This window comes from Drosophila hydei, unplaced genomic scaffold, assembly GCF_003285905.1.
Source record: "Drosophila hydei strain 15085-1641.00,03,60 unplaced genomic scaffold, DhydRS2 tig00008116-arrow-pilon, whole genome shotgun sequence".
In the NCBI taxonomy this organism is placed as follows: Eukaryota; Metazoa; Arthropoda; class Insecta; order Diptera; family Drosophilidae; genus Drosophila; species Drosophila hydei.
Window position 1 is genome coordinate 2,284,490 of NW_022045829.1, and position 126,632 is coordinate 2,411,121.

The 126,632-nt window shown below is 37.5% G+C and overlaps 9 protein-coding genes and 2 long non-coding RNA genes across 13 annotated transcripts; 7 read left to right on the plus strand and 4 right to left on the minus strand.

The window, feature by feature from the left end:
* Positions 1–14,907: 14,907 nt before the first annotated feature.
* LOC111596192 (phenoloxidase-activating factor 2-like) lies at positions 14,908–16,450 on the plus strand. The gene is made up of 3 exons (XM_023310297.2): positions 14,908–15,028; positions 15,093–15,487; positions 15,549–16,450. The coding sequence occupies exons 2-3, from the start codon at positions 15,101–15,103 to the stop codon at positions 16,380–16,382; spliced, it is 1,221 nt and encodes a 406-aa protein (XP_023166065.2). The 5' UTR covers positions 14,908–15,028; positions 15,093–15,100; the 3' UTR covers positions 16,383–16,450.
* Positions 16,451–16,454: 4 nt separating this feature from the next.
* On the minus strand, positions 16,455–18,099 carry LOC115483322 (phenoloxidase-activating factor 2-like). The gene is made up of 2 exons (XM_030224706.1): positions 18,064–18,099; positions 16,455–17,415 (listed from the first exon to the last, which is right to left on the minus strand). The coding sequence occupies exons 1-2, from the start codon at positions 18,097–18,099 to the stop codon at positions 16,531–16,533; spliced, it is 921 nt and encodes a 306-aa protein (XP_030080566.1). The 3' UTR covers positions 16,455–16,530.
* Positions 18,100–18,309: 210 nt separating this feature from the next.
* Positions 18,310–19,515, minus strand: LOC111596193 (phenoloxidase-activating factor 2-like). The gene is made up of 2 exons (XM_030224707.1): positions 19,237–19,515; positions 18,310–19,170 (listed from the first exon to the last, which is right to left on the minus strand). Exons 1-2 carry the CDS (start codon positions 19,462–19,464, stop codon positions 18,310–18,312), a joined length of 1,089 nt encoding a protein of 362 aa, XP_030080567.1. The 5' UTR covers positions 19,465–19,515.
* Positions 19,516–20,438: 923 nt separating this feature from the next.
* LOC111596191 (phenoloxidase-activating factor 2-like) lies at positions 20,439–22,097 on the plus strand. The gene is made up of 2 exons (XM_023310296.2): positions 20,439–20,891; positions 21,360–22,097. The coding sequence occupies exons 1-2, from the start codon at positions 20,439–20,441 to the stop codon at positions 22,095–22,097; spliced, it is 1,191 nt and encodes a 396-aa protein (XP_023166064.2).
* A 946-nt stretch (positions 22,098–23,043) lies between these two features.
* Positions 23,044–24,703, minus strand: LOC111596195. Of its 2 annotated transcripts, none has more exons than XM_023310305.2 (5): positions 24,612–24,703; positions 24,499–24,561; positions 24,029–24,427; positions 23,660–23,967; positions 23,044–23,482 (listed from the first exon to the last, which is right to left on the minus strand). In XM_023310305.2, the coding sequence occupies exons 1-5, from the start codon at positions 24,659–24,661 to the stop codon at positions 23,223–23,225; spliced, it is 1,080 nt and encodes a 359-aa protein (XP_023166073.1). In that variant the 5' UTR covers positions 24,662–24,703; the 3' UTR covers positions 23,044–23,222. The 2 variants fall into 2 exon arrangements, with proteins under 2 accessions (XP_023166073.1, XP_023166074.1); XM_023310306.2 differs by having other exon boundaries at positions 24,499–24,558; positions 24,612–24,696.
* Positions 24,704–29,477: 4,774 nt separating this feature from the next.
* Positions 29,478–31,673, plus strand: LOC111596196 (retinoid-inducible serine carboxypeptidase-like). Its single transcript, XM_023310307.2, has 3 exons — positions 29,478–29,624; positions 29,688–30,593; positions 31,321–31,673. Exons 1-3 carry the CDS (start codon positions 29,540–29,542, stop codon positions 31,614–31,616), a joined length of 1,287 nt encoding a protein of 428 aa, XP_023166075.1. The 5' UTR covers positions 29,478–29,539; the 3' UTR covers positions 31,617–31,673.
* Positions 31,674–35,896: 4,223 nt separating this feature from the next.
* On the minus strand, positions 35,897–119,262 carry LOC111596199. Its single transcript, XM_030224641.1, has 8 exons — positions 118,985–119,262; positions 85,806–86,636; positions 40,606–40,817; positions 37,991–38,126; positions 37,793–37,926; positions 37,573–37,695; positions 37,332–37,503; positions 35,897–36,174 (listed from the first exon to the last, which is right to left on the minus strand). The coding sequence occupies exons 2-8, from the start codon at positions 85,873–85,875 to the stop codon at positions 36,005–36,007; spliced, it is 1,017 nt and encodes a 338-aa protein (XP_030080501.1). The 5' UTR covers positions 85,876–86,636; positions 118,985–119,262; the 3' UTR covers positions 35,897–36,004.
* Positions 60,706–61,266, plus strand: LOC111593669. The gene is made up of 2 exons (XR_002751060.2): positions 60,706–60,843; positions 60,905–61,266. It is a non-coding gene; the product is annotated as an uncharacterized LOC111593669 (long non-coding RNA).
* On the plus strand, positions 108,523–110,050 carry LOC111593666. The gene is made up of 4 exons (XM_023306556.2): positions 108,523–108,716; positions 108,777–109,175; positions 109,299–109,609; positions 109,668–110,050. Exons 1-4 carry the CDS (start codon positions 108,574–108,576, stop codon positions 109,928–109,930), a joined length of 1,116 nt encoding a protein of 371 aa, XP_023162324.2. The 5' UTR covers positions 108,523–108,573; the 3' UTR covers positions 109,931–110,050.
* LOC115483292 lies at positions 110,592–112,400 on the plus strand. Of its 2 annotated transcripts, none has more exons than XM_030224639.1 (4): positions 110,592–110,795; positions 110,854–111,252; positions 111,342–111,658; positions 111,847–112,400. In XM_030224639.1, the coding sequence occupies exons 1-4, from the start codon at positions 110,662–110,664 to the stop codon at positions 112,176–112,178; spliced, it is 1,182 nt and encodes a 393-aa protein (XP_030080499.1). In that variant the 5' UTR covers positions 110,592–110,661; the 3' UTR covers positions 112,179–112,400. The 2 variants fall into 2 exon arrangements, with proteins under 2 accessions (XP_030080499.1, XP_030080500.1); XM_030224640.1 differs by having other exon boundaries at positions 110,885–111,252.
* Positions 115,743–115,964, plus strand: LOC111593667. The gene is made up of 2 exons (XR_002751059.1): positions 115,743–115,841; positions 115,900–115,964. It is a non-coding gene; the product is annotated as an uncharacterized LOC111593667 (long non-coding RNA).
* Positions 119,263–126,632: the final 7,370 nt, after the last annotated feature.

The following is a 126,632-nucleotide window of genomic DNA, read 5'->3' on the forward strand; positions in this document are numbered from 1 at the left end:
TCTAACAATAGTTTTCACACACACACACACATATATATATATATATATATATAGAGCAATAAATTTTTAGGGCAAAAGCAATTTGGTATTTATCTGTGTGTTTTCATACTTTATGCTTGAATGATTTTTCATTTCCTGTTTCTTCGAGTTTTTATTATTGTACAGTATCAACAATAAACAACAGCAACAGCAACAACAATAACAAACAGTTCTATTTCTCTCTAAAGCTATCAACAACTACAGGACATTTTCCTTTGCCTTGCCTTCTATATACGTATATAAATATCTATTTTTTATTTTATACGCAATTTCTCTTATTTTCGACATTTTGCATGGCCGCAAAACTGTTTTCTGCTTCATCCCCTCCCAGCATCGGGGCTCTCTTTCTCTCTCCAACTCTTTCGCTCTGTCTCTGTCTGACCGCCGTTCGCATTTGCGTAAACAAATTTCGCTCTGCTGTCTGATAATTCGCATTTGACGCGGGTCCCCGATGATGTCATCAGCGAAATCAAAACAAAAACCATTTAAAATGTGCGCGCCGTCACGTCGTTTCTCTCAGTGTAATTTGCATAATATTTAAATTTTTGTTGGCATACTTATTGGCGCTTAATTAGGCAATTTCACATGGGGTGTCAAGTGCGAAAGCGATTTGTTTTTGCCCTGCTTTGCTTCGCATTGTTTTGTTAGCTTCCCTTAGTAAAAATGTTAATTGCAAAATTTGTTTTCTTTTTGTTTTATTTTTGGAATAGACTTGAAAAGCTTTTGAGGGCAAGTTGATGTAGAGTATGTTTTTAGGTAAACAAATGTTGTTATTTGCTTGGCTTTTAATTACTTTCGCTCTGTTGAAGTTTGATATTTAAAGTTCAAGCCTTGAATTTAAACAATGCTCAGGTGTTTTTGATCTCTCTACTCTTAGAGCTAGTTTGCACTGAAAAAGAAAGCACTATTCAAAGAAAAATCTTATGCTTAAAAATTTTTTAAAATATAAAATAAATTCTTTGACTTTGTGCTATAATTTGTTATTAGTTTTCTTTGATAATAAGTTTTTTTTTTTGTTAATTATTTATTTTTATTTTTTTTTTTTAATTATATATGTCTCACACCCATTTGTCAAATTATGTAAGCATGTCTAGTCCACTGTTATTTACTTACAACCGCTTTCAATCTCTAGCTAGATTCTTCAGGTTGTCTTTTGCCTTTAGTCAGCAATCAGCGCAGCACGTTTTCAATGAAGTTATATGTGTACCCCCCATATCAATACAATGGCTGCTCTGCTCTGCTAAGCGTTGGCGATGTCAGCGTTTATGCTCCATTCAGCTACACTTTTATCTCGTAGTCCGTTTTGTACCTGAACTACTTCTGTTTTTTTTTCCTTTTGCTGCTGGACTTGTTTAAGCGTAAGGGCAACAACTGTACATACGCGCATTTTTAATGGACTCAACGCGACCAGTTCGCTATCCTCTAAAACCCTATACTCTATTGAAAGACACACAACCACATAAACACGCACACACAGCTACACACACTCGCACATATTTGGGCACCCATTGAACGCTTTTCGCTGCTTGCCACACATTGTTTGTCTAAGATTCACGTTTGGCCCACAGCATGCAACCGCCAAGTCGAGGCAGCAGCTAGTAGATTCCTCGTCTTTTTCCCTATGTACCCTGTGGTGTAGTATGCAGAGTAGTTAAGGCGTGCTCAAGGAAATTTTATATTATAAAAAATATTTTTTATAAATTCTATATTTTTACTAAAGAAAACTTTTTGTGTTTCATTAAAAAAATAAGAATCAATGTTTATAGAGTATCTCAAGGCTCAACACTTTGGCCTAGCACACTTACCAGTTTTTTTACGGGTAAAAGTGGGCGTCACACACACATACGCACACACACACGTACACACACTTGTAGCAAACGCCAAACCGGATATTGGCTTCATACACCGCCAGCCAATTTTAAATTGCCAATATTGATTTATCTGCCACATGGGGCATCCACTTGGGGGCCAAAACCAGATGGGGGCGTGAGTGGGTCGCTTTCGGTCCACTCTCGAGCATTGTTAAGTTGCAATTTTGCAGGTGCGCCACACACACGCACGCTGCATTTGCAGTAAGTAAATGGGCAATGGGATTTCGCAGTTAACGCCTGGGAAATTTATTGGAATACACGCGCTGCCTGCACAACTTGATGGTAGGCAGTGCCACCTATTATATATAAAAATATGTGCATGCATAAAACCATCTATATATTATATATGATATTCAAGAAGTTTATTGCATGACTCGCTTATTATATTACTTAGCGAGTGCATTGGCTGGATATGCAGAGCAGCTTATGCCATTTGCCATCTCTCCTTCTGTGTCTCTGTCTCTTTTTTTCGATTTCGGCTTTTGGCCAAGTTTTACTGTGCTTGTGATTTCCCAAATCCCATTTAAGTATTCCCTTTATGGGACCGCAAACGCACCGCCGCAGTTCAACAAACTCTTTTGCATAATTCATGCAAAAACTCCATCACTCGGCTGCTGCTGTTGCTGCCTCTCCCCTAGCCCACTCAACTCTCTTTATCTCTTTGGAGTATCTGATGTGTGTTTGCGTAGAAATGTGCAGTCGAATCAGCGGCTGCTTTAAGTGTTGATTACATATTACGTATACGTATGAGGCACAAACACGGATATATATCTGTGTATGCTGGGTATGTATTATGCTAAGAGCTTCTGATATGCTTAGCTCTTTAATATCATATTCGTAAAATCTTCAAAAGAATATTTGCTCAAATATCTTTCAGCCGAAATTTTATATGTTATCAGGGCTATGCGTAATACCTGAGACGAACCTTTTCTGAAAATAAACGAATAAACGAATTTTATAAAAGAATTTTGCGAGAATGATTTAAAAATTAAGCAGAAAATAAGCAAATAAATTAAGGAGTTTTATAAAAGCAATCTTAGTTGAAAGAAATATACAAAAAATAATTCTATATATTTTATATATTCAAGAAATTAATGGAAACTTCATATTTAAGACTAACGTCTAAAACTAGAATTTACTATGGCAGCAGCGAAGGATTGCACAAATATATAGTTATGTAGAATGTGAAAGACTGGTTCAAAAAGAGAGGCAAAGGTTAGAGTGAGAGAAGTAGAGACACAAGTTAGAGTGAAAGAGGCAGAGCCAGAGGCAGACGTTGAAGTGAGGGAAACAGAGACAGAAGTTAGAGTGAGAAATTCAGAGGCAGAAGTTAGAGTGAGAGAAGCAGAGACTCGAGTTCGAGTGACAGAGGCAGAGGCAGAGGTAGAGGCAAAAGTTAGAGTGGGAGAAGCAGAAATATATGCTGAGAATGAAAAAGACAGAGACAGAAGTTAGAATGAGATAGACATAGGCAGTGGTTAGAGTTAGAGTTTAAGGAGTAAACAAAATTTTTGTGTCAAATATAGATATTTCAAAAATGTAAAAAGGGTCTTGAAGAGTTAACTTTTCAGATGTAGATCCGTAGCTGTACTAAAATCCCTTCTCAATGTTGCATAAACGAGAATGTAATTCATAAACTCTTATGCTTATATATGTCGAATATCACGGGCACCTGAAATCATATATATATTTTGGTTTTAGTTTCGAATTCAGCATGATGAAACCCTTTGAGTTTAGTTTGCTATCAGGGTCCTCTTGATTTATAATATATTTATAAAAAAAAATATAAAGATTGAACAATTTTAGTGCTCTCTATAGTAATATGCATCATAGTACTTGTTGCATAACTCTCTCTTTCACTCTCATTCTCTTTCTCTCTTTATATTTATTTACATTCATATTAATGCATGCCATAACGGCCCAAATTTGATTAAAGCAAAAAAATGTTCAGCCCAAAGGGCAGCAGAAAATAAAAACCGAGGAAAACAAAATCAACGTTGGCCTGCGCCCGAAATGAGAAAAATGTGGAAAAATATATTTTCCATTAAACTTAATTTGCATGGTTTTAGGCGCTAAAGTTCAGGCGGGCAACAGTAAACGCTTTGGGTTAAATTTCATTATGCGTGAAATACTGATTTCCTTACACTTTTTATTCTACATCAACTGGCTGAGGGTAATATCGTTTGCAGTTTAGCTATGTAACATGTTGAGTGAATGAGGGGGGGGGGGGGGGGTGGTATAGAAAAAGAGAGACAGAGAGAGCGAGAGAGAAGAGATATGAAAAATTATAGAAGTATTGAGAGTCTATGAATCGAGCTATTACTATCTGTAAGCCAAATCTTCAATCTAAGTTAGAAGCTTAAGGCATGAGTTTAACTAGAAGCAACCAAAGGCTATAAGTTAATATTTATCTATATTTATATATGTTAGAGTATCTAAACTTCGTTGTACCAAAGTTTATTTCTCCTCCCTCTCTTGTTGCTTTGCAAAATATATTTATTGTTAAGTGCCTAAGCCAAAGTCTTTAAATTATTAAATATTTAACAGACCGAATTCAGCTGCATTAAAAGTCAACTGAGAGCGAGCCTTGCTCACATTATTGCAATTGCATTGTCATGGTAATATGGAAGGACACTCGAACAACATGTACTCTGGCTAGTGTTACGGCAGCAAGGACAAGGATATTGTCTTTGAATGGAACTCGAATCAGCTATAGTCTCGCTCTCTCTCTCTCTCTCTCTCTCTCTCTTTGTCTCTCTGTCTCTGCTGGCGACTTCAATAGCCCAGCTACTATTTTCTCCGCTTTTATTGTTATGGCGCTTGCATCATTATTTCAGTTGGCGCCTTGGCTCAAGCACTGAAACACTGTAACACTGCTGCCCATGCCTTTAGATCCACTGTAGCCACCGTCTCAGCATTGGTGTCGCGGCGGCAGCGGTGTCCTTTTGCATTGTTTTTGAGTCCTGGCTTGGCGAGTTGCTTGAATGGAGCTTCCTTGGCGCAGTGCCGTTGTGCTGTTATTGTAGATAAAGATAAATAGTCTCAGATAACGTTCAGTTATTTGCAAACAAATACAATTGCGGTTCATTGATGGCGGTTTCATGTTCCCCTCGCCCCAACGGAGACCGCAACATAAGCACCACCACGAAGACCCATTCTGCTGGCCCATTATTTTGTGGTTGATGATGTTCGCGTTCCATGCCTTTTCCTTTTCTTTTCTTCTCGTTTTTTTTTTGTCGCATAGCAAACAGCAAATGATAGCAAGCAATTGACTTAAATGCGTTTCCAACACTGCCAACTTAAGCAAGGTAACCTCACTTCAGTAGCTATGCAAATCTCATTCTAATTTAGCATCTTTCTTTAACACGCTTAAAGCAAAGGAGGACGAAAGCAAACTGAGCCAAAACTTGAATACATTTTTCAATTATTTTCTCAAGTTTGGCAGGCATCAAATAAGGCTTGCTCAATTGGCAAATCATGCTGAATATTATCAGAATTATTTATTATCATAAAGTTAAACAAGGGCCAAAATGTAGTAGTGCTAAATAGTATCACTCTTGTGTGGTCACCTCCTTTTAATTGTATACATTTCAGCTCCTTACACATTACCCTGCGGCCTATCATTTATAGCTAATGTATAACACTTTTAAGCATTTCAATAGAATAAATTATAAATCTTATCAAAAATATCGTTAGTCACGTGCTTGTAAAGTAGAACACCTATGGGTATTACGCTATCAGAGAATCATCTAAATTAGTATAGCTCAGGCTTAACGAAAACGCAGCAATTTAAATATACCAAGACTTTGGCACACGTCAAGTCGGCATAATCTTTGGCTTTGAGCAAAAGTAAAAGTTGTCCTGACTTACTTTCAACTTTCACTTGGTGTGCGAGTGTGTGCGTGTGTGTGTGTGTGTGTGTGTGTGTGTGAACGGGCAAAGTTTCACAACTTTTTGTGTGGAACGTGCATTCGCCGATTTGCCTATGAGAGTGTCGATGTCGCGGTCTCAGTCGATGTGAATGTGAATCGAGTATACATACAGCTATATATATATATATATACATATATATATATCTGAATGTACATATGTAAAAGCGTGCATGTGGTTTCGAAACGTTTTTCTTAGAGCCTTGCCAAGTATGTTAAGCACTTTGCGCCCAGCTTTTCTCACAGTTTTCCGGGCACACTTTTGGCCTAGTCATATCTGCTCTGCGATTTATACGTGCATGTAATATGTGTAATTTATGACTGACAGGATGTGTGCGTTTAAATTATGTGCAAAATGCTACCAAAAGCTTTTTCAGCACAAAAAAAAAACTTACGCTTGCCTCAAGTTTAACAAACATACCAAAAATATATTAGATATATATTTCTATATATACATTATATATCTGGTGTCCCAAGTGCTGGCTAGTCACGTTTGATTGTGCTTACTTATAAACATACACATAAATGTAGAGCGACGCTTTTTAGCAGCTGCAATTGGGTTCTTAAAGTCGCCTTGCAACAGGTCTCTTTGCGTATCTCTAGATTATTTTACTGCTATCAGAGAGGAGACTCGTTTTTTGCTTGAAAAGCGAACTTTTAGCAACCTTTTGATTCTTAATCTAATTTCAAATAAGCGACATTAGAAGTGACCTTAAAGAAAAGTTGTGCCTCAGCTAAGCTTTCATTAGCTTTCCTCTCTAAGCATCAAAAGAATCTTGTTCTTTGAAGCTCAAAGCTCTGCTAAGTAGCTTTAATCTACTTAGTGTAATAGTCAAAGCTCATAATTAGCTTTGATCGTAAGAACATGTTATGATTTTGTTGAGATATAAACAGAAAAAGAAAACAATTTCAAAAAATAGATGTAACCAAAAGCAAAGCAAAACAAATTTTAGAAATTTTCTGCAGCTTAGACCAAGCTTCGTTTTCACATATTTCATCTGAAACTCAATGCATCTTCCACTCAAACGCTTTTTATTAGTTTCAAGCTACATTCAAGCTCAGTTCAGCTCAGCTCAACGCAGCTCAGCTTTTCAACCAGTTTTAAAGCCAAGTTCGCTTGCATAAATTATGCTGCAATCGAGCTGCTCTCGAGCAGCTTTAAGTTCCATCAAATTATGCTTTATTTTTGGCTTTGTGCAAATGGGATTTGCACTTGTAGCCGAGGCGATGCCCACGCGTTTGTGCAGTTTGTGCTTGCACTTCAGCCACGCCCAACGCCACGCGTTTGCTTTTTGTCCATCTGCTCAATGATTTTTGGCAAAATGAGTTTCCATTTTCAATTACTTTACAATTTTGCTTTTGTGTGATGCCTCAAATGCTACGGCTCGAAGCGATAGTCTTAGTGTAGGCATCTCTTTACAATCGACTTCCCTTTTCCATTCCCTGCCGCTCTCCTTCCATCCTGGCTGTGCGGCGTATCTGGCGTTACAATTCGATTTCCTAATTTTCAATTTTACACGTTTGGCAAACATTCGAGCGGAGCAGTCGACGCACAGACGCAGTCAAACAAAAATCACAATCGGTATATTTTTTTTTTTTTTTTTTTTTTCGTTTTTATTTCTTTATTTTGTTGCAGCTTATTGTCTTAGACTCTATAGCGCATTTAGCTCTAAACCTTAACTAATGGGAGGGCAGATATGCCAATTATTCTGCACTTGTAGCTACTATCTTAATTAGTTCTAATATTGTCTAGAGGATGCAATCTCTTCAGTCTTCGCCTATTGTTGTTTATAGCCAGGTTGCTTGCGAGATGGTTAGGATGCGCTGCAAGTCTGTCCGCGTATCTTGAACTGTGTCGCCCAATGAGTTCAGCAACTGTGGGAATTGCTAAATCCCTATGTAAGACTGAGTTTCTTACAAACCAGCTGGCTCCAGTCCATCTGCGTAGTGCTTTATTCTGCAGGGTCTGAATTTTGTTCCTTGTAGTCTTCGCCGAGGAGCCCCATAGAGAGATACCATATACGAAGGTTGGGACAACTATTGCCTTGTAGATGGCGGCCTTGCTGCTGTAAGACAACTTGCTTGAAGCTCTCAGCATCCAGTCGAGGGTTTTTAGCTTGCTTTTGCATTTTGAGGTTACTTGACTTATGTGCGCTTTAAAAGTCAGCCTTCTGTCAAGAGTGATACCAAGGTACTTTACTTTTGAGGCTTTGGGAATAGTGGGCCCCAATGCAACGCTTGGGCAATCTCCTCTTCTAGTGGCGAAGGTAGTATGTACAGACTTTTGTGCATTAATGGTGATACACCACCGTTTTGCCCAGCGTCCGAAAGAGTCCAGATATTTTTGTAGTGAGTCTGAAGCTTCTTGCGCAGATACGTGACGTGATAAGATGGCGGTGTCATCTGCATAGGTCGCTATGAGTACTGCATCTGTACTTCCTATATTTGGCTCGGGAGTTGGCATATCTCCTGTGAATAAAGTATAAAGTGTTGGGCCTAGAACACTACCCTGTGGTACTCCAGCCATAATTGGTCTAGTCAAGGATACTGTTTGCCCCCTTGACACTTGGAAGGTTCTTCCAATAAGGTATGAGGATAGCAACGCGAAAAATGGGGCTGGAAGGGTGGTCCTCACTTTCTGCAGCAGTCCCAGGTGCCAAACTCGATCAAACGCCTGTTTGATGTCTAAAAAGACGGCAGAGCAGTACATCTTTTCTTCAAAGGCTCCAAGGATATGGTGCACAACTCTGTGAACCTGTTCCGGTGTTCCATGCTGTCTCCTGAAGCCGGTATATATCCGGCTATATATGCATGCCGGGCCAGAGTTTTTGAGAAATTTTAATTAAAATTGAATTTTCCTTGCATTTAATTAAAAGCTTAGCCCAAGCGCCGCTGCCTGCACATGAAAAATGAGTAAACGAAAAGGCAAGAAAATGTGAAAAACTGTTCCAAAGCTGAGTTCCGGGTGAGTTTAGCTAGCAGTGGGTGTGGCATGAGTGAGTGCACTCTGAGAGAAGCACTCGAGCAGAAGAGCAGCATATATACTCGTTGCGCCAGAGATATGAGAATCATCATAGTCATCAGGGCCAAAGCAACGACGACTCCTTCCAGCGGCAGCGCCTTGCCCTTGCTCCTGCTCCTGCTGCTGCTGCTGCTGCTGAAAATATTTTTGTTTGCTTACAGAGGCAGCTGCTCGGCTAAATGCAACACTGACAGCTACTGTCAAAATAAGCAACTAATCTCTGCTTCACAATATTGTTTGCCCAACCTAAAGCATACAAAGCCCACACAGATGCATGTCCATGTGTGTATATCAATATATAAGAATATATATATATATATATATATATATATATATATATATATATATATCTGTATATATTTCAATAGATTCTCGATTATGAAATGCTGCATGCAGTCAGTGGGCTTGCCTGTGGATTTGGGCCAGCGGTAACTAATTGAGCTGCTGAGAGCTCTTATTGCCTAAGCCGCAAAATGCTGCAGGGCTTAAAATATCTCTCAGTTTATTGATGGAAAACAATTTAAGTAACATATCGCTCTTCTATGCAAGTCTCAAGCATGTCGACTAAACACAAAACTTGAAGAGGCAATTAAAGAGCACACATATATGATGTCTCTGCCTTTTAAGCAACGCATTTCTATGTAATTCTCAAGACTTAAAGTGCTATTTGTAGTGGCAGCGTGCACGTAGGAAGTAGTTGAGCAATAGCTGCAGCTGCTAATTAATACATTTATTCCATCAACTTGTTTTCTCACTTTCAGGTCATATAGCATATTCTCTGTGCTTTATGGCTAATTCAATTCAGAATTGGCCAGTTCAATGCACAGCTAACCCAATTGGCATGCTTAACTATTTATCTATGCCAACGCAGCTATTGCAGCGCATAGCTTGATCAAAGCCATCGACACCACAGCCAGTTGCTGCTTGCCACGTTTACCTGTTCATATTTGTGGTGCGCGCTGCGGCTGTAGCCACATAATTGCTTCAAATTTTTTCATAAATTGTTGCCACAAATTGTTGAACAAAAAAAACGAGAAAGCAGATACCAGCAGAAGCTGCAGCAGCAACAGCAGTAGCAGCAAATAGTTTAATATAAAATGCAGACAAAGGATCAGTTGCAGCTGCAGCGTGAGCCGCAGCCTCAACTCGGGCCCACATAGTTTGCTGCTTGGCTGCCTCGCCAGGACAAGGAGCCAGCACGTCCTTGTACCAGCATTCTGCTGCTGCTGGCAGGAGTCGAAATATTTAATACACCCCACAATATTTTACTTGGCCCCGTTGTAGTGATAATGCACCCGCCTAGAACTGAACAGAGAACCCTTTTTCTCCGACTATTGGCAGCCACAAAGAGCCAAAGGGCATGCTAGTCATCAAAGCAAAACAAAGTCCACACTATCCCCTGTTAAGCACCACTGCCCCTCTTCGCTATGCCCTTCGGGCACTCGTCCCATCTATATGCATATTCAACAGTGTGGAAATAATAAAGCCAACTTGCCGACAGTTATAGTTGCTTACAGTTGTTACTGCCAGACAGTTGAGACGCCGGAAACAGGAAGCACTCATTGCCCGCACAGACAACGGCTGGAAGGTGGCTGGGGTTGCACTCTGGTTGGGACGGAGGCAATTCAGCCGCCAGCAGCGGCAGCGGCAGCGGCGGCGGCACCGGCGCCAATGAGAACCAAAGCATTCGCCACTTGAATTTGCTTTGGCTCTCACAGCGCATACAATTTATAGCATCGAACGATAATATAACTTGATGATTTCTTTATATTCTGCAATTGTTTCTAACATTTTTAAAGTGGAATTCAGTGTAAAGTAAAGTTCTAGTGGTCCTTGGCTTGTTATCAAGTTATGGCAATCCTAAAGGAGTCTGCGGCAGTGGGAAGCTGGAGATAAAGTTCTGCAGCTAGAAGATGGCACAGCCAGCAAGTTTGTTTAGAGTCAAACAAATATGCAGGGTTTTGTGTGATTCTTATTTGAAAACAATAATGAGAGGAGAATGAGCTTGGAAACGGCTAGATACAGCAGCTCAGCCATTTCATTTAATTTCCTTCTTCTGCTCTATAGTTTACTCTCACTAACAGGCTGAACTATTCGTTTAATGCAGTCAAAGCCTCGAATATAATCCATTTGTGCAATATTCTAAATACACCTGCTGAATCGGACCTGCACTGGACTCATGATGAAGGGTCTCTGAAGCTCACTTCGCTTACTGCCTAACTCGGTTGGAGCTTGCTTACACGAAAAGAATAATAATTTGAATAAGAATAATAATCTGAGCGCGATCCTGACTGGGGTAAGTCTTCATTGAGTTTCTACAGAGCTTCAGGCATTCATTTGCAGCAGTTTCTGGTCTTAGAATGAGCTCATAGCTGATGCATCAGTGGCCTAGCTCTAGGTACACTAGCAATGATCGTGATAGCTATAGTTATCATGGTAAGCGCAAGCTGTTTTATTCCCAAGTTCTTATGGCTAAAATTTCTATTTAAACTCAACGTGTTTCCATTTGCATCTCATTAGACGTAGCCAGTTGTTGTGTGGAGTGGAGCATTTGGCATAATTAAATTTGTCATCATTCACACAAACGGAAAAATGTGGCAAGGAGCGCAGTGAGCTGCGAGCGACTAACGACATTTCGCTAATTTCCCATTCAAATCACGCCCTAATCGAAGTCAGTGCAACTGTCAAATGATTCAAAGATGACATTTATGTACACGATGACAACGTGCATACCCCGCTGTCAACCGCCAAGCTCTTATCGGGCTGCTCATCAGAGTAGCAGCAGCAGTCAGGAGTTTATTGCCAACGGCATTCGTCTGCGCTGTCGCTCCGCTCAGTTGTTGTCAACATTTTGATTTCAATGCTGTCAACATTTTCGCAACAGGCTGACAGCCAACAGCGGGTGGAAAAGTGAAGATCATTCGAGTCGGATATATAGAAACACATTTAGCGAGAGAGAGAGAGAGAAAGAGAGGGAGAGAGAGCACGTGTCTGTGAGCGACAGACAAATCTAATTGTCAATTTGACATTGCAAATCATTTGGTCAGGTTGTTTGCTGTTTGCCTTTTGAGAGTTAATTTGTTCGCATCAAGCAAATGGCAAATATATGAGAAACTGGCATTTATATGCGCATCCTCATCTTCTCAGAGTCTCAATGCCATGAGGGAGCGCTGCTCACTGCTCAGACTGCACAACTCAACTCAACTGCAACTCCTTGTTGGCCGCGGGCTAATTTTCAGGCTGCTGACATTGTCCCCCTTTGTAGTCGCCGGCGTCTGTGTTCCGTTTTAATTTAAAGGCATCCTTATACACTGCTTAAAGCTGGGCATATGGCGCCAGTTGTTGAATGATGATGATTGAAATAACCCAATCGTTGCTCTAATTTGAGAGCGTTTAAAAATAAAATATATTAGAATTGTTTAATAAATATATTTAAATTTATAGAGGTTTCTACCATTAAATAATGCTTTGATTGATATATTGACAGATTATATATATATAGATGAATAATTATCTGATAGACTGTCGAAGATGTTGAATTTATATTTATATTATGAATTATGAGATTGTGGGATGTTCAGGGATGAACTTAAAGATAAAGTCTCGCCTCCATCGTCAATAATGAGCTTTCCATCTACGCAACGCGCATGCCTGATAAGAAAATTGTGTATATAAATAGCTGGCAGAGTATTCGGACAGCGAACTACTTGCATGCATGTTGCTATTTGGGTAGCTGCATTATTATGATTTGCGCCATAATTATTTTTCTGTGCATTCAGTGCAGGTCCTTGGTGGTAGCACAGCCAACTGCAAACTGGACTAGGGATAACGGGCGCCAGCATTTTGCTTGTCACGCAAATGTTTCATGTCAGATTTACGCTGCTCCAGCCACTTTGTGCCGCAAAAACGTATATATATATATATACTGCTCTATATAGCTGTGTATAAGATTGTATATATGCTTTGCAGTATCAGTTCGTGTAGCAACGCTCGGTACGTTGCCTGCCGCGCTGTCCACTCGGTGCCTGGAAATGCCCAACCTATGTTTCACCAACTGACCCATGCAGCAACTGCATTTTTTTCTGGCACGCACAGTGGTGTAATTATCGCAAAATGAATACATTATAAATTTAAAGATTTATATATTGTAAAGTATACTTAACGAAACCTAAACTTATTTTAATAATATTAAAATATATATTTATCAGTCAATTCCCTTGCTTAAGTATTTTTCTATAGCTTTCGCATCACTGTGCGCTGCCCTTTTTAGCACGTTCTGGCGGTCGCTTGCTATATTTTTCAATTTGTAAACATATCCTGCGGTGCAAGCGCTGAAAGCCGGCAATGAAAAACGAAACGCGAAAAAAAAGAGAAAGGAGCGCAGCATTAGTAACCAGATGGCACGCCCCCATCACCGCCACCTCCGCCGCTGGTCCATCTCTGTTCACTCACAACCAGTAGCCGCCCCGGGGCGTCAACATGGCCAAAGCATGAAATGCATTTGCTTCATTTGTTTGGTGTGTTTCTCATGTCAACTTAATGTTTATTAGAAAACGTCTGCTCAAATTGCACTGGACAGCACACAGGCCACGCCCCTGCCATCCTGTCCCACCTCGAATAACTCAAACATCAGAGGGCAGCTGACAGACCCCAACGCCCAGACCACTGCGAACCAATTGCAGTTAGCAAAGAGTTTTTTACAAAGTAAACTTCAATAAACGGCAGTTATTTAACCAAGGTTTTGAAGTCAGTTTAAAAACATGTAATTAAGAGTTAAGTGGAATTCCATTCATTTTGCTCACATGATAAGCGGTATAACGAGACTTTAATGAATAACACAAGTTGAAATCAACAATAAGCAAAAATATTTCAGGCGGCCGTCAGCGACTGCACAATGCTCGTTTATGTTACAAAACATATTTTTTAATGAAAACTAAGGACTTAGTAATTATTGCTAATGAATACAGAAGCAGCAGGTTTTTCACTCACACTTGAATAACCAATAATAAAAATTGAACCATTTATTCAGCTAAGAAAGCCTGAAAAACTCGAACATTCAAAGAGTACCGTTCGTTTTGCTGCATAAGCTGAAAAACTCGTTTGAAAACGAAAATATGTGCAGCAAAGCGAAGCTTAAGAATTACTAAGAATTAATCTAAAATGTAATTAAAAATATATAAACTGATAATAATATAAATATTTGTATCTCACAATATTTTAAAAATACATACTAACTTATGGTTATAGCAAAATATTTAATTTGTAACAATATTAAAACTACATACATATATGTATTTATATGTATATATGCTTACGAAATATATTTATTTGAACTTTATATTTAATATATATTAAATAATATATTTTTTATATTTATATATAACTTCAAGTGAGCTCGTGGCGCATCTGCAGTTAATAAATGCATAATATATAATATATATGCCTTCTATTAATGCTTAATTGTGGAGCCTGGGAAAAACTATATCTTGTCATTATGCTTGTTCAGAACTCATTTGCTCACATATGTTACACTGGTTACACCAATTTGTTGACTTAATTGTCAATAACACACAACACTTGTGGCTAATTGTTTTGCTTTGTGACTTCTTAGTTGTTGCGATATACGAGTATAAATTATTATTGAAGTTGTGATGCTCTTTACATTTATTTTTGCTATAGAAATTTAAGTATACAATAATATAAAAATTGTATGTATATATTTACTATTATTCATTTTAAATATAAGCAAACATTTATTTTAATTGTAGCGTTTTGTTTACTCTGTTTTGCCATGCTGCATTCTCATTTCTTTGCTCTCTATATCTTTGTATTTCAGGCAACATATTCTGCTAATATGAAGCATATTGTGGAAACTAAAAGATTAATACGTATGATAAACATAAATATATATACGAGAGTATATATAGGCAAATGAAAGAGCAGAGGTTATCGCCGTTTATGCGCTGTCATTTATGACTGTATACATCTCTTGTCATCGCGAATATTTAAGTGGAAGCCAGCACACATTTCAGTTAGTATAGTCTGAGATGTCAGACAACCGTTTGGTGCATATTATTTGCCTCGAAGTCCAGAGTTAAAAGTTGAAATATTCGTAATAATTAATCACTGAAGTTTTTTTAGATACTGCAGTTTTAGAAAAACTTTGGGTAGGCAATAAAAGCGCTAATATGGTTTAACATTCATTTATTAAAAACATTTCTATCATTGCAGGTGTCAAAATGCAGCAGATATTTCGTTTGATAGCAGTTGTCCTGCTACTTAGCTTCGCAACTGCGGCTCAAGATAACAAACCACAGAGTTCGGAAGACGCTCTCAAAGTTGAATTGCAAGCAAAAATAAGAAGTATCTTGACACCCACTGCACAGCAGGTTGAGCAGTTAAGAGCTCTATTCGAAACATTCACCTCAAACCTTTCATCTACTGGAACATGCCAACAAAATACAAATAAACCAGTGCAAGTTTCGTGCGAGCCTAACCACGTATGTGTTCCGCTAACGAATTGTAAATTCAAAACGCTTAATAAAGACGGGAATAACATAATCCAACTTCGAAATGCAAATAATAATGCGTGTAACTATTTGGAAACCTGCTGTCCCATAGACAAAGTATGCACATTGATGAATCAATCGAGACTTGATAAAAAAAAACTTATTAAAACTCTTTCAGATCAATATGTCCATCGACAATGATATGGGCGAGGACGAGCAAGCGGCGTGTGGCATTCGGCATGTGAATGGCGTCAGTTTGAATCAGAAAGCTGAGTTTGGTGAATTTCCCTGGATGGTGGCCATCATGTTGAAGCCGGAGAAAACTTATTTTGGAGGCGGTTCGATTTTGTCGCCAAAAATTGTGCTGACTGCAGCTCACAAGGTTGACAGTATAGATGCGGAAAAGCTGCTGATTCGTGCTGGCGAGTGGGATATGAACTCAGAGCTGGAACGCTATCCACATATAGATCGCAATGTTAGCGAGATACTACTCCATGACAGTTACTCCAAGACAACCAAGACTAACAATATAGCCTTGCTTGTTCTTGATAACAGCTTCAGCAACAATCCACACATCTCGCCCATCTGTCTGCCCAGTGCCAATGCCAAATTTGATTATTCAAACTGCATTGTCACGGGCTGGGGCCAAAAGACCCTAGGCGCGAGGTATGAACACGTTCTTAAGGAGGTAACCGTGCCCATCGTACCTCGTGACGAATGCCTTGAAAAGCTGCTAGCTGTACGAATTCCTCCCTCACATGTTCACCCGAGCTACATGTGCGCAGGCGGCAAGGCAGGTTTCGATTCCTGCCTGGGCGATGGCGGAGCTCCCCTCGTCTGTCCCATCTTGGGCAATCCCGATCGATACTACCAGACAGGCATTGTGGCATGGGGGGTCCGTTGCGCCATGGACAATGTGCCCGCTGTCTACACAAATGTTTCATATCTCCTGTCCTGGGTTATCAAAGAACTCGATAGGTTGGGCATTGATAAGCAATTCTATACTCTATAATCACTTAGATATCTAAGTCGCTATGCTGAAAAAATAGCTCCACATAGCAATAGCCGTAGTTAAAAACGAAATTATATTTTTAATCTTTTCGAAAATATATATTTGTAATAGCTTTATCATTGCAAATTGATTGCTTCTTCATAGATGTTTACTCAGATAGCAATCTTATTTCGTGTCTGATCCAGGGTACCATCATGCGAACATTCGCATAAACACCGGGCACATTCTCTGCGCCACAGTGCAAGCCCCAAGACACCAAGCCGACCAGCTGATAGCGATCGTTGTAATTGGCTATGGGACAGACAAGGGGGGAGCCACCATCGCCAAAGCAGGCATCCTTGTCCTTCTCGCCGCCGGCACACACGAAGCTTTCGTGCAGCTCAAAATATTGTCCCAGATGAGTATTATCACGCAGCTGCTCTTGGCACTTGGTCCTGTTCACAAATGGCAGTTCGATTTTCTTCATGATGTTGGGAGACTTTAAATCATCTAATTTAAGTCTGCCCCAGCCCGTGACAATGCATTTATTCAAATCTAGGTGGGCTTGGGGACTGGGCAAGCATATGGTACCAATATGCTCGTCTAAGTCAAATGGCGAGCTCAGAATTAGTAGAGCTATGTCATAAAAGCCGTTTGCACTGTTGAAATCGGGGTGTATATTGATCTCCTTCACCTCACGATCTTGATGTTTCAGAAGCTCAAACGTGTTCTGGCTGTCCCATTCGCCAGCTCGCGCCACCACGTTGTCGTTCTTGAAAGTTGTAAAGATGTGAGCAGCGGTCAACACCACATCGGGAGCAAGCAGACTGCCACCACCCACAAGTGTATGCCCACATGTGTGAGAAGTGTCTATGCAGCTATGGCTCAGTATGGCCACCATCCAAGGGAATTCACCAAACTGCGACTCACTGTGCTGAGTATTTACAACTGTCAATCTGATGCCTTTCGGATTGCTGACACCACAGAGCCCGGACACATGCTGTTCCGTGGCGATTGTCCTCTGGAGAGCGTCACATCGAGATGAGCATCGGAACTAATGAGATTCAGTTTTAATACTCTTACCACATCCTTCACTGGGCAGCATATTTGGAAATAGTTGCAGCTATGATTATTACCCACGAATTCGTCTGAGCGAAAATCGACTACAGCTCGTCCGTCTTTTATTCTGGCATTATTGTTATCGCACAAATGTCGAGGTGTACATTTCATTTGATGTCCGCATTCTATTGATGGAGCAGTGCTATGTTGAGCACTTGCCAAAAGAAGCAAGCAGCCCCAGAAACCAAATGCATTTTCCATTTAGTATAGTAAGCGCAAGCCGAGAGCGTCACGAACCGAATGATATGAATTTTAATTCTACGCTGCGTGTGCCTCAAATTGCTGAAGAGTTGCAGTCGATCTCAAAGCGAAAGAACCTACTCAGACTTTACTGATTATACATTATCATGTGTGAACATGTGTCAGTATATTTGCGTTTATATATGTACAGCTCTTCACGGGCTTCTGGCGTTTCCTTGTTGAGAAGTTCTGTAATGTCAACAAGACCATAAAGAAAACCCATTTGTTTTCCCTTTAGTAACCTAATCTGTTTCATTATAATAAATAATAAGTAGTTATATATAAAACCCCATTTGATGATCTTCTGAAGATATGCAAGACTCAGCTCAGCAACTCGACTTACGTTTCCGTATATTTCTCTGGGATGAATTTGAAACATTCAACATTCTTCACAAATATTCGTTCAGATTTGCATTCAGTTAAAACACAACTAGACTTTAGCAATAAGTATGAAACGTCAAATATCAATAATTCTGTGAATTAATCAGAAGTAGGAAGCTGAAAGTTCTTTTATATCTATTTCAATAAATCAATCATATCTATGCAAGCTCAATATTATATTTATTTATTATTATTCAAGAAACAGTATTCAGATTGTTATTGAACGCAGATTGAGCTGCTGTTTAATCCAGGGTACCATCATTGGAACATTCGTATAAACACCGGGCACATTCTCTGTGCCACAGTGCAAGCCCCAAGACACCAAGCCGACCAGCTGATAGCGATCGTTGTAATTGGCTATGGGACAGACAAGGGGGGAGCCGCCATCGCCAAAGCAGGCATCCTTGTCCTTCTCGCCGCCGGCACACACAAAGCTTTCGTGCAGCTCAAAATATTGTCCCACACGAGTATTATCACGCAGCTGCTGTTGGCACTTGTCCCTGTCCACGAATGGCATTTCGATCTTCTTCATGATGTTTGGATAACTTAAATCACTTATTTTACGTTTGCCCCAACCCGTGACGGTGCATCTACTCAATTCGAAGTTGGCTTGAGGGCTGGGCAAGCAAATGGTGCCAATATGGTCATTTAGTTGAAATGGTGAGCGCAGAATCAGTATGGATATGTCATAGTAACCGTTTAGGTGATTGAAATCCTCATGAGTGATTAAACTTAACACAGTTTGGTTCTGATATGGCAGTTCTTCAAACTCGTTTTGGTTATCCCATTCTCCCGCCCGCACTTGCAGTTCGCTGGCAGTTCTATGATTTAAGATGTGAGCTGCAGTCAGCACCACTCTGGGAGTAAGCAGGCTTCCACTGCCCACACTTGTATACCCACATATCTGAGCTTTGCTTTTGCAGTAACTGGACGTCAGTACGGACACCACCCAATTGAATTCACCAAACTTCGACTCGTCGTGCTGAGCTTTCACAGGTGTTTCTCTTACCCCATTCGGATTGCGCATGCCGCAGAGTCCGGGCTCGTGGTTCTCCGTCACGATCGGTGGCTGGTGAGTTTTTGATAGAATTGAGGGTCAAAACTAATATATTTGAATAACATTATTTTGCTTTACCACATTCTTCAGTAAGCAACATTTCTGTAAGGGCTCACATTCAACAGCCGGTGGCACTCTCCGAAAACCGATGACGCCTTGTGCGTCTGTCGTTACGGTTTGGTTGTTAACGCATAACATTCGTGGCACGCACACCTTTGGATACTGACATAGTTCCGCAGAAACAACAGTGCTCTGTTGAGTAGTGGCTAGGAGAAGGCCTAGCAAACAGCCGTACAATTTGAACATTTCGTTAAAGAAAAGCAAAGTCGTGAATCGCGAACCGTTTGATGTGAATGAAGATCATGCACTGAGTAGTCTTACTACTCTGCTCGAAAAGACTGAATAAATTCTACTTAATAGTGTGTGTATGTGTCTGAGCATGATAAGAAAAATGACCCCATTCTTGACTTTCTTATTATTCGTATATATTTATTTTTATTTTTGCATACGTATAATACGAGTATATTGGCCGTCTAGAGAGAGTGCACATTTCGCCCATCTGCCTGCCCGGTGCTAGCGCAAGTTTCGACGACAGTCGCTGCACAGTCACCATGTAATTCAGTTCTCAGAAAGATCACCGCGCCCGTGCTTCCACATACCAAATGCCATGACAAACTGCGGCAAATATACAATCCATTTTACAATCTTGATCTTGAGATCTTGAAAGGTATCGCAGTCTGCGTAGGCAACAGTTGTAGCCCTCCCGTCTGCCCCATTCCAGGTAGCCCCAATCAATACTACTAGGCTGGCATTGCTGCTTGGGACATCGACTGTGGCTTGGCGAATTTGCACGCACGCAATGTCAATGTGCTGCACTTCAAACCCGAAATTATTCAGGGTCGTAGAATGGAATGGAATGCTAAATGCTTTCGATATCCAGTTATTTCTGTCAATTCATTGTTTTCAGTGTATACCATATGATTTCCGGTTTAAGTAGCGAATATCTCGCAATTGGATTTAGTATTAAAGTTGGCCTTGCGGCGAGTGCAGCTCTCGGCTTATTTTATTTTAAGAATTGTGCTTTGTTCTACTGCATATATAATTATATTATAATATAAAGTAGATTAAATGTCAGCAACAAACCACAATGTGTTATCAGCAGAATATACCACAAATACTGACAGTTCTCCGTAATTTTGCATAAATAATCTACGCTAATAGTTGAAATTATATTGCTGAAATTATTCAAGATGATGTTTCTAAGATATGGGTTGTGCTTAATGTTGAGTACCATTTGCCTGGGCGTAGTAGCCCAAGATTTTTCATTGGATGACTTTTTTAAAGAAGTGAATCAGTTGGAATCTTATAGGACTGAATTAATCGGAAACATTATCAGTTTGGTGAAGAATAAACGATCTGTAACTGAGTTTGAATCAGCTGTCAATGACACTTTCAAGAAACTGGAAAAACTATATGAATCGGTGAACTTCCCCTCTGACACGACAAAGACCACCAGCACAACACCAGCACCTACCAGAGCGTCGACAACAACAACAACAACAACAGCGCCAATCAATAAGCCAATTCCCAAATGTGGAAATAGTGAGAATATTATTTGCGTCAAACATTGGAATTGCCAAGATCAAAAGAAGAAACAAAACAAATATGTCATTGACTTAAATGCCCCAAACAACTGCCACTATCTGGAGGTCTGCTGCAATACAGCGCAAATCGTACGAAAAAATTATATTGCATTCATAGGAGAAATTATAAATTTCATTTGACATTTATATTTGTTGGACGTATTTGAATTACTCCTTTTCCAACCTTCTAATCAAAGCAGTCCACTTCTATATCTCGTTTCCTATTTTTACCCGCAGTCAGTGATAGCTTGCTCTCTCTCTCGTGCTCAATCTCAGTCTCTTTCTCTCTCAATTGCTTTCACTATCTCGATCATTCTATTTATCCGTAAATATTACTTGTTCTCTCTTTTTGTCTCTCTATCTCTTTCTCTATCGATCGTTATAGTTATTCCTTTCATGCTCTCTTTGTCGCTCTCTATCTTTCCCTCTCTCTTTTTTCTCTATCATTATATTATTTATTTTAATCTCTTTTCCTCCCTCTCATTTTATTTTATGTATATTTTACTCTCTCTCTCTCTCTCCCACTTATATCCAAATTTCTTTATCTTCCTATTAAAGCGCAACGATAGCCTGCCCATTGCCGTGGAATCAGAGTGGCCTCGATGCGGCGACACCAATTCAAAAGGCGTTTACATGAACATTGTTAGCCGAAACGCGGAGCATGCTAACTTCGGGGAATTCCCCTGGATAGTGGGCGTCTTCAGGAAATCGAACGTGTTTCTGACCGGTGGCTCGCTTATTGCCTCACGCGTAGTACTTAGCACGGCCATGGAGGTGAATATGCTAACAGACTTAAAGGTCAGGGCTGGTGACTGGGATATTGCGACAGAGAACGAGATTCTACCTTATCAAGAGCGTGAGGTCAACAGGACTGTTTCCATGTTGGCACAGCGAAATAATATCGCTTTGCTCATACTCAAAGCCAAATTCAATCTGGTGCCCCACATTGGGCTTATCTGCTTGCCCGAAAATGGGCTTTTCAATTTGGGGAGCTGCCGTGTGGTTGGCTGGAATGACAGGCTCAAGCGTGGACGTCAACTAATGACCAGCATGACGATGAACCTTATGAAATGTGCCAACGGCACAGCTGATGGTCTCATCTGCGGCAAAGGTCATCAGCGAACTCTCAAATATGCCACGGGAGCGGCGCTCGTGTGTCCCAAGATCAATGAGAGTGACGATCGATATTACCAAGTTGGAATCTGGAGCCATGGGGACGGAATAGATGCTAACATCATGTTTACGAACGTCACAAAATTTCTGACTTGGATTCAAGATGAAACCGCGAGATTTTGACATATTATTTAACTATATTTAATATAATTAATCGAAGTTGAAATTTTTATTAAAATATAATATATATATATATATATATCTAAGTTATATAAATATAATAAAATGGAAAGGAGAGTTTCCTTTGCCTGCAGCATAAGAATTCTATTCGAACATAATTTATCATATTTGATTCGCTTTCACTGTGGCAAGTAGAGTACTTACCTTACGTAAAAAAATTTGCAAGTCGCATCGCATCAGTTCTTTTGCCGGCGTTTCAAGATTTGGCCATAAGCAGTCGTTGGTCCTACCAATCGTTTGCCATCAGGAACCGCATGTGGTGAAATTAACGCCGTAACCGTAACGCATTACGGACTGCCACGACTCTGGCACTCTGAAAGGATGCCACGTAAATGTGGCATGCACGCACACACATACACACACACACACACACACACACACACACAGTCACATATGGACCGCCCGTCGCGTCTGAGCCGTCTCGCTAGCTGGGCCATTTCAGTTTTTATTCGCACAAATGTTTATACATTAGCAACATTTGTCGGCTTCCTTTTTGCTCGTCGCAGGTGCTGATTATATTGAAAATTATTAGTAAAACATTGCATTGCCAATGCTGGGCGTTGAGCGGCCGGGCCACGCCCATGCGCTGCATGTGGGCTATCAAAATTGATTGCATACTTTGCGGCGCGCCAAATGTGCCCCTTGACTGTGGCAAGTGTGTGGCTGTGTGTGTATGTATGACTATGCCTCTGTGTTAGCAGAAATAAAGTAGCGAAATGTAAAAATTTCATTTATTCTGTTGAATAAAAGCAGTTCAAAACTGTATTTAATTTTTAAGCTCAACTAAATCATTTTCTATATATAAATAAATTTCAATGTTGATTATGTATATAATATAAAAGAAACAAGTTGGTTCGAGAATACATATATGTATCTATATATATTCGTTTCTATACTACCTTTTAGACACTACATTTTGAATCTGAAACTTGTTCAATGCCATCGTGTCAGTTCGTTTGAGTCGTATCAACGAGCACGCATGAGCCAACTGCACTCTTTCCACGTGAAAAAAGTTGCGTCGATTCGTGCAGGTTCGCGATACGACACAGATGCCCAAACACGAGTGATCTATCGCCCTTGATCTTCTATTTTTGGCAGATCTTCTTGACGGCAATAACATGACACTGTATACTTGTTTAGAAGGCGTTCGGCATCGTCAAGAAAATTTTTGAGATCGTTGGGATCGAGATAGATGTTGCGGTTTATATTTAGGTTCTCATCATCCCAAATATTCCATTTACGCATGCTGTCGATGACATCGCCGCAAAAATTGCCTCGCACCTTGCCTATATTCTGCCAGATCATTTTCGTTTGCTCCTGGGCCCGACCTGGGTGAAAAGGAAGTGGGGTAGATATAGAGAGGCTTAGAGAGAGTAAACTAAAATTTGCAGTTGGCACTAGTTTAACTCGCTGAAGTCGAAGGACATGCGGACAGACATGCAGAGCTTAGCAGATCAATAGTTTATGACTGACTAAGAATTGACTCTTCTTTGACAACTACTCACGATTAAATATTATCTTGTGTGTCTCAGCCACTTTGGGGTCGGCCAACGATTTTTCATATTCCCTAATGACCTTGTACATACACGCTTCCATCTTTTTGGAGGGAAACAAACTGTCCTCGAGATGCGTTTTGCAAGCGGCATTATAATTGGGTCCCGAAAAAGGCACGTTCGTATATAGGCTGTTTTGATTAAACTGATAGTTATGACGTTTTGTTACATCCGACTTAAACACATGACGATGGATAACGCTATCATTGAGAAAACGGTACGTAATGCTGTCCAACAGCTTTTCCACCTTCGATAGACAGCTGTGGGCAAGCGAGGGAGAGAGTGAGCATAGGGCAGACTTTGAGTAGGACAGTGACTCACTGTGAATCACGCAACGAGTAGATGCCAGGTACCGAATAGGTGCGCAGCAGATGATGCAGCCTGTAGGCCACACAATTGAGCAGCTCCTCGGCTGCATTGTTTTGCATGCGTAGCAGACTGTGCATGTCGTGGACTGTTTGTCGTGTGAACCAGCCACGAAAATATGCCTGTATCTTGGTTGCCTCCTTATTGTAGTGGGCGATAGTGCTTTGCTGCACCTTCTCCTCGATGATGGAAAATAAACGTTTGCGTTGGTGAAAGCCTCGCCACCATCTTTGTATTGTGCGGGCAGAGTTTTTTTCGCGACGGAGCTGTTCGCGCAGGCGTCGGGCTCGCCATATCGACTGAATGGTGCGTGCGGCTACAAAATGTTTATGGTCGAGTATCAGCAGTGAGGTGCTGATAGATTTGATAGATAGATCATTGGCTACTTAAATACTGAAATATTTCATTCAAGCAACTGTACGCACCGCGAAAGCAATTTCTGTAGCGACTCGCACGAACTGTCGGCCTCATTGCCCTCTGTGCCGCTGCTGAACATAGCAATTAAAATAGAATGTTTCTCTTGTATCTCATCTCTTACCTTAAATTAGCCACTGAAAATTTTATTTTTTGCCGCGGAAACTGCAGCATTTTGTGTAATTATGTTAATTGTATTATTTATATTTATATTGCTATTTTTGACAATTTTTCTGTTTTATAATTTTTTGTTAGTGTTGATTTTTAGTTTTTTTTTTTTTGTATTGTATTGTTTTGTGTCATGAAGTTGTTGTTGTAAATAAAATTAAAATTAAAATTCGTCGCCTTCTGTTGCCATGATCAAGACGATTTCACTTTTCTAACTTTTTAGTTAAACGTAATTAGTTCAAGACTTATTGTTAATCAGCTGAAGTTAAGTAGTTCAAAATGAGTTCAGTGTAAGCTGCAGTTCAAGCTTGAACGTGGAAAGATGGATTATGGCAACATGAGGAAGATGTGCGTCCAGAGTATCTCTAGTACTTAGTTTTAAGATATTTAAGCAATTATAAATATCTTTTAGTGTATTCAGCTTAGACTTTAGACTTAGGTATTTTTGCTGTTAAGCTGTTGAAGATATATTTTTTCTATTTGGCAAACAACCTTTAGGCATTAGGCAGTTGGCATTGTTAGTGGAAGTACAAGTACTTATAAGTACTTATAAAAGAGTACAAAGAAAGGAAGAGTTGAGCTTATAGAAACATAAATATGCTGCAATGCCTCAAACTACTTCTACTCACTTGAGAACATACTCTTTATAGCTTCCTCGGCTTAGTTTAACTTATGCTATTCCTGTTCTTATTTTTAACATATTTATTTAAAAACTTGTTTCAATTAATTTAAAAATTTAAAAACTTTCAGGCGAACGCTCGCATAATCTCAAGTGGTTTCTGGTCTAGCTTATATATTTTTCGATCTATATGTCTAGAGAGTCTGTGCTACATCGACAACTTGGTCTTATCGCGCATATTGTTGTGCTCTTCAATCTATCGGTACATTGACAATAATTTCAAAATTGATGATGTGCACATAATAAAGTGTCAAATATCAACACACATCAGAGCATTGCGAGACGTGCAGCCATCATCATCAGCAGCATAGTCGAAAGGTCGAGTAGCGCGACTGAAGAGAAGGCGCAGAGGGGCGAGGAGGCGGTAATGGCTATGAAGACAGCTTCAACTGCGACAAGCAGCAGGAATAAATAAACCAAACGTGCGCGCTGTACCTAAATAAAAAAAAATAAATAAAAATAAAACAGGCTAAAAGGTAGCCGACTAGAAGATATCCTGTGTATACATAATTTATTCTGAAATAAATAAGTCTGCTTATAGCTTGAGAGCTCTGCATATATACGTTTTCTATATATGCTTTGATATGAGAAAATTCTGAAAAAAGTTTTTTTTGATGCTGTTAAAGGACTTAGCTGTACGCTAAATACTATCTCATCATTTGGAATCATACAGCAAATACAGGGTAGCACAACAACAGCAACAACAACAAAAAATTGGGAAAAAACAGGAAAAGAAAATTGACAAAATTGATTGAGCGCACAAAACAGCACACGTTGACTGTGAAGCGTAGCTGGCGGGGGCGTGGCAGGTGGAAGCGGGCTGGATGTCAACATTGAAAAGTTAACGCTTGTCATACGGCCAAGCACCTTGAGCAACTCCAGACTGGAGCTGCCTGCCTCTTTGACTCGCATTTTGATCAGCCAATTTTTCACCTTTAAACATTTTGGGCCTTGCGTTGTTGTTGCTTGGAATTTGTTTTTATTGTTTTCCTTCCCCACCATTTGACAAGCCATTTAATCTATTTTCTCTTTTTTTTATACATACATATTTTTATCCATCCGTGTGAGCTGCTGTGAGCGGCTTAGTTGCAAATATGTTGCATAGAATATCAGAAAATTAATTTTCCCATTGAGCGGCAAATAAAATTGAAAGTCAAACTTGCTGCATATAAAATATTTATTAGCCAGTTTCAAATTCTTAGATTGGAATTTTAGGCATTGGGTAGTTTATCCAGTTTATCTCGAATTTCAATTATTAAAATCCGATTTTGTTAAAAACTATACAAAAAAATGAATCTATCTTAGAAAATAGTTTTTGATTTTTATAAAATTTAGAAAAAATGTTTTATTTTGGCATTTTATAGTGAAATAATATTTTAAATAATTTTTTTTTTTACATTTTTTATAAAAATATATATTGTTTATTGGAATATGATCGTTTTATAGGCAAGACAAAAATTGTGAATAAAAAATAAAAAGTACATATATAGTCGAGTTGAGTTATTGGAAATAAAGAATGCCATGAATGAACACTGTAGGTATTTAATCATAAAATATATTCAAGACTCTCCTGACGTCATCAAGTGGAGTGGACGCGCGAGCATTGAGAAATTTATGATTATCCCCAACATCAACCAGATCGACATTTAGTGTAAGCCTGTGGCAATAGACATAAGGTATTAGAGAAGAAATTTAAATAAATGTCGGTAATCGTAACTTCGAAACAGCTCACTGTAACTCAAACTTCTCGTCTTCATGCTCAGAGCAGTGCAGCATAGCTAATTCATGCCAGTTCAACATTAGCTGTTGTAGCTCTCACAACTGAGTTGAGCATAGATAAGTTCGTTCTATAAAAAGAAGTATTCTATTAAATTGAAGTCTTTAAAATGTCTTGTGTTTCCATAAGACTGATAAGCCTGCGCCCCTATCATGATCAAAGTGTGTTATATCTGTTAAAGAGTCTCTATTACACGACAGAAACCTGTGTTGTATAAAGCAAAACATGTTTAATTGACTTTCAAAACTTAATAAAATATTTATAGAAAAACTTGTTGGCAGCGGCCTGGCAGATTCAATAGAAAATAAAGGTGCAAAAGGAAGTTTTTAAATTTAAAGGAATTCAGTGTTTCCCAGTGGCATAAAGGCTTGAGTGAAGGGGCGTTGCATGGCTAACAGCTAAAGTGTTTGTTATAAATAAGGAGTTGGCAACATGTGCATTTGACTGATTACTAATTAACGCTCATTTATTTGCCTTTGTTTGGCTTGAAGCTGCTTGCTGTTGGCTGTTCAAGCAGCAGCAGCAGCAGCAGCAGCTGCAAGAGGTGTAGCACCTGTCTTTCATGCTGGCAAGTCGCATTTTTCTTATGAAGAATTTCGCCTTTGTTTAGCGCTGGCATTTAATTTATTTTTGGCCCTGGCCAAGAAAGCACTGCCGACCGAAAACCCAAGCGACATCTCTCGCTCACATGAACAATTTTTGAGCCAAAATTTTGGCCTCGACGCGCCAAATCCTGGCATTCTACCTATAAATACTTGACATGGCTACAATAGCCTATGCCGTCTGTACACGTGGCAACCGACAACAACAACAACAACAATAAGAGCCTCATTGAAAGTTGACACTTAGCGAAAGACAACAAAAGAAACACGAATTACAAACGTATTTTCTACGCAAATCAAGTGTAAATCGAACTTTTTGTGATGAGTATAATGAAATCTTAAAGAGACTTAAATATAGTTAACAATTGAATAAATGTTGAGGCTCGCTTGAGCAGATTTTAATTTAAGTTCAGGCAAAGAAATTCGAGGAAAATCATTTTTTTTTGCTATGGAAAAATATTCAATAAAATAGTAGCAAAATTTATATTTAGTCTTAGCAAGTGAATTTGCAATACAAATGCTCACATCTGCTTTCGCTCAGTGTACACCCTCCCGGTGCTGGTTGCGTAGCATACGTGCAGACGCATTGGCCGCATGCCTCGAGCTCTTGAGCAAATGACATTTAGCATGTGCCTGCTCTTTGGAGCGGCTCTCCCGTTTGCCAATCTACGTGACTATGGCATAGGTCGTCTTACCAAATTGGATTTCACACAGCAACCACGGCAGCTCATGCGCCCGCCCCCAACCATAATTAATATGCACGATATGTGGCGTTAAGTTGTGTGAAAATTACTTGTGCGTTGACGTGACGAGCCGCAACTCTCTTGGAAAAACCAACGGGGGAAAGTCATTTGCCAGCCCAGCAGCCTTTCCTCGCCTTGCTCAGCTTCTTCTTCTTTGGATAATTGTTATTCGATTACGAATTTTATGTAAGCATTCACTAATTAGTTGTTGATGATCAGCAGCCGTTCAACTTGGACAACTTAATCAGTTTGATATTATATGAGAATACAGAATTATGATAATCAATTGGAAATCGCATCCATTGAATACAATTACTGTTCAAGGAAACAAATATGGGCCATTAACATTCAGCTCAAGAGAAAAGCTTTAACAGCAGACACACATCTCTTAGTCTAGTTATGCAGGGTATGCAAGATCATTGACCTAATTAAGTAGGTACACAATTAAGTCTATACACCAGATTTGATCTGCTCATTTGTTAAACTGAGAAAAATCAGATTAATTCTACGAATTATGACAAACGGCCCGCACACTTCATATAAATATTTATGCTACAGACGCGTTTTAGTTAAAGCTAATAAATAGAGAGCAGCAGCTGAGAATAAACAACTAATAAATGCTCTCTGCTTAGAGACTATGCGACTAGGATATGTGCTTTAGATAGATTGATTGATAGATAGATCTGCATAGTTAGTTAGTTCGCATGGAATACACTCGAAGAAATTACGCAATATGAACATCAAATATATATTTCAACTCACCTCAGCTTCTGCTCCTTGCTTACTTTACTCACTTTTGCTTTCCTTTCACTCACTCACTCTCAGCTTTCGCTGGCCCTTGTACACCCCATTGCATCCAGCCCATTTACACGGTATCTCTGGGAGCAACAAAAGAATTTTTTTGTTTTCCATAAAGTTCACCTTTTTTGTTTATGTGATTGAAAACAGTTTTTCAATTTATAAATAGCCAATTGAATATTGAAGAAAATAAACGCTGCACGTATATTCAGTGCGCATTTGAACATAGAACGAAGCAGTTCGTCTGCGCTGGTTACTTGTGCTTTTCATTGTGTGGGCGTGGCAATGCTAGTGATGAGCAACTGGCACAGGCTGCAGCTGCTGCTGCTGCAGCTGCTCGTGCTGCTGCAATGTCTGGGCTGGCTGCAAGGTACTCGAGTATACAGATTTCTGGCAGAGTTTGTCTTTCTATAAATGTTATTTGTACCGTCAGCACGCCGCGGCTTTGGTGCCGGCGAACAGGACTGGGCCTATGTGGAGGTGCGAGAGGGCGCGCATCTCTTCTACTGGCTGCACTACACGACGGCCAATGTGAGCGCCCATACGGAACGGCCGCTGGTCATTTGGCTGCAGGGTGGACCCGGCGTTGCCTCTACAGGCTGCGGCTGCTTCGAGCAGCTGGGACCCATTGACATCGAGGGCAAGCCGCGCGCCAGCAATTGGGTGCAGCATATGAATATTCTGTTCATCGACAGCCCAGTGGGCACGGGCTACAGCTATGTGGAGCCGCAGGGTCACTATGCCAAAGATAATAATCAAATAGCCAAAGATCTGGTCAAGCTGATGCGCACATTTCTGCACAATCATCCAGAATTTCAACGCGTCCCGTTGCACATCTTCTCGGAGAGCTATGGCGGCAAAATGGCACCCGAATTCGCGCTCGAGCTGCAGCTTGCCAAGCAGCGCAAAAACCTGGAGTGCCAGCTGCAATCGGTAGTCGTTGGCAATCCATGGACATCCCCGCTGGACAGCACCTTGTCCTATGCACCCTATTTGCTGCAGCTGGGCATTGTGGATCACGACGGCTATAGGAGCATAGCACATGTTGCCGCCGAGGTGGCCAGACTGGTCTATGCCGGCAAATGGCTGCAGGCTATGGATCAGGGCATACAAGAAGTTATCGAGAAATATACTGGAGGCGTGTTTCTCTACAATACACAGCATCGCGTTCACATCAACGATGTCTATCGCTACGGCGAGGATCCCAAGTTGAGGGAATTTATGATCAACAATGTTACCCAGGCACTGAATCTGACGCACATGTCCGAGTGGATGTCACAAAATGCGACGGTCTTCATTAAGCTGGGCCACGACATCTTCAAGCCAGCGGTTAATATAGGTAATGCGTGGACCGAGAAGGGCTATTCATATAAGAGTTCGGATCAGAGATTCATGTAGGAATTTTAATTGGTTTTTGGCAGCCATTACAAAATGCTTCAAGCTCTATCATCAGCTGGTCTGTCATCGCCTTCGCCTTGCTACTCTGGCTAAGCTTTAATATTGATAGGACTTTTCTTATAGTGTAGCTAAGAAGTACTGAGTGGCATATCGATAAAAAGCTTAAAAACATTTTCATATTTACCTCAAACAATTCAATAGATTGTGCCCATAGTAGAGCTATATATTGCTAATATATATTGATTGTTAAGAAAAAATATTGGCAATAAATAATATTTATAACAGATATTATTATAGCCATATATAGAATGAAGTTCAATGTGCAAAGAGGCAGACCAATATAAGATTCATTTGAAGTTCAATCAAGTGGTTTTAATATATATTCTTAGATGAGCTTTGAGACGATTTCCAACTACACTATAACAAGTATTCACAGTCATAATATTAATAATAATAATTAATTAATATTTCATTAATTAAAACCATGACAGCTATAAAGTGATATAGATATAGGGTGCCGATGTGTCTTGTTTAACTATTTCCCTATTAACTATCTATTGAAGAATCTTAAGTCCAATTGACACACACAGATACAATTATAGCCAATATTTATATTTAATTTTATATCAAAGACCTCTCAACTTGAGCTAATCTTATCTCGTTCACAGTTACTCGACTGCTGAATGAGACGCCGCTACGCGTGGGCGTCTACTCGGGCATGCTGGATCTGCTGTGCGCGACACCTGGCACCGTCAATTGGATCAATCGCATGGAATGGAATCGCAAGGATTTGTATGTAAGCGCCACACGTCGCCCAGTGCGTATTGATGGCATGCTTGAGGGCTATGAGAAGCAGGGCGGCGGCTTCAGCATGTTCTGGGTTTATCGCGCGGGACATCTGGTGCAGCAGGACAATCCCGCTGCCATGTCTCACATACTGCGCGAGTTTACGGGATTCGGATGATAATTCAATGTTCTATATATCTGGCAAATAAAGTACACTAAGAGACGAATACGTGTTCCAAAAGGAGAACTTTGCATAGTTGTTAGAATGAAACTTGGGTCTGCGACCTACGAATATTTTACTCAACTTGCACTAATTGCGAACGAAAACAGTGCCGCAATTTCTAGTTTCCTCTTGAAATTCTCATGTTCATATATAAAGGAATAAATCCTTTAGCTAAAGTCTTTGAAAGTTGTGTCTAGACCAGCCAATCTTTTAACAATTTACTCGAAATTAACTCGAACTCATGTTGAGTGGTACCCGTTTACAATGCGGTCTACCTCAGGGCCCACAGACAGACGTTGGCCAATACCCCCTGACGACTTGCTTTCCACATGGCATGCCTATTGCCGTAACGTTTTACAGGTGCACCGCATCAATTTATTTTCCACACAAAAGCCTATTAAAACTCGCACACACACATACACTTGGGCTGGAGCTTGGAGTGGGGCAGGACAGCTCTTTGGGACTGACTAAATGTTTGCCAAATGGAAACACTTAACCTTTTTTTCAGCTTCTTCATTCCTTTTTTTTTTCTGCTTTTGCTTTTCTTCTCTGAGAAAAATGAGCAAAAGTTGTGGTTGAGTTGAAAAGCTGCTGCTGCTGCTGCTGCTACTGCTGCTGCTGGTTCTGTCTGTGTCTCGAGCCGCAGCAAAACAAATTAATTAAAAACTTAAAAGTTTGCCTGCAAAAGATGAGTGTGAGGGGGAGGCAGAGAAAGAGAAAGAGAGGCAGAAAAAGCTGAATCAGAATTATTTGTCAGAGTGAATCGTTCGGGTTCATCAAGAATTGCATTACCAATTGATTCAGAGTAAAACTTGATGAAAGACATTCTATAAGTTATGAGCAGCAGAAGTAAAAATCAGCAAGAGTTTTTCGATATTAAGTGGAATGGGATATAACTTTATGCAGTCTTTCAATCAAGTTACTTTTGAATAATATTAATTTTTAATAGCAAGTCTTTGATTTATGAAAGGCTTCAGGTTAAGTTGTTAGATTATGAAATATAAATATAAATATGTATAAAAAATAAAGATATATCCACCTAAATGGTAGCAGAACACTAATATGTAGCGCGGCAGCTAAACGCCTTCTTCTCTTCATACTAGGCTTAGGCATAAATGTCTTTTATTATCATACAGAAACATATATAAATGAGTTCAAGCTTTAATCAGGCATGTGCAAAATTTTTAATACTTTTAATTTCAACTTTAAGCAATTTAATTTTTTCATTTGTTATTTTTCTTTTATACATTTATTTTGCTCTCAGTTGTTAGAGTTGAAAAAGCAATTAAGAAATGTTTTTCATGCAAGTCAAAACAAGAAGCCAAACTGATTTTCTCTGGCTTCACTGCCTTTCCTCTTTCCAAGTTGTGCTTCACGCATTTGAATGTTTTTGACAACGCGAAGGAGTTGCCAGTGCAGTTTTAATGAGAGCGCCACCTGGCGGTGGTTAGTGGCGGCAGCAGCGGTGACGCCTGTTGACAGTGCCTGCTGCCAAGCAACCGCAACAGACCGAAAAGAGGAATCAATTTGCCAACACACACACACACAAAGGGAAAGCTGGGAAAAACCGAAATTGTCAGTTGAATGCGTTTTCGATTGTCCATTAGCAGTATCCAAGTGCAGATTCAGCTACAGCTGCCTGTGCTCCCACCTCTGTTTCAGCTCTAGCTGCAGCTGCAACTTTCTGAGTATCATGCTTTGCCACTGCCACGCACACTTTTTGCTACTGACTCGTGCCAAAAGTCATTTTCGAGCAATTGGCTGGGTTCGCTGACTGCCAAAGCAAGGCGCCAAGAGATAAAGTGGGGTCAGAGCGACAGAGCGAGAGAGAGAGAGAGAGAGAGGGATAGCTGTGCATTCATATGCACAATAAATTTGCAACAGTGCAATGGGCAGCGACCACGCCTCTTTTGCAGATGCTTAGCAAGACGAGGCTCACACACACAGAACATTTCTGATTCCCATTCAGATCGGCAGCGATGCAGTCGAGTGTGAAATTGCAAACAGCAACAACAAAGGCGACTCGCTGAAAAGTATGCAACGACACAGTGACAGCGCCCACACAGGCAGAGAGGCCAACAGCACGGGCCACAAAGAGAGGTTAGCCATAAAGAAAACTATTGAGAAATTATGTTTAGCCTGGGCTATTAGAAAAACAGAAGCAGAAAAACTGTTCAGGCAGCTAAACTGAATAAACAGATTTAAGTAGAAAATATAATCATATTTTTATGATATATTAGTTTATTAATATTAATTAATATTAATAATTAATTTAAATAATATTTTTTATAGAACTTCAATATACAAAAAAACATCTCAATAAATAAATAAAATGTAAATATTTAAATAGAGAGAAGAAGTTAACAAAAAATAGTTTTTTCGTAAAATGAATTTAATTTAAATATATAATATAAAAAAAATAATAGTCTATTATTATTACAAAACTCATAGTATATTTAAATTAAATATCTATCAATCAGATAATAAAATATATATAGTCTTACCTCAAATCAAATCTTCAACTAATAATAAGCATTTCAACCGTACCTAGGCAACTGTCCTGCACTGTAGTAGCGTCAATGCGTTGTTAAGTGGGGTGCTGCCAAATGGTTTTTATTCGCTTTTTGCAGTGCTGCCAACCCATTTGAGGCTGTTTTTTGTGTGCTCCACATTGTCGCAGTGTTTGGCCCTTGTCTTGTTGTTTTTGTCACCTAAATTACAAGTTTTTCATTTGTGGCTTTTCCAGTTGACGCCATAATATTTTACACTCTGTCGACGGAGACGACCTGGCAAACCACAAAAAAAATGCCGCAAAAAGGAAGGAAAAACGCTAAACTGCTTTACAATAGTAATTTGCAAATGATGAGCAAATGGCATAAAATGTTTGAATAATAGTTGGAAAACTAGATTGTTAACAAATGCAATAGGAAAACCTACGAGGCATATCTATTAAAATTGTTAATTACTTACTCTTATTGTCTTACTTTTAACTGAAGGTAATTTTTTTTTCCAGCAACTTCTTAGATGGAAATCTTTATCGGATATTTCTCTTACTATTTTATTCAAAGATCCAGAAACATTCGCTGAAAATTGCTTAATTTCCAAAAGAATATTCATAAAATATTTTCAAGCAATTTAAGTTTGAATTCTTATCAAAAAGATCCACTTTCGTCTTACCTTAATTTCCATCCACTTTATCATAACATAACAAATAAAATACTTTTTTTGGCTGCCATTTTATTCACGGTTTCAACTAAAAATCAATTCACATATCATTTAACAATGGCTAAATGCTTAGATAGGTTTTACAGTTTTATAAACTAACAGTATTTTTTAAATACTAGCAAACATATATATATATAGAAGACGCCTAGAAACCACAACGTTTAAATACGCAGAAAGAAAGATAAAATAAAATACAAAAAAAAACAATACATAAAAGTTTTTGTTTCGCTTAAATTTGTAGATTTCTTTTCATGTCGTATGATTTATGTACACTTGACTTAGGTTTAGGTGAGACAATTGAAACATTGAATTTATACAGCATATGTTTGATTTAATTTTTCCAGTTTTGTTTTCAAGTTTTTGTATATGTACTATACTAGTTACATATATATATATGTGTATATATATATTTGATTTATGGAAGTTGAGGGCGCGAGTAGGCAGCTCTCTCCTCTCCTCCTCCTTTTTCTGGCTCTGTCTATGACGCACAACGAACATTCGCTATATGTTAAAGTTAAGTGACAAATGTGACTAATCGATTTGCTATGTATATATATAAATATATATATATAAATATATATATATTAATATATATATATAGAAATCATATATATAGACAGTGAAGATTCTTTAGAGTGGAGTGAATGCTTGCTAAAGAAGAAATTGATTTCTTAACATTTTCTTTAATGAATTTAATAAAATTAGTAAATATTCTGCTTGTTTTTTTTGCTATATTCAATTTTTTTATTCGTTTTCAGCTAATTATATAATTTTGGGGAATGTTTTTCAATGAAAGACTTTCGAATGAAGTAAACATCTAGTTTAGCTGAATTTAAATATTTTTCATATTTGAATTCTAAAAATCATATGATCATATTACAAATGAAAATAAAGAAAACATGTCACTTAAAACCCAATTAAAAGTCTAAAGCCCTAATTATCCACTCAAATGAATCCTCATTCAATATATATTGTTCATGATGATTTCTATAAATGTTATGAGAGCTTTATTTAACTAATATTTCTGGCCAGTTTGCCTTGGCTGCAGAGCAGACGCCACTCAGCTGTATTGAAGTCTCCGTTTTTCCGCGCAGCTGTAACTGATCCGGGCCAGCTCATCACCGTGGCACCTTAATCCGTTCCAGTTGTGTCTGAGAGTTGCTGCAGCTATTTTGGTGTCTCGTTCTGCTTAGCTGGGCGGCAGACCAGGCCAAGTGCAATAGACCCATTAACAGAAATCGAGTTAGCTGCTGTTGCCAATCGAGTTCACTGGTCCTGGAGGCAGCATCTGTTTGTGTGTGTTTGCATGTGTGTATCAAGGTAGAAAGAAAGAAGAGAACGAAACATATTGAAAGCGGCTTAAGTATGGGTTACACTGACTCTAGATGTGTGCGTGTGTGTTGGCGTCTGTGTGGTGCGGGTCGAAGCTGTGGCACCCGCTGGTGAAATTAATCTTTGAATTAATTGCTTGTAGCTTAGCGCAGAGCATTAATAAATCGTGCCGCAGCACAAAGCAAACAACAACACCAACAACAACAACGAGAAGTAGAGCAATGGCTAATAAGGTGAGCTGCTTTCACAGTGTCCTGCATCCTTCGTCCTTTTTCCACTAACTTTGATTTAATGCTCCACCGTTTATCATTCTAATGGCGTGCGTGTAATGTATCCCAATCCCCAGCGGTCTCCTTCGCATTTGTTTTAGTTGCAAAACAATCAGGCTAAGATTTGTATACCTAGTCCAGCCATCTCTCTACGTGCGCGATGCGTTTGGGTGTGTGAGTGTGTGTGTGTGTTGACCATTGCTTATCTGTTGCCTAGGCTTTTGGGCTAATTTTTAAACAAACGTTCAGCACTTTTACTATGTTGCGCCCCACTAATGTGCGGCCCTTAATCAAATGAGTTATTGATTACGCACATTGGCCACATGTGGGAAAAAAGGTCAGCTGAAGGGTGCTTAAAGCGCTTAAATCCTGGCGAAATTGTTTAACACCATAGCAGCTGACTGCTGAGGTCTTGACTCCGATTCGATTTCTTGATAATACAATCAAGATATGTGCGGGTTAAAATATAAATTGTCGTCCCACAAGCGTGAAATGAAGTTTAATGAAATTTTAGTTTCACGCGCATTTTTTGCTTGGTTGGGGTCAAATGGATGTAGCAGGCTTCGATTGCGGTGAAACTAAGCATTTTTTTTTGCTTTATAGATTAGTTTATAGTTAATATATACTACAAATTTAATCTTTTTAATGAGCTTTGTCCGCATAACTAGCCGACTTTAACTAGATTTTATTACAGCTTTAAGAATTGCCTAACCTTAACAGCAAACTTGAAAAGCATCTAAAAACGTAGGCCAGAATAACATAGTTTTCGCGTTGAATTTCTATTTTTATATTGTAACTATAATATGTTTTTTTTTTATAGGAATATGAATTTATTTCCACTCACTTTTGTGTATCAAGTAGAGTTCATTGTGCTCATCCGCATCGCCTGGTTGATCAAAGGGATACATATTCATATCCGGCGAGCGTCCAGAGGCCAAAATACGTGGTCGATCCTCTTCGATAAGCTTTTCGCTCTCCTGTGCATAGATGTCATGAATGCGAGCAGAGCACTTGAGCTGTAAAAATATTTATATTTTTAATACTCTTATAATGCCTACTATTTGTTTGAGCTTGAGAACACGCACCTTAAGGCGACTCTTGATGAAATGATGCGTAGTCACAACAAAGTTCAGCTCTAAAACGGAGGATTCCAAGTGCTCAGCCAGGTGTCTTTGTATGTCATAGGTGCGCAAATAATTTGGTGGAACCTGTGATGAACAAATGTAATAATTGGAAATATTAATGTTAATATTAAGAAATAGTAGATGATAGAAATAAACTATTATATATTATAAGTTATATTACCTGTATATCATTGATCCACCAGGTCAGATTGGCCGCAGGCTTCGAGTAATCCGATGAGCAATTGCCATTGATAATATCCCCGAGACGATAACGCGAATGTATACCCGTTATGATGGGCCGCTGGGCGGGTAGCTCTGCAAGTATCGAAATAGATCACCTCAATAACTCGAAGGTATTTAGTTAAGCAAGCAAACTTACCCACAACTTCCATATCGGCGGCCACAATAGACGTATCGAATGTGGGCGCATCGGCGGATACTTCGCAGGCAAATTTACCAGATATTGAGGTGGGCACGTTACGCAACAGCACATGGCTGGCATTCGACTGGGTGGTCTGTGAAGGAGAGATAGTTGTGGCATTTCAATAAAGTGTTTCACGGCTGGAATTATTGATAAATGTAAGTGTTGAATTGCTGTGAAATATACGTAAATTAAATGATATACGATAAACATGTTCTCACAGAGTAAATGTGTATTCATTTGTGGAACTCAATTGACCAATCGATAAAATGTTTAATTGCATTCAGCATATTTCAACGTTTTTTCTAAGCATATTTGCGGAATCGAAAGTTAATTCTTTTTACCAAAATTGTAAGTGCGTTTAATAATAAATTGAATAATGCAAATAATTTATGGCTCTTCAGATTTTTTCTTTTATTATAGTTCTGAGTTGTTTGCAGTGAGTTTATTTAATTAAAAGATATCATTTTTGTATTGTTAGTGAAGTTGCCTCTGAGCGAAGGCAATGTTCAACGGCTTTATTTAGTGCCCAAAAGTATGCTTTATGAAATTTCAATTTTTTGTACACTGTTTATAATAGACCTTTAAATTTTATATAGCATACTTTTAGGCATAAAGTAGTAAATACTTGAATTTATTAAGCTGCGCAATTAAGATAAGTGGAAAAGGTATTTGCATGCTTATTAATTTAAATTTCGATTCTAAATTTGATTTCCAATAAATATAAATTGAAATATAAATAAGGACTTAAATAATATATAACATGTAATTTAAATTTCTAATTTCGCAATCATAAACGGATTGAAAAATTATTGTTAATTTTTTGAATTGAAAAAATTGCATCACAATTGAAGTAGAATTAAAATTAAAGACCGAAAATTCCTTTTATATAAAATGTAAAACAGAACTCACTTTGAGCAAATAAAAATGTAAATTGCAGCAGATCTTTGACCTGTTCAATGAATATAATCTTAATTGCTGAGTTAAGTTTAAAATAATTATCATTTGCGTAATTTCGCAGTTGTTAAACAACAAACTGAACCACTGTACGCTCAAAGGCTTATTATACTTAAATAAAAAAGTATCTATATAGACGCATATATATATGTACACATATATATATATAATTATATATTTGAGTGCAGAATCCACGTGTGCTTGTAAAATATATTTTCTGCTGTGCCGCAAACATGTTGAATGCAACAGCTTGAACACAATTTTGCGGCAGTTCGCTTTTAATTTTCACAATGTCAGCAAAAGTCAACAATAAAATGCACAGGATGAAATGCCAGGACATGGAGGACATGTATGGCAAGTAAGTGTGTGTGTGTGTGCGTGTATGTAACAACTGCAACGGCTGCAACAGCAGCAAGTGAAAAGTCAAAAATGTTAATTAAAACTTTTTAACATGCATAAAACAAACATCGATATACACACACAAGCGCACTTCCTCACACACACTCATAAATTTAAATACCCTCACACACACAGACACATATTGAGCGCCGGAACTGTTTACAGTGCATTCATTGTTGTTGCTGTTGTTGTCGTTAATACAACCACATCCAACAACAGCAACATTATACAACAGACTCGGTCAGTTAGCGAATGCTCAATGCCCTTTTCGATAACTTTTCTCAAATATTTCTTATCTTCAGCTGCTTGATTTACTGTAAATTATAATAATCTATGCTGCTACAAATTTAAATATACAAAAAAGACTTTCTAAATTGGCAAAGAAGACTCATTCTTGTTGAATTTTATGAAATATATATTTACTCAAGATATATCTTTGTTTAAATAAGATTTTTTGAAGAAGTTAAGAGGTTCTATTACGAAAATGACATTTCTTATGGTTGTATATTATTATATTTTAATTAATTTTAATGTAATAAAATTGAAATTAATTTTTTATTTTTCACAGTTTTAGATCAAATACCAAATAAATAAACCCTAACAGTTGCCATAGATATGTTAACTATTTTCAATTGATTATAATAAAGTATAATGGTTTGATATGTATATGTATGTATTTATTTATTTATTATTTAAAGTTGAAAAGTCTTTGTATATTAAGAGCACCACGAAAGTTTTCATTGTTGAAGAAACTACTTAGATTACCTTAAGAAACTTCGAAAGTTATGGCTATGGCAGCTCTCTTTCTATCTCTCCCTTTCTCTCTCTGTCTGTCTATCTCTCAATACCCAGTTCAAATAATATTTACAGCTTTCAAACTGTAATTAAAAAAATAAAACACTGTCTCTGAAAACCTTAATCTTAATTCTTATTTTACATTCTTTTCAGTCTTTCTACCCACACATACACTATCTGCATATCACATCTTCAGTTTGTTACATCATGCCTGATAAAACCCAATAACTTTCATCTAGTGTATAAGAACAACATTTTGCAGTTATTTACAGCAATTTACGTTGGCAGCTCTTCAGCATCAGCATCAGCATCAGCATCAGCTTCAGCATCAGCATCAGCTTTTTCTCTTTCGTTTGTAATCAGAATCAAGGAACTTCATGATGAGGATTTTGGGTACTGCTGAGAGACGTAGAGAGACTCACCACGACATCAATTTCGTTGGTTTTCGTGAATATCTTCCAGGCAGGTTTCTCCTTGGGCGTATAGCGATAGAACTCCCTGCGGCCTCTATACCATTTAACCGCATAGAGCGTGTCGTTCTCGATGTCATAATTGCAGATTAAGAGCGCATTATCGCCGCGTTTAACGGCCGACGGAATGTGAACGTTAACATTGCGCAGCCCAACAGCCTGGTCTGTAAAGAGACAAAAAGAAAGAGACGATGAATGGATGACAGTAAAACAGAGAGAGACAGAGAGAGGAAATACACTGGAAGTCGAGCAACCCGTAAGCATTGTCACAAGGGCTTAAATATGACAAGTTATTGTAGCTTAATTATGATACCAGGCGGCTTACATTGGATTTCTGCACGGGAAAAACTTTGAGAAAAGCTGTGTGGAAAACGGTCCACAATACTTATATATTTACGTATATATGTACGTGCATGTGGGCATAGGCTTACGATAATCTAACAAAGTAGCCTAATTAGAATCTAAATGCGATTAAAAGTGTGCCATAATATGCTTTTCAAATATGTTAATTTGATAAATAATTAACTGATTAAGTATTTGCTGGGAAATGGCAGACTCTGAATAATTATTATGTCCCTGTAAATTAATGATGATAAATAAAATTAGTTTTGTGGAGAAAAGCAATTATTGAAGCTCATAATAATATCAATATGAAGCATTTATTAGTTATTTATTTACTTTAATCGTATATTGAGTAATTGTCTTAAATCTTGTCACATTTATATATACAGCTAGAAAAAATGTACACTGCTAAAAATTGTATCATATATTTTATACACAGAATTGATTCTCCTCACATTTCACATATTATCTTCTCAAAGAAACAACCCAAAAAAGAAAACAGACCCAAAAACAAAAAAGTAGGTCAAAGATCGTGACGTATACGAAAATTAAAGCTACATACGAAACGCTCAAGCAAAAAGAAACTACCTCTCGTATATATGTATATAAATATATATATATATATGTATATACATATATATATATATAACATACATAAATACATATATATACTTATGCACTCAGATATACACACGCACCTTCATCACGCGTGCAAGCGAGACAGCAATAGCAATTGGTAGCTGATAAAAAAAAACACACCAACAACATTTAGCCCGCTTGTTGCTTGATTTTGGCCCGATCGTCGAGTAGCGTGACCCTTGTGGCCCTGCGCGCCTGGCCGCATTTATAAAAAACTTCCGAGTAAAATTGAAAATCGAAAGTGAATCTTTGTGTATTTTCGACTCGCAGGCGGCGCCGTCTCTTGCGGACTCACATAAATCATAAAGCCGGCTAAGCACATAGGAAATTGTGCGGCAGCCGACGATCAGGGCGGCAGGAAAACGCGTCAAGTCAAGTTAATGCTAGATTTGTAAAAACTCAAAGGTTCGTTGAACTCGTGACAATGAAACAGAAAACAGAAACAGAAGCGAAACAAGCAAGGGCATGGGCAAGGGCAAGGGGAAGGGCAAGCACAAAGGCAAAGGCAAGGGCAAGGGCTCTAGGTGAGAGTGTTCATGCCGGTCAGATACCTTGTAGCTTGATTTTCTACAAATTTCAGTTATGTATTATATATATATTATATATATATATTATATATATACAACTCTGTTCTTTAAAATAGTAGTACGACTGAGCACCAAAAGTTAGATAGCATAATTCAATGCTAAACACAATATTTTGAAAACTGTACATCAAATTTGTAAGCTCTAGCTTTTGTATTCGCTGAGTTCAAAAAGATAGTCAAGCATACCGTGTCTGTTCATGTTAGGCTTACAGGGTATACCAAACTTAAGGTACAAAGTATGCTGATATTGTTTTTAGAATGAGGTCAATAAACTTACATATTAACCAAAAATATTTTTATAAATATATATAGGTTTTAAAATATATATAATATATCACCAATAATAATATCTAGTAATATATTTAATATATCACCAATAATAATATCTAGTAGCTTCAATTCTATTTTAAATCCTTTTTGGTTAAGTATTAAACATATTTTTTGGGGAGTCCGTGAAATATATATTTTCTCTAGGTTATATTATTCGTAGACTTTTTAAAGTCTCAAATCTTAGAAAATATAATTGCATAGCAGTAAATACTTTACACATGCATATAGTTAAAAAATAAGAGCTTATATAATTTATATAAAAACGTACTCCCCAATCAAAGAACAGCAAAGTATAGGCAGTATAATAGCATATAGTATATGGTCAGTATGTAGGCATTTGTAGTCTAGGGACGACGACAACATTAAGAAGATTTAGCTACATAATATTTGTTTGTATGTGTTTCAGGTGGGACAGGAACCGGTTGCTGTTTGGGTAAAGACAATTGCTTGTTGTTGGATTGTCCCCAAGTGGGGAACTGTTGCGGGCCCGTTGTTTCGCATCGCGACGCGTCTGTCAGCTCATTTCTGGTTAACCTTGAATGCTAATTGTTGTTTCACGTTGATTTTTATGGCACTCGCGAGCTCTGTACACGGTACGTGTTGTTGTTTTCATATCAACATAAAAATTTCATGCTGCCCACAGACAGACAGACAGCGGCCGAGGTGCCTGCACGCATAAGCTGTGCGCCGGTTCCAAATAGTACGAAAAAACTAATCACATACGCCATGTTGTACGCCGGCGCTGGTCTAGCCGGGCCGCACTTTGCGTAAATTTGCGTAAACAGAAACTATTTGTTTTGCTGGGCAGCTAGAAACGAGACACGTCAAATGAGTAGCGAGCAGTTCGGTCCGTTGAGTATTTGCCGGCACAATTTGTGGCATAGTCTAGAGAGCGTACGAGTAGCTGCAACTATTTAGAAACCGTTGCTGTTCTATTTTGGCCAGGCCAACAGAAGGCTTACCAAGTGCTCTTCGCCGAGTTTCAACTTAAATAAACAAAACGAAAAATAAATGAAGCCTTGAATCGCACAGCGATCAGACTGGAAAACCTTGGAAAACCAAAAAAAAAAAAATAAAAAAAAAACGAACAACAATAATCGTCATACTACCGCATACTCGTATTATGAGCAAGGCTACACAAATGAGTGTGCGTGTGTACACACACAGAGGTGTATAAATATATATGTATGTCTAGAGAAATACAAAAACGAAACATACACAGAAACTAGAATATACAGAAGAACAAAACTTATTAATGAAGCACGAAAGAATGAGAACGAAAAGAAAAGAGAAATTAAAAGTCTAGTCTTTATTAAGATATACATATATACTGAATCCTTAAGGAAACAAAAAGTATGATCTCTACTAATATATTATATTATTATATTACTCTAATAAATACAGCTTAGTAATATATAATACTGCTTAGAAATAATATAGTAATAGCACATGTAGGGAAATATTTTATGTTTATATTATAATTTTACAAATATTATTAATAATCGTATATATTTTTTTTAATAATAGTTTAAATAAATTAATCGTAGTCAAATTACTGAATACTTTATTAACATCATTAAATACTATTAATAATGGTTTTCTTTTTATATATCATATATAACTACGATATATTAATATTATTATTATTATTTTTAATCTTATGAAAAAAGATAACCAAAATTTTGTGATTAAATTTATTAATATTATTTAATGATGTCAAAAAAAATATATATATATATAAATCTATATATATATATTATATAACATATTTATATAACACACAATTTGTTTAACGATATTTAAATTTACTCAGTTGTTGTTTATGTTTCGCATCAATTGTTAAAGTTTTCAATTTCAAACCAAAACAACAAGCAGCAACACCAACAACAAACGAGGTCAGCGAACAGAAAGACAGAGCAAGTGCGTGAGAGGGAGATAGAGACAAAAAGTGAGTGAGAGAGAGAGAGGGCGAAACGCACAAAACACAAACTATATGTATAAAGTCGAGTGTCGTTCAGCTGAACGAACATGCTTGCCTGTTACTTTGTGCCTGTATATTATCGATCATGTTTTAAAAGCGAAAGTGAAGCAGTGGGACGACAGTAAGGGTCAGGGTAAGGGTAAGGGCAGAGCAGAGGCAGGCAGGGGCATGGCAACAGCGAACATAAAAATATATATATAAATGTTGGGGTATGATAATTGTATGCAACACTGTTGGCCCTCAATCTCTTTTCGCTGTTGTTGATATAAAAGCTTCAAGTTTTTTTTTCGCCTCTGTTGCTGCTGCTGTTGCTCTTAGCTGCTTGCCTGTTCCATAAACAAAGCAAGCTATCGATTTCTACATAAAAAACGAAAGTGATGGCCACATACATTGCCTGGCCCTGGCTTCCTCAGTAGAGGCCGTGGTCGGGGTCTTGGTCGGGACCCTGGCATACAGCGTTTAACCCAGTTTTTGGGCAAGGGCAAACGCCTCGCATTGACCCCGGACGCGAAGTTCAATGAAACGCAGGTAAATGCCCCTCAATGGTGTCACGTTCAGGGACCGCCCCTGACCCAGCGACTGCGGCAGCCAGAGCACAGCGATCGAAGCGTTGCGACGCAGCGCGACGCGACGCGACGATTGAAAGAAAAATCAGACGCCTGTTGTATGTAGCAGGCGCGCAGTCGCTTGCAGCAGTTTCCAGTCTCATTTACAGTTGCTTTTTTCGGTAGTTCATTGAACTGCACACGCTCAAAATTTTGGAGATCGTTGACCGAAGAGCGGAACGAAACAGCGAGTGACAGAGAAAGAGAGAGAGATATATAGAGAGAGAGAGGGAGTAAGAGAGACCAACGAACTGAGCACGCGTAGCGGCGGACGCAACGACAGCGTTAGCTGACATCAGCGCGATCGCTTACACTTGTTGCGCACGAGAGTGAGCGAACGAGGGAGAGACTGTGAGTGCAAGTGTGAGCGGGAAAAGGTGACGTGTGCGACAACAATTGGTTCATGCTTTAAGGCTACAAAGCCGTTGGGGCTTATATGAGCACATAACAACGTTGATCTATAGTAAGTGATGGAAAAATGTACAGAAAGAAAATATGTGACTAAAAGACACCTTTTGGATAATGTCAATAAAAAATATATATTTTATTATATGCAAAGAAAAAAAAAAATATATATATATATATATATGTATATATATATATATATATATATATGTATATATCTTAATGTATATATATTTATATTCCAATTTATTTTAATATCTAAATTAATCATTGTATAATTGGTCATTCATTATTAATAATTTAACCAATATTTACTTGTTCTCATTAATAAAAAATGTCTAATAAATATAACCATATAAATTAAAATATATATATTAATAGGCATATGATATAAAAAACTAAGCTATGAACTATTATTGTTTAAATTATATTTCCAATTTATTTCTTTATACTAATATTTCTGTTAATATGGTAATGATAACGATTTTGTGTTATTCTTCAACAAATTGTTTTCATATAATAAAATGAGTAACAACAAGTTCATCATCAAAGTCAACGCAAGGAGAGATTTTTTTTTTCTAGGGTTAATTTAACAATCGGATATCGTTCGGCCTTATAGAGGCGACCGAGCAACAAACAACCATCCAACTTAATATATTTTTCCTTTTTCTGGCCGCTATAAAACATTAATTTTTTTGTTTAATACGAAATCATAAACTTTTAGTAACAAGCGCACAGCAAGCGCTTGAAAGTCGTTTGTACAAATGCACTTCACACACGCTTCACAACAACCACATGGAAATGGAAATTGGAAATGGAAGTAGATGTGGAAATGGAAACGACGGCACAGGGGGAGCAGTGAGGCGGACAAGCGGCCGAGCAAAGCCCACTCACAAGGTTGTCTGATAAGCGAGCCAATGGCACGCAGCTGTGAGGCAAACAATCAAATTGATATATGAAATGTGATGCGGGTGTATATATTAGTATATGTACATATGCACACAGCATATATAAACACAAATGTGGGTATATATAATGGAGTGTGTCACCTTAGTTAACGTAGAATCAAAATGCTTCATATGGCAATAACTTTGTACATACGAGACGATCTCACACAGTCCTTAAGCCATATTTGAATGTTGTTAAGCGAGGGGGAAAATTATTACAAAACACTTTCGATTTCAATGGGTTCGCTGTACCGAATTCTATGCTCACCATTTATCCAAATGCACAGGCGTTCAGTTTTCATGTAGACGTATCTATATCTTTCTCAACTCGACTGTCATATTAAGCTTTTGTCTTTCATTTGGATAAAACGTGATTTTTTTCCGAGAACTATATATATATATATATATATATATATATGTATATATATACATATATTTAATTATTTGAACACTTAAAGAAAAACTTAAAACTAATTTATATAAAAAATACTTGAAAAAATATAATAAAAAGATTTGAATTAGATACATATAACATAAATTTTAGATACATATATTTTTTATTTTTGTTATAAATCAATATGTGTTCCTAATACATAAGCAATTACTTTTCAATTAATGTTACAATTTAAAGAATATGAATTAGTAAATAATATAAATTTTTCAATATATTTAAATTATTATAAATTAAGTAATAATATATTTAATAAGTATATTTCCTTAGTTTCAAAATTTTCATTTAAATTTTAAACCAAGTTCCTTATTTTGTTGAGTGTATTTTGTATTATTTAAACAAATGCGCCCAAAGCTAAGCAAAGAATTTCATTTCAACATATAAACGAATTAAACCCGCGCAACAAAGGCGATAAATAATTGTGTGAGTGTGTGTTAAGAGTATACAAACATGTGCGTATATACATACACAAGCATATAAACATACAAACATTCATACATATATATATGCGTGTGTGTACATACAACGATTGGGCCAACTACGGCATTATCAGTCAGTTGTCGCTATCTCTCTCTCTCTCTCTCTCTTTCGCTCTCTCTCACACACACTGTGACTCGTTGCTATCACAAGCTGCACGCCTATTCGAATTAGTACAAAATAATACCGTATTTCCTAGAGCTTTACGGAATTACCGTTACGCCGTAATAGCATAGCAAACACAATGCTATGCTGAGGGCAAAGGCAGAGCGAAAGAGAGAGACAGATGGAGTGAGGGAGAGAGGGAGAGTGGCCAAATTGTTCAATTTTTAGTACAGCCTTCATTTCTGTGTCCCGGGCAGCATTTTATGGTAAACAAGAAGACGCAGCTTTTAGAGCCAACAGATCGATCTTCTTCGGTTGGGCAGTATTTCTTTTTGTTGACGGCGCTCTTTATAAATATTTTTATTTTGTTTATAAAATTTAACAGTGGAGAGCGTAAAAAAGTTTAAAACATTTTAAATAGTTTGCTAATTGAACAGGCAAACAGCAATGCCGACGCAGCCGTTACGCATTTTCGGTTTTTGTTTTCGATTGGTTTTTTTTTGTTTCTGCTTCTTTTTCTTTTTTTTTATTTTTCGGCAGCAACAGCGACAGCAATCGAAGCGTTTTGTGATTCATAAAATCCACTCGAAAGTGGGTCGAATGCGGGCGAAGTGAGAGAGAGAGAGAGAGAGTGAGAGAGAGATCGAGGTACACACAGAGAAAGCAGCAGCAGTAAACACATAATTAGAGATGCGAGCGTGTCACGAGGCAAGAGAAAGGTCTTCAATGAAAAGAAAAATGAGCGGTATTAAGGAAGTTCGTTTATTAGCTATAATGTGTTTAAGAATTAGATACTGGCACTATTATTTATTAGTTTAAATAAATATAGCATGATTTTAGACTTATTATATTTATAAATGTATAAAACTTAATAGAGTTATTTCATCTTCAGATCGTATTATACTTTCTTGAATGTTTAATATATATTATATAATTTAACAACTGATTAGGTCAGTAGTAAGGAACTGTCTGTTTTGGAGCGGAAGTGACGTCACATCCGGTTTAGATAAGGTTTTTTTTTTTGGAGCGGAAGTGACGTCATATCCTGTTTGTATATTTTTTTCAAGGTCACGTGATGACTTAACAACAATAACAACAAACATAACTCCTACATCTCATGCCAATTTTGTTCAAGATCACGTGGTGGCTCAACAACAATAGCTTGAGATAAGGGTGGAGGCGACGCGTGGAGCCAAGATCAAGGTCAGCAGCCAAGATCAAGGCCAGCAAAGATAAGTTTGAGATAAGGGGGCGTGAGAGTTTCCTCTCAAGGTGCAAGACATAAAAAAATTTGAGCACCAAAACAATGAATTGAGTGTAAACGTGTTTGGCTTTGATTCAGAAAAGAACGTGGTGATTGGACCCCTCTACCTATCTTCGAAGAGAAAGAAAATACACATTAATCTATTGTTGTTGGAGGGAGCAACTAATTCACATTATGTTTTTATTAAGAGCCTATCAAGGTATGTATGTGTGCGCTTACATATTTTAAATACAATTTTTACTTTCAACAGACTTGTACGAAGCCAGCTTACTTCCAACACAGCAAAGTTATACTTTTGCGATATTTGCCTGAACTATTCGAAGGATGTGAGCATCCCTCCGACTGCAGTGAAATGGTATCAGTACTCCCCACTGAAGGTACAGAGCCTCTTAGATTTAAGAACTTTCTTAATAGCATGGCTGTACCATTTGTGGTATATGCTGACTTTGACTGTAGCCTGCGACCTGTAAATGAATGTGTGAGTGAGAATGTAGCCTATGCCTATTATCTTAAATGCACATTTAACCCAAGACTAGATAGGTTTGCAATACATACAGCAAAAGATGCGGGTAAACATTTCATAAATTCATTGATATCTGATGTCATTATGCTTTACAGGAATTATCTAAGTATCATAAAGCCCCTTACAATGAGTGTGGAAGAAGAGAAAATATTTCAAGATGCAGTTAATTGCCATATATGCAATAAGCCTTTATTACATGATAGAGTTAGAGATCATTATCATTTGAAAGGCTCGTTTAGAGGGGCAGCACACGCTGCATGCAATCTTTCATATAAAACCCCCACTTTTATTCCAATTTTCTTTCATAATTTCTCGCGATATGATGCACACTTGTTTGTGCGAGAGTTATCTAAAGTTCCAGGCGAAATCAAAGTTCTCCCCTTAAATAAGGAGCTTTACATTTCTCTTTCGAAATTCATATATGTTGAGGACACAAAACTTGAATTGAGATTTCTAGATTCGTTTCGCTTTATGCCTGCGAGTCTAGATGCTCTAAGTTCAAACTTAGAAATGAAGGCTCTGTTGAGTACTAAACGTTTCTTTCCTAATGACGGACATCAATTGAATTTAATGCGCAGAAAAGGTGTATTCCCATATGAATATTTAAGCTCATTTGACCGCCTGCATGAGAACTCATTACCATCAAGAGAAATGTTTTTCAATAGACTCTCGAATAGTGAGTGTTCGGCTGAAGATTATCAGCATGCGCAAAGTGTTTGGAAAGTCTTTCGCTGTCAAACACTTAAAGACTATCTGGAATTATATTTGAAGACCGATGTGCCACTACTGACAGATGTTTTTGAAAATTTTCGCTCAATATGTATGAGTATTTACTCACTTGACCCAGCTCATTATTACACAACTCCACGCTTATCATGGGATGCTATGCTAAAGTCAACAAAAATACAGTTGGAATTATTCACAGACATTGATATGCAGAGATTAATTCAAAGGGGTATTCGTGGAGGTCTGGTGCAATACTCACAAAGGTATTCTCAAGCCAATCATAAGTACATGAATGACTATGATGAGTCGGCTCCCTCCCAGTATTTATGGTACTTAGATGCTAATAATTTGTATGGGTGGGCTATGTCTCAATATCTCCCATATGGAGGTTTCTCCTGGATGAGTGATGGGGAGATTCGCACATATAATGTGTTTGAGGCTAATGAAGAATCTGAATATGGGTATATTCTTGAGGTAGATTTAAATTATCCACTCAATTTACATGATTCACATAATGATTTACCGTTTTGTCCCAGAAATCAGAAGCCAACAGCATTGTCTACTGTTAAAAAGCTTATTGCTGACTTGAATCCAAAATATAAGTACCCCATCCACTATAGGAATTTGCAGCAATGCGTTCGGAATGGTCTGGAGCTAAGTAAAATTCATAGAATTTTAAGGTTTAAGCAATCTCCTTGGCTAAAAAAATATATTGATATAAATACACATTATAGAACGCAAGCCAAAACGAGCTTTGAGAAAGATTTTTTTAAATTGCTAAACAATGCTGTGTTTGGTAAAACAATAGAGAATGTAGAGAATAGGAAAAATATAAAGTTAGTGTGCTCATGGGAGACTACGAATTGTAATTGTCTCGGTGCCAGAGCATTAATCTCAAAAGCAAATTTCCATAGCTCCGCTCGATTTTCCGAGAATATGTATGCAATACAAATGAGCCGACTATATAATTTATATGATAAACCCATATATTTAGGATTCTGCGTTCTAGATCTCTCAAAATTTAAAATGTACGATTTTCACTATAACTATATGCTTCCAAAATTTCAAGATAAACTAACATTAAATTATATGGACACTGACTCATTCATATACACCATTCGAGTTAATGATTTGTATGCTGATATTCGCGACGACGTTGAGAGGAGGTTCGATACATCTGAATATCCACCAGAGTTGGCAGAAAAGTACAAAATACTGAGATGCAATAAGAAAGTACTAGGTATGATGAAAGATGAAAATAATGGGAAGATAATGACTGAGTTTATAGGTTTACACCCCAAAATGTACTCATTGCGCAATGAAGATGGTGGTTGTGTGAAAAAGGCGAAGGGTATCAAAAGATCTATATTAAAAGGCTTAAGCATGCAACATTTTTCAGACTGTTTGTTCAAAAATAAAACGTATACAACCAATGACATGTTCATTTTTAAGTCCAAATTACATAAATTGTATACACAAAAAATTACTAAGGTAGCTTTAAGCGCGAGCGATGATAAGAGATATATAAAGAGTGATCACATAAATACTTATGCATGGGGACATTATAAAATTGCAAATTAATGAAAAAAATAAAATAAACGATTCGTATGCTGATATTCGCGACGACGTTGAGAGGAGGTTCGATACATCTGAATATCCACCAGAGTTGGCAGAAAAGTACAAAATACTGAGATGCAATAAGAAAGTACTAGGTATGATGAAAGATGAAAATAATGGGAAGATAATGACTAAGTTTATAGGTTTACGCCCCACATTTTATTGCTTGACAACTATACACATCACCACTTGGAGATGTCTGGAGATGGTGGAGAACAGCAGCAGGACATTGGAGGAGTGCAGAGTCCACCACCAAACGTTAAGATAAATCACATTAACGCATTGCAAAATTTTAACTCCCGCTGGGAGAAAGCATTGTTAAATAAAACGAAAATGCCGCTCAATCTGGAGATGAATGTTCTAAAGGCATGGCGAGCAAAAACAACGCATGGTCGATCCCTAGCTTTGGAATTACCTAACTACATTTTATTCCTACCTAAATCATATAGCAATATTAATGATTCCACTATTGAAAGCCTTAACTCTCAACAATTTAATGTTGTAAAACGAGTCGTTCCAGGTTCCAACAACCCCGTTGTGCATATAACATTAAGAAGTAATCCAAATGCTAATACTCAATAAAAATTATGATAATATATTATATAAAAAAAATTTTCTTGTTTTCTCATTTATAAAAAGCATTACATATCTATATCTCTTTCAGTATCAATTGAGTCACGAAGACTATTTAAGTGATTGTGATTACATCATCTAATTCTTCCACATAACAACAGCTCTATAACTGCCATCAATAAGAGCAAACAGCACAGCTCTTTGTTTTTTGTTTTTAGATGTGATAAAACCGCTCTCTCACACAATATAACTGATAAAACTGCCCCCAAGCTCATAAAACTGATGTGTGAGTGTGCACAGTAGAACTGACCTAGCTTACCAACAACAGAAATGAGTAATGAAAATATATTAAGTAATCTAGCGAAAACTAGAAAAGTTTTGAAGAGAAAATTTCAGAGTATTAAGTTAGGAAAAGCTGAAACAGATCTACAGTTAGAAGAATCTCTAAAACCAATAACAACTCCCCTAGAAAAACTTGTTAATAAAAGCGAAATATTAAATAAGAATTTGTTAGCGCCCAAAAAAGAAATAAAAGAAGATATAAAGTGGCGAACACCATCACAATCATTATCAAGTATATCAAAACCTGAAAATAGACGTGAAGCAAAAAATCATTCATCTGAAAAATCTGGTTTTAATGATGATTATGATAATGCAGATGATGCCGATGATGATGATGATAACGATGAATTCGGTGATGCTACTATGGGTAGTATTGGAAAGTCACAACAATATGAATATGAAAAAATACTCAATTTAAGTGAATTAGCTCGAAGAAAGATGCTTGATAAGGCATATGGACCGTATAAAGATGATAATGGTGATTTGCGGTTAGGGAATTCTAAAGTAAACATTTCAAATGGAAAATTTGTATTGGAGGAGACTGGTGAAAATTGGCCGCTAACTGTTGGTTTATATTCTTTAATTTATGAGAATGATCCAAATAAGTATAATTTGGAAGAGCTGAAAAATTATAAGCATATTTTAAATGAAACAAATGCTCATAGAAAACAGAATAGGTTTGATGGTCAACTTAAAGGCAATCGCTCTAAAAATATTTAAATATAATTAAAAAACTTTTCCCGAGAACATCATCTTTATCAGCTAGAGTTCTATTCCCAGATACTGCTTCATCTACACCTTTATCAGCATCGCAATCAGCAAAATCACTTCTTACTGGTAGTGGGCTCATGAAGTTGAATGAAAATAAATCCAATTACATATATTGGGATGACCCAAATGAAATTGTAGATAGATTAAAACTTCTAATCGCATCACAAGGAGCTGGACACAGCAACCATAATAACGAAATAATATCAATAATTGAGGAGCTTAGAGAAGCAAACATTATATACTAACTTCATTGTTTAAAAAGAAATAAAATGGGGCTCGATAAATTTGGGCATTACTCTTCGAATGTGAAAAAAGAAGCCGCTGATTATAAGACATTCACCCAAAATGCGATTATTCGAAACAATGGAAACTTAGAGCGCATAATACATAATAAAGTTAGTGAAGTTCAAAAATATATTGCAGATAGTTTAAATAGCATAACTTCTCAAACTAATGCAAATAATAATAAAATGGCTGAAATGCTTGAAGAATCTAATACTCGAAATGATGATTTTACTAGCGAAGTGAAAAACTTTATATTATTGTATATAGAAGATATGAATAAAGAGTTAAGAGAATATTTTGTTAGCGAAAATAAAAAAAGTATTGATGCATTAAGAAGCTCTCTCCTCAGGCACATTGATGAAGAGAGAAAAAAATGATTCGTTGGATTCTTTATTGAAAAGAAAAAGTGGATGATGTGAGGAGTATTTCAAAGCCATCACCATCCCTTATCACTTTTGTTTTTGTTTTTTTGTTTTTACGCATGCATATCACTCACACAAACGTCACTTCCACTTCAAAACAGACTTCCGCTCCAAAACAGACTTCCACTCCAAAAAAAAAAACCTTATCTAAAGCGGATATGACGTCACTTCCGCTCCAAAAAAAAAAACCTTATCTAAACCGGATGTGACGTCACTTCCGCTCCAAAACAGACTTCCGCTCCAAAACAGACAGTTCCTTACTACTTAGGTCTTCCTTATATATGTGCATACAACTCATTAGAATTGTTCAGAATTACAATTTTTTATAGATCGCGTCATTTATATTTAGCATTTAACAGTCACACAGGTACTCATTGAAGGGTAAATAATATTTCAAATCGGTCTGACGTGAACCCAGCTGGCTAAATATCCAAGGCATTAGATGTGTCACATTAACAAAAAGCCCAGTTATAGCATTGCTGCGATCAATGCTTCCAATAACTATGCCCGCTTGGGTGTACCGATTCGGATTGTTCGCCAAGGGACAGAAGAGCGGCGTTCCAGAGTTCAGATATAAAATGTTTTGGTCAGTTGCAACCATGGCACACATCAGACTCTCATCGAGTGTGGAATTCAAATACAAATATTCACTAGGCAGGCGCTTTTCGCACTTTGATCTGGGCTGAATTTCGAGTTGTGACATTATAGGTATTGAGGTCTTAGAGGGTACCCAGGCCGTTGTCTTGCATTTGCTGTAATCGAACATTGCACCCGAAACGGGCAGACAGATACTGCGGATATTTGGCTGAAAGATGAAGTCCGACTGGAGTATGAGCAAGGCCACATTATTGATCAGTCCGCCAGCGTATGCCTCGTGCCTGATAATTGTCCCCACTAAATTAACTTGATGGGGATACTTCTCATTGTCGTTCTCAATATTCCATTCTCCCGCAGTCACGACAAGTGCGTCGGTCGTGAATTCAATCAATATACTGGCAGCTGTTAGCACAGTGTTTGGTGAGAGCAGAGATCCAGATCCCAAATAGTTTGAATCATTCGAAATAATCACAGTCCAGGGAAACTTATCCAATTGCAGCTCCGTTTCATTAAGCTGATTGCCAACGCTCGCTGTTTCGTGGAGGTAAGCAAAACCGCAGCCCGAATATTCAAGCACTGCTTCCCCGAACTATTACAAATATTTAGTTATATCAAAGATAATAAGTTTATTCCTTTCATATTACCTTGGGCAGAAAATTTGTCATGTCATTGTCGGCATTTATTGGGGTCTGAACTTCTTCCCATATCTTTACATCTTGACAACTAACTTCAATTGAAAGAAAACAACTGATGATTATAATAAGCAGCGCTCTATAATAAAAGCGACACATATTTGCTATATGTAGTTAAATTTATATAAATATTCAACGATTATAAATATTCAACGATTCGACACTGTAAGAGTCTGAACGCGTACTACAATACAAGGTCCACTCACTAAAGCTTAGTAACATAATATAAAAAGATTGTATATAATATGAGCAATTTATCTGGATTTAATACTCTTAAATACTCTTAAAAGTCTGCACTGCATATACTCAGCTCTCATATCTACATTTATGCATAATTCATTAGTTATACAAAATGGAGCCCATGTGCTTGAAGTAATTATTATTATTATTATTAAATATTATTAAACAACAGGCCAGTCATCAGTTCGTCAAGCGAACTCAAAGAAAAGTCGTTGCTTTTTTTAAAAATATATTATGCATTCCATGACTTTACCACAAATGTTTTTATTCAAGATAAAGTAATTTTTTATAGTCTCGAGTAGAATAAAACTTGTTCACGAAGTGAAGGCAATTCGAGTCAGAGACTCGTTGGAACTCTCAGTTTTGGAAGCTTTAAGAAGTGTGTTTAGGCTCTCTACTGGAAAGTACTATAATTCTTAAGACTGATTGCAGTAAGCGATATAAAACTGCGAACTCGCGAACATAGTATACAGATATGGTATATTTAAATATGTACGTTTGGGTACACTCCAAAGTTTTAGAATTAAAATAGCAGAATTTAGTAAATCAACAATTATAGCTTCCTGCATACTTACAAATTATAAAATTCGCCCTTTGCAGCATGTCAAATTCAACTGATTATTTTCAAGACTTTAATCATTTTTGAAGCGTGAACAAGTACTAGACAGGCGTATACGCCTGAATAACATTCATGTTTTTCTTATTTTGTCTTCCTCAGCATTTTATAATAATTTCATTACTCAAACTAAGATAATTAACTTTCTTATACATTAGTGAAATCGTAGCCAAAGCTTTAAATTCATATTTAATTGGACAACTATTTAAATTTCTCTTAAGTATTGTAAGCAAATTTATCTTTAAATATTTCATCAACATTTTCCTTAACTAAGCTAATTTGTTAAACATTTTGTTGCCTTTAATGAGCTTTAAGGTATATTTTTCTTATATATCTATAGACATCCTTTGTCTGCTCCGACTTGGAATAGCAGTTGCCAGGCTGTCAAGGAAACTGAACAGCAAATTCCTGCCTCAAACAGTGCCCATTCACGTGCAGCTTGTTGGCAATGCTTGAGGGCCAGTTGACACGGCGACAGGTGTGAGCAGCGGCCCTGTGAAAGGGTGTAGGTCAGGCTGGCTGACTGCCCGACTGTCTGCCTGTTGCACTTTTGCACATAATCATGTCACATAAAGCGCACGACAGCGAGCAGGATATGAGCGAGAAAAAGCAGCAGCAGCAGTTGAAGTTGAAGTAGCGGCAGCAACAGCGGCAGCAGCTAGCGGCAACTAGCACCCGCATCTTTTGTGCCTGGCTTTGGCCAGTTGACATGTGTCGCTTAACTTTAGATGGCTGCGGGGCCACTCGCACTTGTTTCCCTTTTTCAGCTTTTCATTGCACTGTTCGTTAGCACACGAAGAGAGTCTATTAGTCGTGAAAGGAACAAAATAATTTTTTTATAATTTTAAGTTTTCTGAGATATTTAAAGTCAAATAAAAATCTTTTGGTTGGTGAAATGAAACTTCGGCCTTCGAGCTACTTTCGCAGTTTAAATCGTTTCCAGTTTTGGTGCATTTCTATCTATCTTCATATTTGGGCATATTTATATCTATAATTTTCTCTACAAATTTATCTAAAGCTCCATCTACTTCTATCTATATATATATTTATTGTCTTTAATCTAATTTTCTAGCAATTCATGTATCTATATCTCATCCAAAACCCGTTCTTTCGCCCGCAAACAGAGTATCGCGCAGTCGATTGCAGTTGAGTGTAAATTGTTTACTTGCTTCAGTTTGGTTTTTATGCTCTGTTTGTTGTGCTTGTTGTGTGTGTTGTTTGTTGTGGGTTGACATTTTTTGTTGCTGCTGCTGCTGGCGTTGCCTTCTGTGCTCTTACAAAGGATATGAGCAAGCGATTGTCGGTCGCTGGCACCTGTACACGATGGGTGTTAAAATAACAGGCAGCGAACATATTGACTTTTAAAATAAGCATTATGGCGGTAAATTTTTATGAAAACCTTCAGCCTGTCACAGCCGTTTCCCCAAGCATTTCCCGGCCAGTTTCTGCCCGGTTGGCTCGTTGGACGCTTGGCTCGTTGTCAGACAGCTGAGTGATTTATATGTATTGTTTAATATTATTATGGCTGGCAGTTTGCAGGTAGCACGTGTCGGATGGCAGGTGCCGCCTGCCGCCTGCCGCCTGCCACCTGGCACCTGGCACCTGGCAGCAACAGTAGCATATTTGCCGCTTGCAGCAATCGCTCAGCCGCTCGTTCCGCCCGTCGCGATCGCTGTGCAAAATGCGAAAAATTGAGCACATTACAAGCAGCCGAGAATGTCCTTGCTCATGTGCCGCATCCGTGTCCATGTCCATGTCCATGTTCATGTCCATGTCCATGTCCGGGTCTGTGTCTGTGCCCATGTCCATGTCCATGTCCATGTGGTTGGCAATAATTGTTAAAGTGTGCGGTCTGTGAACGATGCGAATGATGTACCGATCTGACCCTCAACAAGCGCAGCTCAGCCTTTCAGAGCCCGTTGAGTGGCCATTGAGAAAGTTGATGCAGATGTTGATGTTGATGTTGCAACAAGCGAGACTTCAGTTAAGTCTTTAACTTGGACAGCAGATAATGGAATTTTTAATTATGACGCTTTCAATACGACCAACCTATCACAACTGAATACAAATGGTTAATGTATGCATTGCATATAAGTTGCACAGCCAGCATCACAAGCTGTTGAAAAGACGAACTACGCCTCGATTGAATAATAAATGGAATCATAACAGATGACAGGTTGACTCTCAAATTGTTTACAATTCTTGAAGAAAATAAAATATTTTAAAATATATTCTATATTTGTATACTAACAACTGTTATACTAACTACTCTTATACTATACTAACTACTGTCATTTTATACTATTTTCTATATCATATATTATATGAAATTAAATTATTTGGAATAAAAAAAAAGGCATAATTAAATGAAAAAAAAAATTATTAAATAAAATGGAACGAAATATTAAAATATTTTATATAAAATGATTAACTAAATTACATTTTTTTAACAACAATAAAGCTTTAAATTAAAAAAATCTCAGAAGAAGGAAATCTCAGAAAGGAATAAATTATTTTTATGTGAAAGAAATATGAAGGTTTTGTTATTATTATTATTTAAATAATTTCATAAAAATTAAAATAATTTTTAGTTGTAGCTGAAGACAACAAGTTCAAATGTCTCAAGCTGATAAACTCCAAACACACACACACACACACACCTATATAAACTGTAGGCTGTTACACAGCTAACAAATTTAGTTCTCACCTGCTTTAGCTTCCTCATCTCACCCTAAGCATAAAACCTAATCACATTTAGGTCTTGCTATGCCTTAACTCGACCCAATTACAGGCCGCATAATTTGCTCATTAAATCTATGCGACTGAATAAACAAGAACAAAGTCGCGGCAACAACAATAAAGGCAACACCAATAAAAGTTGACATATTTAACGTGCTTAATTAAATTGCAAATCGGCAGCAAAAATTTACATTTTGCTGGCGCATTTTAAAACAATTCATTTGATTACAATTTTTATTTTGTTACGTATATACATATAGAATAAAAATAAATGTACAGCCTTTGAAGCTGCTAAAGCGCAGGCCTTACAATAATTTTTTCTTTGTCGCATTTGCGTTTGTTGTAAAATAATGCAACAAAAAAGAGAAAAAAGCAGAAGCAAATTAATATTCAATAAAAAAAACGTGAGCCAGTAAAGTTGATTAAAAAATGTACAAAAAAATATACAAATAAAAATAAAAATATACATATATTTATATATATGTGTGTGTGTGTATATAAACACATACTTAAATGTTGATATATGCATTATAATTAATTTCAATTTTGCATTACGGCCACGCCACGCCCAACGGCCTTGATTGATTGCAATTTAAATGTGTTTGTTTGCTTTTTTGTCGTTCTGCGGTAAATATTAAGCGCAAGCCTAAAAGTATGCAATATTTTCTGTTGTGTTCAAATACGTAAAACAAATATAAATTAAAAAATAAAAGGGAAATTGCAAAAAAAAATGTTTTATTTTTGTAACTTTTGTTACCTTACGGTAAGCTGTGCTGTGTGCACAGGTGCTGAACGTGCGGCTCTTAATTACCTTTTGAGAGGGTTGTTGGCGGTGCCGAACTCAGTTGGAATGGGCCGAGGCGGGTTTATTTTTACAGCATAAATCGCGGCTTAACCACAGATTTTGTGCGCACAAATTAATATTTAATTTCACGTCTATAAGCGCCAGATAGAACAGGTAAGCTCGTGCTAGCACGCAAAGCTAATGAGTGCGTTACACGCTGTGTACGTATCACAAAAGCTGACTGCAAGGCTATTGAATATAGTACAAATAATCGTAGGACAAGTTATGTGCTATTTCATACATCTTGGCATGGAAAATGTGAAGGATTTCAACTTAAGCTACCCCTAATATACCCGTATAAATATATAAATAATTATATAGATCAGCTAATTAAGCTTCTCGAAAGGGAGTTGTTTTTCCTTACTAGATTCTTGAGTCTCCGAAGATTAGTTTACGTCTCACAGAAGTACAAATTTTAGAATAGTTCGAACTTTCCTTACGTTTTTACTTTATACTCCAACATCATTTAATTTAATTTATAATACATATATTTATAGATAAAGTATTTATCATATGCCAATTACACAAAACACCAGCTGAAACCAAGCTATCGCAATTTATGTTTATCGCTTGGCCAAGAGTGTTGCAATTGCTTAGCAACAATTAGACTCTGGACGCTAGATGGCGCTCGACACGTGGCCCACAAAAGGCGTTGATTATGCCCGATAAAATTCATTAGCTAAATACACAGTGGGCTGAGTGGAATAGTTAAGCATAAATTCAAGCATTTTAATAATGCAGACAACACAATTTGCGGTCGAGCTGAATACACAGGTGTAGCAGCAGCTAAATGAGATGTAATTGAGACGCTGTGGTTGAAATTTTTGCGTGTTTTGCGGTCTTAATTGGAAATACGAGTGTGGTTAGCAGAATGTTCTCAAGAGCAAAGTTCTTCAAGTCAAAATATCAAAATAAATATGCATAGGCTTTGAGTTTAGTGCTGTGGGTAAGTTTTCGTTAGCAGATCAGCTCAAGTTTGAAATTTAGTTTTTGAAATGAAATTTAAGTATCAAAGCAAACAACCCAAGCCTTTCAAAATAATTAAAAGTATTGCAAGATCTTTGGCTGCAGGTGAGTTGGAGTAAGGGCATTGAGTACTGTTAACAAAGTGATTATTTCAACGCTTTTGCAGCACTGACTAAGTCGTTTTTCTATCTGGGCAGCCCAGCACTGTGCACCGCACACCAGTTGGCTCTCGTGAGCAGCTTCCATCCGTATTATAGTATATCCTATTGGTCGCATTGTGGGCTCTGCTCGTATCGCAATGCTGGACGCGGTTCTGTTTGTGCTCTATGAGTTCTTTAAGTATGTCTTTCCGATACGCATACTCAATGAAATCGACGATTTGGTATTGCCCAGCGAGCGGGAGCGTAACGTCTGGTATGAAGCCTAAGGCCACATTTATTTTTCCTTATTTGATATGGCAACTAATTGATTGATGATGATGTTGTGTGGGAAGAGTTTCCAATAAAGCGCATTCCTTGAGCCTAAAGACCCGGACGCGTGCTTGTTGCCAAGGAAACTTGAGCCGTGGCTCGATTCGCTACGCTTTTTCGCTCAATTGTCACATAATTTTCGCATAAATTATCAAATAATTTAAAGCCCACCCCATGCCACCCATGCCACCCATGCCGAGTACCAGGCAACCCGAGAATTGCTTAGGTAACCAGCGCGAGCAATGAGCATCAAATCAAATTTATTGCCTTGGCTTATGCTCAAGTATCAGAGGGAGCTGATACTGCTAGGTGGGTGGGTGCTGCTGCTGGCGGTGGGGCTAGGACATACTATCGGGCAATTGAGTGAGCGTTGAGTTGGCTGTAATTGCGTATTAAAATTATACACCAGGGACCATTTGTTTAATGAAATGTTGCGATGTCTGTAAGCTAATTAGCTTGCCCTAGTCAAGTATATTCCTATTTATGCAAAGTAACAAGCTCCCTCAACTAGTTAATGATGATGATGCTGGTGATGATGAGCATAATGATAATGAGAGCGGGTAGTTAAGCTTTTCATTTGCCGCATGATGGGTTCTATGCGGTAAACGTGTTCAACATGAGTCGTAATAGCCAGCGAAGGCATATTAAATACCTGCTCGCGGCTTAACTATGGGAACGAGTGCAAAAAAATAAGAATAGATTTTGTTTATGCAAAGTTAATGCAGCATGAGAGTGAGCGAACTATTGGAAATTTAATTAATTACTCAGCGAAGAATTTCATTGATTTTCTATCAATTCCTGATAATTAAAATATGGAATTTTAGCTGGATAACTTTTGAATATTTGCTTTATACAGATGGCTTAATAAGAGAATATTTAAGAAACTTTATCAGTTGTATTCATATACATATGCAGACACATCACAAATTTCTTCAATATTATCCACTCTGAAGCCAATATATATCCTTGTGATGTTAGAGAACTGACACCTGTCTTTAAGGCACATGCTTTATCAATGTTATATAAATTGGTTTCAAGTTGATTTAGAAAATTGAGAAGATGCTAAAATACATATGTAATATATTTTGATTTTGTGGCCACACACAATTGAGCTAAAAAGCTAATTTAAGATGTGCTTCAATATAATGTTCATCCGCAGCCGTCATATTCACTCGACATTGACCTTTTCAACTGCGTTTGTTTCGGTCGACGGCTCATGATCTGGGTAAACAGCACTTGCTTAAAATGACATTAAGTTAATTGATATTTGAAGTGCCTTTAAACAGAAAGAATACATTTTTGAATGTCTGCATGTTGCTTGGAGAATGTGGAAAATTTAAATATGGGCAAAACTTTAAATAAGTAATAATTGTAATAATAAATAAATAATAGTATTTGATAATTTATTAATTTATTATTATTATTATTATTATTATTATTATTATTATTATTATTATTATTATTATTATTATTATTATTATTATTATTATTAATTATAAATATATATATATTCACTTTGTTTTTCCGGCAAAATACTGTAGCAATTCTACTGATAATATATGTTTAGATTCTAGATAAAAATTGAGAACTCTGCATCATGTTTACATACATTGTTTATATGAGAAAAGATTGAATAAATAAACTAATCAGCAAAGGTTAATCATATTCTAGGCATGTCACTACAGCAGTTCACATTGTTTCTATTATATAAAGTATACTATATGTAACTATATAAATTTTTAGCATAGTTCAAAGTTTGCTATGAGTTCGTCTTAACCAGCTGCTGTCTGCTCAGTAAGCAATCGTCAATGGCCAATCGTATGGCGTTTGGCTCAAAGGCAATTTGTTTTGCTGCCTTTTTCGTAACACCCACGCACACACACACGCGCAGACGCTCACAGAGTCACATAGTTGTTGTTCGGTTTTCAGTTTCCGGGCAGCCTTGGCGCTTTGCTTTCCTTTCAGCTTGTCCTTTTCTCGAACTAATCTATTTGTGTTTGTTTAACTTTGCAACGATTAAGTTGACTCGCTGTCGTGTGTTGCTCTGTTGTTGTTTGGCTGCGTATTACGTGACGGGTTGTCATTTGTGCCCTGCAAATTGTTTTTTCTGCTTCTTGTGTTTATTTGGCGCTGTGGACTTTGACATAGGTGTTGCGCATAACTGTGACTGACAGCCGAGTCGCTTCGGCTTGCTGCTCCCACGATAATCTCATTCTTTGCAGCTCTGCATAACAATCTATCTATTATACTCTTATATATATAGATATATATTTATTCGCTTAAGTAGCCTGGTCAATTATGAGACAATTTCATGCTACTTCTAGGCATCCATTAATGCCGTAAATTGGACTGTACAGCAGCTTTATCTATACGCGCTCAACTAATAACTTCTAGTTGCGTGGACAGCGACCCAATTCGACATTGTGAGCTTTAATTAATACGCCTGACCGAGCACAGACCTCTAATTCCCCCAGCCCGACTAACTATCTTTAGCTTCTCTTCTATGTTCTGATTAAACGCTTACTTATCCAGATTAGTGTGTGTGTGTGTGTGTGTGTGGGTGGCTATTTGTGTGTGTGAGTGTGTCTGCGGGCGTCCTTTCGTTGGCATCGAGTCGAGATTTGTTAATTATACACGTTATAATTAATGTGAGCTCAGTTCCTATATACACTATGGCCAATTCATGTCGTTCTCTTTCCATATCTCTCTTTCTGGCTAATTGTCAATAAATTTGCGTTCTCAAAATATCATTTTCAAGTTGCGAACGTCTCCAGCTTCAATGCTGCATCATACCCCAATTAAGCTGTCATGCTGGCTGTCAGTTGTGCTTAATGCTTAAATGAAATCTAATCACGTTCTAATTTCAGTTAAGTTTGACAGCAATTTGTGTGCGACGAGTGAGCGACAGCGAGACGAAGCGGGGCAGAGATAAGAGGTCAGCCTCTTGGCCCTTGCAATCCATTTGCCGCCCTGTTTGTCGCTTTGCTTGTATTTCATTTCCGGCCATTTAAGTGTGAAGCTGTTTAGTTCTTTTCAACTTGGCCAAAAGCCAGCTAAAAATTTGCATTCATTTGCAGACATTGAGCGCGCGAGAGATACTAGAAATGGGTCTCACTTCAGTTTAAGTGAGCCGGAAATGTTAAGCAGCTAATGAAACGAGGCACAAGCGAGGGTTCAAAGGCAATGCTCGATTAAAGTTGTCTAAGAAGAATGTTTTTATTAAACTTATATGAGTTCTTTAGCTGACGCTCATGAATCTAAGACGACATAACATGATTCAACAGCACTAAAGTGACTTGATATCAACTAACTATAAACAGGAATTCACTTTGTTAGTTCCAAATGCAACTCAACATAGATATACATATATTTATAAGCCCTAAAGTTTGATAGACAGTTAAAATCAAACGGATGTCTGCCCAACAGATGTCTGATAACTTTTGTAAATTAAGCGAAAAACTTTGTTTCATTTTCAATTAAACAAACTGTTTTCCAAAAACGAAGCTAATTAGTGCGCCAATTGAATGGATCAACAAGAGTTGAATGCAAAAAACTTTGTTGTTGCTGCTGCTGCTGCAAAATAGTTGCAAACTGCATCAATGCAAAGCTCCAAGGACCTGCCACCGCACTCTCCGCGCAGCCAAAGGGAGAGCTACCTCCAAATGCTCAAATGCGCGCAAATTAAGCAATTAGAGGCAGTTAGTGGAGTCCTGCAGGCCAAAGAAATGAGATTAACGGAACCCGGAGGACATTCAACGATCTAATTGCCACACACACACATACACACGCAAATATCATCGCACTTAGTGGCAGCAATTGCGGCATATAAATTGAATTTATGCGCCCATTTCAATTGTTCGTTTTTTTCGACTGCTTTTTGGCACATTGCTTATTGATTATTTTTACTAATTTATGTTGCTAATAAAATTGTCAATTTGTATGCGTGCAGTGTGCCTCGTCCTCTCTCTCTCTTCCTTTCAGTGTGTGCCTCTCCCCTTTCGCTGGGGCGTGGCTGACAAAACCATTAGACTTAAGTGTCTGACTGAGGGTCCTGCCTGGATACACTCTGCTTTGCTCTATTCCTGCCCAGAGGGCACAATGCCAACGGCTTTCGCAAATTGACGCTGCAGGACATTTCTGGTAATGATGATATTTTTTCTCTCGGTCTCCCTTACTCTCTGTCGCTCTATAGGTTTTTCTTCAAGTGAAAAGCAGTGAAGCGTTGGCCATTCGCCTCGATTTCTCTGTGCGTGCAGCTTATTAGGCCGCATTGAAGTTTAAGCAGTGCCTTAAGGATTTCAGCTCTGGCTTTTCTGGCAATTGGTTAAAGGCGTTACGCAGCCATCGACACAGATTCCGCTTGCCAAAAAGCTAAAAAGTGAGCTTACGACAGCAAGTGAATTGTATTATTGTTAAGCTTTCAACTCTATTTTTGTGAGCAACTCTGTTTTTCGACTTAAAGTTTAGTCTTTGTTTTTATTACTCATTCATTTAACTTAACTTTCATTGAGAGTGGACTGGAAGTAAACTTCTTATATAGTGGATATTTTTTCAATGTTTTAAAGGACGTAAACATTTGGTTTCATGATTTATTTGTAATTTAAATAGTGAAGAATTAATTTATAATTAACATAAGTATGGATTTTTATGTTTACTTTTTTAAATTTTATATTAGACCACAAGTCTACTGCATTCTATGTTTTTGGTCTGTTTTAGATCCGTAGCTCGAATTCTCTTTTAGTCAGCTGAGCAACTCACTTGACCTTGAATGGAGTATGAAATCGTATGGAGTATTAAATCATTAAAATGCAAGTCTGCAAATCATTTAAAAATATCTTTAAGATATTTTAAAAAATGGATTTGGAATAAATATTCAATCAATAATCAATAATTAATCGAAAATCAATAATCAATAAATATGCTCCTATGTCAGACTGGCTCTCATTCCTATTTAATTTGAAAATATGGCATGACACATTCACCTAACATTCTCTGAAGTAATTAAGACACCCAATAGAAGATATGCCCAAAGGCATTTACATAAACGGATTAGTCCATTTAAGTATGCTTGGACCATTTTATTTATGGGTTTAGATTTATATTATATATCTATATATAACAGATACTTAAATGAGTTCTACTGAATTAATTACCGTTGTATCTCATTCCATTCTCTAATAATTATTATTGGTATTAAAAAATACCTTTTAAAAATATAAGCAAAACTCTTTACTCACATTAATTTACTGAAGAAACGCTTTTATTTCTACTCAATTTTTCTTGCATTTATTGGAACTTCTCGCTATGTTTATCTCTAGCAAGTGAACTATTTCCGCGCTTAGACATCCATCACAGAAACAAAGCATTTACCGTTTACCCTTTGCTGCCGCCGCCTCCCCCAAGATCTGTGCCGAAAGCACCAATTGCCACTTAGAGCAAACCTTTTGGCCATTACAACAACAGGGCTTTAAAGCTTTTACGCCATTTTGCTACTTGATGATGAAGACATTTTTCTTGCTAAAAAATTGTATTTACAACATCATTTGAGCTTAAATATATGAAGGGCGAGCTGGTGGGGCTTGCCTATTGAAGGCACCTTAAAAAAACCATTCAAAGTGCGCCACTCAAGTGGCACTTCGGCTCAGTTTTTCTTCTTTTTTATAGTGCCGCCGCAGCGCATGGAGCACAAATTTTATGCCGCTTTATGGCAACTTTAGTGGTCAATGCAGCAACAACAACAACATGGCTCAAGTAGCGGCCATAAAAAATGGCTGACTGACAGACTGACAGACAGGCAGGCTGACGAGTGCTCAAGTCTCTGGCTTTCCGTTTGCCAGCCCAGCTCCTCGTTCATCCGCCACTCGGCTTGTTAAATTATGTAAAAATGTAATTTTCATAAAAAAGTAGGCAACAAGGAGTTAAGAAAGAAAGCGCAGGGAGGAGGGGGCGTGGCTGTAAATGATATTACACGCGTTCCAAGTGTTTGCCCGCCTTTTGATGTCGCTTGTAAATTGAATCAAAATAAAAATTTCTGTTTTAGCTACCTTCGCCACATTTCTTGACCCTTTTCGCTCTGTCTACACTTGACGGACCTTCGAAAGATTAGATAGCTTAACTTAAAGGCAAAATATTGGATGTTTAAGCTTTCAATTATTAACAAGTCGAAAAGCCTTTAAACTTAAGGCAGTTAAATATATTAAAAAAATATTTAAAGCAATTAAATGTGATAAAATCTTTGAACATGAGCTTAAAGAATTCGCAATTATCCAAAGAAAGTCTAGATTTGCACAATACAAACAAGACTAGTCGGGAGTGCTCGACTAGGGAATACCCTGAACTCTGCGCTGCACTGTTATTTCAAGCACTCTACTCAAAGTCTTTGAACATAAAAAATATATATGAAAATATTTCTTTCAGATCTTATTTCAACTATAAACTTATCAGACTCACTATATCTTATATATTTTGTGGCCTAAACTACTCGAGAGATACAGGACATCACAGAACGGAAAAGGAAGTAGAGAATCCAGCAAATAGTAAAGTTTACATTTCGATTTAGTGCAGACTACTTTCATTTCTTTGCCAAAGCCCCAACTCGATTGTCATTAATTTCTAGCTAATTGTAAGAAGTGCCATTCCCTCTGGCCAGGCCACATTCCTGAAACCTCAATAGCATTTGGGTGGGCCAGAAAGTGGCTGGCTGATTGGAAGAGTGCCATTAGCTTTTATTGGAGCACATGTTCGACGTATAGCAGTTATACACACACTCAGACACAGACACAGGCACACGCACACTCTGAAGTAGCTTTGTCGCAAAAATCGCCCATGTTAAGGGTGTGTGTGTGTGTGTGTGGGTTTGACCTTATTGCTTTTAACTGAAGCCTCCTGTTGTTTGTTTGTTTGACTGATTTGCTGTTGTTTATTTTGATTTCCGGTTCAAATACGTTTGTAACGTCAGAGCCTTCACGGCCCTCACAAAGTAGTTGGCGCTGCTTTCGATTTCTACATTGATTGTGTTGTCGTTGCTACGCCCACACAGCAGACGCCTCTTGAGTTGCCAGAACTTCTCTTTTTTTGCTGTAGTTTCTGCGAGGGCAGCAGATTAGTATTGACAAACAGCAGGCAGTTGGCAGCAGGCAGCAGGAGACCAAACAGGAACAACCTGGCGACAGTTAGGTAATCCAATAAACACCTAAACACACACTCACACTCACTCACTTAGTTAACCTGTGCCTGTGATCCACTGTTTGGTCAGCCAGTTCGTAATGCGAGACAAGTTTCTGCTTTTGTTTTGGCTCAACTTCAAAGCACATTAAAGTTTATATTTTCCTCGTGTATTTTGTGATCATTTCATACTGCGGCAATTGGCCTCGATAAACACATCTTTAATGACAGTCTGGCCCATTTGAATTCAATTGAATCCCATTCAAATTTCACAGCATTATTATTTTGCATAAAAATATCAATATAATCGTGAATTTATGTATTTATTTTTTGTTTTTGCTTTCTGCTTTGTGTTTTCGCTGTCATTAATGTTGTGTAAAGTCATAATTTTCGATTTATGCAGCAAGCATTAAGTAGCTGCAATATAACTTTTTGCTGTTTTTTGTTTTTTGTTTTTTTTTTTTTATTATGCTTCCATAAAAGGCATTGGATGAGCCTTTTGAAAAGGACATGAAACAACTTTTAGCGTTTTTATTATGCTGTATTGCTTTTAATGATATTATTATATATGTGTTTAACTTTTTTTATCAGTTGGTAAGATTAAGTTTTAACATATTTAATTCGTGTATAGTGAAAAGGTGAACTTCAGCTAACTTTTCTTAATGGAATTTAAACTTAAAGTTATAAAACCAAAAAGGTCTGCGAGATAAATGAATACAAACACTTATTGAATTGTTTTTTAATTACTAGAATAATTTTTTCTTTTTTCTGCTTTTTTGTATTAATTACTATATCTGTATGTAGCTCACGCTATTAATTAAACTTCAGATTATGCAGCAACTGCAATCTAATGACAATTTATATATAATTATATCTACAGCTTTTGCTGTAGCTTCATCAACTTGCAATAGTTTTAAAACATTTCGTGCTCTCATTTGCAGCATTTGCCCTGCTTTTAGCACTCTGCCACTGCATCCGCCTCTCTCTCCTCTCTCTATCGTCCTCTGTCTGATTCTCATTTTCTTTTTAAGTCGCACAAAATGCGCATCAAATTAATAAATTTAAATATTTTGCTGGCACGACATTAAAATTTTAATGCAGCTGCTGCATAAATCTTTAATCTACGATTCAAGTTAGGAGGGAAAAATATGGTTACATAGACTATATATACTAGATAGCAGTTACTGGATATTATAAAACAGATATTATTTTTGAGATACAAGATACGAGATACGTGGCACGGTAAATAAGATACAAGATACAAGATACAATAAACTGCAAATAAGAGATTCGCGTTAGAAAATACTAGATAATTTATAGTAACTTTTTTATACAAGTTACTAGTTACTAAATAATGAATATTATGTTAATATATACTAAATGCTAGAGACTTTGTAGTAGATACAAGATACAAAGATACTAACTACTTGATCCTACACATAAAATAATATATGGCATATATTAGATAGTTGAAATTTCGAATAATATTTAAATATATATATATATATAAATATATTTATATATTTAAATATAATATATATAAAAGATTTTAAAAATCAAAAATCTAAAGTACATATATTATATAAATTATATATTACATTAATATATATTTTTAAATGTTTAGTTTAATTTTAATTTCCATAAGAGGGTTTAAGCTGCTTAAACCTATTATATATGCATATATATTCTCATGTTTCTGTATATACCATCAAACCACATCAGCGCACTGCCTGACGGGCAAATTCTGCCAGGCGAAACTCTTATTAAGGCCACAATTGAAAACGTAATTATACGCAATTATAAAAACGTCTATTTCACACATGCCAAACACAGCAGAGAGCCAAAAGGAAGCTCTATAAAATAATGTATATATACATATATTTATATATGAAATCAGAGAAGAAATAAAAGTATTGAAGCACAAACTTTTTGGCAGTAAAGTTCTGCAAGCAATTAAATATATTTGTCACTTCGCAATGCCTGACAAGCAAAAGCTGAAGTTATAAAAAAAATATAAAAAAAAAACACAATGGGTGCAGCGAGGGGCGGGCGCAGCTGCATTTGGCAGTGGGTGGGGCTGGGCCAAGGCGTTGCATGTTTTGCTTGTCAAACATTAAACTGTGCGGCAGGCATGTCGCAAATGTTTGGCTTGGCTTCTTTGCCAGAATCTTTTTGGGTTGCTTAAATGCAGGGGGCGTGACCAAAAACGCCTGGCGCCTGTGACAAGTTTGAGTAAAAGTTTTGCCGGCGCTGCCAAACTGTAAAAAGCGTTTGCCACTGTTTTTGAGCACTTGTTAACTGCACTGGCGCCAGCCAACCAGCCAGCAAGAAGAACGTCTGCCCTAGCCTTTGAGCGCCTATGCCCACCACCCGGTTGATAAAGTTTTAATCATGTAAGGCATACTAATAGTTAGATATGTACTATTTCTTTACACATAATGCAGATATATATGGAACTCGAACATATATATATCTCAAATTTGCAAGTTCTTGGTCAGACTCAACAGCAGTTGAGCCTGCTCACACAATGTGGCACATGCAACTGCTGTGCAACATTTTCTTTCAGCTCAATTGCGCCTGTCAAAAAAATTCAAATTTAAAACATTGAATACAGCTTTACCCTGTACTTTGGCAATGTGTGCTATGATTGATTTCTGTACATGTATATATATCATTACTTCCCATGGAGTTTTTCAATGCTCTTTAATTTAATTTAACATTGAAAAAAGGATGTAAAAGCATAACTCATAGTCGCTCCTCTAGCTTGCCATTTTTTTCACTCTCAAAACCGAAATGCATTTCGCAATAATGAAAATAATTATGATAAGTGACATAATTATGATAAATGGCTTTATTTAAAAAACCCAACGAATGATTAACTGTACCTATAATTGCATAATCAACTTTGCCTACATTGCGCTTTAATTTGCTGTATATGGTGAGCGGAGGTCAACAAGAAAACAATGTAGGTCAGAAATGGGTTTTAAATATGTTATGAAAATGTTGATTAAACTCGAAATCTTTGAATAACATTTGAAAATCAAGCATCAGCAAAACATTGGGCAAACAATTCGGGAACATTACCTAATGCCAAGTGGAGAACTGGGCTTTCCTTTGGCGACCGATCAGCTTCTCTGCAGGGACACTCTGTATGCAGCCAAGTGGAATCAATTAATCTCTTTCCGTAAACATTTGCCAGCAGCCCGAGCAACAACAACAGCAATAACAAACATGAGCAGTAGCCTTTCCTTTCCCATCCCATGTTATTTTTTTTTTTTTTTGGGTCGACGCTGATGTCTAAGCAGCCTCGAAAATATGAGACTCCAGCTGGGCAGAACTGGGGTAGGCGATGTGGCAATGCCGCACCCAACCGAGTTGCCACTTGGCGCTGAGTGAAATGTTTCAGAAAGTGCAGCTTGCAGCTATGAAAAATGATAAATTTCATTTTGTAGCGACAGTAACCCGAACCCAAACAGCTCTACTGTGCTCCAGTCCACAGCCCTGTGCTCGCCTTTGTATAGCCACCTTCTGTGCTGCCTTTGCTTTGCCAGCGCTCTTTTATTATTTATCAAGCTTATTACGCAAGCAGCCGGGCAGAAAGAGAGAGGGGGAGAAGGCTAAAAACCTTCAACTGCAACTGCAACTGTGCAGCAACAACATTTTTTGGACTACGCTCGTCCTCGACTCTCGTTCGCCTTAGCCAGCTCTTTTGCCGCCTGGTTTGATATTGAAAAATTATTGCTTTTTATGAAATAGTGTCATAAATTATTCGTAATACATTAACAATTATTTAGTAGTTGTTTTTCGTCGTTACAACTACTCAAATGCGTGATATATTGCCTGCTACTTACTCAAGCGACTTTCCAGCAGACAAAATACGACCAGAGAGAGACGACACGCAGACACATAAATTAATTTCAGTTTGTAATCAATTACCTAAAACGACAAAAACAAAAGTATGTATATATAGAGAGAGTGTATATATAACTGGCATTAGTTTTAGCCAAAAGTTAAAGAGATCAAGCAAGAAATATTGGTCTGAAGCGAGGTCATGTCTTTATGAAAAAAACATTAAGAAAAGAAATGTTAATACAAATAATTGAAATTAAATTTGATTAGCCGTGATTTACTTAAGTTTAATTCATTTAAATTTATATTTAATGTTATTTTTAAATTTTCATAATTTTCTTGATACTTTTTTTATTCTTTTATTGATCTGCTTAACCCTCTTTCGATTCAGTTAACATTAAAATATTTTTTAAATTTAAAGATAACTTAACTCTATCTAAACTAATTTAATAATTTAATAATAATAATTTAATAATTTGCAAAAAATCGAATTGATAGAGTTTAGTTAGTTTTGGTTGTTCGTGCTTAAGCTCAACCCATTTATCATCTCAAGAGCGTATCGAAAATTATATTAAATTGACGACAAATGCGTTAAAAGAGTAAATACCGCAAGACGCCTGGGATTTCGTAGAAATAAGTTGTACGCAGTTGGCTCTGCAGCGGACGCTTTATTGATTTATCACATTTGGCGTTTCAGTTATAATTGGATTTTAGGTGGTAGCTCCCATTTGCGCAGGAGTCAAGTGCAGAGCCGTCGACATCTTGACGAGATTTATGACTGCCTTTTGCGATAGGACTCTTAAAGTCGGACAATAAACTGAAAATCGCAGTGCAAATTATGTGTTTAGCTGTGAATGTTTAATTAGAATTTGCGTCAAGCTGATGGATTTTATATTTGGGGTAGCGGTTGAGTATGATTAATGCCTTAAGCCATGGCGATTGTCCGCCGGCTTGAGTAGTGTTTAAATTTATTAATTATGGGTAATTAATTTGCGTGTAATGTGGATTATAGCCAATAGAATGAGGCGCCTGACAATTGCGGCTTGAGTGAATGCCTACAGTGAGGCAAGAGTTATTGATTGTGAAAGCAAGAGTAATTATATAAGATTCAGAGTAGTTGAAGATGCACGTTTTTCGAAATGTTTGATCTAATGCTATGCATCAAATTTATTAATCGAGTAAAATACAAAAAAAAACAAATACAGAAAATGAAAGCAAAGGTATTAAAAATAATTTAATTGCACTTAAACCAAATTAAAGTAGGTTTAAAAATATATGTAAGAAAGGTAACTAAAATAAGTAAAGTTCTATGGTATTTTTCAAAAGAAAAATATAAATCTAAATATATTTTTTGGCTTAAGTAAAATAAAAAAAATATATTATATTGAAGAAAAGCACTTAACATATATATATTAATATACTTATAATTATATCATACTTATAACTACATATATAACGCATAAATATCTAAAATTTCTCTTTAAATACAATTTTTGTAAAATGTTGTATAGATGTATGTTTCAGAAAAGCTTTGACTAGAGACAATTAGAGCTAACGAATATTTATCTTAAATTCTTCACATATGCATTTACATGTATATAAATTATTAAATCTATTTAACTGACTTTCCATTGCCTTTCTGCTGCACTTGTGAACATAGAGCGTGCTCAGCCTTAAAATATTTTGTTTGTATCCTTTTTTTTTGGGCATAAAAATAACTTACATTGCTCCACTGTGCGCACACCCAATTGTCGTTGGCCGCTGGGGTGTCAAATTTGCGACAGGTTTCAATTAAAATGCCAAACAACAGCAACATGCCAAGCCATAAAAGATAGCTATATACCCATCTACTATATATACATATATATGTAAGTAATAGCCATCCAGCTTATATATATTTACATACTAAAAACTGGCGAACAGGCTGGCAAAATAACCGGCGGCAATTGCGTGCAGCCGAATGGAACATTTTAAGCAAATTATTTGTAATCATCCCGTTGGCACCTAAATAAACAAACAAACAAACAACGAGCGACCATTTTTTGGGCGCCTTGGTTTTTGGTCAACCAAACAAAATGCGCTGGATTTTCAGGGCTCGTTTGCCATTAAGTCTGCCATTCTCTCTATCTGTGTGTGCGTGTGCCTGTGTGTGTGTGTTGGTGAGCTGGCTGTGCACGTGGCGACTATTTTACTTTAGCCAAACAAACGGCCGTTCAAAAATGTTAACAAAACATCAACAAAATTGTCTAATAACAAAGCGAAATGCTTAGATAACGAAAGGGACGCACTATGCGAATATGTATATGAGATCCCTTGTTAACAGCTTCTGAACAAGACTGGGAAAAACTTTAAAACGTAAACAATTTCCGTTGGCTTGTTTAATAATTTATTAACTTGTTCTGCGAAACACCTGCTTAAAATTAAGCTGAGGTTAGCCTAGATTACATAAAAGCTAGGCGCAGACAAAGAACTTTGAGTGGAAGACCGCAAACCCACAATGGGTTTTCAATGCTGGCATAGGCTGGTCTTGCTTTTCGCAATGTAATATGTTGACTTGTTATCATAATGTTATTTTATCAGTTTTAAAATTAGTTTTAAAGAGTAGAAGCCACGATTTTGTCAATTAGTAAATTCTAGTATATGAATTGAAGTAGACAAGTCAGCCTTTACTTTTTATATAAATTCCTATTAAGAGAAAATTAATGAGATCATAAAGATAGAAATTCAGGACTTATTGATTCACAACACTTCGACTTTTTTTTATATTTTCGAATTGTCTGTTTGAGTAATGTTTAAAGCGAATTGAAATACAATTTATTTATTGGACACCTAAACATGCCTTAATATATCTGTCCATATACATGTATACGTGTATATATATTCTACTATAAATAAGTCTATAGATTTCTTGTCGCTCGACAATTACGCGCTTATCAGCAGACATTTACAAGCAAATACACACACGCACACACGCATACACGCACACATGCACACTAAAGCATAGACACCGGCACATTTGCTTAGCTAAGCAAACAGAAAGGCAACATCTACGCTACACACTACTCAAGCCACCCGCACCCACCCACATATAGTTACTCCACAATGCGGAAGCACTTGAACTGCTGCTAGGGAAAGGGTGAAGAGTGTTAAGTGGTGTTAGCAAAGGCTCTTCGACATCCGTTTGCACATATGTTTATAATGGCTTTTTATAACTGCCACCAACTATGCCCGGAGCAGCCAGCATAGGAGAAAGACAGAGAGCGGAGGTAGAGCAGTGAGTAGAGAGACTGGAGGCCATTGTCATCCAAGTGGTGCTTTGTTTGTTGATACTACTTACACAAAAAAAAGTGTAGGGTATAGGAAGTTGCGATACTTGCCAAGTTCTTATAACGAAAACAAACAAATATTAAGCAAAAATTAAAAGTGTAAAATAAATATAGTTGAAGAAGAATTTCATAAATGTAAAATTATATATTTTGATATTTGCAGAATTTGTAAGAAATCTTTCACAGAATAATTTAAAATATTTATAAGGCTTAATATTGAAAGCAGCTTACTCAAACAACTAGGTATATTTGCTTTAAAAATTTATTGTTGATAGGATTTTGTGACTTTCTGCAAGTTAAATTTTTCTTTTCAATGGACAACAATTTTTTAAAACAACAATAAATTCTACTTAAATAAAAAGTCACATTTTATGTATTATTTGAAATAATTAAAGTGTTTACTTATAGAAAATATATTCACTCTTAAATAAGTAATCAAAACATTTTCAGTGACAATTTTTTAAATTTTGCTTTATCTGAATTCAGCATGAATTCCCCCTTTTTATAGGGTATTCAATAGTCATATTGTGGCTTCTTTTCCCCCTCACTTTGTTTTCTGCCTGATTGTGTTGTTGTTCATTTTTATTGTCCTGTCCCGTGTCTCCGAGTACTTTAATTGCGCCTTTACTGCAGTGTTGTTAGCACACACATGGTTTTCCTGATTTCAGCCCCTGCCAGCCCACCAACGAGCCAACCTTATTCTATTATGGCCGCCTGCTCTAACGGCATTTCGCGATAGGGAACAGGGACAGGAAGTCAATGACTTTGTCGCTTTGCCGAGCCGCTGCTGCGCCGAGCCGTTTATATAAATAGAGCTGTTAGCACTAGTTTTTAGTGGGCACAACATGAAGGCTATTGTTGTTGTTGCTGTTGCTGTTGCTTTAATTATGCGACTTTTGCCACTTGGTCGAAAACACGCAAGCCTTAACGGAACCTGAACCGGCGCATTAAGTCATTAACTTTTATTAGCTACATAGCACACGCTGCTTCTCTATGCATATGTGTGTGCTGTCCTTGTTAGGGTTAATCATTAGGGCTAATTGTTTAAATTAAAGCGCAATGTTTAAGGCATTTAAATTGCTGCACTTACGTGCGAAGCGAATGGGAAAGAGAGAATGAGCGAAACATAACATAAATCATTGTTGGCATTTTTAAATTGGCTTTTGCGCCGACACATTCCACTGGCCAGGATTAAGAACAGTCCGTGCAGTTCAGGCAACGTGCAATGCAAGGGAACAGAGAGCCAGAGTGGGAGAGTGGGAGACAAGAAGTGCGGACGTGGTGCCCCTTTCTGCACAGAGACTATTTGGCGGCAACTCTGGCCTCAACTCGCTGCCAGCCAAGATTCATTCCGGCGCATAAATATATGGAACGTACTGCAGGCCAGCGGAAATTTAACAAAAATTGAGTCAATTTGAATAAGCCCTGGGCGTGAGTAGGATATGGAACACGCGCACCAGGAACCAGAGCAACAACAACTTGTAATAACAATGAAAGCAAAAGAGAAATGCAAAATATAAAGTGAAATAACAGAAAACAAATTAAAATGAACTCTGAATATAGAACAGCAACAACAACAACAACACCTGTAGATTCATAGATCGATTTTTAAGCTATATCAAATGGTAATTTAGGAAATTTTTAACTATTGAATGGGTTACATAAAAGGTAATATGTAAATAGAATTGTTGACTTCAGTCACGAAAGTATCGATACTTTTGCTGCTTAGTATGTCTCATCCTTGATTACATATTGGTGGCTTGTGTCTTAAGTATAGTTTTTTCCCTTTTCTTATCCATTTATCCTGTTTATCTACTCAGCTGTCTTTAATTTTCAATGCTTTTAATTTTATTAATTTTAACGTATCTTTCTCTGTTTTTAATATTCTATTAATATAACTTCCTTCTTTCCCCCTTCTTTCATTCTTACAGATTTCATGTTTTAATCTCCTCTAATTTCTTCATATATTTTTAGAATAAATCGATTTTCATAATTCATGTCCTTTACGAATTCCAATTGACAACTTCCATTTCTTGCTTTGCCGAAAACCCAATCGTATTAAAATAAAACTCAATCAACTATTTCATCCGTCTCATCCTTCCACGCACACTCGCAAAACTTTTGGAATGTTTTGCCAATACATTTCGATAACTTTGGGCAAATACACGACGCAGTTGGCGAAAGGACGCAAAACGCAATTGCTGTCAATTGTAGCGTGGAAATTCGCATGCAATAGAAAATTATGAGAAATGCGCCGCGAGCCAGCCAAAGGCGAGAAAAACTTTTCTTGTATGACAACAACAACTACAGCAACAACAGCTGTTTCGAGGGGGTGAGCAAAAGTTTGCGCCACGTCCAATGCGCCCCATCAGACCCAGTGTTGAGCTGTCTAATGCATTGATTGATGAGCATGTCATGAACTTATGACATTGATAGTTATAAATTATTATTATTTCGACATTGTGCTTTTTGCACAAACAAACGCTGAAAACTTTTTCATCTGCTACTTCATCCTCAGCTGCGTTAGCTTCGTCCTCTTCTGCCTCTCTTTAGTCTCTATTCATCTTTTTTATTTGTGTCCAACTGCATAAAACATTTGACAACTAATTGACATTTAAAGTGCGCCCGGGGTGCAAGGCGTTGTTGGTCGAGCAATCCTAATGCCCAGTGGATCAAAGCAAAAGTGTTTGAAAGGTTAACTGAAAGATACCCTGTACCTAAATACTTTACTTGATAAGTCTTAGCTCAGTATTGATGAGCAATACATATTTATCGTTAATCTTTATCTATGCTTAATCGATAGTTGTCAATGAGCTAGGCTAGTCTGCTACTAATCAAAAGCAATATACCCTCTTAAGCATTTACAAGAAGTATTAAGCATAAAAATAGCTTCTCTTGGTCTCGTCAACGACTCGTCTCATCATCGCCATGACTTGTCGTCGGGCCAAACAATGCCAAAGAAAAGATAGATAGATAGATCCGCAACTCACAATGCAAAGCTGGAACCATTTGAATGGGATGTTCTCTTGCTGTTGCTGTTGTTGTTGTTTTTTATTGTTATCAATAAGCCATGGAAAGCTAGGAAAGGGAATGCTGAAGCCTGTGAATGCGGCATACAAAACAAAAGTCAACTCATTAAACAGCAGACAACGCTGGCAGCCGAACACGATGATGATGATGATGATGTTATTGTGGACTCTGATGCAAACAGCAAATATATACGTAATGGCTGGGAATTTCTAAGATTAGAATAGTCACAACTTCAATGCGAGCACAAAACTATACAAATTTGACTAGCTGAGCTTTTTATTGATTTGCGAAAATGGCTAAGTGTGAAGGGCTTGAGAAATGACTCGTGTAGTTAGGCATGTTAGAAATAGCTTAGAATAATTAGTTTAACATCAATCTCAATTAGTTTAGATTCATTAGCGAGAGCTAAGCAAATCAGAGCTGCTGTAAGACTCAAACATTTTAGAGTGCGAACAGAAGGGAAACAATACGCAGCGAACCTAAAATATATAAATTATTAAATTTTATAAGTTGAGCTTATCTATCAAGTCTTTTAGATTCGATTAGTATGAAATTTGCTTATTAAAACTGCCTACATCGGGCTTTAGCATTGTTTGCCATGTCCAAGCATTAACATTTCATAGTCCTAGCTAACAGCCGTGTTCGACCACCCACTATTAAATGAACAAACACATTTTTCCTGTTCCCGACATTTGTTTGTTTTTCCGGGTTTTCTCTCGCTTTGTTTTGTTTGTCTTGTTGTTGTTTTTTTTTTTTGTTTTGGGTTGTCCGCGTCCAACGTTTTGGCTGCGGCCACTTTTGGGCCGCTGTTTTGCTGTTTATCATTTTGGCATCTTCATTGCTGTCATTAAGCGCGCATTACCCCAGTCCTTGCTTCGACTGCCACCAACAGGCATCACCCACCAGCCACCTGGCACTTGCCGCAGTACCTGACGTTTTTATAAATGTTTGAAAAATACACACGCAGCGAAAGAGAAGGAATGAAGCAGATATATATATATATAGTCCTAGTCTCTGCTGGCCTCACAATATTTATAAAGAGAAATTTGATAAATGCTTCTTGGGGGTTTATTTAATGTGCGCCAAGTGCGTTCATTGTGCAAAATAATAATAAAAAGAAACCAAAGACTCGAGCCGCAAACAAACAGCGGAATATACATATATATATATATATATATATATATATATATATGTGTGTATGTATGTATGTATATATGTGAGAAATATGAAAAGAAAAATGTTAGGGGTATGCCATATTTCATAATGGAATCTTTGCGCTGACTGCCCGTAAAACTTGGCCAATTTTTAAAGTGATTTTAATGTGCCGTAGATTTTGTGCAGCGCTTTTGGGTTTGAGTTATTGACAAAGTTTTCAATACAGTGGCTGCTCGCTCAAAGTAAGCAATAAAAATGTTCATTTATAAAGGAAAAATATAAATATTACTTAAGTTTGATATATAAAAAATATACTTCGCTTGCACCACAAAATATAATAGAAACTAATAATTTAAATGCGAAAAAAGTATTTAAATATATTTTAAAAAAAGAAATGTAAAAGTATTAATCGAAAATTTTATACTTAAAGAAAATAAACTATAAGCAATAAATTTGTTTTTTAAATAAAATGTGTTCACATAAATAAGTAATAACATAATAAAATTAGTAATTAAAATAAAAATTATTTGGCTAGATTTCAAGTTAAAAAACTTGTTTTACTAATTAATAGAAAACATTTATATTACCGCCATATACCACAAATTTCCTGGGCTAATTATGTAGTCCTAATAGTCGCTTCAAATATATTCAACTAAATATCATATGAAATTAGCATTATTCAAAGCCTTTTCAGATGGGTGAGGATATGAATACGCAATGTCCGGCACACTTTTGCAAACATATATAAATATATCCAAATAATCATCAGCTGGTTACCAAAAACACGAAGCCACAAACATTCATTCAGACACATCCATCCATCATACCTAAAAGTTATTTATATATATATATATCTACATATATGCTATATGTATATTAATTTCGGTGCCGTCACGTCTGCTGCCTGTTGATGACGATTATGATGAGCTGCTGATGATGGGGATGATGACGTAAATGTGCTGCAGACGCGACCGCACAACTGACGTCAACTCCATAGGGCGCGTTTAATTCAACAGTCGAAAAGTTTCTTCCTTTTTTTCACTTTTCAGCAAATTTTCTGCATATTCATCAACAATTTTTTGTAGCGACTTGGACACATCTCTGCTTCGGCTGGCTCTTGATGATTTTTATTTCATATAGTTAACAATTTTGATTGTTTTTCCTTGCGGCTGCAAAATATTATGGCTAGGTATTCCTTGCGCTGCTTATTTGTTTTTATTATTCTCTTTGATATTTCCAACTGCTTAAAAGTTTCTTTCAGATTATTTATTTGGCTTTTTATGACTCGAAATGATTTTTAATTTACTGCTATAAATTTGAAATGCAATTCAGCAGAAAAAATAAATTTTATGACAACTCGTCTTCGACATTATTGTTTTTGCATAAATACAAAGACAAATGAACTCTTATCCAGCAGTAAACAAGTTAAGAAATTCAATAAAAGTTTGAGACAAGCAAGATAAGAGTCCTTCAATTCAATAAATATTAGTTAAATATTTGTTTATCATATTTTCAACAGAATTTCCAGCTTGAGCATTTTATGAAACTTATTGATTGAATTTAAATAAATTTCGAATTTTAAAAAATATATTCCATTTTTGTTTTCTTTTAGAAAATATCAATTTTATTTCGCAATCTTAACTAAATACCTAACTTTGAGCTCTGAATATACTCCAGTGAGTTCTTTAAGTTTAGCTCCAGCTAAATAAAGAGATATAAATAATTTTTAGGGCTTTTATGTTTTCTTTCTTTTTTTTTTTGTTTTTTAGTTGAGCTGCTCGGATTATTTTCTTTAAGCTTTTAGCTGCTTAGACCAAAATCCCCCAAAAAAAAATCAACACATCAAAATAGGAGGCGAAAACCAAACAATAGCCATACCTTATACATAGGTGAGGAGCAGCACTGTAATAGGAGGAAGGTTGGACTGAGTGTGTGTGTAAGTGAGTTCGTTCATGTGTGTGTATAAATTGAAAAGCAAACCACAAAATGTTGGCTTACAAAGCTTCATAACTACACGGGTAGTCGAAAACAACAGCAACAACAAAGTTGGCTGCTTGCCGTAAAAGGCTAAAGCATATAGTGCATATAATGGCCAACAACTAAAACAACTATTATACGAACAACAACAGCAACAGGCCGAACAACGCTGGGTTGTTGTCCATGCAAATACAATAATTATTTTAAATTGCAAGCAAAAATATTTGCGCATTTGTAATTGGCGGCAGGCAGCAGCGTTTGTTGAGTGCATAAAAAATGTAACTACAACAACAACAACAAGTGAAGTGTACTACTTTCTCGTATTTTTCATTAAATTTTTTTCTGCTGAGCGCTGAAAAGTGTGCTAGGAAAATTCATGCTACTCCCCAACGCCCGCAAACAGCCGGCGCCATTGTCTGGCCGCATTAGCACTTGGACCAACGCACCGACAACAACAGCAACAACAACTGCAACCCAAAACACAACAAAACATTTCACTTCCTATGCTGGTGAGAACTTAATGAAAAAAAGGGGAAGAGAAAAAAAACAAACTTGAACAAAAGCCAAGCGACAAAGAAGCACTGTGCGACGAGGTGGCAACGCAGGTAGTCAGGCAGGCAGTCAGGTGACTACAGCTCAAGCTGCATGGGGTATATTTCTTGAGAACGATGACGCATTCAACAGCTTGGAAGTAATATAGACCCCGAACAAAAACACAGCCCAACACAATCAACAATTGACCGAAAAGAAAGAATAAAAAACTCAGCTGAAGCGAAGGGGCGAACGAAATATGACTAAAAAATAGTAAAAAGCTGACATGAAAGTGAAGTCTAGAGAAAATACCCTAGTTATAGGCTAACAGGCTGTGATAAGTCGAAAATTGTTACATATATTTTTAATAAAAATAACATTTGTATTTAAGAAAATGCAATTTGAATATAGAAAGTCAAATGTGGACTTTGCTCTCTACGAAATAAAATTAAATAAAGCCAACCAATCCAGTTCCAGTTACATAATTGTCCCAAAAATTATTTTACCTTCGCCAGCAACATTTACAGGGTAGATACAGTCCAACGTTGCCATCGTTTCTTCAGCTGCAACTAAAAACCTTTTGAGCACAAAGTATGAGCGCTTGACTCGCACCAAAGCAGCTCCTTAAATTAATTATCACTGTCAAAGGACACTTAATTGGTTGTCTACGTGTTGTATCCTCTCGTTTATACATCTACACACACATATACAAATATATATTTTTAAATCAATTGTTTCAAGTGCCAAAGTTTTCAGCTCTTAATGTTTCAATCAATCAGTTAGAAGAGCAGCTATTTTTTTCTTTCTATGGCCCATTATATTGAATACCATCAATAACAATAATTTTCATAAATATGATAAGGCATAAATCACAAAGTAGCAGCAGCAGGACCTCGCTGCAGCCAGCTCTGCGATGGTCTGTCACTTGGTCATGCGAGGCACGCGCGCTTTTGCGAATAATGCGGCTGGCGGGGATTGTGAGCAGAGAGCCAGAGGCAGCTAAGCAGGCAGACCAGACCAGAGCATACCAGACCGGGACAGATAGGACAGGCGACATGCAGGACGTAGGAGACGCAGACGCAGCGCATAGAACACGCAGGGCGTCTGGTGACGCCGTCACGCGGCGCTGTCATAGCGTAATAAAAATAAAAATCTAATTAGTATGCCGTTGACAGTTTAATCGTGATTACGCTGGCAAAAATTCCAAAAACCCAAGAGGAGGAAAAAAGCAAGAAACACACGACAAAGTGTAGGGCAACAGGAAGAGGGGGTGGATGGGGGAATAGAGTTTGGGGTGCAAAGAGAATCGTCAACATGCCAACAGTTGATTTTTGTTGTTCGGCTTTTCGGGACGTTGTGCTTGGCATTTCCGGCAGTCGTCGCCAACGTTGCGTGCCTGCCACAACAACAAGATGTGTGTGTGCGCGTGTGTGCGTGTTACTGTGTGTCAAAAGTTTAGTGCTGGGCAACGAGCGCAAAGGCGCTCAAATGAGCTACCACAGCCTATAAAAGGCTAAGCGAAATAAACAAAAAAATAATAATAAGCCCGGCCAGCCATAGACGAGGGGCGGACAGACAGTATTTGGCTAGATGAATGAAGTAAATAGCTAGGTAAATAAATTTAATGGAAATATAATTAAAGTTAAATGGAAAATAAAAACTAAAATAAAATACTTAAAAATATAAAAAAAATCTTAGAAATATATTAACGAACAATTTTAATTTATTCAAATAACATAAAAATAAAAAATATTCTGAATACTATTATGAATACATAAAAAAGAAATATAAATTAAAAAATAATACTATTTTCTAAGAAAATGTTCAATATTCATATATATATATGAACTGAATTTGTTAGAGTTACTATGAAAATATATAATTTTAAGGACTCGTTAGCAGAAAGAACTCAAAGCTACGAATTCGAAGTGGACTTGATTACGTTAAAGCATGTATTTAGTATTAACTCGATTTGGAAAATGCTCAAGCTATTTAGAAATTCGAAGAATGTGTTCAATCCACGACACGTTCAAAATATTATATTCCTCTCTTATTTTTTGTTGTATTTCAAATTTGCACAAGCTGTAAATGTAACCTCGCGTATAATTTTTGTGTGTGCAACATACGCGTGACACACACTCGCGCACTCACAGCCACACACACTCATGCCACACAACACCCACTAACCAGTGGCCCGATCTTAGTTAGCCATTGAAATGCGTGTCTAGTGAAGGATACGCGCGACGTGATTGAAATTTTTAAACAAGCAACGTTGCTAGGCTGAGCTAAAAGTCTGTGTGAGTGTGTGTGTGTGTGTGTGGGTTAGGGCTGTCTGAAAAATATGACCAACTTGCTGGCACGTCGCATGGCCGCATGTCAGTCAAAGGCGCAACAGAGTCAAAATCAAGCTGTTGGATGGCATTGGCCCAGACCGGAAACGGAAGTTGCCTTGATGAATTGCCAACCGACCAAAAAAGCATGCTCAACCCGTAGCAGCTAACGCCCTCAATGCACTCGTGTCGTGCCAAAAGCATTAACAGAGGCGACGTTCAAGTTCAAAAGCTTTTTAATAAGACATTGCTTTAAGCAAGAATTTTATACATATATATATATATGTATATATATATATATAAATATCCATATATACAAACTGTGAATATCCTACAAACTGCAAAGTTAGTCGTTAAACAGTGTAACGGAAATGTAAAACGTTATTAAAGTAAACCGGAAATGCAGACAAAGCGACAACTCGCTGCAACAGCCATTTTGCCTAAAGTGTCAGACGGCGTCGAGCAGCAAAGCTGAAAAACTGAACTGAAATGAACTCAAGTGAAATGCGCGACAATGAAGGCCAGCAGAGTGGGCTGAGGGGACTATCCCATTGCATTAAATTACAATTTTGTAAAAAAAAGTGTAAAATAATAATGAAAAGTTTTTCTGAATAGCAAACAGCGAAAAAGAGGGAAAAAATATGAGCCCAGCTGAACAATAGTTGGAAAGTCATAAAAGCCGTCAGAAAGCAATCAAAATCAAGCGCAGTATGATAAAGGCAATAACAAAAAGAGGCCAAATGACTCGAGCGCGAATTACCTGGACATTACAATAAGCTTATGATCGAATGGAATTTGAATGGCTAAATGTGCACGAATTGAAGTGAAAGTGTTGAATCAAAGTTAAAAATTTTTGGAAATTTTTCAGTTTTTTAACTTTAAAACCCTTGTGCTAATTAAAGCATCGTGAGCATCAACTTTCATTTGGCAACACTGATTAATTTGTGGCTTTTAATATTTGCCGTCATTTGTTTTGTGCACTACTGCATAGACCAAAACTTTGAGGTTGTTTATGACATTTACTGTGGCTTTTCCAGTTCCCAGTGGCGGATGTGGCAAAGCCAACAAATTGGTGTATGCAGCAGGAGCAACGGCAGCGGCAACCTATATAGACCACAATATTACGTAACCACAAATATGTGACCCAGAGAACCAATTAGTGCATATGAATTTGTATAGTTAATTGTTTAGTGCAGAGACAGAGAGAAAGAGAGAGCGAGAGCTCGTTAACTTACCTGGCAGAGCTGTTAGGCAGGCCACGCAAATGATGAAAACCTGACAGAGTTTTATACCCTTCGGCTGCATGTTTGCTTGCCAATGCGATTAACAGATTAAACGTTTATTATTTATTTATTTATAAGCGAGTTTTGTTGTTAGACCCGTTTTTGTTGTTGTTGCTGCTGTTCTTTATATATGTTATCCCTTTATTAGCCGCAACGATTTGCAGCCATATATGCGCACAATATCCGTTTGGTAAAACCGCAGAAATCAATTTTTACATTTGAAATCGCTTGTTTTTGTTTTCCACCTCTTTTTTATATCGCCGCTCTTTCTTCCGCTTGCTCTCTGCCCGCAAGCGCAATTTCCTTTTTTCCTTTGATTATTTTCCCTTTTTTTCCGGTTGGTTTTCTATTTTGCGGTCGCATTTAATGCATATTTTCATATGAGTTTTGACATCGCTTTTGTTGGATTCCGTTTTGCGCTTTGCTTCAATTTCAATTTTTTTTTTATTAATTTTTTTTTTTTTCGAACGCAATTAGCCGTCTACTGAACAGTGGCTCATGTACGTGTTCGTACGAGCTTTGGCTGGTGTAAATACGTTTGAGGTTAGCTGGAATGTGAATTCTGCATTGATCTCGATTTGGTTATTTGCATTTTTCATATCCTTTTTACCGTTTTTGCATATTCATTTCCGGTTTGCACTAACTTCCACTTTATGCCGTTAAGCGGAAAGAGTTTTCCTCATCTCTTTTTGTATGATTTTCCTTATATGATTTCACTTTTCTCAGCTGTCATTCATTTTAGCGCTTGCGACCATAGCCAGAGCTAATAAGAGGTTTCATCAGCTGAAAATATTTGAAAGAAGCAATAAATTAGAAATTATGCTGAGAAATCTGAACACAGAAGTGAAGGCATAATTGTTAATAAATTATTAGAAAAATATTAATATATTAAAAATATTGAATACAAATTTAAATACAATTTTATATTTATTATTAAGTATAATTATATATTTATTACATGATTATTTGTTTGGTTTTTTTAATAATAATAAAAAATCTATATGTATAATTAAAATTATTTTTTATTATATATTTGAATTTTCCTCTAAAGATTCATAACATTTAAAGCTTTCTTAGATACTCTGAAAGTCATTTTTAAAACATTATAAATATCTTTAAATATTTAAAAACATTTTGCACAAATAATTCAATTTAAATTCATTTCGCTGCATAAAATTGCTTAATTCCTCAACTGAATGTCTAATAAATCCAATCATCTCAACCAGTCACATTCATAAATCCTCATAAATCATTGGCAGAGTCTTTAAGCTGCAGAGTCTTAGCATAACCCGGACAAAAATAAGAGCAGATCAAAAGAGGAAAAACACAGTGCACACATTTTCCGACTGATTTCGAAAACCCAAATGTTGCCCATTAGCAAACCAAAATACGCTGTGCAAGGGCAAAGCTCCTGCCGAATTGTTAAACTTCAACTCCATCATTCGCAGTCACGGAGTCGGGTCTTAAAGCCACGCCCCATTGGGCTGGCAACTCCCTCTTGGCTGACTTTACATTTCAAATTGGCAAAATCGAAGCCATGAAATTGTACAACACGATTCTCGCATATCGTACATGACACCATTTGCCCAATGATATGGCAACGGCTTTTCTCTCTCAGCCCAGCGCCACCCTAACAAGCCTAGGGGAAGCGAGGCGGACTGGCTTCTTAACACATGCCGTCATGCCCAAAAATTCACTTATGGAAATCGAAGAATCTCGTTCGCCAGCTTTTGTTTCCAGGCAGCGACAGTGCGCGACCCAACTGCAAACTAAACTCATATGAAGTATCAGCATTCGGTATTCAATGTAAATCCTTTAAGCTCCAAATGCGCTTGAGAGTACACCAGGAACACACACGCGCTGCTGATTGAAAAGTGAAAAGTGACTGTGAATGCTTCTGCTAGCGGATTCTCAGCTGCCACGCGTTGCGTATCACTTTTTTTCTTATACTCTGCGTTGATTTTGTGTGTTTTATAGCTGCTTGAGTTATTATCTATATAAGTACTAGTATTAGTTATAGCCATTGATTTATTATTCGTCTTTTTTTCGGCCTCGCTTGAGCAGAGTTTTTAAAGTCAAACTCGCTTGGTTTATCTCTACTTCAATCTTAATTCATAAGCTTCGTAAAAAGTTTGGCTCACTATCTGTTATAGCTGAGAGCGGAATCTCTGGACTTTGCCTTTAATAATTTTATTATATTAAATTATTATTTTTAAATTATTTATTGCCTTAAGTTCTATAAAAAACCTCTTTGATTCATATTGAAAGCAACAATTGTTTCGTTTATAAATAAGATAAATAAGAATTGAAATGGAATTAAAAAAGTGCAATACATTTATACATTTTCTCAAGTAAATCTCCGACTATTCTCCTTCAAAATTTCCCTACACAAATCAAAGCTTGCTCACAAAATTTGTAAGAGCTGATATCAGTTCACTTTTTCCCTCTGACTAGTAGCTATAATGTCTCGGCAATATGTCTGTCTCTCCCTCTCCTGCTCGCCCTCTCTGTCTTTCATATTCATCAGTCACAAAATTTACAAATTTCAGAACATAAAGCATATTTTCTTATACACAGAGCCCAGTCCAATGAGAAGCAAAGTGCTTAAACTTTTTCTTTCATTCGCTGCTTTTTTTCGTAATGCCAAAAAAGCAGCAGAAAATAAAAATAAAACAACAGCAAAATAAGAGCTCAAAATTTATTTGCAAACATTTATTATAGTTACTTTGTTTTATTCTCGTAGAGTACTTTTGCTTGTTAGCTGGGCAGCGAGTTCGCAGGAGCAGGACGAGGATTTCTACTTTTTATGCTGCATTGTTTTATAGTCATTCGATGTGGCTGTTGTTGTTGCTGTTGTCGTCTGGGTAATGAAACGCACCGCAAAGTTGATAAAAAGACGACCACAGCAGAAAAGCAAACGAATGGCAATGTAGCAGAGGAAGGGGCAGTTGAGGAGACGTGTGGCTAGAGCCCCAACCGTTTGGGCTGGGAGGGAGCCGAAACAAATTAGTTTAGAGATAAGCAGGTTACAAAATATGCCAAAGCATACTTTCTGGCGGGCCATCAAACAAAGTGCCGCTCTTGATTAGCCCGAAGAGGCTTCACTTTTATGTGCAGCAGGGAGCTGGTTGGGCGGCATCGAGGGAGGGACGCGGCGCCTGCTTGTGGGCAAACACAATCAAGCGGCAGAGACGTACCGTGAAAATGTTGAGCAGCTGTCGATGGAAAATGCAGCGCAAATAGCACAAAACAAACACAACAAGCGACTTGCCACCGACTGTGTGAGAGGGAGAGAAAGACAGAAAGAGAGAGAGAGAGAGAGAGAGAGTTGTGTAGCGAGCTAGCGGCGTGTCTGTAATGCGCCTTTGCCCGAGTGCACTGTAAATACCAAAGCAATTTCCACTGTAAAATTAACAAGCGCCAAACCGCAACAGACGTGCCTGCTCGAAGGGGCAGCTGCGGAGCAGGGCTTGGTCTGTGTGGTTAAGGTATTGGCATCTTCAGACAGCCAACGGGTGTACGTGTGTGTGTGAGAGAGTTAGTTACATGGCAGCATTTGGCAGCAAATGCTCTGCTCTGATCCAAGGCGCAAAATACATAATGAATTTTCTCACCCTTTTCTTAACACAGTCGAGCCACGCCTCCCCAGCACGTTTCGCTTGTTTATTTGCTTTTTTTAGCCGTTTTTGTTTGGCCACTCACACACATACAAGCATGCACACATACACTCATACACATACAACAGTCTGCAATTAAGCTGCCTCGGCTATTATGCAACTGAACGAGCCGACTGCAAATGTTCGACTGTTTAAACAGTTTTTGCTGCCCAACACACACACACACATACACTCACACATACACATGCTAGGGTCTAAGCTTTTATGTGTTACTTTTGCGCTTGCTATAGAGGCTTTGCCTTATGGCAGCTGCCTAAAATGCTGCTGGCTGGTGCACTTTATCAGCTCTAAGAGCTCGCCTTGAGAGCTTTGTGACTTTTAAGTTGTATTTGTTTGATGTTGAAAAATACGAACAGGCTTAATCATATAGAACGATATGCTGACGGCCTAGTAAATTAGAATTATTGAAGTAGATGCTTTTTAGTTAGTTTTATATTTTTATTACGTTTCACAATTCTAAAACACTAATAAACAAGTTACTTATTTTAAGAACTTAGTCTTTAAAACTAACAAATAAATATACAATGTATATATATATATATATATATATACATATTCAACGAGAAAATATTTACGTCACAAAGAGCTTTAGCTTTGGCTAACCAACGAAATTGTGGATAAAGGAAAATTTATTTTTAAATACAATGTAGTTCAGGCAGTTTGATGTCTGATTGTGAAAGAAGAACTAGTATAGCCGCTGCATGCAGTCAATAGCTATTTCCTAGTCAAACACTTTTGTACATTGTCATTTGTATTTATTTGTTTCCAAGACTTTTAGTTTAAATATCTAAAAATCTTCCAATCAATTTGGCCATTCTGATTAGCGCTTAAGCTGATCAAACGGGCTTAGGGCAAGAGCTCACCTGCTCGCTTTAAGGGCTTTGAGCATATTTAAGCCCTAGACTAAATAATGCTTGAATATTTCAACAACTGTCGCCAGCTGTTGAAAAATCCATTTAAAATTAACAACGCTTGAGTTGCAAGAAAATGCAAAATGTTCGACTTGTTGAGGGTTATGTGGGTGTGCGTGTGTGAGTGTGTGCATGGGTGGGCGGGGCACATAAACCAAGCTTTTAACTGGCCATCAGGCACACACACATCAGTTGGCTTGCACAGCAAACCAATTTCCATTGCGAAGGACCCAAAATGAAACGCGTTTCAATAAATTCGTAAAATAAAATGTGCCAATAAATTGAGTCGAAGCAGGGCGTTGAAAACTAAACTAAAATCAAATTGAATTAAAATTCAAAGCGCTTAATATAGCAGGAGCGAAAGAGACAGAGGGAGAGAGAGATAGAGAGAAAGAGGAGATGGAAAGCGTGTGGCTGATGGCAGCCTTCAAGTTGTCGCATTTTTCAATAAACTAAACAATTTACGAAAATTGAAGTTTATCTCAATTGTGCAGCTGTTGTTGACAACATTCTGTCCAGCAGCTAACAAAGCACACACTGCCCCCCTCTCTCTCACCCTCTCTCTCTCTCTCTCTCTTTTTCCAACTCGCACACAGAACTCAATTTGGCAATAAACTGAGCTACTGCACAAGCCCCCCAAACATATTCCCGCTATCCACAATAGTCGAGTACAGCTAGAGGGTTTGGCAAAGTAAAGGGGAGTGCCGGGTATCTGGGGATGGAATATGCCAAGAGGGAAGGCGAGGGGTCTAGAAGTTGGCACAAATGCGCTTAGTTGCTTTATTGGTCAAGCTGTTGTGCGTGGATAAAAACCCTTTTAGTGCACAATTGCTATAAATTTGCTGCGGCCATTATATAGGGGCAGAGCAATAGTGTACAGAGGGGGAGTGAGAGAGAGGGGGGAGCGGGTTTTAGTTTTCAGTAGGGGTAAGTCGTTCAACGAAATGCTTCCATTGTCATGTGTGCAACTCTCTCTCTCTCGGGGGGATAACCAAGTCGATTGACGAACGAAGCTTATTTTAATCTCATTTGACAGTTCTGGCAAAAAGGCTACGAACAGCTGTTGTTGCCAGCTTCTTCTTCTTCTTCCACTTCCTTTGCTTTGAGTGTGACAAATGAATAATACGAAAGGGTTTTTTCCATTGGCAAACTAACCGCCCCCTTAGTCGCCCGCCCATATCATATAATTTCACCATGATTAACTTTGAAATTTGCATTTGGTTTAGCTCTTGAGTTTCCTAGGACCATTTGGTTGACCCACCGCATGTGAAAATCTTTTGTCCTGCTGTTACTTATCCTCATCCTCATTCCCTTCTTCTGCTGCTTCTTCCTTTTTGGTCAATTCTCTTGGGTTAATTTTGTAATTTTCGCACATGGCCCTTTATATGGTTCAACATAAAGATTATGGTCCTTGGGCTTTTGGGGCTTATTTGGTTTTTGGTTTTTGCCTAAACTTTATGCGCTCTCTCATGTTTAATTGGAATGGATTGTGTGCTGGGTCAGTGGGTGAGTGGGTGAGTGGGTAGCAACATTTAAGTTTTCCACACACTTTTCCAAATGATGTCAAATTGGTTTAAATTAACTACCAAGCGTGTGAACGAATGAAAGAGTTTTTCGGTCTATTTCAATGGCCTTCAGCACTTTGCATAAACTTTTGCCCAGCAGCATTTGCAGCAAATGAAATTGTTGGCCTCTTTTCACATTGAATGATTATAATCAAATTGATGTTTATGAAAATGAATTGGATAATTGATTGAGCCGACAGCTCGTTTAACTATTTTATAATCTATTTAGTAAGTTGTTAACATTATGCTTGCGGCTTAAGGGCAATGGCTCTCAAGAAGTTGTCAAATTGAGCGAAACCAATTGAGAAAATGTTTTCAAGGATGTTAATACAAGAGTTAGATAAGCTATGAGATTGATGTAGGATATTTTTTATTTGTATATTTAGGTCTCTCTTCTACATAGTTCTTACATATCAATCCCTTCACAAGGCTTTTTCATGTATCCTCAAAACTTTCTTCTTCGCCAGTCAGACCCACACTCACCCACCCATGCATTGAATCGTGCAGCATCTCATAGCCCACTCGGCTACAATTTCCCAGCTGAATCGAAGGCGCTGTTGAAATAATACGCTATGCGTTGATATTTTTGCAACAATTTGCACGATTTTCTATTCGAAATGCGGCCTGGTAACCCATATGCCCCATTTCAAGCGGGAGTGGGACGCTGAATATTGGGGTTCGGCTTGTCGAAACTTTTCGCATAAAATAACACAAGATAAATTGTTAATGCGTCTGTGGGGAAGCGATTAGCGGTAAACGTATCGAGTTTATTTCGACTTTTCAGACAGCGCCGCAGAGTTGTGCTGCGGCAGCGGTCAAAGCGGCGTATGCGCAATTTAAATAATATTTGCCTTGCAAGCAGCCTAAGCAGCACTCAAATTGCAAATAAATGCAAGTCGGTTGTGAGTAAGAAAATCTTTGTGCAAGGATTATTGTACTATTTTTATTAAGAGTGAAGTAGTAGTAGGTAAGTCGGGAAATTCAGTCAGATATATAGGCATGATTGTTTATAAATGCTTATAATGAAGAGTTTGCTGAGGTTTAGCTTCCAGAATTTAATCCTTTATTTATTTAGACATTTCATAAAACAAATTAAATTTTGTATTAATAAAATAATATTTCTTTAAGCTGTGCTTTCATTGTCTTCGAATATGTTTCAAAATTATATTTAAATTTACATTAAATTAATTTTGAAAGACTTTTGCTAATCTTAAAACATTTGGTGCAACAACTTCAAGAAATATTTCGTGTTCATGCAAGAAATGTTTTGCTGTGCTTAATAATATATATATATATATACATATATATAATAATATATAAAAAATTGTCTCAGTTACCGTCAGTCAGTCAGTCAGCCAAGTCGAGCAACTCAACGGCCAGAGGCAATTTATTTGGCTTTATATAGCCAGGCATTTTTATTGCACTCCTCTCAGTCTCTCTCTTGCTTCGCTCCAAGCATTCAAGTGCCTGCAGGCACAGCTTCACTTCAGGCATTGCAATTGGCTAGGTGAAGTACACACACTCACAGACGCACACCAGCTAACATATATGTTGGTTGCTTGGAGCCTGGTTTATTCAGGTGTGCAATTGGCAAATGCTGCTGCTGGGGTAAATTGCAGCTGCAGCTCATGATAAATCGTTATTTATAATTTGTATTGTTATCGTACGATTTTCCTTAACCCATTTTCCATGCCAATGGAAATTGTTAGTAAAGTGGCAATCAATGAAAATGCCGAATGGCCAACTCAACTGATGCTGCTTGATCGGCTCAGAAGTGAGACTCCAGAATCACTTCAATAAGTCGGCTTAAATGGCTTTAACTTAACTTTCTTAAGAAATTGATATTTAATTAAACAAACATGTTGAGCTTTATAATAGTTCTTTAAGCTTTGCGATATGCTTGGCTCATGTTAATTATGAATCTGTTTCCTCTTTGCACACGAATTGTAAATAATATGGTTTAATTTTCATAGCTCCGTTTTACCATTTTAACAAATATTTCAGCCAATTATTGCGTAAAGTGTTCCTAGAAATACAATTCAGCCACAACAATTTGGTGCAAAACTCTTTAGAAATTAACCAAATTCGCATAGCCAACCAATTTATGTAAGCAATACTCAGCTGAAGCCATGCCCTTCACCACTTCGGCCAGCACTCAAATTACAGTAAATACCGAAACCGAAAAATAATCATTAGCTACGTAAATTTCAAAAAACCAAAAATGTACAAATTTAGCAAGCTGCCAAGAGGGAAGGCAAGGCGAGGCTAAGGGGCGGCCCGTAGCTTAAAATGCGGTTAGTTAACCTAATTTGAAGAGCAAACATAATATATGGATAATTACATATTTTACTCCGAGCACACTCTATGCTCTGGGGCTAAAACTTTTATAGAGTTTTCATGTGGGGGCAACATAATTTTGATAGTCAAAAATCTGTGCATGGTGATTAATGAAAAATGTTTTTGCGGCAACCAAAACCCGCAGAGCTCAGCCAACTAAAGCTTCAACTTTAAGCGAGGCTGCAGCTGGAGGTCAGCTTCGCTTAGCTGCGGCATAAATAAATGCAACTGTCAGTGGCAGTCGAAAGCAACAACAATAATAACAGGACGAGAGAATAAGCTGAATGCTAAAAGTCTGAAAGCTACTGGCCAACTGTCAGCGCCGAGTGCAAGTGACAAGTCGGCAACTCTAAAAAGAGGGTGAAAGCCGGATGCGTCTTCAAGGCAATGGAGGTCAAACTCAATTGTATGTGTGTGTGTATGTGTGCATTCGAGCGTGTATGTGTGTGTGTGTCTAGGTATGTATGAAGGTATAAGTGTGCCTACGTTTAATGATACCCTGTAAGCAGTCAAAATAGGTGAGAAGAAATAAGAAATATGGCAGCATAAGGCTTAATAAAAAGTTAAAAAATAAAAATAAAACTAAAATCAAATTAAAATAAAATGGATTAAGAATAAAGAAAAAAACATAAAAAACCGGTAAAAAAATAAATATAAAAAAAGATAATAATAGAGAAAAACAATTATAAAATAAAAATATTATATAATATTTATATATCATTAATAAAATATATATAATCCTTTATATATTCTATCATGGTATAGCCTAATCTCATTATACTCTTTAGGATACCCTGACTCTATTTATATTTTAATTTGAATAGATTCCAAGAGGCCAAACGCATATCCGAATCGGCAGCTTCTGTAAGATGAACTTTGTGTTATCTGAAGTCATTTACATTTCCTTCGTCACATAACCGACAACTGTCAATTACAGGGCATGTTTTAGTCGAGCATAGCTCAATTAGCACACTTCTTTGTGCTTAGCTCTTTAGTGGCTGTCTGGCTGGCTTTTTATGCCAGCGACTCTCGTTTTGGGCTCGTTCGTTCGCGTTGAACATATTGTGCATGCCGCTGCCACAGACTGTTGCATACTTTTGTGCACTCGACTGCGCCTGAGTGACTGCGCCTCAAGTTCCCACTGCCTCTGGCCCTGCACCAGCTCCAGCATCTCCTACACCAAGAAATTACCTAGCCAAAGTTGCGTAGCGAATCAGGCGTAAAGCAGACAAAGAAAAGTAGCTTCAAGTTGCCTGACAGATATTATTATTTATGTTGCTCTCTGGGTCGCCATTCACTCTTTCCCTCTCACTCTCGCTCATCCTCTTTTGAGCACACTTTCTGTCTCTCTCTCTCGTTCGCTCGCTCTCTGTTTCTTTGCATGGTTGAGTGCGCTTTTAAGTAGAAAAACGCGAAATGGAAACGCTCATTACTCATGCGAGTGCAGCTTGGGCAAAAGGCAAAAGTTTTTGAAGTAAACTAGAGCTGCCAGTGTTGGAAAAGTCGCCAAAGTGTGCATAAGACTGCATAATAACTTAGCAGTTATAATACCAGTTAATATATATATATATATAGTAGAGCTATTGAAATTGCAAGTTTACAGTGTTGGAAAGCGGCATATGAAACATAATTGTAAATATTTGGACAACCATAAAATTTAAATTGTGTTAGAGCTCACTTCAAAATTTCTATTTCAGCGAAATTTGCCTTAAATTTATAATATTGATTAAAATTTCGTTAGCTTTAAGAGCGCCGCTTCACATTTAAATATTACTTTTATGAGCTTTGAGGTTTGAGAGCCGACAAAAACTATACGAGTCTGCCTGTGACAGGCCTTGGGGCAAATCAAATAAATCACTTGCCCGCGTCTAATTAAACTTAAGCTGCGACCCTTAACACTTGAGCTTTTGCCATTGTTTTCTGTCCTTTCGTTCTGCTGCCCTATTGCCCTCTCTGGGCTGTTCCGTGTTGTTTGCCGCGTGCTCGCGCACACACATCAAGTGATTTGCATAAGGCGTTTGCGTGGATACACCAACGCCTACAAATGCCAAAGATCAACCGGGGAGCCATTCCAGAGTACATGTCCTACCCAACACCCGGGGCGCCGACGACATGTGAATGTGTCTATGCATATGAACGCAACTTCTGCCACCCTCCCCCCCTCCCGGCTCAAGCACACACGACTGCTGCTACTCCTCCTCATGCTTCTTCGTTTCCAAACTACGTGGCAACTGTGTCACGCGCACTTTTGCGTCATGTGTGCCAATTAAAGCCTTGCCACGCCCCCAGAAAAACCAACATGCAACCAAAACAGGGCAATAGCAAAGAAGGATTTTGAACTCGACTAGAAGCACATAGTTTATGCCCTCACTTCTTTTTCGCTTTAAAACTAGCTTATGTTTAATGCGTCTATATTAATCAAGCAACAACTGTGCACTGCTTAGATGAATTTGCATTAAATACTTTAGAGTTTACATCATTTATTAAAAAAAATATGTTTCAGATAAGTTTTAATGCTTTGTCCTTCATAAACTTTTCTAAATTTCTAAATTTTTATTCAGCTAGCATCTAGCATATGACTCACAACTTGAACTCAAGCAACTCTATTCATTTACCAGAGCAAAGGGTATTTAAATATAAGTAGCTTTGCCTGCTGCTGCTGCTGCTCCAGCTTTCTGTTGCTACTAACTGTAGTCAACTTTTGCGCCCTGCTGCCTTGTTGTGCGCATTATTAGCTGTCGTTTATTTTACACAGCAGCAGCGCTAGGCGGGGCGGGGCGTGGCAGCGGCAAGGGGGTCAGGAAATAGGGATTTAGCTAGTGTTTGAAGCAAGTCCCGCTGCTTCAAAGTTCTTGTGCTGAGCAAATTTCTCTTGTCGTCGTTTGCAACGCGGCCAGGCAACAGCAGTCTGTGCCACATCCCAAGCACCTTCTCTCAGCATATGCCTGGCCCTCGAAGTGCTCTTGCCTGCTGGCGACATTTTGGCAGCCATGAGGCTAGTTATCCTTATGCATTTAAAGTCATTAGTTGCTGCAGATCTTTAAGCAGCTGAGCTCGTTTGCCCCGCTTGAACTCAGGAAGTGCAGCAGACTTCTAAATATATAAGCAAGCTCGCCCAAAAGGGAAAAAAGGAAGCCAATGTCAGACTGAGTAAATTTCACTGGGGCAAAATGCAGCAAGGCTGTCGTCGTAAAGCGAAAATTGCTAAAGAAAAACAAACAAACAAATTGCAAATATTTTTCTAATGTCTGATGGCAGCTGGCAGGGCACGAACCACCCAGAGAAAAACTGAGACAAAGTGCGAGAGTTTGCGAGAAAAAGCGACGCTAATGAACTATGAAAATAGCATATGCCAAAGCAAAGCAGAATACAGCGCGCAAAGTAAAGTCTGTTGAGAGACACAGGCTTGAAAACTATGGACAGAAAGTTCAATATCGAAGTTAAATATTTGTAGGACTAAGAAATACGCTGAAAAACTTAAGAATTCGTAAAGAGAGCTGAGAATTTTAGTGATGCAAAGTTAAGTTGTTGCTAACCTTTATACAACTTTAAGTTGAGTTGAGGATTTTACTATTTAAGCTATTTAAATCTGTAAAGTAAGTAAACAGCACATTGGTATATACTTTCTAGCTGATCATAAATGATTCCTTTAGTCAGTGATTCAGTTCTTGATATTGGAAAATCTCAATAGATCAGATCGTTACTCAACAGATACAGAATGTAGTTTAACGCACTGAATAGAACTGATCATTCATGAGCACAAGAACAGCTCAACTTCAGGCTTAGTAAATGAGCAATTGAGGGACTCAATATAACTCAATAGTCTCAATCATGGACAGATGTGAGCTGTATGGATTGAAGCGTTCTTCAGCTGAAGAACATATGAATGCGATTCACGAACTAACGCATAAATAAAATCATTTGAATAGATTCATAAGGCAGATGAACAATAAAACTTCTCAATCAGTTCATCAGTTCAATTCAAGCAGCTCAATTTGAATAGATGATTCATAAACAACTCCTTTAAATGGATCATTTAGGAACAGATGAATAACTCGATAGAACTAGTCAATCACGAACAAATGATGTGATCTAAGGAACGATTCGTTCTTATACTTGCTCACCAGTTCAATTTGAATTGATTCATGAACAAATAATTTGAATGAGTCATTAATGAACAAATGAATCACTTAATAGAATAACAGATTGAGTAACTGGCTACTGCACCAACTGATCAACTCGTTTGTTCATAGCTCACTAATGAAATTCACGCGTTTATGTTAATGAGCTGTTTAAGGAACAATATGTTTTGTGCTGTATTCGTTTGCATGAATACTAATGTGGTTTATTTTGAAATCTATATTGTGTAATGATTCCACAGTGCAGCTAAATTAATTGTAAAAACAAAAACAAGGAGCAAAAGGAAAAGTGAGTTATTCGTGGGCTTCCGCTTGCAGTTCAACAGCAGCTGCTGCCAGTGCAGCTCGTTCGTATATGAAATGAGACAAGTGACAGCAGCTGCCACAGGGGGCAAGGAGCAAATGCTAATGCAACGAGTTACGCAGCTGTGTGTCTCTCTGTGTGTGTGTGTGTGTGGCAAGTGGCAGTGCAATCGCAATCGTTTGGCTGAGTCGCTTGGTCAAGTAACTCGATTCTGTGGCTGGCTGTCCCTTGGACTGTTTTGTAATTTATATGCGCGTGTCGATGTTGTCCCTGTCGTCCTTGTTGTCGTCGTCGCCGTCCTGGCTGCAGCTTCCTTGTAATGGAGCAACCGCAACGAACGAAATCTGACAGGAAGCATTTTTGTGACAAGCGCACAAGTTTCACGCTTCAATGTGCAGCAGAATGACAGCCCACGGGCAGGGGGCGTCCCTGGGTTGGCTGGAAGGAGCGAGAGGGATCTCAGTGTCTGTGTCAAGGGGCAAGCGTCAACAGCAAATGAAAATGGCTGAGTGACCTGTGGGACAAGTGGGAGGTGGCACACTGAACTGCTAGAAAATGAAAAGTACAATATGTTTGGGATTTGTTTTTCCTAGTTTTTACTTCTATTTTTTTTTTTTATATATTTTTTGCTGGCAGCGGGTTAGAAGTGGAAAGAGCTTGACATTGATAGACGCAATGGTCACCTGATAAAGTGAAGCTGCAACGATAGAGAGCGCGAGAGGGAGAGAAGGAAAATCTGATAAAAGAGGTCAACTAAATTGAAGCAGTTGAACTAAGTGGCTTATGATGAAATGGGAAATTTAACCTCAGGATAAACTTTGAATAATACTAAGCTAAATATGAAAAAGCAAAACTGTGCAGAGTAGCAAAAGAAGGATAACCACATGAGGTTAGTTTATGCTGATAATTCAAAAAACAGAATGAGTTCAAATATTTTTAAGGAGAATTTGAAATGTTTCTATCCTAATAAAACAGTTAATATGCTATTAGAATTAACGCTAATTTATGTGACCTTAAAGGCTTTTTATAATTTAAGGTGAAGTTTAGACTTAGGCTTTGTATGTTGCTAATTTATTGTGTAATTTAATATAAGAGTTAGCTGAAGAGTTTTTTAAAAGTTATCAAAGAAATTAAATAAAGGAAAGACACAGTTAATTGTCAATAAGAATTTAAGGCAATTTCTAGCAAATTATATTTATATAATGTCATCAGAACTATTCACTAATCTTTGTTTAAGTTGACAAGTAAGTAAAAAAATAATGTAAAGATAGGTATAGATATATAGAATCTTCAAGCAGTCACCTCCTGCTGCTGCCGCCACTACGCAGCCTGCGCTCCATTTAGTAAAGCTACAAAAGGCAGCTGCTTTGTCTGCCTGCCGAAAAAAAAGTATCAAAACGTATATAAAACATATGTTTGCCTTCATCAGACATTAAACAACTTTCTCGACACAAGCATTCCTTCGGCCCGACTACAACATAAACATATTAAGAGCACACGCGGCGCTCATTGTAAAAGTTTGCTGTTTAAAGAGAGAAAGCCGCAAATGGGCTGCTTTTTTACCTTAACTGAGGTACAACAAAACTTTTAACCATTTTAAGCTGGCGACAATTCTTTGGGTTTTTTTTTTGCCCACCCTGCTTTCCGTTCCAGTTTACAAGCAGCAGCGGCTGCTGCTGTGGCTGTTATTATTATTCAGTTACGCGCTGTTTATACAGGCGAGATATTCATACATTCATGAATGTATACGTGTATATATATATATATATGTATCTATATAATGCACGTACTCGTATCTTCTTTTGGCTCCGGCCCAACACACACGACGCTCGGCGAGAATTTGCATAAACACCAACTACAACAACAACAACAACAACATATATCTGTTGGGAAGCATCCGCAGATAGCGCAACGCGACTTGGTTTACTTTTAAATTTGTATTATATGCATTTATACTCCCCAACATATATATATAACAAAAAAAATACAAGAAAACGAAAGGAAAGGAAACCTCATATGTATTTTTTTTTTGCTCCTGCATTCTTGTACATGTTTATAAAATTGTCTAAATTCCCACAAGTTGATTTAAACTCTCTTCCTTTTTTGCTGTGTAAGCGCCACCAAAAGTTGTGCCTTCTTTCATGGTTTTTGCCCTTAGTTGTCGAAATACCCTGTAAGTTGCCGAGTTGCCAGAGTAATTGAAATTTTCGATAATTTCTGCAGTTTCTATTAAATTCTTATTCATTAAGTACGCAGACAAAGCTCTGGAAATCCTATTGCTAAGCTCATTTACAGCGTATTCAGCGGCCGTTGCTATTTGCATTTACACTTCAGCAATTTCGGCTGTTTCTATGGGGAGTCGCTGTGAGTCGTATGCGGCTCGCCTTTGGTTGGTGCCACGTCGCGTATACGTTATGCTTTTTACACAATTGTTATTATTGTTGCTCGGCGGATTTCTTTCTGAAGCTGAAATGTATTTTCTTCTTTCCTTTTTTTTTTTTTTGGTCTGGCACACGTGTAGCATATATATATATATATATATATATTCTTTTTGGTTTGGGGCATTGCAATTCCAGCAGGAAATGCTAAAAATGCACTCAGGTATTGTGTGTGTGTGTGAGGGATGTGTTGTGTGGCTTGTTTATTTATGCAACTGTGCCAAAGGATTGGGTTTTGGTTTTGGTTAAGGCAAAACACGATAAGAGCATGTTTTATGTAATGCTCCCATATCGTCGCTTCGAATATCTGAAATTGAAAGCGAAGTGATGAGAGAGCACAGCAACAATCGACAAATTGTCAGAGACAATCGAGTTGAGAGCAGCAGACTGCCAGCGACAACAGAGCACAAAATCAGGTAAGTGAGTGGAAATTTGGAAATTGGAAGTACAAATATAGAAATATATTTGAAAATATATATATTTTAGAAGACAAGCAAGTTAAGTTTGTATTCATTTTATGCAGCTTTTACTTTGTCTTGTTTGTAGTCTTTGAAATAAATAAGTGTTGAGAGAAAGAGAGTTATGAGTGAGATACTGAGATAGTTAGGAGACAATATTAAATATCAATGGGAAATTGAGATTGCAAGATATTTGTACTTCTGATTTCTGATATGTTAGATGACAAGCGAATTTCTACGCTGAACTAATATAAAATTACTTAAAAGAAAGTTTAATCAGAACATTTGCTTAAAGTCAAATGTAAATATATGACTAAAAAACTCGTAATATAAATATAGGAAATATTTTTCGTATTGTTCGCATTTGTTAATGTTTTGCATTTTTTCTCAATCAATAAGTTCTATAGGAACCTTTTCTCATAGTCTAATATAAAACTATGACAGAGGCAGCGCGCTGCAAAATGTCTTTCGTATTGCGCACATTCGTTACCTTATTGTATTTCTCCCACCAGTCAAACAGTTCGCATGGAATATATAATCCACTTATATCTAATTTATTTATCTACTTAACATCCATTGTTTAGTGCTTCACACACACTTTTACTATCTTTGCCACACTCGCAAAATTAACATTCACTTGTACAGAGACACACACACACCCCACCCACACTCACACTCGCATTCTTTGCTTTAACCAGCCAAACACTTGGCTCAAGTGTTTGCTCACTTTGCGGGCCGCAACCTCTTAACCTGCCCGCAGCACCTCCAGTCCCCGCTGCTGCCTTATCATTTGGCCTTTCCTTTGCATTTTGCCCTATGCTTAGTTAACATTTTAGCCTGCGCCTCTTTTTCGTGTTTTCCTCAGTTTTTTTATGCCCTTTCTCGTTTTTTTTTTTGGTTTTTTTGTTTTGGTGTCGAGCTAAGTCTGCTCTGGCATATGTTTCCCACGCCCTTTTTCACTGTGTTGCGCTTGTTTTCTTTTCTCCTTCCTTTTTTTTTGCGCACTTCCCCCATCACTCTTCACCCTTTGTTTGTGGCATCTTTCACTCACTCGCTTTATTTGCGCTCATGCATCATAAGGGTTTAATGGATTTGTTGCTGGCCTCTAGAGCTGCTCTCGCCTCTGCTCTAGTGTGCTATCATCTCTTAGCTAACGCCGCGCCCACAATTCACACGCCCACATTTTGTTTTTCCCACACAGACACACACACACACACTCAATGATTATCATATTACGCACAGCCTTGGCTCCTGCTTCTGGTGTTTATGACTTTATTTTGGCTACCTAGTCGAGCAGTTAATACATTTTTATAGACTTGCCAAACTACTGCCACGCCCGCTCTGTCTCTCGCTGACACACACACACACACACCCACAGAGAGAGAGGAGCACTTTACAGGTCTGTCATTCTATTAGCTTTTCGCGTGCTTTGTCATTGCCGTTAATAGACTTACTTTTCCTCTTACACTTTTATGGAATGTTTCGTTACTTTTTTGCGCCTTGGTCTTAGAGCTTTCAGTTTTGTTGTAGCTGGCGCCATTAAGCCGTCGACACTTTGTGCTCTTGCTGTTGTTGTAATTGCTCAGCTGCGCGTGAGGCTCAGGTGCGAGTGTTGGCTATAAAAACCGAAAAAGGTAACCAACGTAATACATAAATCAAACTGCGACGACGACTATTCAAAAAGTCTTTAAAAGAAACTGTGCTGAGGTAAAGTGATAAGAATTGAGGCGTATTTGGGCATTATTTAAGATAATATTGAAAGAAGTCAAGACTAAAAAATATGTGAGTTAAGTCTGATTGCATTCAAGCTGCTTCTCACTTATCCACACCAAATGTGATTCACAATAAATGCCTAAAAAAACTTTAATAAAAATTTGTATAGACAAACCAGACTGTGCAATGGCTGCAAAATGATTTTCAAAATGTTGATTTTCCACTCCATTTTCTGCGCAATTTTGCTTGTGTCAAAAATTGCAGCTTTTCATTTGCGTTTGGTGCTGCAGCAGCAGAGATTTTCTGGGCTCGAGGCAAAGCTTTGGCTGGGTTGAACAACAGTCGAGTGCAAGCAAAATCTAGCCATGCCGTAACATTGTTAGGAGATCTAGTGCAAAGTATATGGTATAGTTTGTAGCTGTCTTTAGCACACATCAAAAGCATTATTAACAGGACTACAAGCACAGAAACAACACACACATACACACACAGAGACTCAGGCAAACGGGGCATAGGATAACAGAAAAGATGCCTGCGAGCAGGCTCAGTAAATCCAAAACATGTGTCCTTACTCGATGGCTTGGCTTGTGCATGTATGTGTGCGTGTGTTTATGTGTATTTATGAGCCATGGCACACACACACACAGACACACACTCGCACACATACATTGGCAGCCACATCAACTGCTTTTGGCGTGCATTAAGTGGCCTTAGCCTGCCGCACAAGGACATGCTTTTTGTGGTCTTTCAAATATTTGGGTTTGCTCTGCTCCACTCTCCACTCTCTCTCTATATAGTATATAGCATCTAGTATATATATATATATATATATATATATATATATATATGCAGCTCATATTCTATTTTACATTTAAGGTGTCTGCATGGCGCATAAAATTTATATTAGTCTGGCTGCCTGGCACAACAAATAAAATAATATTAAAAGCAAGTCTTAAAATGAGAAAAATTCTTAAATTTAGTTGCGCGTTTTTTTTTTCCTTTCTATGTGAGTGGCTAAGCAGCTTATGAATGCGCAGAGAAAATGTTCTAGACTACGCAGCAGCCCTCAGTTAATTGAGAATATTAGCTGAGCAAAAGCCGCTTTAACATAAATGAAATTCACTCAAGAATAAGCTATGAGATATTATTTAATTTTTGCTTATAAATATGGGAAAATCGGAAAATATTTGGGTACAAGCAGAATAACATAAATAGCATATGTTACATTTCAAATTAATATTATATATTATTTTAGTACGTTAACCATTTAATGTGATAAAAAGTTTATAAAATATATTTTATAATAAATAAGATAATAATTAATATACTTATTAATTAATATAATAAATAAATAATACGGATATAATATATATTAGATTACATTTCTAATTAATATTAAATATTTTTTTAATCTACTAACATTTTTATGTGATAAAAATATATTTAAAAATTTTTTTTTGTTTGATTATTAGAAATTACAATTAAATTTTTAGATCAAGAAAATTGTAGGGAAGGCTTGTGGAAAATGGATATATATGTTAGATATTGCTTAAAATTTAATTTATTATTTTTATTAATAATTAATTAATATTATTTATAATGTTTATAAATTTGGAGAAATTTGAAAATGCGATGCGTTAAAGAGATATCAAACGATTAACACCTGAGATCAAAATTAATTAATATATTATCAATATTATGTTAAATTTTGCAGTCGTAACTGATATTTGAAATAAAATGTATTCGAAATATGATTTCCTCTTGAAGATATATTTATAGCTTTCTCTATTATATAGTAAAAGAAGTTTGAGCATTGATTAAGGCAACTAGTGGAGCACAAAGGCGCAACCATTGCAACTTTTCTAATTTTTCAAAAGAAATTGAAATTGGGTTAACGAAGTAACGTCTCGCATGGGCCAGCCAGAAAGAAAATGCTTGGTATTGAGAACAGACGGCTTGTAATGTGGGTTAAATGCAACACAAACACCCACATGCACAGAGGTGGGCATACGCATATTTGCACAGGTAAAAAGTAGGCAACGATTTATGCGAACCAATTCAAATTGAATTCCTCACAATTAGCGCAAGGTCTGAGAAGTGCCGCGTGCAATTTTTCTTTGCTCAGACAGCACTTTGAGAACTCAATAACCAAGTCAACTAGTTGCTGCGCCAGTCAGTTGCAACTTGGGCTGGTTAGCTGTGCTCGTTAGTTGTGCTTCGGCACTTTTGGCCTGATCCGCCGCCTGCTGCTTGTCAAGTGTCGCCTGACACATACTCAACGCTCGCTTTGTCGGCGACTTTTCAAAGTTTGCAACGTCGCCAAGTTTTGTGGCAGTTGGCAGGTGGGAGGGAAGTTGTTGTAGCTGTTCAGGGTGCATTCAAATTAAATAGCATTTTGATGAATATTGATTGATTGCTAGCTGGCTGGTGCCGCCTTGTGGCAAATTAAAACCAATTGGCGCTATGGCAAATCGAAAAACTTTTGCCCCCAAAAACTTTGGCCTTGTAATTGAGATAGTCGAATCGCAGTTGCAATTCCATTTTCCTATACATATACATACATAATGCAAGAGAAATTTCCAAAATATTTCTTAATCAACAGTTGTTTGTTTGTAGCGTGGCAGAAACTTTGATTGGGCAAAGGGAATTTCCGATGCGGCTATGAAATGAACTTTGATTGGGACAGATTTCATGCGATTCTTGGATTATTTTCAAAAACTGATGCTTAAAATAAATTAGGAAGATACTATCAAAATAGACTGTTTATTTCAGAAACTTTCCAAGCATCTTTTCTGCTATACAATTATACAAAGAAAACAAGAGAGACAAAGTTATATTTTCTTATATAGCGACCCGCTGTAATCTATAGAATAATTCAGTATTAAGTAGCAAGCAAGTTCGCCCGAGGACATTACGCAATGGATTGTGCTGCTTGGTGGCAGGGTGTGTGTTGCACTGCGAGTTGCTGCAACCGGAAATGAGTAAACAAGCGTCAAATAGTGAAAACACAACAACGACAACGTCGAGGACGACGACGACGAATGCAACTACAACAGGGCGCCAGCCAGGACAGCGACAGTGTCCTTACGAAAAATATAAATAAATGAAACATTAAACAAAACTACGACGACAACGACGACAATGGACAAAGGCCCTTGTGAACTGCTGCACAAGTGGAGTTTCGTGGAGTGTGGCGCGTGCATAAGGACTTGAATGCGGACGCTAGTGCAAAGATGGCGAAAAATGAGCGAAGACAACAACCGGATATCCGGCAACTTTATAAGCAGCCAGCAGGCAGCGGGCAGTGCCACAAAGGACAATCAGACACCAGCGAGCAACGAACAGCGACCGCCGCCGTCGACAACGTAGTTTATTTTAACTTTTGATTTCCGCCTTTTTTGGTATGCTGAGTACTTGCTGCAGCCAGCACACCGCTGACCAGGCAACCTGGTCAGCTGCAAGCGACTCCTCGAGCATCACGTTCAAGACGCCAACAGCCGAGAGTTCGCATTAAAAATGAATTAAACTTGCGTTACTTCTCGAGCTACCATCTGGCAGTTCCCGCGCTCACTCTCTCTACCAACCTGCAAGAAGGCGCGTTGTAAGCGAGCAGCCCGCAATTCAATTTATACCGATGCAAAGGCAATGTCTCCGCGTGCCAGGAAAATATATTGGAGCGTGCAAGTCTTTAATGATTGTATAGTTATGTATGTATGATCAGAGTAGGCTAGGATCTCAGCTACGATAGATTTTGTTTGATATGCCCAGGCCGAACTTTAAGTTTCACTCAGTACACTTTTTGGACACACACAAACAACATCATAAAATCCAAAATAAACAATAAAAACTACAAAAATACAAATCGTCATACACGTGTTGCAAACCCAGAAAACTACTTTACTTTACGTTAAGCACAAAGTGTTATTTTTTTATAAGTTTTTAGTAAAACAATTGGAAAATCAAAAAAAAAAAAATAAAAAAAAGAAAAGAATAAAAAAGAAAATAAGAAAAAGAAAATAAGAAAAAAAGAATGAAGAACGAAAAATGCTTCCATTCCATATGACAACAAGCAATAAACAAAAATACAAAAAAATAAAGTAAATAAAAATGAAATGAATCTCCAATTTCGGATTGGCGTATGTTGATATATTGATATCGGCATTGATAAATACCTGGCTTGACCTACACATAACTGGATATTACTCGGACTGTAAGTGTAAGAGCAAACCCGAGACGGACCTCTAGCAATATATCTAATCTATTTTCCTGTTGCAGTGACAATAGATACTTATACATATCTACATAGAAAGACTTGGATTTTGATTAGGATGACTGCGAGTTGGTTGCTTATCTTCAGTGATCCACGATCCTTAATCTTACATTAAACAGTGATCCATGCGGAGCTATTTCTTGGCTACAAAACGAACGCCTGGGAGTCTTCTCTCCTATCTTCTATAATCCTGGGCTTCAAGGATATGGTACACTGTCATCTGATTCACTTGTTCACGCTCAGTGGCTTCTTTCGAAAATTTAACTGGAATAGTTTTTAACTATCTGGTGCAAATTAGTTGTTTATCTGTTCGGATGGTGGAGTTGTTGTAAATTCTGGTATCAATTATATAATGATCTTTGGCTAAATGAAATGGAATATTGTTTTATTTTCAATTGTTGATTGGAGGGGTTCTGTGCGGGTCTTCCTAAGATAATAAAATTTCTAACAAGGATTGCGCAAAATTCATGTCGACTTGGAGCCTTTTTGTTAAGGGAATAAGTTAATACTGGGTTTTGTACAATAAAAATAAATTCAGATGTATTTAGATATTACTTTAGATATTAATATTTAGGTATTTATTTATTACTTTAGATATTAATATTTAGGTATTTATATATTTATATTTTAGGTATATTTTAGGTATATTTATGTAGATACACATCGATACAAAAATATACGAATAGATACATATAAATACCTACAGATACAAATAGATACATATAGATATCTCAGATTATCAACGATGCAATCGATAATCAGGCTAATTGTAAAAATATATTTCGGAATTTAAATGAATTAATATTCAACATATGTATCAGTTTACCCAAGACTTCTCAGAAATATACATAATCGTATTAACAGAGCCCGGTTTCATTCACAAATCACTTCTCAATTCAACATACAAAATGTTGCCAACGGCATATGTGCACCTAATTTCATTTAATTCGGTTGACACTAGCCAAACACCTGACATACACGAGGAATGCACGAGTCAAAGTGACAGCAATACTATACCTTGTCTGTTTCCGATGCAAGCAGCTCAACTACAGTAAGTAATCTAACATTGAATTATACTTAATTCTAATTTCCTTTTTTTTTTTGTATGCAGCACTCAACTGCTATTACTCGATTACAAACAGTTCAAGGCCGCGCGCACTATACAAAGTAATTTTCGTGGTTTTAACGTTCGTATTAAATTGCGAAGGGAGCAGGAAGCCGCTGCAATTATTCAGAATTCGTGGCATCGATATATAGGCAGACGTTACTTGATCCTTCTGGCTCAGGAACGGGCGCAACAGTCCATACAGATTCTGTACTACAACGCATCTCTAAAGATACAGTCCTTCTTTCGGGGCTGGTGGTCGCGCAAGCATGTCAACAATTTGCTCTTCCTCAAGAACATGCAGCTGCAATGCGTGGAGGAACTGCTGCATTCGTATGCCAAAAATCTGCACACAATGATGAGAACCGGCGAATTGCCAGGATTTATGGATTTTAATAAGGATAAGTAAGTAGTATTTTATCTCTCTTTTTCTACAGAAAGTTATCGATATTAGTGTATAGCTGCTCAGTCCTGTTCGCAGTGTACCAATTATTTGATATGGATCATCTGTTTCCCTCTTTTTCTCAGAGACAATTTCAAAGTAAAGGACATCCTAACGACTCTAGCCTATCGATTTTATAATCGATATGTGGGCAATAAGTATATGACTTCTAGATCAGAGACGAAGGCACGTCGTCGCGAATTCATGCATGCCGTGCTCAGAACTTGGGTGCCATATTCGGGCGTCAACCACAATGCCGCATGCCAAAAATGGACAGATAATTTTGATATTGTGCCCAAAGTCTATGAGCTCCGTGAATACGATGTGGCCCAGATGTTTATAAAACAGACAGGATTGAAAATTTTACAAAAGGAAGTGGTACGGGCCAATGAAAAAGGCAAGTGTCAATATTATTAATGCTTTTTTATATTTAATTATTTTTATTGCTGATTCAGAGGTGCTGGAGAGAAAGATGAAAAACAACATGAAAATACAAGCATTCTGCAAAGACGTCGCGAATAGCATGAGATTTTGGCGCGCTTGTCGGATATGTGAGGGAAAAGTCAAGAATAACTTATTTAACGAAAACTTTAAAAATTATCTCGCCGATGTCAAATTCGAACTGGAGGCAATACATTTTGTGGCCAATTGCAATTGCACCAGGGATAATAAGCAAAATGAGCTCTTAAAATGCCCATCGCACACGTCGTTACCTTGAATTCAATAGCCAAAGCACGAACAATTTTTGAACATTTCAGATTGTTTAATTATTTAAAGAAAATAAAAAATACGTTTAATAGCGGAAGGCGATAGGAGCATTTTGAGCCATAAGATGAGACAAAAATAGTTATCTTAGCGTTGCCTAAACGGAACTAAAAGAAATTCATGGTGCAATGTGGCCAATATACAGAGATATATTTTTTATTAATATATACGTTTTGACAAATAAAAAGAGCCAGTATGTGAATACCACTTTAAAAATATTTTTTTATTGGCCACTATATCGAATGGGTGACCGGAGGAAATCAACAATGCTGCTCTAGCTTTGAAGCCCTACGAGATGTAATTTAACAGCTGCCTTTCGATAGATGCATCCACATATACAGGCACAGCGAAATCGACTGCTCATCGTCCCGGTCAAGAATATATATTTCATAAATTCATAAAAGTTAAGAGACCTAAAATATATATTTTCGTTTACAATTTGTGGAAAGAAGTGATCATTTTTATTGATGAAAATCGATAAATTGATATCGTCTTTAAACTGCTGGAGTACCGAAAGAGACGAAAATGAATAAGCGGATTCATTATAAATATAAATATAAACCATTTAACCTAGATATCAGTTTACCCAAGACTTCTCAGAAATATACATAACAATATCAATAGAGGCAGACACTATTCACACCTTCTACACCGTAACAAACAGTACTCAATACATTATTAAAAATGTTTCCAACGACACTTTTAGGTCTATATTCTTATTGTTCGGTCGAAAGTACCCATGTAAATAAGGGATGTCTAAGTCAAAATGAGAGCAGGTCTGGACCTTCTCTGTTTCCGATGCAGGCGAATGTAATGCGGTAAATAATCTAACATTAACGCATCTTCATTAATTCTGATTCTCATACTAATATTCAGCACTCAATTGCTATTACTCGATTACAAACAGTTCAAGGCCGCGCGCACCATACAAAGTAATTTCCGTGGTTTTATCGCTCGTGTCAAAATGCGAAGGCAACGGAAAGCCGCTCGTATTATTCAACATGCATGGAGTCGATATATAGGCAGGCGTCATTTGATCCTTGTGGCACAGGATCGCACTCAAGAGTCCCTTCAAATTTTGTACTACAACGCATCTCTAAAGATACAGTCCTTCTTTCGGGGCTGGTGGTCGCGCAAGCATGTCAACAATTTGCTCTTCCTCAAGAACATGCAGCTGCAATGCGTGGAGGAACTGCTGCATTCGTATGCCTTAAAGCTGCGCAGAATGATGAGAACCGGCGAATTGCCAGGATATATTGATTTTAATAAGCAAAAGTAAGGAGTAGTATATCATCTCGTCGCTCGCTCGCTACAGTATGCTATCGATATTAGTGTATATTTAATTGATCTTATTCTCTTTTTAGAGAATACACCAAAGTAAAGGACATACTTACAGCTTTGACTTATCGATTTTATAATCGATATGTGTGCAATAAGTATATGACTGTTAGAACACAGGAGAATGAACGTCAACGCGAATTCATGGATGCCGTGCTTAGAACTTGGGTGCCATATTCTGGCTTCAACCACAATGCCGCTTGCCAAAGATGGACAGATAATTTTGATATTGTGCCCAAAGTCTATGCGCTCCGTGAATACGATGTGGCCCAGTTCTTTATGTCACAGACACGAACACAGTTAAACACATCACAGAAAAAATCGATGCAGGCCAAAAGACAAGGCAAGCATAATAATATACATAATATATGTAATATAATATAATAATAATAATATAATAGAATAATATAATAATAGAATAATATAATAATATAATAATATAATAATAGAATAATATAATAATATAATAATATAATAATATAATAATGTAGTAATAAAATAGTATAATAATATTTCATTATTTTTGTTTAGAAATGAAGGTTTTACAAGAACGCCAATTCTGCAGAGACGTCGCGAATAGTATGAGATTTTGGAGCGTTTGTAACGCGTGTAAGGGGAAACTCGTCGATAGCGTAATGACCAAACAGTTTAAGGAGTACTTAGCCGATATCAAATCCGATCTGGAGGCAATGGATTATATGCCCAACTGCAATTGCACCTGTGAATATTTGCACCAAGATACATTGAATAGTCAATCGGCATTGCTTTTCCAAACCAAACAGGCAGCTTCCTCGCTAGAGCCAAGGGACAAATATATAGATATGTGGCAAGAAGTACAGAAACTACGCTTGATAGAGAAATAAAGGACGATTTCCCGTACTTCATTGGAAAGCCATGAAATATTGGCGTATTTATCGTTCGAGGTATGGGGGCACAAAACCTCAGCGTTGGCTAATTGTACCTAAAGGCAGTTCATTGTGCAATACAGTTGGCCACAATTACATTCGTAATTAGCGGGAAAATTGTATATAATTTTATATCTATATACGCATTGACTAATAAAACGTGGCAGCAGGTGAACTCTATTTCAATGTGTTTTTATTTAAATCAGAACTTGGCAGACTCCAAACTTGGCCATTGACATCAATATTACGCGGCTCTATCTGTAGAGAAGTCGGCTACAAAATAGTGAATATTGGTATATAATGAGTAAATTCATGTGTTCAAGCTGGCTCTAATCGAAGGAGCTTATTTAGGGGTTACCTAGAGCCCCGTTCTATCTGCGTTTTTTTCTTTAATTTTTCATAGCTTGAGGAGGAAGCTTAATGGTTAAATAATATATATCTCTTCGGTCTGTAGAGAAAATCAACACGAACCTAGCTGGCAAATAGAATGTTCCTTGGTTTATAATCTCACAATCATAATCTATCTACAGAAAAAGTTAACATTATCCAATGTGAATTTATGGACTCTCGCTGATATTTTCGAATATATATATATATATGACTGTATCTATATGTATATATATTTATATATATATATATCTTTTGAGTTCCAATAATGATATTCTTTCTATAAAGCGATTGTTGATAGAGTATTTTCCCGAGCTGGGTACAGATTTTATCTTTTCTATCTGCCATGAGAGAATATTTTATGGCTCGGTCAGTCAGGCAGTCAAGTGTAGTAAGGCACACATTGTATGCAACAAACACGATTTCCAAACAGAAAAACTGTGTAATCAAAGTAGTCTCAGATTTGGTTTACAATCCGTTTCAGTTGATATGTCCAGGCGTAGCTTCAGTTTTCAGTCAGTACACTTTTTGGACACGGTCACACAACAGCTAAAACTAAATCATAAATATATTTAACTAAAAAGAAAAGAATTGATACGTGTTGCAACCCGGAATATACTTTTCTTCACTTTACATTAAGCGCAAAGTGTAAATTTTTATAGTTTTACAAAAAAAGTAAAAGTTAAAAAAACAAAAACATTTTTAAAGCTATACTAAATGAACAACAGCAGACCCTATATGAAACAAGCACATTACAAAAACAAAATACTTACACTTGGCATGGATATACCTCGATTGATCTACACACAACTGGATATTACTCGGACTGTAAGTGCGATGGAAGTTGTCGATCTGCTAGCTAATTGTATTTCCTCTTCCAGTTACACAATATATATATATATATATATCTACATACATAGATCTGGATTTTGATTGGAATGCTGAAATTTGCATTCGAGTTAACACCTCACGAGACACTTTGAGAAGCGAATAGTCTATAATTGAGATGATTTTATAAAATTGTATTGTGACAGGCATTGGATAAACTTATTTGGATAGTTTACTATATTTGTTAAATTTAATGTAAAATCAAAACTATTTGTAATTTGTATGATTCTGGTGGTAAAAAAAAATCTTTTTAAACAATTTTCAATGCTTTTATATTAAATCTATATGCGCATAGTTTTTGCTGTGCTTCGCATCAGCTGTGAAGCTTAAGCCTTGTAAGCCTGTGGGCGTAATGGGCTCGCATTGGTCTGTTCGAGAAAATACTTAAGTGACAAGAGCTCATACCAGGGCTCAGGGATCGGTTGAGGATAAGATGCAGGCGGTATGAGCCCCATTTTTCTGAAGAACCTTTCGTGTAGAGTAATCGCAGCTGAAGCCTCTCGGGCAGATATGACAGTTCCTCAGTCCCTTATGGGAACTGCCGATAGAAGCTTGATACCTATGCCCCTCCTCTCGGTGCAAGCCTCTGTATCACTGCAGACATCTGCTTTCTTTCGCTCGCTCGGCCCAAAGTTGGCATCAAAACTTTTGCCGTTAGAGAATGTGTCACTAGGTTCAATAGGAGGCTACGATCTGCAAAGGATGCTGAGAGCCTCTAGCTAGCTGTCGTAAAGATAATAGTTATCCCAACTACGATATGGTATACCTTCAAGAAGCAAAATTCCAATTCTGCAAAATAAGCGCTGTGCAGATGGACTGAAGCTAAACTGATTCGTCAGAAGCCTAGGGCTACTTGGGCTACTATAGGTTAGCAGAACGCATTGGTCGACACAGCTGCAGAAATCTCGCATATAATTTGACTGCAGAGATTACGTCGTCTGGACCGTTGTAAATTTCGAAATCAGTTACATTTCAATAAATTATAGTTTGTTGTAATTAAGTTTCTAGCTTGAGGTGTATCTACTGTGCTATGATGTCATACTAGTTGAGGCAATTAGATGCAAAGCAGCTCGTGTCAGCTTAAAGGCTTTTTGCTGATGCAAATTTTGAATCAAAAGCTGGGGTAACTCTTTATGAAATTCTCTTATCTTCCCTGGACTATGCTGCCATAATCAACCCACACACACACACACACACACACATAAATGATTTCAATCAATATTGGCAACAAATTAAATTTAATGATATTTGTTGCTCGCAGCCAAAGTCAAGTTGAAAAGAGCTACGAAATTGGCAACTCGTGTAAATATTTACCGACTGACGCTAATGAACTTGAGCATACAAATGGGCAACGCACACTCACCCACACACACACTCGCACACTCACACTGAGAGCGACTCTTAGAAGTACTTATGTTCCCAGAAGCAGAAGCTGCTCAAAAAAAGAACTCGATTTGCTGCTTTGATTAAAGAGTTTTGCCCAAAACTTTGCTCACTTACAGATTTTTCGCTCGTGTCGTAGTTTTGTTGCTGTTTTTCTTCTTTTTTGTTGCCTTTCATTTTCCACAGAGAAATGGACGAGCAAAACGTGTTTACACAAATCATTTTTCGCTATTGATTGTGTGATTGCAATATGTCTGTGTGTGTGAGTGTGTGTGTGTGTGTGTATATTTACACATATGCAAGGACATTGCCGAAGAAGCACGTTTGGGCTTCCATTGTGGGCACCCAAAAGTCAACAGCTCTTCTCTGATTTGATACTCTACTTGTGCGCACTCTCGGTGAGGGTATTAAAAGTCAGTCATTAAATATGTTTGGCAGTTATGAGACGTGTATAAAGGCAATTTCTTACATTTAAGTGTATACAAAGAGTATCTTGCATTCAGCTAACTTCTATTTTCTTTTACTTATTTCACATCGTTATTTGCAGTGATTCAGTTGAGTTTGTGCTCTGAGTGGGCTACTTGTCGAAAATCTGCGAGAGATAGAGAGAGATATTATCTCTGTGAGTTGCCTGTCTGTGCTCTTTTATAGTCTTTTGTATTTGGAGTATCAAGTGTAGCTGTAGAATATAATCTAGCAGGCTTTGCTGTCTAAACGCATAATCTTTAGCTACTTGACTTTGGGTTTGTTGAATTTATTTAGCTTGCTTTCGCGCAGAGCTCACACAACATCTAAAATATGCTAAAGAAAAAAACTGTCAGAAATATTTTATTTAATATTTAAAAACTATTTGAATATAAAATTTAAAATAAAAGCTTCTTAAAATAAAATGTCTTAATAAGACAAATAAGTAAAATATGTAAATATCATTCGTAAAGAATGGACGAATGAGAACTCTGCAAGGTATTTATAAGGATTTTGTTATATAACTTACTTGATTTAATCTATTTTGATCTCTTAGATTTGCACGAATGCAATAGTTTAACTAATACTTTTTTCAGTGCTACAAGCATAATGTATATATTTTGTAAAAAATAAAATAAAAATTCATATTTTGATACTAACAAAAATACAAAAATGTGTTATTTGTAGCTGTTTATGTCGGTTTCAGTATATTAAATATATAATATATAAAGTGGGTATTACAACATTGTCTATAACAATGCACTGAATAATATAATACCTAATAAATTATTACAAAAAAATAAAAATATATATGCCGTACGATATGGCAACTTTGATTAAAAATAGGCAAATATATAGTCTGGCAACCTTTTGTGAATAAAGTACTCGATACTTAAGTTTTGTTTTACTCTTCTGTGTCTCCTCAACTTCAATACATTTGCATAATATAAATTAGAATAAATGGATTTTTAATGTTGTGAATTGAGACTGATTTTAAATGTTTTTAAATGAAGAAATGGAAATAGTAATGGAATATTCGGACAATTCCAAGCTGAAGTTTTGACATTTTTCACATGCTCAATTGACATTTAAAAAGGGCTTTCGGCATTTTTGATGAAATTTTTCCGCAGTTTTCCAGATGTAAACTAGCTACAATAAATATTTTTTAATAATTATAATAATTACTCCAGCGTAGCTTTTCAATGTTTATAAATACAAGTATTCTTCGCAAGCGTTTATATATCTATTTTGAATGTTGTTCTTCAGCCTAATATCAGACGATTTTAATAGCATTAAAGTGCCAGTCATGCAGAGAGTGTGTATGTGTGTGTGTGTTATATTGGCATTAAATAGAAACAGAATTAACCCAAATATGCAAATAAATTTGCCAGCAAAGCAAACAACAATAACAACTACGCTGCACATTAACTTCCGCAGCTCATTAAGTCGCTGTCAGCTGAAGATAGCGCGGGACTGAGAGGGCGCTACAAGCTGAGAGAGTAAGAAAGGGAAAGTAGTAGCGGGCAAATACTTGTGTATAAAAATTTATGCGACGCCAACTGGACGACAGCACACGCACACACACACACAGCTGCAAATCAGAGGCTTGCCAGACAGGCGAAAAGTTCGCTGGTTCTCACAACAAATAAAACATTTGGCCCCATGTAAATTATGAGGGCCACAAAGCAAAAAAAACACCAAAACCCCGCGTATGGAATACGTAAATTAGCAACAACAAAAAATATATATACAAAATAAGGAAAGGAAGAATAAAAAAATAATAATGAAAATATCAACGCGCCAGAGGTCAACTGTGGGTGAGCAGCTTCAGGGATGCCATGCGCCATGCCCTGCCCTGCCACGCCTCCAGCTGGCGCTCGGTATAAAGGCTAAACGAAAATGTCGACACATTAAATGAAAATGACGGAATTTTTACTTGCACTGAATCGTTGGCTTCAAAAATATCAATGAACTTTGCTGCAATGAACGACTGGCAAATACCCTGCACTTCGAATACAAAGCTTTATAGATCATCAGCTTGATATTAAAAATTTAATTGGATTCCTTCACTGTTATATTGTTAAAATGATATTCAATTAAAATTGATACTTTTATTCTGATTGCTTCAGCACAAACTTTTATGCAGTAACTAGAATCAAGAAGATATTCCTTAGACTATATACTCCTGTTACCAATGCCAACAGGGCACAGCGGAAAAAGTGACTGAAAACAAAACAGAAACCTGTACGCATCCTTGGCCTTCAGTTTAATTAGACCGTCTGCTTCTGTTTTTGGCCTATATAGGGAAAAGTGCCTTAAAAAATGTTCGTTTAATGGCGTTGCCCTCGTTTCTCAGGTTAAAGGTCAGTCAGTCTTTTTTTTTCTTTTTTTGTGGGACGAAAATTCGTTTGGGTTTGGGGTGTGGCCAAACTAATTAGTGGCCATTTTGTGGGCGTTGCTGTTTAATGAAATTTTAATAGGACTTTAATTGAAATTCAGCACGAGACTCAAATTGCCAGCTTCAATTGTGAGGCCAGCAACAAGCACTTCACATGATTTATACGGCTTATCGAGATAGAGTAGATAACAATTTTAATCAGCAATGGATCAGAGTGTATTTTCAATACAACAAAGTCAAAGACTTGACTAAGAGCAAACTTGAATAGTAAAAAAGGAACCTTTTGAAGCTTCGCCAAAGTTTTTGTGTAGTAAAATCTAATATTTGCCTTTACATTGCCTCACTTCCCAGTGATATTTAATAACTATTTGTTTGTCTTCAATTCATGTTGAAATCAAATATTTTTCATAGTTGCCTTAGGGCAAGTTTATCAAATGGGAATTTAATTAAAATTTTAAAAGAACTCTTTGATAGGCGTTATTATTTGATTGTGCTTTTGAGAGGTAAAAGGTAAAATGCTTCAAGCCACAATGCTTGGCAGATATTTTTAGAAATTTAATATATTTAATAGATAACTTGATGAACAAAATTTGTGCATTTAAATGAGAAATGAGAAAATTTATTTGTTAAGAAATTTTTATGGAATGTAAGAAAAAAATTTACATATATGTATATATATGTAAATTATTTATATAAGTCAGCAAAAGTGAAGATGAAATAAATATATAAATATTTCCCATAGATTTATAAATATATTCAATAATATTTTAATATTTTTTTAGTATATTTGAGGCTGTTTTTAAAATACTTATGAAAGCTTAAATGTGGATTTAAAATACTTGACATGGAATCCGAAAGTATAATCAAAAAAAATTCTTAAAGCTTTTTAATTTTAGGAACCATTGAGCTAAACTTTTTATTGAAATAACCAGTTCAGTCTGAGTAAAGGCCCACACATATATATAAGTGCCTTATTTAGTTATATATTTTAAATTTTTTTATTGAACGCCAAATTAGAAAGAATTTTATAAAATATTTTAGTATTAGAATTCATTTAGTCTAAGATTTGTATGCGCTCTCTGATCTGCAATTTTGAGATATAACTCTGCCTTTATATATTGAGATATATATATATATATATATATATATATATATATATATATTTCTTTACATAAAATTTACATTATTCAAAACTTTCTACAGATTAGATATATCAATAGTCGTGTCTATGTGAGTCACTTACTTGAGTGCATCTTCAGGTCTATCTCAGTGCGACGAATCTTTTGAGTAATTTAAATTGAATTCTTGCTGCTGTGTTGGCATTCATTAAATTTACCGTTCTTGTTGCACATTCCTTGTGGCTGCACGCAAAGGCACTCGCACACACGCACACACACACACTCGCACACACAACCGACAATAATTAAGCACACGCGTCGCGTAATGACAAAACAGAGCGCTGCCAAAATTACGCTTAACGAAATGCCGAACGCAGCTGCCGAAAGTTATGGATGAAAAACTGCAGTTACAGCAGCAGACGGACAAGAACAAGAAGAATATGAAGTCGATGCCTGTGCCTTGGATTCAGTTTCGTTAGTTTCGCACAGTTATTATTGTTGTTGCTTTTGCGTATATTATTTGCTGTCGTTGTTGTTGGCTTCGATGGCTTCGTGTGCGCTGCTAATGCCTGCTTTTGCCCGCTTGGGGCAGAGATCCAGTTCGTAGCGCGTTATCAATGGAACTGCTCAACTGCTGATTTTTCTCATCATCGTCGCTAGCATCGCCCCAGAAAGTACGTTTTTTTGCCACTCGCGATTCGTCGTAACGATGCTCTCTCGGCCATTCGGCTCGACTTCGTGCGGTCGTCGTTCCTTTTTGGGCGGGTGAGTGAAACTTAACGAAAGGAGTGCCATTGCCGCTGGGAATTTTACATTTCGCACTGTAAACGAACGAGTGTGAGAGAGCGAAAGTAAAGAATACATTAGATATGGGAAATTTTAACAGAAAAATGTTTGACTTTGAACAGTTTCAGTTATATTAGCTAGCTATTTGAATGTAACAATTGTTTACTATAAATATATGGCAAATATATATTAAAGATTATATAATAATTAAAATGATGTATTGTGTATTTAAAATTCAATAGCAATTTAAAGTAACATTAATTGATTAAAACAGGCATAGGCTAAGATATGTTGAGGGACAAATTGTTAATAATAATAATAATAATAATAATAATAATAATAATAATAATATTCAGTAATAAAAATAATAACAATTTTTAACAGTAATACTTTTTTCTAATGTTTTACAATACTTAAGTTAGTTACTCGGTTAACATTACAGATAAGTCACACTCTACAATTGTCCCAAAATAAAATACTGGTAAATTATTTGGACTCTTAACAGAGTGCCTAAAGGGAATTATTTTTAAAGGACTAACGTTTTCTTTCAGTTTATGAGACTTACAGAAATGTTATCAAAGACTTTACAGCATTTACTTATAATATTTACGAACTATTTCAACTACATAATCTTAGCCAAATCAATTATTTTGTAACTAATATTAATATTGCTGCATTTATATTCCATTTTACTCTTTTCTCTTTTATAATTTCATTAATTATTCAAGGAATTTGCATTAGAAAATTAATTATTCTAAACTGTTAATTATTCTAAACTGTACATTCAAGTCGACTTCAAACACATTTTCTCGTCTTAACAACTTCATATGAAGCACAAAAATCAGCTTTAATATGCTTAATACAATTATGAGAAGCACAGAGAGGGGAGCAATATATATGTATTTGGCAATTTCCCACCTTCACAGCTTGCATACAAATTAAAGCATAATTTATAAGTGAGTGTGTTTATGAGCACGTGTGGGTGTGGGCTCTGTATGTGGGTGAGCGAGTTTGGAAGAGATATTCCTGTATTTTTACCTGACGACTGTCATAAAAATTTTTTTTTTATTGTCGGCGCGGCGCCAAAGCCTCAAAATGAAAAATGCATTTTGAATTGCCCGCTCGAACGAAGGGAACAGAAGGGTGCGTGGGAGGGGGTGATGTTAAAGGGGATGGGGGCTACGTGTGTTTGGCTAAATTAGTTTAACGCACGCGTGTGTGCATTTTTAAGTTGTTTTCCTCGCTTCAATGGGGTGGGGGAAAATTGTCATGCGGCAAATGGAAAACTTGTCCCACGCGCCTCATTTTCTATAAGTCAATTGAAATTTTTTTTTTTTTTTTTTTTTTTTTTTTTTTTTTTTTTTTTTTTTTTTTTTTTTTTTTTTTTTTTTTTTTTTTTTTTTTCGTTTTTATTTCTTTATTTTGTTGCAGCTTATTGTCTTAGACTCTATAGCGCATTTAGCTCTAAACCTTAACTAATGGGAGGGCAGATATGCCAATTATTCTGCACTTGTAGCTACTATCTTAATTAGTTCTAATATTGTCTAGAGGATGCAATCTCTTCAGTCTTCGCCTATTGTTGTTTATAGCCAGGTTGCTTGCGAGATGGTTAGGATGCGCTGCAAGTCTGTCCGCGTATCTTGAACTGTGTCGCCCAATGAGTTCAGCAACTGTGGGAATTGCTAAATCCCTATGTAAGACTGAGTTTCTTACAAACCAGCTGGCTCCAGTCCATCTGCGTAGTGCTTTATTCTGCAGGGTCTGAATTTTGTTCCTTGTAGTCTTCGCCGAGGAGCCCCATAGAGAGATACCATATACGAAGGTTGGGACAACTATTGCCTTGTAGATGGCGGCCTTGCTGCTGTAAGACAACTTGCTTGAAGCTCTCAGCATCCAGTCGAGGGTTTTTAGCTTGCTTTTGCATTTTGAGGTTACTTGACTTATGTGCGCTTTAAAAGTCAGCCTTCTGTCAAGAGTGATACCAAGGTACTTTACTTTTGAGGCTTTGGGAATAGTGGGCCCCAATGCAACGCTTGGGCAATCTCCTCTTCTAGTGGCGAAGGTAGTATGTACAGACTTTTGTGCATTAATGGTGATACACCACCGTTTTGCCCAGCGTCCGAAAGAGTCCAGATATTTTTGTAGTGAGTCTGAAGCTTCTTGCGCAGATACGTGACGTGATAAGATGGCGGTGTCATCTGCATAGGTCGCTATGAGTACTGCATCTGTACTTCCTATATTTGGCTCGGGAGTTGGCATATCTCCTGTGAATAAAGTATAAAGTGTTGGGCCTAGAACACTACCCTGTGGTACTCCAGCCATAATTGGTCTAGTCAAGGATACTGTTTGCCCCCTTGACACTTGGAAGGTTCTTCCAATAAGGTATGAGGATAGCAACGCGAAAAATGGGGCTGGAAGGGTGGTCCTCACTTTCTGCAGCAGTCCCAGGTGCCAAACTCGATCAAACGCCTGTTTGATGTCTAAAAAGACGGCAGAGCAGTACATCTTTTCTTCAAAGGCTCCAAGGATATGGTGCACAACTCTGTGAACCTGTTCCGGTGTTCCATGCTGTCTCCTGAAGCCAAACTGATGGTTTGGAATGGCCTCCTGGCGTCCCAGATGTGTCAGTACTCGTTCCAGAAATATTCTTTCGAATATTTTGGAGAGTACTGGCAACAGGCTAATTGGTCTGTACGACTCAATTTCTCCCACGGGTTTGCCAGGCTTAGGAATCATCACAATCACGGCGCGCTTCCAGCAGGCTGGAAAGTGCCGGATGCGGAGCATGGCGTTGTACACCATAGTTATGTAGTCTATGGTGGAGTCAGGCAGTGCTCTAAGGACTCTGCCGTTTATTAGATCATATCCAGGGGATTTTTTTGCCTTCACTCTTCTGATGTGTTCAAGAACCTCTTCTTTTGTACATCCAGTTATCTGGTCTTCAGCTGGGAGGGGCGAGAGAACGATGTCTTCTGTTGCTTCGATTTCTGAGGCCTCTGCGGTAATCACCGGCGTGAATTGGTCTTGAAGGTGGTTTGCAAAAGCCTCAGCTTGAGCTTCGTCTCCAATGTGCCAGGAACCAGAAATGCTCCGAATGGGATGACGTCGTATTGGCTGCCGTTTGAGCTTTCTTGTAAATTTCCATAATTGAAACTCTGCGTCAGTGGGCGATTCAGCTCGTACCAGCGCATCGCTGATACACCTCTTTTGAAGCAGGGCGAGAGCAGCTTTAAGATGCCTCGTGGCTTCGTTGTACATGGATTTGGCATCAGGCGTGCGTAATCTTAACCAGCGTCTCCTGGCCCATCTTTTGTGTATTAGTAGGTGTTGGGCCTCCAAGGTGAGGGGGATGTTGTACGGAGACTGTTGTCTTGTTTGGCAAGATGGTGGGGCGGCTTGGTGCGCAGCTTTGACTATTTCTTCCTGCAGTTTGTTTGCTGCGTAGTCCACGTCTTCAGGAGTGTTAAGTTCCATTTCTATGTGCAAAGAGTAATGGAGCTCGCGCCTAAAGACTCCTAAATCTGATCCTGCTGGCAGTAGTTGTTTCCTAATGGGCAAGGGCTGTGGCTGCGCGTGGATTGTGACTATTAGTGGCAGGTGGTCAGAGGATAGGTCCAAGGATTCTTCAATGGTCAATTGCCGGTCACAGATGCCTTTGTAGACAGCGAAGTCGATTGCCGAGGGCCTGTGTCCATTAATTGGGTAACGGGTGGGGGCTCCAGTCGCCAATATGCTGAATTGTAAGTTTTGAATCGCCTCAAATATGACTTCTCCGCGACGATTCGCACTATTGCTTCCCCAAAATGGGTGCCATCCATTCCAGTCGCCGCCGATGAGGGTCTTATTCAACCTTTGGCCTAGAACCTGTTCCATGTGATGATCACACAGACCAGTGTTTGGCGGAAGATAAATTGACGCAACTTCGATCGCTCCAATAGACGTAGGCAGGGTGATGGCTGAGACCTGCATTGTTGCGTTGCAAATTGGCAGTAAAGGTGTATGCGGTATTGTTGCTCGTATGAGGATTGAGGATCCACCAAAGCAGTTTGCTCCTTCACCATGAGCCTGATAGTGTTCGTATCCGAAAATTTGTGTAGTGGGGCACTCATGAGTTTCTGTTATTAACATTATATCTATGTTTTCTTGTGAGAGAAACGCAGCCAGTTCCTGAGTCTTGTTTCTCAGGCCATTGGCGTTCCAGATACCCACACGTAAAGCCATTATTTGTAGGCAAGCTTGGTTATGATGGCCATTAAACTGTTTAGCATGGTTGCTTGTTGGGATTGTACTTCTCGCATCGCTTTGAGCTCGGCATTAATTGCGTCAAACTGACGTTGTTGTTGCTGAAGCATTTCAGTGAACAAAGTGTCACTTGTGGTATTCTTATTTGACGGTCCACCTCTAGCGGCCTGTGCGTAAGAAACACCACTAATAGGCGTTGCAAAGCTCGTGGCTTGGGTAATGCTCCGGGGCCTTGTAATTTCGGAAGCAGTACTCGGACCCGTAGACGGTGTTTGTGTGGGACTCCTTTTTTGTGCTGGGGATTGCAATTTGCGCAACCGCTTGTATACTTGGCAGCCCTTATAGTTGGCTGGGTGCTGTAACTCACAGTGCACACAAGTTGGTGCCTGGTCCTTTTCGCGGGTGCAGTCTTTGGATGCGTGTTTCCCGGCGCAACGCACACATCTGGGAGCTTTGTGGCAGTAGCGTTGTGTGTGTCCAAATTCTTGACAGCGATGGCATTGTGTCAGGTCGTTGTATCTTCTTGGCAGTTCCACTGTGCAGCGTTGCCTGCAGACAACTCGAATGTCCAAAATTTCTTTGTTGTTGGGGGCCTGAGCCACGTCAACAAAAAATATATTTAGCGGTGTTTTGTCCATACGGCTCAGTGGGTTGTGCACATTTGTAATTGTGTGGCCTTTGGTTTCCAATTCCTTTTTAATTAGTGTTGTATCAGTGCTGGAGTGAAGCCCTTTGAACACGACTCTATATGGTTTGTCCTCCTTAAGCTGGTAGCAGTGGAACTCCAATTCCAGCTTAGTAAAGTGGTCTATAACTCTGCGATAGTCCTCACTGCATTGGGTTAATACACCTATGTTATTCTTCTTTGGCTTAATTACGTATGATTTAGCATCAATTACTTTATCTATTATCTGTTGAAGTAGGGCCACAGACTTGATGTTTGGACACCATATGGGGGGCGGACGAGGTTTCGGTGTAGTTTGCTGGTCGGTCAATACTGGGGCTTCTGGAGCTACAGGTGATTCGCTGTAGTCTTCATCTTCTTCTACGAGCAGTGAAAATCGATTTTCTGATATTAATGCTGCATTGCTGGTGCTTGGTTCGTCGAAGATGAGCCTTTTCTTGATGGTTTTTGGTGAATTTGGCTGTTTACGTTTCGTGTTTTTGTTGTTAGTGATGCCTTGCACGGAGGCGATATCTATTTTTGAGTTTATTGGCATGATGGAGGCTTGCCTATTTGCCATCACAACGTTAAGCTGGGCTTGCATTTCTGCATTTACCTTTACAGCTGTAGCGAGGTTATTGACATTAGATGTCATCGCGGATTGTGCTTTTGAGTGCAGGCGCACTCGCGCCAAGCGACGAAATTTCGTAAATTGCAATTAAAGCAATTGAGTTACGCGGAAGCAAGCGATAAGAAAACGCTGCGTGTGCGGTTTTTGTTGCTGTTGCGTTGAAGAATGCACCGCAAAGTTCTATTTTTAGAACTCTGCAGCAGTAGAGCTTAAGCGAAGGCTGTTCGAATTCACGTCTTTACAGGTCGAACGACTGATCGCGATTGTAATTGAAATTTATTGCACACACATTGACTTACAATGCCACGCCCCTTTGCCTTACTTGCCACACTTAGCTGCCCACCTGCTTGGCGTACATGTTGTTCCTCCATAATAATTTACAAAGCATTTTACGCTTCGCTTCGCCTGCCATCTGCATTAGCCGCAAAGTCAGTTTGCCAACGCACAGTGGGGCAGTGTGGCAGTGTGGCACGGAAGTGTGGTGTGGGGGTGTGGGAAATGTCTGCATTATGTAAATACATAAAAAGTCAACGCGTCCTTGATCTATGGCCCATTCACTCGGGTTGATTTACTAAGCGACTTCTTAGCCAGCTTGACTAATGGCCCAATATGATGGACAGCAACATTTTTTATTTCAAGGTTTCTCTTCTAACTGTGTAGATATGAAGCAGCTAGGATTTTAATATCAATGTAAGCGCTATCAGAAAAATATTTCACAACGATTTTCCTAGGCCAAAAGGAATAGATTCGAGTTATAAAACTATGGAAATTACAGTATTATCTAATCTATCCACTAGACGTGAATATATTTACATATATCTATATTTATTAATCCTTTTTATTCTGTACCTTTAATAATTACAAAAAATTCTTATATATAATTAGACTGTAAGAATATTCTAATTCGAAAAGATCAACATGCGTTCTAATAAGAAATCTTCTTGTATGCAATTGCGCCGGCTTTAACTATACGTATACACTCCAATAGGATATGCTGCGCACATCAATATAAGACTTGCTCCAATTAGATTCCAAGCATTACACACACATACATATACATATGTATATAGGTATGACATACATCTTAAAGCATAAAATAAGTCATTGAGCTAGAACTTATTTATGTGACGTGTCTCTGAGGCGACACAAAAACAATTTCCAACTCATAAGAAAAGCAATGCATCATTTTATGCCGAAAAGTTTACAACAGCCGCAGCCGCAGCCGCAGCCGATTAATGTGCCCAGAGGCCATAGAGTCGGAGGGAGGGAGAGAGAGAGAGAGCGCGCGCGCGCACTTACACATATACGCACGCACACGTACACACCAATAGAGCTTACAACAGAGAGCACCCCAAAGGATATTAACAATAATCTAACCAAATTAACCCAAAGCACTAAAGTGTAAGTGACATTAAGTTAATTTTCGAGCTGAAGACGAGTCCAAAGCAGA

Bases quoted from the DNA above. Each gene is read 5' to 3' on its own strand.
- LOC111596193 (XM_030224707.1), bottom strand. From the start codon at position 19,464: ATGTTCAAATTGTACGGCTGTTTGCTAGGCCTTCTCCTAGCCACTACT. The intron at 19,171-19,236 runs GTAAAGCAAAAT...AAAACTCACCAG, and splicing joins GTTGCTTACTGAAGAATGTG to CCACCGATCGTGACGGAGAA.
- LOC111596196 (XM_023310307.2), top strand. From the start codon at position 29,540: ATGCTAGTGATGAGCAACTGGCACAGGCTGCAGCTGCTGCTGCTGCAG. The intron at 29,625-29,687 runs GTACTCGAGTAT...TTGTACCGTCAG, and splicing joins ATGTCTGGGCTGGCTGCAAG to CACGCCGCGGCTTTGGTGCC. The intron at 30,594-31,320 runs GTAATGCGTGGA...TCTCGTTCACAG, and splicing joins CAAGCCAGCGGTTAATATAG to TTACTCGACTGCTGAATGAG.
- LOC115483322 (XM_030224706.1), bottom strand. From the start codon at position 18,099: ATGTTTCAAATTCATCCCAGAGAAATATACGGAAAC. The intron at 17,416-18,063 runs GTAAGTCGAGTT...GAATCTCATTAG, and splicing joins CCAGAGAAATATACGGAAAC to TTCCGATGCTCATCTCGATG.
- LOC111593666 (XM_023306556.2), top strand. From the start codon at position 108,574: ATGTTGCCAACGGCATATGTGCACCTAATTTCATTTAATTCGGTTGAC. The intron at 108,717-108,776 runs GTAAGTAATCTA...TTTTGTATGCAG, and splicing joins ATGCAAGCAGCTCAACTACA to CACTCAACTGCTATTACTCG. The intron at 109,176-109,298 runs GTAAGTAGTATT...TCTTTTTCTCAG, and splicing joins ATGGATTTTAATAAGGATAA to AGACAATTTCAAAGTAAAGG.
- LOC111596192 (XM_023310297.2), top strand. From the start codon at position 15,101: ATGCAGCAGATATTTCGTTTGATAGCAGTTGTCCTGCTACTTAGCTTC. The intron at 15,488-15,548 runs GTATGCACATTG...AAACTCTTTCAG, and splicing joins CCTGCTGTCCCATAGACAAA to ATCAATATGTCCATCGACAA.
- LOC115483292 (XM_030224639.1), top strand. From the start codon at position 110,662: ATGTTTCCAACGACACTTTTAGGTCTATATTCTTATTGTTCGGTCGAA. The intron at 110,796-110,853 runs GTAAATAATCTA...ACTAATATTCAG, and splicing joins ATGCAGGCGAATGTAATGCG to CACTCAATTGCTATTACTCG. The intron at 111,253-111,341 runs GTAAGGAGTAGT...TTCTCTTTTTAG, and splicing joins ATTGATTTTAATAAGCAAAA to AGAATACACCAAAGTAAAGG.
- LOC111596191 (XM_023310296.2), top strand. From the start codon at position 20,439: ATGTTGAGTACCATTTGCCTGGGCGTAGTAGCCCAAGATTTTTCATTG. The intron at 20,892-21,359 runs GTACGAAAAAAT...TTCCTATTAAAG, and splicing joins GCTGCAATACAGCGCAAATC to CGCAACGATAGCCTGCCCAT.
- LOC111596195 (XM_023310305.2), bottom strand. From the start codon at position 24,661: ATGCTGCAGTTTCCGCGGCAAAAAATAAAATTTTCAGTGGCTAATTTA. The intron at 23,968-24,028 runs GTGAGTCACTGT...GCTTGCCCACAG, and splicing joins TACTCGTTGCGTGATTCACA to CTGTCTATCGAAGGTGGAAA. The intron at 23,483-23,659 runs GTGAGTAGTTGT...CTTTTCACCCAG, and splicing joins ACACAAGATAATATTTAATC to GTCGGGCCCAGGAGCAAACG.
- LOC111596199 (XM_030224641.1), bottom strand. From the start codon at position 85,875: ATGCAGCCGAAGGGTATAAAACTCTGTCAGGTTTTCATCATTTGCGTG. The intron at 37,696-37,792 runs GTAATATAACTT...TGTTCATCACAG, and splicing joins GGTGGATCAATGATATACAG to GTTCCACCAAATTATTTGCG. The intron at 37,504-37,572 runs GTGCGTGTTCTC...ATATTTTTACAG, and splicing joins TCATCAAGAGTCGCCTTAAG to CTCAAGTGCTCTGCTCGCAT.